The 106,806-nt window shown below is 46.3% G+C and overlaps 4 protein-coding genes, 1 long non-coding RNA gene and 1 pseudogene across 10 annotated transcripts; 2 read left to right on the forward strand and 4 right to left on the reverse strand.

Annotated features, from left to right (window-relative positions):
• Positions 1–4,178: 4,178 nt before the first annotated feature.
• Positions 4,179–50,870, reverse strand: Slc43a2 (solute carrier family 43 member 2). Of its 3 annotated transcripts, none has more exons than XM_005327896.5 (14): positions 50,749–50,869; positions 49,664–49,860; positions 40,582–40,789; positions 39,033–39,088; positions 37,671–37,747; positions 19,071–19,163; positions 17,588–17,721; positions 17,303–17,505; positions 16,726–16,872; positions 14,399–14,537; positions 12,957–13,086; positions 11,327–11,400; positions 9,984–10,107; positions 4,179–9,474 (listed from the first exon to the last, which is right to left on the reverse strand). In XM_005327896.5, the coding sequence occupies exons 2-14, from the start codon at positions 49,821–49,823 to the stop codon at positions 9,313–9,315; spliced, it is 1,707 nt and encodes a 568-aa protein (XP_005327953.1). In that variant the 5' UTR covers positions 49,824–49,860; positions 50,749–50,869; the 3' UTR covers positions 4,179–9,312. The 3 variants fall into 3 exon arrangements, with proteins under 3 accessions (XP_005327953.1, XP_077898746.1, XP_077898747.1); XM_078042620.1 differs by lacking the exon at positions 50,749–50,869 and adding an exon at positions 50,261–50,387; XM_078042621.1 differs by lacking the exon at positions 9,984–10,107 and having other exon boundaries at positions 9,336–9,474; positions 50,749–50,870.
• A 53-nt stretch (positions 50,871–50,923) lies between these two features.
• Positions 50,924–55,929, forward strand: LOC120884178 (uncharacterized). Its single transcript, XR_013436248.1, has 3 exons — positions 50,924–51,191; positions 52,996–53,061; positions 55,564–55,929. It is a non-coding gene; the product is annotated as an uncharacterized LOC120884178 (long non-coding RNA).
• On the reverse strand, positions 55,918–67,349 carry Scarf1 (scavenger receptor class F member 1). Its single transcript, XM_005327898.5, has 11 exons — positions 66,931–67,349; positions 66,540–66,601; positions 66,199–66,300; positions 64,570–65,092; positions 63,175–63,393; positions 62,669–62,797; positions 61,182–61,276; positions 60,643–60,763; positions 59,590–59,711; positions 59,367–59,513; positions 55,918–58,735 (listed from the first exon to the last, which is right to left on the reverse strand). Exons 1-11 carry the CDS (start codon positions 67,146–67,148, stop codon positions 57,792–57,794), a joined length of 2,682 nt encoding a protein of 893 aa, XP_005327955.2. The 5' UTR covers positions 67,149–67,349; the 3' UTR covers positions 55,918–57,791.
• A 139-nt stretch (positions 67,350–67,488) lies between these two features.
• On the reverse strand, positions 67,489–71,021 carry Rilp (Rab interacting lysosomal protein). Of its 2 annotated transcripts, none has more exons than XM_005327903.5 (8): positions 70,632–71,021; positions 70,466–70,553; positions 70,270–70,376; positions 70,006–70,185; positions 69,579–69,724; positions 69,010–69,132; positions 68,257–68,340; positions 67,489–67,995 (listed from the first exon to the last, which is right to left on the reverse strand). In XM_005327903.5, exons 1-8 carry the CDS (start codon positions 70,857–70,859, stop codon positions 67,851–67,853), a joined length of 1,101 nt encoding a protein of 366 aa, XP_005327960.2. In that variant the 5' UTR covers positions 70,860–71,021; the 3' UTR covers positions 67,489–67,850. The 2 variants fall into 2 exon arrangements, with proteins under 2 accessions (XP_005327960.2, XP_005327959.2); XM_005327902.5 differs by having other exon boundaries at positions 70,466–70,559; positions 70,632–71,019.
• A 557-nt stretch (positions 71,022–71,578) lies between these two features.
• Positions 71,579–106,120, reverse strand: Prpf8 (pre-mRNA processing factor 8). Of its 3 annotated transcripts, none has more exons than XM_005327904.4 (43): positions 106,020–106,120; positions 105,705–105,815; positions 105,093–105,261; positions 103,510–103,674; positions 103,201–103,419; positions 102,870–103,082; positions 102,522–102,647; positions 102,321–102,426; positions 99,954–100,144; positions 99,722–99,841; positions 99,442–99,631; positions 99,204–99,323; positions 98,960–99,094; positions 98,492–98,621; positions 97,928–98,124; positions 97,592–97,798; positions 97,305–97,468; positions 97,042–97,168; positions 96,730–96,922; positions 96,273–96,460; positions 95,907–96,145; positions 95,585–95,731; positions 95,189–95,399; positions 94,818–94,934; positions 82,435–82,682; positions 82,138–82,317; positions 81,787–81,922; positions 81,349–81,518; positions 80,830–80,959; positions 80,563–80,709; positions 80,022–80,182; positions 79,499–79,690; positions 78,994–79,231; positions 78,291–78,419; positions 77,223–77,336; positions 76,966–77,139; positions 76,540–76,733; positions 74,983–75,222; positions 74,747–74,888; positions 72,635–72,775; positions 72,340–72,479; positions 72,045–72,247; positions 71,579–71,903 (listed from the first exon to the last, which is right to left on the reverse strand). In XM_005327904.4, the coding sequence occupies exons 2-43, from the start codon at positions 105,802–105,804 to the stop codon at positions 71,749–71,751; spliced, it is 7,008 nt and encodes a 2,335-aa protein (XP_005327961.1). In that variant the 5' UTR covers positions 105,805–105,815; positions 106,020–106,120; the 3' UTR covers positions 71,579–71,748. The 3 variants fall into 3 exon arrangements, with proteins under 3 accessions (XP_005327961.1, XP_021583834.1, XP_040125211.1); XM_021728159.3 differs by having other exon boundaries at positions 106,013–106,093; XM_040269277.2 differs by lacking the exon at positions 72,635–72,775.
• LOC101958867 (POU domain, class 5, transcription factor 1-like) lies at positions 88,123–89,149 on the forward strand (annotated as a pseudogene).
• Positions 106,121–106,806: the final 686 nt, after the last annotated feature.

The raw sequence follows: 106,806 nt of genomic DNA on the forward strand, positions 1-106,806 counted from the left end.
CAGATCTCATTTCACCTCGCCCCTCTGTGTCTCAGTGTGTGTTTTATTTTTTAGAGGGTACGGGAGTCCTGGGGATTTAACCCAAGGCCAATTCACCACTGAGCCATGTCCCCAGCCCTTTTTATTTTGAAACAGGTACTTGCTAAATTGCTTAAGGCCACATTAAATTGCTTTGAGGCTGGCTTTGAACTTGTAATCCTCCTGCCTCAGGCTCCCTAGCTGCTGGAATTACAGGCATGTGCCAGCATGCCTAACTTGTGTGTTTTAGAAATATGGCTATTTTCTTACAAATCCACAGTGTCATTGTCATACTTACCAGGATTAAGAATTCCCTTTTATTATTGCAGTAGTAGGGATGGAATCCAGGCCTTGCCACATGCTAGGCAAGCACTCGGCCATTGAGTTGCACCCTCAGCCCTAATTGTTAAATAATATCTCTTCCCAATTCATTTTCAAATTTTCATGATTATCTAAAAATTGTTATAATGTCATTTCTTTTAGACAAATGCAGTATCCAAACAAGATCTGCACCTTTTTTTTTTTTTGTCCACATTTTGAGAGTTCTGGTTCTTATATCTTTTTACTCCAGCAAATTTGCTTCACCTATCCATTGGGTTAGCTTTCAGATTCAAAGGTCACATCATTTTCCAATTGTGGCCACTGTGGGCCACTGGCCCACTGACACACTGGTGACTAATGCATTGGAGCCTCAGCCCTATCGTGTCCTATGTGACTTTGTGCAAATTACTTAACTCTCTGTGCCTCAGGCTTTTCATCTGTAAAAAACGGAGACAAAAATAAATGGGGTTTCTGATTCTTCAGGTGAGGCCATATACCTAAAGCAATTTTGTGCAGTGCATGGCAAATTTCCATGTTATTATTATGGGGAAAGGGTGTTCCAAGGAAGGAGGGATGGATACCAATATTCCTCAGAACTGCTTCTGAATGTTCCAAGGCCCAAAAGAGGAAGGAGACAAAGACACCACTCCTGAGTGTCACCACTATCTGTTTCTGTCTGTCTTTGCCTTGTTCCCTGACTCTACCTGTGCAGATCTCTTTATCTCTTTATCGCTCTCCTTCTCTTCTCTGCATTTCTCTGCTTCTCTCTACTTGTCTTATGCGCTCCCCTCTTTGGACCCTTCTCTATCTCTGCGCCCCTCTCCCCAGCTGCCCATGGCTGCTATCTTTATTACTGACCCTGGGCAGTGTATCTTCACCTTGTGTTTCTTTCACCTTCTCCTTGCAGCTTTCTTCTTTCCCCCTGTTTTCTCTCTCTCCTTCCACCCCCCTTCATCTCCTGGCTCCAGCCCCTGCAGAGTCTCCTGGATGGACAGTCCTTGTAACCACCTCCGTGACAGCCGCCCCTGTAACCCAGCTCTGCGTATCTTGGGGAGACTGTGTTTCACGGTTTCCATCTTCTGCTCTGTCCCTTCCTGGCTGGTGACAGCATGTTCCTCTTCTAGCCTGTCTCTATTTCAGCTTCTCTGTTTATTTCTGTCTGTCTCTTTTTCAATTTCATCCCCACAATATTTACTGAGCAGCCACCATCCAAGGAACTGGATGATGGGACAGTGTTGACCTAGGTAGGCACATGCCAGCTTTCAAGGAATACCCACTCTGCTGGGGAGACAGGCACCAGACAAAGGCACAGGCCAACACATGACCCTGGCTGCCCACCTCATCCTGCTGTGCACAGGAGTTGGCGAGGTCTTGGGCCTGTGAGGGCAAATTGGCTCTGTTCTGAGCTTCCCTGACAATTGCCTGTCCCTAAATAGGGACTGTGCACCACTCAGAAAACCAGATCAGAGTGTTTAACCCATTTGATCACTCAACGGCATGCACTGTGAGCCAGGCTGGGGGAGACAAGTAAAAAGAAAAGATCCCCAGTCTACGCAGGACCACAGTCTGCCGTAGGAGGGAGACAAGAGTAGCGTAGGCTAGGCAGAGGAAACCAAAGGCAGGTGGCCCTGGTCCCCAAAGAAGGCTGGAAAGATTCCTCACTTTCTCCTCTTCTTACCTCTGACAGGTTTGTTCTACATAGGGTTAAAAATGATTTCAGCAGCTGTGATATTTTTTTAAAAAATTCTTCAGAACTAGCATTTGAAAGGGAGAATATTTTATGTACAACTCAGGATTTCCAGCTTCTCTGGGGGAAAAAAAATCAATCTGGGCCCAGTAGCGCAGGCCTGTAATCCCAGTGGCTTGAGAGACTGAGGCAGGAGGATTGTAAGTTCAAAGCCAGCCTCAGCAATTTAGTGAGGCCCTAAGAAACTTAGTGAAACCCTGTATCTAAATAAAAAATAAAGAGAACTGGGGATGTAGCTCAGTGGCTAAGCATCCCTGGGTTCAATCCCCAGTACAAAAAAAGAAAAAGAAAAATCAGATCTGGCAAAACAAGGCTCATCTCCACAGGACAGAATTGGCTGGAGCTGTGTCAAGGTTGTCCCTCTAAATGGGGGCTGTGGTATCCAGGTCCCCATCCATTCCCCTTGTGTCCCTGACATGGAAGTCAAGTTCTAGCTGCCTTTGAATGACCACAAGCTTATGCTGTGGCTCTCCTTACATTAGAGAAATATTTTTTTGTTGTTCTATCTCCATTAAAAGTGGAGAAATGAGCCAGGCATGGTGGCACCCCTGCAATCCCAGCAATTCAGGAGGCTGAGGCAGAGGATTGGAAATTCAAGGACAGATTTAGCAACTTAGCAAGACCCTTAGCTACTTATTAGACCCTGGCTCAATATAAAAAATAAAAAGGGCCCAGTGTGGTGGTACATGCCTGTAATCCCAGTGGCTAGGGAGACTGAGGCAGGAGGGTCGTGAGTTCAAAGCAAGCCTCGGCAAAATCAAGGCGCTAAGCAATTCAGTGAGACCCTATCTCTAAATAACAAAATAAGGGTGGGGATGTGGCTCTGTGGCCAAGAGTCCTTGAGTTCAAGGCCCAGTATCTCCACACACCAAAAAAATAAATAAATAAAAATGACCAGGGTTGTAAATCAGTGGTAAAACATCCGTGGGTTCAGTCTCCAGTGCAAAAAAAACCACCCAAAACAAAGCAAACCCAGAAGAATGAGAATATACTTATATTAAAAAAACACATTGTACTGTCATGTATAAGTAATAAGAACTAATAAAATATTAAAATGCCAAAAAAAATAAAGTGGGCAAACAAAAGGTAACAATAAGAACCAAGCCCAGAGCCAGGGACAGTGGCACACACTTGTAATCCCAGTGACTCGGTATGCTGAGGCAGAAGGATTGCAAGTTTAGGCCAGCCTCAGCAACTTAGTGAGACTGTGTCTCAAAATAAAAAGTAAAAAGGACAGGGGTGTGGTTCAGTGGAAAAATGTTGTGGGTTTAATCCCCAGTACTCTCCCCCCCCCAAAAAAAAAAATCAGGCACAGTGGCACAAGCCTTGTAACACAGCCACTTAGGAGGCTGAGGCAAGAGGATCACAAGTTCAAGGCCAGCCTCAGCAACCTAATGAGACCCTGTCTCAAATTAAAAAAAAAAAAAAAAAAAAACATGGCTGAGGATGTAACTCAGTGGTTGAACTCCCCTGGGTTCAATCCCCAGTACTGGGGAAGGGGGGCGGTGGGAAGAAAGATAACAACAGAGAGATGTGGCAGAGCCTTTGGAGTTTGCAGTCCTAACAAGGAGCAGCTACTGACTGAGGCAGGGGACTACCCCTCATCCCTACCTGAGCTGCCTACCTCTGTTACCCACACCCTCCCCTGAGCTTCAAGCCCCCTCCACCCTAATAGGGTCAGGGGCCAAGCTCTGACAATCAGGCAGTCCCCCCTGCCCACCCCTTGGCTCAGTGAGAATGGGAATCTCCCTGGGGCTTTTCTGGTGGGGCCCAGGGTCTTTCTCCCTCTTGCCACCATTGCCCAGGGCTCTGGTGGGCAGGGGGCCAACTTGGTGGGAAACCGGTAGGAGAGGCAGTTCTTGCTCCCTTAAAACCAGGATTCAGCAGCAGCCCTGCACTTCCTAGCAGGAGACCCCTCACTCTGTCCTGCCCAAGGGCAGCGCAGAAAGGCAAACCAGCAACCACAACCTACGGGAGGGCGTGGTCAGTGAGGGCGTGGTCAGGGAGCGCACCTCAGACAAGGGAACAGGGAATCTGCAGAGACTTGCGTGATCCAGGGAGAGAGACAGAAGAACAACCAAGGAAGAGGCAGTTCTTAGTCATTCTCAACATACATTTATTGAGTGCTTACTGTGTGCCCTAGAGTAAGCCAAGTGCTAGAAACAGCAAAGGGACAGGGAGGAGTCAGGGTCAGCGGTTGAGTTGCCCGTGATGCCATTGACCCTGGTTAACATGGGGAATAGATAAACCCTTCAGGCACCACGCTGATGGACTGGGCTGGGCCCTGGACGCTCGACCTGGCCTGCCTAGATGTTCCTTCTAGCAACAGAAAGGGATCTAGTGAGGCAAGAGCCTCCCCTCCCAGGTGCCAAGGCACACAGTCAAGCTCCTACACACTCCTCTAAACACGCACACAATCCCACATACCCAGAACACATCTCAGACTTGTGCGCGCACACAAACATACACACACACACACACACACACACACACACACACACACACACACACACACGGACACAGAGTCAGAGCCAAGCGGTAGCCAAGGAGGTTCTCCCCCCCATGGCTGGGATCTGAGTCACTCTGCTCAGTATAAACCTGCCCGGTACTTAGAGATGACCTCGGGATGCTTTTTGGCCAAGTCTCTTACCAAAATGTGAAAGACATAAAGGAAACATGATCGAGGTGAAAATAGCTTAAGGCTTTGCCGAGAGAGGGATTATGGGAGGAGTGGGGTCAGCAGGAATGGACCTCACTTGCTTTACTTGGCCATGGTCATGTCATGGTCAGAGCCGCCTTAAGTCAAGGTCCTGTCATATGGAAGTGGGGGCAGGGACCTCGCTGTGCTGTCTGCCCTTTGTCAGGGCCATAAAAATAATGCCAGTGTGGCAGCCTGCTCAGTGCCAGGCACACCACCATGCAGGTGCTTTACCTGCATGTACACCTGGTTGTTCTTCCCAAGCTGTCTCCTTGACAGAGATGGAGGCCGCCTCTGAGAAGGGTCAAGGTCAGGGAGCAGTCAGTGCCGAGGCCCTGCTTGGGTGGGGGAGAATGACTAACTTCATTAGTGACCAAGGGGCACAGGCGGTGGCTCCATGCTGGCAGGAAGAGGCTGGAGCTATGGCAGGATGCCCTCACGGAGGATGGTGCATGTCCCTGACACTTGGGAAGCTCAGGGTGAGTCAGGCATGGAGGAGTCGCCTATGGAGTCTGCCTGCTCACACTGACCTTCCCACCAACCCCAGGCCAGGGTTGCAGCCTGAGGATAAATAACACCCTGACTTGGGGGGATCCTAAGTTCTTAACCCTCATAAGCCCATGGTCTATATTTAAGGAAAATAGGCCATTGTTCTCAAGTTGGGTCTCTGGTAATTGACACCTTCTTGGCCCAAGAGCCCATGAGAACCCTCCTATCACCCCTCAGGGGGAGGGAAGGGGAGCTGCTACTGAAATGACCCCTGAAGCCTGATTCTGATAAGATTTTGCAGAGCTCTCTGCAGGAGCCCCTCATCACGGGTTACTCACAGCTTGTCCCCAGTCCCTCATCACCCCCACCCCAATTGTATATCTATTCCAATTCACACAGGTTGACATCAAGTGCATCGAAAAACCCCACAGAGCTGAACGTGTGCATTACTGTCTGGGACAGTTCTGCCCATATGACCCCAATACTAGATGTCCTCCTCACTTTCAGTGTCCTTGCAACTTATAGCAGGATGATGTCCTCCTCAGCTGTCTGGGCCAGGCAGCGCCAGGTTAAGGAAGGTCTGCACAGGAGTTCTTTTGACTGGGACAATGCTGGGCACAGGAGGGAGAGAGGTGGAGCAAAACAAGGAAGGACCCCGAGGGCCTGAACCTTCTCTTTGGCCTTTATGAGGGCTGGAACTTTTCTCTATGAGCAGGCCCCGGCAGTGGGAGCTGCCGGCAGAGGCCTAGGGAGTTCAGAGGAAGCCGACCCCTAAGAATGCCTTGATCCCAGAGCTAGAGACAGGAGGGGCTCCTGGCAGTGTCCCTAAACCTGGCTCGGCCCCCTTCCTCACTCTGAAACCACAAGACTGGACATCACTTCCTGTTTCTTCCCCACTTGGAGGACAAAGGGGAAGGTGAGAGGCTGGTGGCCACTTGGTGCCCCCTGCCTGCGATCAGTCTCCATCTCAGGGCACTCCTCTTGAGATTGGGGCAGCTAGGGAATTGCACCCTCAAGTACCCATCAGCCTCCAGAGCCCAAGGACCCCCTCCTTCCTAATGAAGCTCTTGGCTCCAAGAAATAAAAATTCTACCTAAGCTTTCTCCCCTTCCTGGGGCTGCTCAGGAAGCCCTAAGACGGCTGCTCATAATGGAATGTTCTGGTCTTGAGGGCTTGGTTCCTCCAATGTCTTAAGATCCACATGTAAGCCCTGCCCTTAATCCTAGGCAAGTTATTCCACCTCTCTGGGTCTCAGTTTTCCAACTGTAAAATGGGGATGATAGTATCTGTTTAACTCTACAGGATTCAATGATAATAACAGGAAGATATGTAACTGTATAAAGGCAGCACGACAGACCTGCATCCTGACTGGGGGTACCAACCCATCTGGCTCATCACCACCTCTGTAGCTGGCTTCCATTTTCACGCCTCTAATCCTCACCCACTGCTGGCTGCAGGCTATTTTCAACCTTCACTTCTAGTCTCTCAATGCTGGCATCTTCCCTCAAAGTGCCTCTCCCTAAAGGTACTGCTGGGCACAGCACAGGCCATCTGCCCAACATCATAGAGGTTTTCCAGCTGGAAGGGACCTTGCTAGTCAGCATTTCCCCAAACTGCCCTCCTCTTCACCAGTGTATCTCGGACTTTGGGAGGCACCAGAATCACCAGAGGCCACTACTGGAATCTACAACTTTAACCAACAGCCAGGAGCCTTTGCTGCAGATAGCCAGGGGCCACATGTTGGGGATGGCTCTGGTGATTAGAGCCAGGCCATAACAGTACACATACCCCTTCTTAGAGACCCTCAAAGAGTACCATGAGAATGCTTGATACAAAGGAGCAGACTTAACTTTAACTCAGCATTTCCAAAATTAGACTATAAATCTTTTAAATTAGAATAACCATTAACACATCATAGACCAGCACCTGGGTGGTGGTTTGGAAAATGTGTTTGTTTTTTTTTTAGTTGGGGGGAGGACAGGGAGATGATGGGTTTGGAACCTAAGGCCTTACACATGCTAAATATGTGCTCTACACTGAGCTAAACCCCCAAGCCCATTATTTGTTGGGTTCTGATTTCTATTTTTTTTTTTTTTGGTACTGATTATTGAACACAAGGTACTTTACCACTGAGCTACATCCCCAACCCTTTTTAAGACAGAATCTCACTAAATTGCTGAAGGTCTTGCTAAGTTGCCAAGGCTGACCTCAAATATGTCATCTTTCTTGCCTCAGAGATTACAGGTGGCCCAGATGGGTTGTGATTTTTAATATTTAAGCAATCTTGAGCCTAAGAGATTCAGTGGCCAGCTGTCACTTTGGAGCTCAAATTAGGCCTGAGTCTGTCCCTTCCTCTTCTGTTTGTCCACCATATCCTGACACTGTTCTCTGAGCCTGCAGTTCTCTTGGGGCACCCTATATCCTACACTCAGGAGGAATCCTTGGGGTTGTGGAGCAGTGACAGGAAATCTGTGTAGGTGCTGAGACGGGGTTTGGATTAGCTTGTCTGGCTGGGACAGGCAGCAGAGGGGGTGGCCCACACTTCCGCACAGCCCAATTTGTCTGGGGTGGAGGCAGACGTAAGGTCTTTTCCTGGCTCACTGCCCCTCCCCAGTCAGGTCACCCGAGAAATGATGAGCAGCCGAGTACAGCTGGGGCTGGTCAGTGGCAGAACATCTTGTCCTGCCTTTTCTTCTCAGGCTCAAAACAAACACATACTGCCATCAACTGATATGGTAGGCGGGGCGGCCCTTACTGGGAGGAAAATGGATTTATTGCTTTATAAAAAGAAGTATGATAAAACTTAGGAGAAGAAAAACTAAAGACCTAAAAATCAGCCCACTCCTCTCAGCACCCAGCAGGTCTCAGAGACATTTCTGGGGGCAGTCAAGTTGGGTGGGGTAACCAGCCAGGCAGGCTTGGCTTCTCCCTTGTAAACAGCTCCAGGGCCCTGGCAGAATCTGCCAGCAGGGGGCGCTGTGGCTCTGAACAAGCTCCATGTCCTGAGCCAGACTGACTCCTGAACCCTGGGGCTGCTGGTCTGGTTGGTGGGCATAAGGACAGACCCTAGGGCTCATCCTCATCTCACACACCACATGTACACACATTCCACACAAACACAACCCCCCTCGGTTCCTCATGGATCAGTCTCCTTCCCTGTACAGGTCTGGGCCTCCATGTCTGTCAGCACAGCCTTATTTCCACCCCACAGGAACAACTCTGTGTGTGTGTGTCAGGGAGGTACCCTGGTGGTGCCCTTTAATTCCCTTCAGGTCACAGACTGGACCGAGGGTGGCAGTGGAAACATTCTCCCCACCTGCCCCCAGCCCTGAGGGAGGAGGTGAGGAGCAACCAAGCAGCCTTGTCCAGGGCTCCTGAGGCTTAGTATGGCCATCCTGCCCTCCATCCCCACACTAGGCTGTGAGCCAGGGGGCTTCTCCACAGGCCTCAAATGAGAGGACAAGCCATGGACAGGCCACAGGGGGCTGGGATTACAAAGGGGTTAGCACCAACAACAGGAAGCGGGTCCTTCCTTCCTCAGGCAGCCACAGACTGACCATGGGAGGAGGCTGAGGGGCCAGGCGAGGGGGTTGCAGACAGTGCAAGCCTTTGTCCTCAGGCAGGTGTGGTCGGTGGGCATGCAGCCGAGAGGCAGGTGGTGGGCAGTGGATGGCAGGCCCCTCTGCTTTGGCAAAAGGCAGAATCCAGACCCTTAAGGGAGAGAGCCTGCCTGCTTGGAGTGCTTTGGGTTCCTCCTGCAGGCACCATGGAGACCCAAGGCCCTGGGGTCCCTTGGGGTGGCAGAGCAAAGCCAAGGCGGCCCTGCTTCCAACAGTAGGAAAATTGCCCTTCCTGGGCCCTCTCCCATCCTTTCACCGCAGAGCTCCGAGGCAGGACCAAAGCCCTGAGAGGGAGTATGGACTCCAACATGGTGAAGGAGAGGATCCTGGGGGTGCATGGGGTCCTCTGGGGTGAGGAGCAGGACACTGATCAGTCACTGAAGCATGGGCAGGAGGCCACAGTCCTGAGGTGGTCAGTGCTACACGAAAGCCTCCCGGTTGGATGAGCCATTGATCTTGAGGAAAAGCTTGTCCTCTTCCCTCTTCTGCTGCAGCTGCCTTTCCAGCTGGCGCCGGTAGCAGATCAGGTAGAGGGGCAGGCAGAAGCCCAGCATGCTCATGATGAGCAGCCCCACATTCACCTGGGAGGTGGGGAGGAAAGGGCCATCACAGGGGGTGGGGGCCAGGCAGCGCCCAGCTCAACACCCCCCTCACACTCAGGTTTGGAGAAAAGAGTTGGTTACAAGAGAGGAGAGGAGAAAATGAACAGGAAGGTTCAAGAGGTCCCAGGGCTGTCACTCCACATTCCAGCACCTGAATTCCCCGATTCCCCACAGGCTACCAGCAGCCCTCAGGGCCTGGCCCTCCACCTGAGACCTATTGATCTGAGTCTCCGGGGTGGGGCTGGGATTGTGACAACTCCTGGTACCTGGTTAAGAATGCAGGAGGGCCTGGGACAGGACCTCTCTTCTACTTACCCCAAAATCAAGTCCAGAGAGATCATTTTTCTCTTCCCGCCTGGCCACCATTTACAAGGGGACATAGTTCTAACCAAGTTCCCAAATTGCCTATCCTCTGTGCTCTGAAGCCCCCAGCTCCCAGTTAGTAGAGTGGAGCAGATGTCTTGACACCCTGTTCTAACCCTTCTTACCCACAGAGGGTCTCCTTGGAGGGGACCCATCATGGCCAAAAATAGTGGCTGCTGCAGGAGAGCAAAGAGCGCACTGATCAGAGACTGCAGTCCCGTGAGGCTGCCGAACTGCGTGGAGGGGTACCTGTTGGAGCAATTGAGACCTGTCACAGTCAGGGCCATTCTCAGGCAAACAATGCCTTGGCTTCAGCTGGTCAAGGTGTGCTGGTGCCCTGGGCTACACCTGCTTGAAGGGAGAGGCCAGAAGAGCCTCAGAGTCCCTGGATTACTTTCTGCTGAGCATTTCTGCAGTTTCTCTTTTGGCCCAGCCCGAGGCCCCAGACTCTGCAGAGGGCCCACCCGACCTGCCCCACCCAGATGTGCCTAAGCCCTGTGGGTGTCTGGCTGAGCCAAGTGGGGACGTGGTGCCAACAGGAGTCTGCGGCTTGGGAAACAGGCCCAGGGAACAGGTTGGAGGCTGGGCCTGGCTCTGCGGCACCCTCCTCCCGAGGAGTGTTGTGTAATCACGGAAACTCAGCATCACTGCTCTCCCCGATTCCCTCCCGTCCTGCCAGGGCAGCCACAACTTCCTCCAGGCCTAGGGGGGCCAGGCGGGGGCCAGGCAGACCTGGAATGACCCCCATGGGATACTGCTGGAAAAGGGAGTGAGTTCTGGGTTAAATCTCGGCAAACATCAGGCTTTGCTGCCCAGAGGTGGGAAGGGGCTCCCCGCAAGGAATGAGCTGGTCTCCTAGTCACAGATGTGGATGACGGTATCTGGGTTCCAGTTTTGGGGCCAATCCCTGGGTCAAAGGGGGAACAGCTGGGTGGCTTCTGAATAAAGATAGGGTTTCATTTTAGCCGGGTTTGAGAAGGCTGTGGCCGGCACTGGGCCATTTAGGCTCTGGGTGAGAACTGTTTGGCACATTCTGGGCTCAGCCATCTGTGTCGCTGTCCTTGTTGAGGGCCATTAGAATTTCAACATGTAGCTTTCAGCAGCCAGAACCCATCCCTGTACTTCCCAGTGAGCAGCCAGGGCAGCCCTAGACTCGGATGAGCAGCAGCCCCAGAGGCCCTACATGCTGCACGGGGTCACTGACTGTGGCTGGGAGAACCGATTTCATGTTAAATGCCAAGTCTTGTGTGCACCCAACTGTCTGTCCACTGACCACTGACCATGGATCAGGTATGGCTTTGCCTAGACACACCCAGTAGAAACCATAGTACTCATCCCCTCATGCAAGAAGATGAACCCTGCCTTGGCAGTTTGGCTCAGCCTCAGGGTCTTCTCAGTCCCACAATGAGCTCCCCAGGTCATGCCCTCCTCCTTGTCCACTAGAATGCCCACAGTTGCTGGAACTTACACAGCAGCGTACAGACCCCCAACAGCAGAGTGGATAAATCCTCGCACGATCGTGTGCAGGATGAAGGAGAAGATCTGAGGGAGGGAGAACAGAGAATGAGCAGAAGACCACCAGGGTCTTCACCTTGCCCCCTGCCCTCCAGTTCTTGAGGTCTTGAGTCACAGGAGCAGGGGCAAACCAACAGTTGGCTGTCGCCCCTTTAATCAGGCAAGATGGTCAGGGCAAGGGTCTTCCAGTATTGCAGGAGGCCAGGGGAGACACCCAGGAAGCAAGGACCCTCCCACCTAGAACTAGCACAGCCTCCTATGGCTTACTGTGGTCTATACCCCAGTGTTGACACAGACACATAACAGAATCCGTGGGTGTGCACACCTGTGTGTTCAACATACTCCAACACCTGGCCATTTGTAAATAGGGAGGGACTCTTGCTTTCCTACTGTGCAAGGTGCAAGATACCATCTGGACTTGGGCTACGCCCATCTGAAAGCAATGCCATCACTTGTATCCCTTCATAGTTTGTGAACTTGGGACTGAGCCAAAATCTACTGTTAGAACACTTTCCCAGATCAAAGGATGGGGCCAGGGAGATGACAAGGTCTACCTTGCTTACAATCTCTGACAAGAGTCAGGTTTCTAAAACATCAGAAATATTGTGCAAAGAAATTAAGCCTTTGAACCCAGATGCCAAGCCATGATCATGGTCTTTCTCCACTGTCTCCAGGGTAGAGGCCCTGTGGGCATTCTTGTTCTAGGGAGGCAGAGTCTCCCAACCACACCACAGATTGGCTAGACCTCTTTGGACATCAGATTCCAGCTGTTTGAGCAAATGAAAAACAAGTAACCACACAACTATCCCACAGAGTTCCAGTAAATGCATGATGGTGGTTCTCATGGTATGTGAGATGTCCAAGAGACTAAGGAGAACAATGTGCCTTCACAAAGAACAGTTCTGTGAAAGACAATCCAAATCTCCTTTACAAGCTGGGTGTGATGCTGAGTGCCTGTAATCCCAAGAACTGGGGAAGCTGAGGCAGGAGGAGGGCAAATTTGAGACCAGCCTGGGTAACTTAGTAAGATTCTGTCTCAAAATAAAAAAGTAAGGGGGGGAGGGCTGGAGTTTTAGCTCAGTGGTGGAGCACTTGCCTCACAAGTATGAGGCACTGGGTTTGATCCTAGCACCACATAAAAACAAATAAAGGCATTGAGTCCATATACAACTAAAAATAAGTAAGTAAATGAATAAATAAACAGGAAGGGATATAACTCAGTAGTAGGCAGAGCACTTGCCTAGCATGTGTGAGGCACTGAATTCAAACCTTAGCACCACATAAAAAAATTAATAAAATAAAGGTATGATGTCCCTTTACAACTACAAAAAATTAAAAAAAAAAAATAAAACAACAACAACAACAAAAACCTCTCCTGTATAGCTCCCTCTTCCATTGAACACAGAGCCTAGCAGGTAGCAGGCCCTCTATATATAATGGTGGCTTGTTTGGTGGGTTGGCATTGGTTGATTGGTTAGGTTGAAAGAGTGAAGTCACATTGCTTTATCAGTGACTTCTAGTCTCTAAACAATGTTCCTTCTTGTCCCATTCCCCACCTGGCCTCTCCCTCTCCCCATACCCACCTGTAGAGGGAGATTGGGAATGAGGCAAGTCACCCCAAAGCCCACAAGCAGCAGGTTTGTAAAGGCGAAGGCCCGCATGGCATTGGTGACCTTCTGGATCTGACGGTCTCGCTTCTTCTTCTTCTCACCTCTGTGGAGATGGAACATATACTGGAACTGGGAGGGTCCCTGGAGGAAGGTGGACCTTTCCCAAAAATCAGGCCTTGGGAGTCCCAGCATGCAGACTGATGCAAAACTCACAGGCCACCCAAGTGCATCTTAGCGATTGTGTCAGAGAACTAGAGACACTCCCTGGTCCAACTTCTACATTGAGCACCAGATATGAACGTCAGTGGAGGGTCTCAGACCCGAGAAGGTGGCCCTCTACACACTACCCTGCTTCACTGAAGTGCCAATGAGGGGGAGGGAGGTATGCGCCCACCTAGGGTGTGGGGAGCCTCACTGCGCCATTGGCTTGAGTTCACCCAGATCTCACAGGAAGCTGGGGATCAGCCAGATAATGAGCCAAATAAGGGAGTGAGTGGATTTCCCCTTGGGGGGCAGAGAGGGTGAAGGGGAAATAAACATGCAGCAGATGGAACCAGGATGGGCACAAATAACCTCTTGGCTGTGGGACCTGACCTAGATAACAGAGCATGCTCTGTAATTATCTCCTTGTGAATTAACTATTACGAAGTCCAGTCTCACCACCCACACCTAGACCCCATGGATGATCCCATGTCTAAGAACCAATGCCAAGTGCTCAGGGATCTGCAGGGAGTCCCAGGCCCACTACTTCCTAACTATGTGACCTCAGGCAAACGACTCAGACTCCCAGCTTCAGTTCTCTCATCTGTGAAATGGGTATAACACTAGTACACACCTCCCTGTGGTGAAGAGAGGCTTAACTGAGGTATTGTGTGTTAAATGCTTGGCACTGGGCCTGATACAATAAATAGCAGCTTATTATATTAAGGTGGAGTCTCAGAAGATGGCATTTAATTCATCCTCTGATCTTAAAAGCCCAACCCTTCCATAAAGTAAGGCTCCAGCACCTTGCTTAATCCTCCCAATCATCAACAAATCTATTAATATATTGGTTATTAAATCTTACTACTCAAACTGAGTGGAATAAACCCCATGGGCAAGATGGTCCCATAGTGCTATTCATGCCAAGGATCTGAGGGCCATCCTGGGGCCATAGGTCTCCCTTCTGGTTTCTCTCCTGCTTTGTGCCTCCAAACTTTAGCATACCAAAGAATTTCCATAAAGAGACTGAAGACCTGAATGTGCAGAGGGCTGGCTGCATGAGTATCTTCAAAGAGTTTCCAGACTACAGAGCACACTCCGCTCCTGCCCTCCTGCTGCCTAAAAAATTGAACCCACCACCCTGTCCCTGCCTAACTTGAGACTCAGTGGGCCTTCTCCAGGGGCTGAGCAGGGCTGTGGCTCTGCCTACGCACTGGGCAGTGTCCTTCTCCTCGGGCTCCTCAGAGGTATCTTCGCACTCCTTCAGCCTCCAGTCCATGATGTAGCCGATAACAGGTGCAGTCAGCAGGCAGAGCAGCTGGAGTGCGCCGAAGATGGAGGTATAGAGGGCAACTGGGGAGGAAGGAGTTGCGTCACAGGGGCTCCTGCACAGAGCCCTTAGGGCACAGGCTGAGTGGGCCTTGGGAAGGTACCCACAAGTCCTTCTGGGGTCTGCCTCTGAACCCCTTTGTCACTGCAGGTCTTGGGGAGAGCCCAGAGACAACCTCTGAAATCAGAGCTGGGCAAGAGGCAGATCACTCAATTTTCTGCTCCAAATCCTCTGCCTACTTCCCAGAAACAGCTAATAAAATACAGTATGTCACAATGATCCCCCTCATCAGAAGTTCTAGGAAGTCACTATGACTTGGGAACCACAAAATTACCAATGTCCACGACAGAGTCTTTGCGTGTGACTGGCCATTAGTTTTCTGCCTCTAGGACTAACCCAGGAAGGCACCACTCATCGGGACTGTGATGTAAAGGCTTTCATCAGCAGAGAGACTTAAAATTATAAAGGACAGGAGCACAGTTTCAGGGAGATAGCTGAAAGTTGATTGCCCTGCCCCACCCCCACCCCAAGCAGGATGATGAGAGTTCAAGGTGAGAAATCTCCCTTTGAAGAGAGACTGGCAGGGAAGGGTGTTGCAATGTTCCCTGACAACCCCCTGCTTACCCGTGGCCATCACTGCATTGAGAAAGCAAAGGCGGAAAAAGCAGAAAAGACAAAGGTTAGTGGTAGGAAAGGCCATTAGAGGGGATGGGGGAGGAGGCAGGCTAGTGCTCACACACCTCTTTCCACCAAGACCTGCTCAGAGCACTAGGCAGGCTGAGACTGCAGCAGGCTCCCTGCAGCGGATCTGGGAGCAGGCCCAGCCCAGGCGCCGGCTGACATTTTCCTGTCTGCCGGTGCCTCATCACAGGCAGGCTGGTGAGTCAGGCCTGTGGTGCTGGCTGGGCAAAGTGATGGGGAAGTGATGGGCTGTGTGCAGAAGGCCTTGCAGAATCAGGGTCCCCCACTGCCGCGTGACCCTGTGGGAATGCTGCTGCACTCAAAGCGAAAGGTCAAAGAATCCACCGGACAACCAGGCAAACCATTTGATACCAGGGGTCTCCCTGAGACGCCAGAGCTGGTCCTTATACTCTACCAGCTCCCTGACCCTATGGCAGCCCCTCTGGGAAGAGCTAGGGCCATAGGGCTTTAGATGTTGGGTTCCAGAGGAACACGCTGGGGAAGATCAATGCCTTGTCTACTACCATAGACCAAACTTCCTGGCCCAATTTCCTCTACTTCTTTTTTTGGAACTATGAATTGAACCCGGGGTCTTACGCTTATCAGGCACCACTGAGCCACATCCCCAGCACTTTTTATTTTTTTTGGTTCTGAGGGAACAGTGTTACCTAGTTCCCTTTGCTATCTTTTGCCTTTGTTAAAACAGGATTTCTTACCCTAGTTATAAACTCTTGTTTCACCCCTTACAAGGCCTATCATGTCTTCCCCACAGTGAAAAACAAGTAAACCAACAAAAGAAAGTTGCATGCCAGTGAGTCTGCCAATAAAAGGATTTGCCGAATGTGTTTGTCCCGTTGGGGATGACTAAAGCTGACTCAGCTAGGCCCTGGGGAAGTACTGACTTTCTTTGTAGGAGCAAAACCTCTAATCAGCTGAAGACCTTCGCTGTTTTCGCATGGGTTATCAGTTCTGTTTCCCGGAGTTAACAAGCCTTAACTGGATTATGATGCTCCCAGGAAATCTTTGCCTTCCTGTTTTACCCATATAGGGCACGGATTCCAGTATGTACCCAAAAGTCTCCACCCAGGACTATGTCCTCCTCCTCGACCCCCAGAAGCTCCACACATGGAGACTGCAGTCTACATGGGGCTAGACTTGCTGGCCTTCTGTGTCACTCAGGTGGAGAAATCTGCACTGTTTTCATTTACAGACACATCCTTCAGCCCTCCCCGCCAGCACTGGAAAACATACACCCCACGCCCTAAACACATGGAGCTATTTTGGTCCTTCCCTCCCTCCTAAACCGGGAAACCCTGATGGAGACCTGAGAACAGTCAGGGCTGGCTGTGGTGAAATAGCTCTAACAGCAAACAGAGCCACAGACACTGCCATTTCAGAGCCCTTCTGGTCCAGCTCAGCCTAACACACTCCAGTAGGTGGCTATGGGGCATGACCCTAGCTGGTGGCAGTGAATGGCACTCTTGGGGCACCTTCCCCTAGTGTTGTGTACTGAGGTCCAGGGGCACCTACCTGTCTTCTGGTCGCCACTGACCAGGAACTCAAGGATGCTGTTCATGGCCCCCATGTAGAAGATGAGGCGCAGCTGCGTGACGCACATGGTAACCAGACTGAGCAGCAGGATGGGGCTGAACACGCTGTGCATGAACGAGGGGGCCGCTGCAGGGAAAAGGTACAGGGCTCAGGGCTGAGGCACACAGCCCACTCAGCAGCCAGGAGCTGAGTGCGAGAGAGGAAGGGAGGCCCAAAATGCTGACCAAGTCACTCCACGCTGGAGGCTGGCAGGGGGAAATAAGGAAGAGCCTGGTGGGGTTCATGGTGCTGGTGCTGGAGCTGGGTAAAACTCTCACCCTCCTGAACTTCAGTGTGCCCATCTGTAAAACTGGGCAGGTGATGCCACCAAGCCCTCTGGGATGAAGTAGGAATTTAATGAGATGACACCACAGAGCCTCAGTTAGTACTGGCCCTAGTCAAGGGGGTGCTGGAACCGCCCCCTCCAGTTCTGGGTTGGCAGCTCCTCCCAATCACCCAGGGCGCAGACACTGAGGTCTCAGGCAGACCTGGGGGGTGGGGGCCGTGCGGTGAATACCTGCAGCATCTGGCTGGCACTTCACCTCCAGGTCGACAGTGGACAGGCACAGCTTGTGGCCCTCCTGCAGTGCCGCCTGCTCCTTGGCGCTCCGCATGGAGCTGCCCACGCTCAGGCGGCGTCCCACGGTGGTCACCTGCTTATAGAACTGTTTCCCTGTGATCTTGTGGTCAAAGCCCAGCCAGCTGAACTTGATCTTCACCCTGGAAGCCATAGGATAGTGTCTGTTGGTGACCCAGGACCCTGGCTAGCATGAGGGTTGGGGCCAAAAGTGTGCAGACTTACGAGTAGTCCATGTCCTCCGGCCCCGGGAAGGGCTCCAGTGGCCAGTTAAAGAAGCAGTTGAGGAAAACCAGCCCAGAGCAGCCGGCCCAGACCACAAGGATGACAATGAAAGAGGCACCCGAGTCGTAGATGAGCTGCCAGGCACATGGGGACAAAGGGTCAGAGTCAGAGTGGGCAGTAGGCACCTGGAAGCCCCTGCTTCCCTGTGCTGAGCTGCAGGAGGAGGCACAGCCCTGGCAGCCTGGCCCATTGGTCATCCAAAACCCTGCATTCCAATAATTCCAACTTGCCTGGCCCTGGCATGTCACTAACTTGGACCAAAGGTCACCGCCTTGGAGAGGCCTTTGCTTACTACCCCATCACTGTCATGTCTGCCTCACTGGCCCACAGTGAGCAGCCCTGGGTGAGATCAGTGCATTGCTTGATGGATTTACTTGTCTGCTGTTAGTCCAGCTCCCTGAGGACAGGAGGCTGCTGACCCTGTCCACAGAAGCGTGAACAAGGTAGCTTTGAGGCATATGTGCACATATGAATGCATCTCCTTCAGCTCCTCTGTGCAATGGGTGTGACGCTGGCATGGGTCCTTAGAGTGTTGTGTGGTAGGTGGGCGTGAGAATGCGAGTGCTGAGTAAGCTAACAGTTACTGCTGTGAGTACTGATTATTTCCAGTGTCTACATGAGAATCCCCAAAGTATTGGCATACAGCTGCCCAGCTACAGCTGCCCAGGGAGGAGGCCAGCAGTTATAGACACTGAGAAAAGGAAGAGGAATTTGTAGGCTTCTTCACCATCTAGGAGCAAAAGAACCTCCAAAGTCCACAGGACAGCTGGTCCTAGATTCTTACCTCCTACCACCTTGATTCCTAGGTGACCAGTCCACATCTGGGACTGCCTCCCCTCATCAGTAATAGCTCCCCCCCCCCGCCCCCCTGCTTCACATCTCTGAGGAGTGTGGCTTTGACTGGGTCCTGGTGCCCAGGGAGGATAAAGTCCTTGCTGAAGCTCTGACAGAGCAACAGGATTTGGGGAGGGAACCTGGGTTGGTAGACTGGGAGGTGTTTGCTTCATCCTGACCCCATGTGACTTCCACAGACATAGAATCCTGCCCGGGAGGGAAACAGCTGAAGCAACTTGGCCAAGAGCAGAGCTTTGGCTAATGAGGAGCCACAGCCCAACAACAACAGGCTAGGGGGACTCGGGACCGGAGGGAACTCACCCACCCTCCTTTCCCTAACCCAGCCTGTGGTCACACACTACAGCGATATGCTTGAACCTCCAGTTCCCCACGGCCTAGGGGTTTTATTTTCTTACTCCTATGGTGCCCAGGTGCATCCTGCCCAGGTGCAAGGGGTGGAAAGGGAGGGGCCTTCTCCAGGGCCAACAATGACTTCTCTTTTCAGAGAGGATTAAGGAGCCTTGGGGGAGGCCTCTGCACATACACTAGCACAAAGTACCCTGCTGAAGACCCATGGCCACACCCTTACCTTGATTCCTGGGAAGGTAACTGCTGAGGAGGCGTAGGATCCAATCATCAAGGCAATAAATGTGGACCGAAGGTCGCCGAACATGTTGGGCAGCTAAAAGATGGACAGAGGCAAGGTTTAGAGGAGGGAGTTCAGAGCCTAGGCAGTGTCAGGGACACCTGCCCTGCTCTAGGGTAAGCCACAGGGTAGTCCAGGGGCGATTACTATCAATTGCAGATTTTCCATTTCTGGACTGAGATGGATAAGACAAGAAAAGGAAAATTTAAAAAAAAAAAAATCAGGTTGGGTAATAGTGGTGCATGCCTGTGTCAGGATGCTGAGACAGGAGGACCACAAGTTCAAGGCCAGCCTCAGCAACTTAGCAAGGCCCTGAGAAACTTGTCTCAAAATAAAATATGAACAGGGCTGGGGATGTGGCTCAGGTGGTACAAGCACCCCTGGCTTCAAACCCCAGTACCAAAAAAGAGGGGGTTTCCAAATGTAAAGAGATGGTTGTTTGACTTTTGGGGGGTTAAGTATCCTCCTGTTTCTGCCCCTGGCATAGGCCAGGGGCCTTCTTATCTTTTCAGGGTTATACTGAGATGCCAGAGAACAAAGTTATGAGCCTCAGGCATCCCTCAAAGGGAGAAAGCCCGATAAAAATAAGAATCTATTTGGGGATAAGAACGTCACTTTATAAATAAAAATATCAGAGTCCCAGAAGGACCAGATGTCATCAAAAGCTGCTTTTAGTTTTGAGAGAGTAGGTTTCTGGGAGGTGCCATCAGAATTCTATAGTTCCCTCAGGGCTAATAAGAAAACCAGCCCAGGTTCCTGGTTCTGAATTTCTAAGTACAAATAGGGGATCCTCCTCCCACCTGAGGTCCCATCCTAGCGATGGGCACCTGAGAAGGCTAATGGCGGAATTAGCTTTAATTAATCAGGCCCTGTGTCATGACAGCTCACCCTGGGTGCAGGGCAAGAGATGGCCCATTGAACAAGACTTCAAGGCCCAACCCTCAGTGATTCTGCAGAAACCCAGGTACAGTAAAATGCTACAGAGTCATGAATTCAGACAGATCTGGGGCAAAGTACATCTTCCCAAACAACTAGCCTTAGCTTTTCTTCTCCAGCCTCAGGAGAGACTGCAATGCAGTAGACTCACACCCACAATGTCCCTGCCGTAGCTCCTGAGAGTTATGCTATCCAATGTCATTGAATTCAGGTTGACTCCAGGGATATAAACTATATTCCCCTTCCCCACTTTTGACTTGAATCATTTTTGTTTTATCAAACATGGCTACTGCAAGCTAAATCGTTGCTGCTGAATGGAGGCAGCTGGAACTTGGTTATATGCCTGTTCCTCATTATTTCTGCTTTTTTCTCCCCACAAATGTAAGTAAATAATGGACATTACCAAAATTTATAATTCTGGGTTGGGCTAGGTGTGGTGGCGCACATTTGTAATCCCAGCAGTTTGGGAGGCTAAGGCAGGAGAATCACAAATTCAAAGCCAGCCTCAGCAATGGCAAGGTGCTAAGTAACTCAGTGAGACTGTATTTCTAAATAAAATACAAAATAGGGGTGGGGATATGGCTCAGTGGTCAAGTGGTCCTGAGTTCAATCCCTGGTACCAAAAAAAAAAAAAAAAAAAAAAGCGGAGGGCTGGGGATGTGGCTCACTTGTTGAGTGCCCTTGGGTTCAATCCCCAGTAAAAAAAAAAAAATTAAAAATTAAAAAAAAAAAAATTCTGGGTTGGGGATACAGCTCAGTGGTAGAGTGCCTACCAAGCATAAGGCCCTGGGTTGACTCCCTAGCACTGCAACACTGCAAAAAAATAAAAAAATTAAAAAATCCCATGCTTGGGCTGGGGTTGTGACTCAGCAGTAGAGCGCTCACCTGGCATGTGTGAGGCCCTGTGTTCAATCCTCAGCACCACATAAAAATAAATAAAATAAAGGTATTATGTCCATCTACAACTAAAAAAATAAATATTAAAAAAAAATCCCATGCTTCAAAGGACACCACTGAAAAAGTAAAAAGCCAGATTGGGGATGTGGTTTAGTGGTAGAGCACTTGCCTAGCACATATGAGGCCTTGGGTTTGATCCCCAGTACTGGGGGAAAAAAGTTTCAAAATGCATAGAATGGAAAAAAAATTTTACAAAAATCATATATATGATTAGGGGCTTGTTTGAGGATATATAAAGAACCCCTATAACTAATAAGAAAACATTTTTTAAATGGGCAAAGGAGCAGGTGGGGGTACATGCCTGTAATCCCAGTTATTTGTGAGGTTGAGGTAGAATGATCCCAAGTTTGAGGACAGCCTAGGCAACTGAATGAGGCTCTGTCTTAAAAAATTTTTAAAAGCACTGGGGGATATACCACAGGGAAGAGCATCCCTGGGTTCCATCCCCAGTGCCTCAGAATTAACAAGAAGAAAGACAAAGATATGAACAGGCGCTTCTCCAAAGAAGATATACAAATGGGAAAAAAAAAAAGAAATCACAGGAAAAGATACTCAACATCATTAATCACAAAGAAATGCAAATCAAAACCACATGAAATACCAGTTGGTCCTCACTAGGATGGCTATACTAAAGTCAGATTTAACACATGTTGTTAAGAATGTAGAGGGGGGCTGGGGATGTGGCTCAAGCGGTAGTGCACTCGCCTGGCATGCGTGCGGCCCAGGTTCGATCCTCAGCACCACATACCAACAAAGATGTGTGTCTGCCGAGAACTAAAAAATAAATATTAAAAATTCTCTCTCTCTTTCTCTATCCTCTCTCACTCTCTCTTAAAAAAAAAAAAATGTAGAGGGATTTGAACGCTCATGCACTTCTGGTGAAAAACAGTCCAGTCACTTTGGAAAACAGTCCAAACAGTTAAAACACAGTAACCACACAACCCAGAAGTTGACTCCTAACTTCACACCTAAGAGAAATAAAGATGTTCACACAAAAACTTGTATGTCAATGTCTACAGTAGCAGCATTCCTTATCACAGCCCAAAGTGAGAACAACCTGAATGTCCATTAATGAATTAATAGATTAACAAATCTGGTATACTCAATTATTATTTTTTGGTTGGTTGGTTTTTTATACTAGGGATTGAACCCAGGGACACTTCACCACATCCCCAGCCCTTTTTATGTTTTATTTAGAAACAAGGTCTCACTAAGTTGCTCAGGGCCTAAATTGTTGAGACTGGCTTTGAACTTGGCATCCTCCTACCTAAGGCTTCCAAATTACTGGGATTACAGGTGTATGTGTCTGGCTTCATCAATAGTATTTGGTTATAAAAAGAAAGACGTACCCTAATAACATGGATAAATCTTGAAAACATATTGCTAAGTGAAAGAAGTCAGACACAAAAGACCACATATTATGACTCCACTTATATGAATTCTCCCCAATGGGTAAATCCATAAAAACAAAGATTACTAGTTGCCAAGGCCTGGGAGGTAAAGAGGGAGGGACAACTAATTGATACAGGGTTTCTGTCTGGGGTCATAGCATTGATTGTAGTGGTGAAAGTACAACTACAAAATATACCAAATATACAAATACACTAAAAACCAATGAATTGTACACTTCAGGTGAACTGACTGGTTTGTGAATCAGTATAATCAATATAGCCATTAAGAAAATAAGACCCATGGGGCTGGGGATGTGGCTCAAGCGGTAGCGTGCTCGCCTGGCATGCGTGCGGCCCGGGTTCGATCCTCAGCACCACATACCAACAAAGATGTTGTGTCTGCCGAGAACTAAAAAAAATAAATATTAAAAATTCTCTCTCTCTCTCTCTCTCTCTCTCTCACTCTCTTTAAAAAAAATTCTCTCCTTCTCTCTCTCTCCTCTCTCACTCTCTCTTTAAAAAAAAAAAAAAAAAAAGAAAATAAGACCCAGTGGCTCGGGAGGCTGAGGCAGAAGAATTGTGTGTTTCAAAGCCAGCCTTAGCAACTTAGTGAGGCCCTAAACAACTTAGCAAGACCCTGTCTCAAAATAAAATATAAAAAAGGGCTGGGGATGTGGCTTAGTGGTTAGGTGCCCCTGGGTTCAATCCCTAATACCAAAAAGAGAAGAGAAGAAGAGTAAGAGACTTAAGATTTTTTGGTATCCCAGGGTTAAAAATGAACATGAATGAATCTATAGTATGTGGCCAACTAAGCCACCTTAGAGAATGAGGCTTGGGAGCCCACCTAGGCTCCCCTCAAAATTTCTAGCACACAACAAAAAGCTCTTCCCAGCCAAGTATGATGATGCCACAACCTATAATCCCAGAGATTCTGTAATTCCAGGGACTCAGGAGGCTGAGGCAGGAGGTTTGCAAGTTCAAGGCCAACCTGGACATTTGTAAGACCCAGTCCCAAAATAAAATATAAAGAGCTGGGGGGCAGCACTCCTGGCTTTGCAAAACAAAACAAAAAACAACCAAAACTCTTCCCTTGAAGAGTGGGTGCTGTGTCCTAGGCTTCTCAGGAAGGATCAGAGAGAGGAAAGGGAGAGGCAGAGCAGAAAAGAGATGAGAAGTGCTCATGTGTGTCCAGACACACCTGGATGAGCTCAAAAGGTGCCAAATTGCATTCTCTGCACACCTGCCTCCTAGGTATGCTGCAATTCAAAGGACAAGCCCGGTTCCAGAGTTCACGTACTTGGGCTGGTCCTTGCTAGTCCCACCTGCAAAGCAGCTTTGTAAGGGGGCATCCTGGAGCCATATCCACCTCGGGGAAAATCCAAAGATTAGGTCTATGGGGAAAGAGGGAACTGTTCCTGCCTGGGATTCCATTCCAACCAGTACAGATAAAAAGAGAAAGGGTTCAGAGAAGGCTTAGAACCCAATCAGAAGATCAGATGGAGGCAAAGAGCCTCGACTCTTTGGTGCAGGGTTAAGCCAGGTGAACATTCTTTTCCTTGAGAATGAACATGTGTGCACATAGCTATTGTTTCTTTAGGGTAGATTCCCCAAAGTAGAATCACCTCTGGGCACAAACTTCTCAACTGGGATTCAGAAATACTCCAAAAAGCACACAGCTAGTTTGCCGTTCGTTTTCTTTCTACCCTTTAATCTCAAGCCTGCCTTAACCTTCACCCAGGCTAGATGCCGAAAGAACAGCAGTGGCTTAATGCCAGCATGCAGTCCTACCCTGATCTTCTCCATCCTTTTTCTGGTACTAGATCCAGGAAAGAATAGCACCTGGGAGACAAGCTGATTTTCCACCTGTCAGCAGGTGAACTGTTGCCCTCAGGCTTGAACAAGGACAGCAACTTTCCAGCTGCCCTTACTGCTGACCAGCCTCACCCTGCCTGGAACATTCTTATCAACACTATGAAAACTCTCTCTAACATGTTATTCTGGTCAGAAGGACCATTCCTAGGAGAGAACAGAGCCTCAGGGCAAACCACACAGCACAGCTTCCTGCCAATACCTACTCCTTATATTTTAAATTATGACTTTTTTTCCTGATTAGAAATTGTATGTCTGTTTTAAAACATTTGGAACAAAATATACATAAACAATTAAATAAAAGTCACCCTTATAGAGCCATATTACCATTTTGATATATATTTCTCTTTAATCTTCTTCCTACTAATGCCTATAAATTTTTAATATAACTGGGAGTATATGAAATATATATATTTTTTCTTGTAGTACTGAGGGTTAAACCTGGGGCATTCTACTACTGAGCTACATCCCAAGTCCTTTTTATTTATTTTTTTAATTTTCAGACAGGGTCTTGCTAAGTTGCTGAGACTGACCTCAAATTTGTGATTCACCTGCCTCAGCCTCCCAAGTTGCTGAGATACGGGTATGCACCACTATATCTGGCACAACTACATTTGGGAAAATTCCCAAATGTAGAATCATTAAGCAAAAGGGAATACAAGTTTTTTGAAGGATGTGTGATACTTCATGTCAAACAGCCTTTTCAGAAGACTTGCCACCAACCAACACTCTAATTCTCTCACCAGCAATACGGAAAGTGTCTGTTTCGTCAGTCACTCCAATGTTGTGTTACCATTATTTTTAACATACACTGCTTTACTAATATCCTCGACTTTTAGTTGTTTTTGTTTGTTTGTTTTGTTTTGTTTTTTGGTAGGTCTGTGTGATGTGTCTGTGTGGTGCTGGGGACTGAACCCAGGGCCTCAAGCAGGCTAGGCAAGGACTCTACCACTGAGCTATACCCTCAAGCCCTTTTAAAAAATTTTTATTTTGGACAGGGTCTCACTAAATTCACAAGCTGGCCTCAGCCTCTGGAGTAGTTGGAATTACAGGTGTGCACCACTGTGAAAAGCCCAGGATCCTTGTTTCAAAATCCATTTCTTGGCAGGGGTGTAGCTTAGTGGTGAAGTATTTACCTGGCAAGCATAAGGACCCTGGATTTGATCATTAGCAATGCCAAAAAAAAAAAAAAAATCCATTTCTTTGTATATATGAATGACATTAATCAATGACTGATATCTGCTTCAAAATAATCTGGATGGTGGATGGAGTTACAAATGAAACAAGACTGGCTACAAACTGACAAGCATTAAATTACAAGATAGGCACATGCGGTTCATTATACTTTTTTCTCTAAAACCATGTATGTTTAAAATTGTCCATAATTAAAAAGATAAGGGGCTGGGGATATAGCTCAGTCAGTAGAGTGCTTGTCTTGCATTCACAAGGCCCTGGGTTCAATCCTCAGAACCACCAAAAAAAGAAAACAAACAAAAAAAAGAAGTCTTCTTTGGGGCTGGACATGGTGGTGCATACCCATAACCCCAACAATTCAGTAGGCTGAAGCAGGAGGATTGCAAGTTCAAGGCCAGCCTTGGCAACTTGGCAAATCCCTAAGCATCTTAGTGAGATCTTGTCTCAAAATAAAACATATGAAAAGGACTGGGATGCAGTTCAGTAGTAAAATGCTCTGAGTTCAAAAATAAATAAAAATTAAAAAAAAAAAAAAAGATAAGGTGAGCTGGGTGTAGCACATAACCTGTAATCCCAGCTACTCAAAAGGCTTAGGTAAGAGACCAGCCTGGGCAATGTATCAAGACCCTTTTTTTTTTTTTGGTGGGGTTGGGGTGATATAACAGAGATTGAACTCAGGGCACTCAACCACTGAGTCACATCCCCAACCCTATTTTGCATTTTATTTAGAGACAGAGTCTCACTGAGTTGATCAGCGCCTCACTTTTGCTGAGGCTGGCTTTGAACTTGAGAGCCTCCTGCCTCAGCCTCCTGAGCCACTGGGATTACAGGTGTGTACCACTGCACCTGGCAAAACCCTGTATTAATGTGGCTGCAAGTTTACTCTCTTGATACTCACTCAGTGCACATTAACTACATGTTTTTAAAATCTACTCTTGAAAAGACTAAAAATAGTTTTAAAAATTAAATTGTACAAAGTTTACTTGTTTTGATGGAGATGGAGAAGTCAAGCAATTTTCTTTTGTCAGCTATCCAAGGTGACTCTGGAAATGCAACATTTGAAAAGCTGCCCCATCTCATCGAGACAGATTAGCTAATAGAGTTTGGCAGTCATGATGGATATTCAAGGTATTCCTTTCATTTGTCCTAAAGCTGTCCTGAGGCTTGCTAATTCAAAGTGTGGCCACTAGCCACTAGCACTGGTGTGACCAGAGTGTTTGATAAGAATTGCAGACACTCAAGTCCTTCTCTGTTCCTACTTCATCAAAACCTGCAAAGTAACAATATATCTGTTTTTCAAATCTCAGTAAAGTCTCAAAGTTCTATTAAAAAAAAAAAGGGCTGGGGATGTGGCTCAAGCGGTAGCGCGCTTGCCTGGCATGCGGGCGGCCCAGGTTCAATCCTCAGCACCACATACAAACAAAGATGTTGTGTCTGCCGAAAACTAAAAAAATAAATATTAAAAAATTCTCTCTCTCTCTCTTTAAAAAAAAAAAAAAAAAAAAAAAAAAGCAAGGGCTGGGGGTATAGCTCAGTTGGTAGAGTGCTTGTCTCATAAGCCCAAGGCCCTGAGTTCAATCCCTAGCACCAAAAAAAAAAAAAAAGAAAAGAAAAAAAAGGCAAGACAACCTATAATGTACATTTTAGGATGTTTTCCCTAACTCTCTGAGATGAGAACTCCATTAAAAAACGAAAGCACACTTGTAATTCCAGCAGCTTGGGAACTGAAGCAGAAGGTTGCCAGTTCAAACCCAGTCTCAGCAATTTAATGAGGCTATCTATGAGCAACTCAGCAAGACCCTGTCTCTAAATAAAATATAAAATAGGGCTGGGGCTGGGGTTCAATGATTAAGTGCCCCTGGGTTCATTCCCTGGTACCATAAATAAACAAAAAATAAATAAATAAATGCCCACATGTACTTTACTTGAAAGTTAATTATTAAAAGAAGAACAGTCAGGTGGTTCATACTTGTAACCCCAGCAACTCAAGAGGCTAAGGCAGGAGGACTGCAAGTTTGAGGTCAGTCTCATCAACTTAGCAAGACTTTTTCTCAAAAAAAAAAAAAGGGCTGGAGAGAGAGAGAGAGAGAGAGAGAGAGAGAGAGAGAGAGAGAGAGCTGGGCACAGTGGCACACAACTGTAATTACAGAGGCTCAGGAGGCTGAGGCAGGAGGATAGCACATTCAAAGGAAGCCTCAGCAACTTAGTGAGATCCTGTCTTAAAATTAAAAATAAGGACTAGGGATGTGGCCCAGTGGTTAAGCATCCCTGGGATCAATCCCTAGTACCAAAAAAAAAAAAAAAAAAAAAAAAAGGAGAAGAAGAACATAGCACTTATTTTGTTTCTGTGAGTAAGGTAGCTCTTTATTTATTTATTTCTGTAACACTTTTTCTAGTCTCCACTTAGTTGAAACCTTCAACAGGAAGTTTATATTTATGAGGCACCAACTTCACAGAAGTAAAGAGGTGATGGACGGACTCATAAACAAGGTCCAACAGATGATTCCAAATTAGCAGTTTATTCTTTGGAGAATTGCTCATAAAGAGCAAAACACCTCTTTTCAGAAAATTATAAAAAAGCTTTTCAGCAGGGCACAGTGAATTATGCCTGTAATTCCAATGGCTTAGGAGGCTGAGGCAAGAGGATCCCAAGTTCAAGGTCAGCCTCAAAAATTTAGCAAGGACCTACCAACTCGCCAGACCCTGTCTCTAAATGAAATATTTTTTAAAAGGGCTGGGGGTGTGGCTCAGTGTTTAAGACACTGATATCTGATAAAGAACATGTACCCCAAATATAAAAATCCCAAATATACAAATAACTCATAAATTTTTAAAAATGGGCAAAAGATCTGAACAGATACTTCACAGGAGATATATGAATGGTAAAGAAGCATATTAAAAGATGCTCAACACCATGGGGGATTGCAAATTAAAACAATCACATGCCATTCCACATCTATTAGGAAGATTGTAATCTGTAAAACTGACAATCCCAAATGCTGGTGAGGATGCAGAACAAGAGCAATGCTTGTTTGTGGCTAGTGGGAGTACAAAGTGACACCCCACTTTGGAAGCCACTTTGGCAGTTTTTACAAAGCTAAGCTGAGTCTTACTGGCAATTGGGCTCCTGCGTATTTACCAGCTGAATTTTCCTGGCTGAATTGAAAACTTATGTCCACATGAAAACCTGCACTTGGATGTTAATGGTTTTATTCATAATCACCCCAACTTGGAACCAACCAGGGCATCCTGCAGTAGGTAACTGAACAAACCAACGTGTGGTATAGCTATGCAATGGAACACTATTAGGCAATTAAAAAAAAAAAAAAAAAAGTACTGGTAAGCCATGAAGACATGGAGGGAGCATGAAGACATGGAGGGAGCATATTGCTAAGTGGAAGAAGCCAGCAGGGTTCCAAATACATGACATTTTGGAAAAGGGAAAAGTATAAAGATAGTAAAAAAATTGATGATTGTCATGGGTTTGGGGTGGGAGAGAAGCATTAATACAAATTAGGAAAAGCATTAATACAAATTAGTACAAGGAATTCTTGTGGTTATGAAACTATCCTTAATTATAATTATAATGACAGACACATCATGATATTCACCAAAACTATAGGAGGGTGTTAACAGAGAATGAATATTAGTGTGAACTATGGACTGTATACAAAATATACTGATGCAAAATATTGATAATAGAGGAAATTGTATGTGGGGGATAGTAGGCATACAACTATGTAATATCTGCTCAACTGTTCTGTTCTAAATGTAAAAATGCACTGAAAAACAAAACAAAAAATCTTGCCTTAAAAAGGACTAAAGGAGCTGGGTGCAGTAGCACATGAGGGTCTGTAATCCCAGCAGCTCGGAAGGCTGAGGCAGGAGGATCCCAAATTCAAGGCCAGCCTCCGAAAAAAGCAAGGTGCTAAGCACCTCAGTGAGACTCGGGTGGGAATGTGGATTAGTGGTCAAGTGCCCCTGAGTTCCATCCCCAACACTCCCCCCCAAAAAATAAAATAAAGAACTAGAGGTGACCCTGGGTTCAATTCCTAGTACTACAATAAATAAATAGTGAGGAAAAGCATTTATTTGATTTCTAATGACTCTGAACATTTTTCTCCACCTCTAAAAAAAACCAAAAAAATCCCTCATTTTCACTTCATTTGTCTTTTTATCCCCATGGGGATGTTAATCTTTTCTATTGATTTGTAGAGGTCCTTTTTACATTGAAGACATCCACAATTTGTTCATATACTAAAGTATGTTTTCCTAATTTGTCGTTTAACTTCCTCTTTGAAGTTAAAAATTCATGGTGCTATCTATTTTTTTTTGGGGGGGGGGGAGTACTGGGTGTTGGACCCAGGAGGGCTCTACCACTGAACTATATCCTGAATTCTTTTTTATTTATCTTTTTTTAAAAAATATATATTTTTAGTTGTTGTTGGACTTAATATTTATTTATTTATTTATTTATTTATATAAGTGCTGAGAATCAAACCCAGTGCCCCACACAAGTGAGGTAAGCCCTCTACCGCTGAGCCCCAACCCCAGCCCCAATAGCTACTATTTTTTTTTTTAATGGAGTTATACAGTAAGTAACATTTTGCTCTGGGTTAACTTTAACATGCTTTTAACATTTAACCCATGTTATTGTAAGTATCAGTAATTTGTTCTTTTTTTTAAGAGAGAGAGAGAGAATTTTAATATTTATTTTTTAGTTCTCAGCGGACACAACATCTTTGTTGGTATGTGGTGCTGAGGATCGAACCCGGGCCGCACGCATGCCAGGCGAGTGCACTACCACTTGAGCCACATCTCCAGCCCTAGGTACTATTTTTAATACCTATTATCTTTAAAACTCTCAAAGCAACCTATAAGATAAATATTACTTATTCTTATTTACTAGGTACAAAACTTAAGAGTCAAGGCATTTCCTCAAACTGGCAAAGGCCAAATTTAGGATTCGATGCAGGGCAAGGAAATGGCAGAGCCACCAGGTGACCCTGCCTCTGGGAGCCTCCCGGGGCCCTGCCTGACACTCCCTTCAGTTGGGGCTCCAAGGCAGTTGTCCTCACTCCTCACGCCTCAGACATGTTTCCTGTTGAGCCTTCTGTCTGACTTTAGCCGAATGGAGATTTCTGACATCCCTTCAGGTGTTCCTTTATGACCCACCTGCCCCTGCCCTCACCTACCCTCGGCCTTCCTTGGTTGACCTCCCCTATGGTCCTGGGCCACACCACCAAGTGATCTGCATGTTCCTGTGGACTCCTGTTTCTCTTCAGGTCTGGTCTCTTCCCTCACTGGTCTGGCCCACCCCACTCGCTTGCTCACTCCTTCTGCCTCAGCCTCATCTCAGCTGCACACAATGGCTGCTCAAAGGCCTAGATAATGGAGTGGCGGCTGAGTGCTGAGCAGTGGCCTGGTGCGGCCTCCAGGGCCTGGCAGAGGGGAAGAAGCGGCTCCACTGCCAAAGAGGAAGCTGGAGCCGCGCTGCAGTGACAGATGCCAGGGGAAACACTCAACAGAGGCTGTTTCCTGACTCACAAGCACAGTCACAGGTGGAGAGTGCAGACCTTTCTCTGGGCTTTGGGGGTCTTCTCACCGCCCCCTGCAGCCTCTGCCCTCCCAGCCTGGGCTACCGGATCTCACTGGCCAGGGAAGCCTGTGATGACTCATTCTCTTTGGGCCCCTCAGCTGCACCATAAACAGGCCAGGCTGTGTGACCTTCCCAGAGGGGAACACAGCAGCTGCAGGCAGCCCCTCCCTGGTGTTCTGGGCACAAAGCATGGCCACTGGACAAGCGTCCCAGAGGCCAGGGCCACAGGACTGCGTCCTCCTTGAAGGACTCTTAAGATGCCCAAGGTTATGTGCCTCTCTCCCTAGGATCCTCCACGGCAGGCCATGGGGTTGGTGACAGGCAGACCAGGGCCAAGTGTAGCTCCTGGCACTGGTTTTCCAAATCTATGGCCTCTTGAGTCCACCAGCCCTGGAGAAACACCCTGGCTTTCAGAGAGATGCCACCCACAGTCTGGGTAGTCTCCAGAGCCAAGCAGTGGGTGGGGGCTGACACTCTGGCCCTCAGGCCCCTTGCAGAGGTGAGCCTTGTCCTCAAGTGGCTGAGGTACACACCCAGCATTCTGTACAACCTGTAAAGGCCAGGATCCAGGTACCAGTCTGGACAAGCGGATTCAGCAAAGCTGGGCTGTTTCCTAAGATAAACAATCCGGGCGCCTCTCAGCACACATTGCTGAGAAGGTCCTTGTGGTCACCTTTCCGCTCCATTGCTGAAGGGCAGGGAAGGGAAACTGCCTTCCCCCAGTCATTTCCCTCCCTACCTGCCCGTTCTAGCTGTTGATGCCCCCACTGCACTTTCTGTCCACCCCTGCACAAGTCACGTGCTGGAGCAAACCCCTGAGGTGGAACCTCTGATGGGCAAATTCTTCCCAAACCAGTGGCAATCAGCTGACTGCTTTAGGTACCCAAGGCACAGACAGAAATGGAGGGAGGTACAGAAGCCAAAATGGCCCCAGGCACCAGGAGTCCTGCCCCACGTGGCACCTGGGCTCTCCAGAGGGAGGTGGGAAGCACTGTGGGACCTTCCCCTGGCTACAGAATCGGGGTCCACTGAGCAAAAATGCTAAACTCCCATCTCCTCCCCAGGGCATGTGCTTCCCCGCCCTTCTCTCAGGTATTTGAAGAGGGATGTTTACTCCTTTCTCTTCAAACTCTGAACCAATTCCCATGGGATCATTTCTTCCTCAGGTTTAAAAATCAGACTTCAATGAATCAAACAGGAAAAGCCCACAGAGAAATTTTTCCTGAAGGAGCCTGGCAACACTTTGTAACCCCTTTTCTGTGAGTGTTTCAGCCCAGAACTCCCCACCCCACCCGCACTGACAGGGGTGAGAGTAATGAAGTGGAAAAGATATGCTCACAATTTTGGCTGCATCTGCTCCTATCTCTAAGCAACCCAGGCCTTGGATTGAAGGGTGGTGGCCCAAAGACGCCACTTCAGTCACCCGGCTAGTGTTTGTGCTCCAGCCGATGAAGCGAGTTAAAGGGTTAGACAAATGCAACTCATTGAGCAAATAGACCAGAGTGTGCCACACCAGATGTCCAGGGGGAGGCTGGTGTTCCACACCACAGGGAGCATGCTGCACCCCTGGACTGGTCTGGCACCCTCCCTCCAGGATGCCACATGCTGCCCAGGACCCAGGCTGCAGTTGTAGGAATTTGATTTAGGAAGCTCCTAAAGGCAACCCTGAAGACTCCTTTGTCCCCAAAACAAGTCAGTCCTGGCTGTTGGACAGCTAACCTGTCACAGGATTGCCCTTACCTTCTGAGCCCCTACTCTTACAGGAAGAATCACACATGAACCAGGCATAGTGTGCATCACATAATCCCAGCTACTTGGGAGGCTGAGGCAGGAGGATCTCAAGTTCAAGGCTAGCTTTGGCATTTAGCAAGATCATATCACAAAAATAAAATTAGAAAGGGTTGAGGATGTAGATCAGTGGTAGAGTGCTTGCCTAGTATGTGTAAGGCCCAGTGCCCCTCAGAAATCATCCATAAGCACAAACCTCTCAGGCTCTGTGGGGAGGGCGATCAGTCATCTCTTCCCAGACCAAGAGGAAAAGGCATTTTGCCAACTTGGGGGCCCCTCTCCACCAATGGGAGTAATTGGTTGTCTTTATTTAAACTATACCCCATGCCACACAAAACCCCCTGGGACTCAAAAAGTCCCCAAATTAGGATTTCCATGGCAACACATCGCCCCACATTCTCAGGTTGTCAAGGAGTGATTATCTATGGCCCTATCCATGGCAGTTGTAGGAATTTGATTTAGGAAGCTCCTAAAGGCAACCCTGAAGACTCCTTTGTCCCCAAAACAAGAACATGGGTGGGAGACACAAACAGAAAGCTCCATTGTGCCGCTAGCTCGGCATCTCTGGGAGCTGGTCCTGACAGTTCTGCTTTTTAAAGGCCTGGGCTGTGTCAGAATGAGATTCAGCTCTGCTCAGCAGAAGCTCTGGCCAGCCCAGAACACTGCCCAGCACCTCCAGCCTGTCCTCGCTGACCTGCTTCCCTTTCCCCATTAGGGGCTATTCTCAGGGGACCTCAGGTCTCCTGGGAGGCCTTGTAGAATGGAGGAGTGTCCAAGGAGATCCCTCCAGGCAGGGAGAGGAGTGTGAGTGTGAGACTTTCAAAGCGCCTGGAGAGCTGGTCTGTGCAATTAGAAAATGTGGGAGTGAGTAGAGGGTGTCAGCCCCCCTACCCTCAGGCAGGGAATAGTTCTGTAGCAGTTTCTTGGAGCCTCCAGACCAAAGGCTGCCAAACTTTTTCCATATAGGGCCAGACAGTAAATATATCAGGCGTTTCAGGCCATATGGTCTCTGTCACGACTGTCTAACTGCCACTATAGCACGAAAACAGCCCTAGACAATATGTGTACAAATAGGCATGGGGAGGTTCCATTAAAACTTTGCTTATAAAAACAGGCAGTGGCCTCGATTTGGCATGAGGTGGTAGTTTGTTGACCTCTGCTCTAGATCCAAGAATGGGGACCTTAGCTGTCTGCCTCCCTAAAACATAACCCTGGTAACCAAACACATTAAGTGATGGGAGGACAATTTTCTTGCCTGTTTGATACCTACCCTAAGTAGGTGGCCTTTTATCTCCTCCCCATAGGAGGGAGAGCCAGGAGCTGACAGAGATGCTCCTGACACAATCATCTCAGCCTTCACACAGCCCTATGGGAGGATGAAGAGAGCAAGGTACACTCCCCTGGCCCAATGCCCCTAAGCAGCATATACACAACATTTCCTTGCAAACAATTTCAAGGGAGTGCAGAGCCCTCCTGAAACTTATTCATGAACTATGAAGAGAACTAAAAACCCTAAAGTGAGATCCCTTGCTCACTCAGAAAGAGCTAGCTCCTTTGTATTTGAAAGAGCTCTTACAAAGCATAAAAAAAAAAAAGGATAAAGAACTCTGCAGAAAAAAATAGAAAAATGACACAAAGAAGCAATTCACACAAGACACAAATAACCAAGAGGTGAAAGAATGCTGTCTCACTCAAAATTAAAGAAATTTTTAAAAAATCATAGTATAGTGTCACTTGCCTATAATCCTAGTGACTTGGGAGGCTGAGGCGGGAAGATCAAGAGTTCAAACCGATGGGAGGGGAGAAGAGGGGAAGGGGGGAATGGAAGGATAGCAGAATAAAATAGACATTATTATTGCTGTGGGTATATACGTGACTGCATGACCAAAGTAATTCTGCAACCTGTACACTCAGAAAAATGAGAAATTATATCCCATCTTATTCAAATGTATGATATGTCAAGATCATTGTACTGTCATGTGTAACTAATTAAAACAAATTAAAAAATGGGAAAAAAAAAAAGAGTTCAAACCTACCATCAGCAATTTAGCAAAGCCCTAAGCAACTTAGTGAGACCCTGTCTCTATAAAATATAAAAAAGGGCTGGGGATATGGCTCAGAGGTTAAGCACCCCTGGGTTCAATCCCTAACACAACACAACAAAATAAAATAAAATAAAATAGAATAATAAAAATTAGAACATTTTTGTTTTATAATCATGAGAAATAAGAAAAAAAAATAATATGGGCCTATTAGTTTCTTTTTTTTTTTTTTTTTTTTAAAGCAGCAAAGATGGCAGAGGAAATCCTTTTTTTTTTTTTTTTTTTTTTAAAGAGAGAGTGAGAGAGAGGGACAGAGAGAGAGAGAGAGAGAATTTTAACATTTATTTATTTTTTCTTAGTTCTCGGCGGACACAACATCTTTGTTGGTATATGGTGCTGCTGAGGATCGAACCCGGGCCGCACGCATGCTAGGCGAGCGCGCTACCGCTTGAGCCACTTCCCCAGCCCCCTATTAGTTTCTAATAAAAGTTTCTTGGACAATGACTTCAGAGTTCACTTTAAAGGCTTTGTTCAAGAGGACTCACAGTATGGTGCTTTTTATCATCTTTTTTTTGGCCATGCTGATGGACTGAACACAGGACCTTGTGCATGCTAGGCAAGTGCTCTACCACTGAGCTACATTCCCAGTCTCTATTTATATTATGCTTTATTATGACAAACCATCTTTCTGCATTTTGGAACTTAAATTCCTCAAGTCCCAGGACCATCTCTATCCCTGAAGTTCATTCTTCTATCCCTGAAGTTCAGACCTGCCATAACAGAGGCCCAGCATGACTAAAACAATGGGGGTGATGCCAGGTTTTTATTTTTCATCTTGATGAAAGGGCTGGTGGTTTTCACACTATCCAAGAACAAACAGATCCATGACTCCTGTTTCACAATTTACACAACTCAGTGGAATGTGTGTACTTCTGATGGTGCAAACATATTTCTCACAGTTTCGACATTTGTTTTCCTCTGAGGATTTGAGAGAAAGGAAATGTATCTATTTTTCTTTTAAATCTACCTGCTTTAAAAAATAAGAATAAAAAGGCCCAAAATAGTACATAGTAAATCTCCCTGGCACCAGCTGAGGCAAAGCAATCAAGGCCCCATATTTATGTGTGACACATACCCCCACACCCAGAGCATGCCCTGTGCCGGGTTCTTCTCACCTGACACCAACTGCAATGAACTTTTCATGTCTATGAACCTAGGCACAGACAGTTCATCCTCCTCATCAGGACAGAGCTAGCAAAACAAAGTAGAGGAAGGGTGCACAGAGAAGAAATTGGGCCTGGCCTTTGATTCACACAGCCGGAAGGTGGGTCACAGGGATGCCAACACCTTTAAAGATCCTTCCCCAAACCAAAAATCCCCAGCATTCCCTCAAAGCAAAACAAGGGCCCTTCAACAGCGTGATTCTTGACTCATTGGAACAAAGAGAAATGAGAGAAAAGAGCACACTGCAAATGATAAATGGTAGGTATTATACACTAAAAGCTTTTTCATGGGTGAACTGAAGCAGGTGAGATTTCCCTGTAGGACAGAGTCTCTCTGAAGAGTCTATCACCCTTACTTCTTTCCCAGGGGCCAGCTCTGAATAGCACTCTTGCCAACCAAAGAGAGCTCCCTTCTCTCTGGGGAAGACTTTTTCGTTCTTTCTTTTTCTTTTTCAATATATATATTTTCATTGTAGATGGACACATACTTTTATTTATTCATATACAGTGCTGACGATCGAACCCAGTGCTTCATGAGTGCTAGGCAAGCACCCTACCACTGAGCTACACTCCCAGCCCTTTTTTGTTCTTCCTGTTTTCTGGGTTTCTTTCACCTGCACCTTTCTTCATCCCCCATCTCAAAAAGAAGCACATTTTGTGGCACCCTGGTGCTCCCAAGAAGGGACTACTCAGCATCCTGTGGAAATGTCTCCCTCCAGTCAGGCTATCTGTGCCCTGGCACTTGGAAAACTAAGAGGAAGGCCCAACAGGTGCTCCTCTGAGTTTTTCATTCAATTCTAGAGAAAGGCAAAGGCTGGGGCTGGGGAAGTCCTAAGGGAGGTTTGTGTTTGGGTTGCACAGTTAGCCAGAGCTCCTGGACACCCTGGAGGTGGTAACCATGGAAAATAGAGGAAAAATGGGTGACATCTCTTTTTCTACTTGATCCTGTCTTTCCTGGGCACATGGCTAGTAAATTGCTTCCTCAGACCAAAGCCAAGGCCAGAAGGTAGGGGAGCCCTGCCCTGCTGTCTTCAGGACCTCCCAGCATGGGAAGCCATGACTACATTTGTTGTCAGGCCACTGCACCCAATGCCTCCACTGCTTGGGATGTCCAGGCATATGTAGACAAATGGATGGCAAAGAGGAAGAAACAAAGCTAGCTCAAATTCATAAGCAGGGCTGGAGATGTGCTCAGTGGTAGAGCACTTGCCAAACATGCAAGAGGCCCTGGGTATAACCACCAACATCCCCCCACCCCCCCAAAAAAAAAAAAAACAGCCCAGCATGGTAATGCATGCCTGTAACCCCAGCAACTTAGGAGGCTGAGGTAGGAAGATTGAAAGTTCTGGGTCAGCTCGGCAACTTAGAAAGATCCTGTATCAACAACAAAAAAGGGATGGGGATGTAGCTGGTGGTAAAGCACCTCTGGGTTCAAACCTCAGTACCAAAATAAAGAAAGAAACAAATAAATGAAAAAAGGTCACAAGCAGATTACTTAACTAGATACCAGATATCTTAAAGAAAAAAGAAAAATGAGTACTTACCGTTAATGAGGTGAAGGTCATGCACATCCCACCAAAGCCATTCAAAGCCAGGGCGATAAAGATGAGGACTGAGAGAGCTGCAGGGAAACAGAGGCATAAGCAGGAAAGCACAGCTAAGGTCCAGGGAGGCCAGGGTCCAGCCCAGTGTCCCACTCAGATAGGTTTCTAATAAATGCAGGCTGGACAAAGGGTTAGTGCCTAATACCTGGGGAGCCAGAGCAGCCTCTTCCTCCCCCTGCTCCTCTTGCCTACCTCACAGAGCTTGAGCTCTTCTTACAAAAGGTAAACACTTATCCTCTTTTCTCCATTAACTTAGCAGCAAGCAAGAGGCCTAAAGGCACAGCTTCAAAGAAACCAAAAATCTAGGTTCCTGAAAACCAGTAGATAAGCCTGGTTAAAACTCTGATAAGGTGGCCCACGCCTATAATCCCAGCGGCTCAGGAGGCTGAGGAAGGAGGATTGTGAGTTCAAAGCCAGCCTCAGTGGGGTAGGGAGGGGGAGTGTGGGAGGAATAGATGACCTCTAAATAGGGCAGAGGGGTGGGAGGGGAAGGGAAGGGGTATGGGGTTAGAAATGATGGTGGAATGTGATGGACATTATTATCCAAAGTACATGTGTAAAGACATGAATTGGTGTGAGTATACTTTGTGTACAACCAGAGATATGAAAAATTGGGCTCTATATGTGTAATACGAATTGTAATGCATTCTTTTGTCATATATAAATTAAAAAAAAAAAAGTCAGTCTCAGCAAAAAGCGAGGTACTAAGCAACTCAGTGAGACCCTGTCTCTAAATAAAATACAAAGTGGGGATGTAGCTCAGTGGTGGAGTGCCCCTGAGTTCAATCCCCGGTACCCTCCCTCACGCCCCCAAAAAGAGACATAAAATTCAGGTCAGATTTTTGATACTTGTTCTAAACAGTTTTTTTAATCGATAGCTCCATCTGAATAAAGATGGGGAACAGGTGGCTTCTAAGCCACCCTTAAAGTACTGGCCTGAGCTGCCTGAGAGGACTCGGCTCATGACTTCTATACATACAGAGGACCATGTCCCTGCAGCTGGCTTGGCTCTTAGAGCTTATCTCTCAGGGTGGCATCAATGAGGCCGTCAGAGACTAGCCTGTGATGAGATGGGAGCTTCACACTCAGAGAGCTCCTCTCAAATTTCCTTTTAGGATGATAACTTTCTTACCTGGCTGCCCATCTGAGATAAGGAACTGAGTAAAGCCCTAACAGGTAGCCCCTCTAACTTCAGCAGGGAGCACCAAGACCAGAAGCATCAATGCATAGGTGGGCCAGGGAGCACCTCTGGACAATCTCTCCCCAGTCCCCGAAAAAAGGGTGGAGGAAAGGCAAACTCACAGTTTGGGTTACTGGCTCCATATGCAATCAGTAAGCAGGAGACAGCAAAGCAGGCACTAAAAGCAAACAGAAAAAGTATGTTAGTTATTATTACATTACTGGTTGTTATTATTATACATTGTTATCCTTTGTGGGTATTTACCATGTGTCATTTTAGAGCACTAACAATCATCATTTAATCTGATTTAACAATTCAGAGGGCTGGGGTGTTACCCAGTAGTAGAGGATATGCTTAGCCTAAATGAGGTCCTGGGTTCAATCCCTGAGAGGGGGGGGTGATTCTGAGAATAACTGGCCCAAATTTTCTTAAAAGGAAAATAAATCTCATTAAAAAAAAAAAAAAAAGAAGAAGAAGGAAAGGAAAACAAATTTCTCCAAGGTGTCCCATCTTTTAAGAGGCTAAGCTAAACTTGAAGCCCCCAAACCAGATTTTATAAACACCACTGTCCTGCTCCTGCCACTCCTGGACCCCAGAGGGCCAATGCTCTGAAACAAGAGAGGATACAATTCATTCCTCAGGTTCCTGAGCCCATTCAGCCAGGGTCAGACAGACCCTGGGCAGGACACAGATGACAGATGACTGACTGGCTGTGCCAGATTACTTGTCACTTGACTCTATCCTGGCAATTGATGCCTCTTCAGCCTCAGCGAGCAAATGGAAGTGATCTCCCACCACCCACCTCATGGTTATGGGCCTTGCCCACTACAAACCAGTGCCCTATAAGGTGATCATTCACAGGGACAACTGGATTGGGGAGGACCCTGGCCTGATAGGGCCAGCTAATATGAACTTCCTGAGTCTGAGAGATGGAGCTTTATACACTAGAGATACATACCCCAGGGGGTGCACAAGATGATCCACGAGGGTGCTTATCTATTGGGACTTCCATTTTGTGATTTTTAATGTCATTCATTTAAATTAATTAATAAATTGTATTTATTTTCTATTTTTTGTAGTGCTAGATCAAACCCAGTACCTTGCACATGCTAGGCAAGTATTTTATCAGTGAACCCCACTCCCAGCCCTTATAATTTTGTACATGTATTTTAAAGCATATAAAACTAAGAACAGTGTTATGTGGGCTGGGGGCTACTTCTCAGTAGTAGAAGGCTTGTTTAGCATGGATGAGATCCAGGGTGCAACCCCCAGCACTGCAAAGAACAACGAAAATAATGATACGTGTGTATATCATTTGGAACTGATGTGCTTATATTGTACATGTTCAAAATCTTTTCTTCTGAAAAACGTGTTTTCAATGACAAGCAATTCCAGATCCTCCCAGGTAGGCCAGGATCCTGTGCTTGCTCTCTGCAGTACTGGTGCACTATGAGGATCACAGTAACTAATGATTCAGTGTCAGATGAGTAGGATCCCGCTGTCGCTGTGGGAAGGCGCTTAGGGAACGCATAGCATACATCAGTGCATTTCACAGCAGGTTCTAGGATTCCATGGTGCACCTGACAGCACATTTCAGGATTCCCTCCAGCAGGGAATGCAGCCCAGGACGTCCACCTGCCCACCCTCTTCCCTCAAGGAACCTGCACTGACCTGCCCAGCAGCCTGAGCTTCCTTGGACCATACTTGTCCATGATGATGCCCAGGGGCAGGGTGATGGCACTGAGCAGGAAGGAGCCCACGGTGAAGGCCAAATTTAGAATCTCGTCCTGAGCCTTGCAGCTGAGCCAGCCATTCATCCAGCTCACCTCCTCGTGTTCTGGTGCTGCGGTGCTCCCCACTGTGCCATTGGTGACATTTTCTGAGTAGGCAGAGGAAAGGAACATGACAGGGAATCCCAAAGTTCAGAAGAATGGGTCATGGCAGAGACTCCCAAAGATCAGAGGGAGAGATGCATGTTCAGTCACCCCAGTGGGAATATCAGAGCTAGCTTTGGGCCCCTGGAGGATCCCAGTGACCCCTACAGCAGGCTTGGACATCCATTTGGCCCAAGATCCCTAAAGCAATAATGCAGAGGTTCTTAACTTTTGTAGGATCATAAACCATTCAAATAATTCAATAAAGAAAGCTATGCAGCCAGGTGTGGTGGTGTACACCTGTAGTCCCAGTGGCTCAGAGGGCTGAGGCAGGGGGATCTTGAGTTCAAAATCAGAATCAGCAACTTAGTGAGGCCCTAAGCAACCCAGCAAGACCCTGTCACAAAATAAAAAATAAAAAGGGCTAGGGATGTGGCTCAGTGATTAAGTGTCTCTGGGTTCAATCTCTGGTACCAAAAGAGAAAGAAAGAAAGAAAACAAAATCTTGTCCACAGTTTTGGAGACACTCATGAATCCCAATTAGGAGTCCCATTCCAGAGTATCCTATACTCTATGACAGTAGATCTTGGGACCCAGCCTTGGTTGGGGCCCCCATACTGACTAGAACCTTTTCAGCAGCTTTGTTCAGCTAGCCTGGAGGCAAAGCCTAGGCCACTGTGGAAGGACAAGCTGCTGGTCTCACTATAATGCCCTGGTTCCCCTCAGTTAGTATGGAGAGACTGGGCCTCCTTGCCTTCTTTGTTGGCAAGTACAATTGGCATCTCAAACATACAACTGGCCATATGCCATCTCTTCCTCCTGGAAAAGCATAAACTACTACATATACATAAGTGTAATAGCATCTAACTCTAGAATTTTCAAGATGATCCATAAGAAAGTATATATACGCTTAGGAAAGTGCTTTTGAAGAGTCCACAGTTCTCTGCTTTCACTTGCTGAGCAACACGTCTTTCTTATCTCACTGGGGTTACTGTATTGCTGTCCCCCTTGACCTCACCCAGACTCTGTTGGGTGCTGAGCCCCCAACCTGGTGTGTCAGCCACACCTGTGTTGTAACTTCAGCCCTTAAGGACCCCCTCCAAAGTCCACCCAGCACCCAAACAACACAAAAAGGGAGGAAAAGGTGCCGTGGCAGCTGAGGATGGAAAGACAAGGGCCAAGCTGAGAATGCAGCTGAGGAAGTCCTTGCCAGGACTGCTAGTCAAGAGATGCTGACTACTGTGCAGGAGCAGGGGCAGACTGATTAGCTGTGAGGTTACGCTGGAGAGTCAAGGAAAATCTCGCTCAGATAACGGCCTGCCTCCCAATTGCAGCCCTCTGGCGCCAGGGCTATAAAGCTGAGGTCTGCAAAGGCTTGCCCAGGCCTCTTGGAGCTGCCCCAAGGTCACTGAAAAGAAAGCACTTGGGGTGATTCATGCCCCAGACAACCTCTGACCAATAAGCCCTGCTGGGGGCATGTTGAGATGGCAGTCCTGGAACCTGGCTTCAGGGTTCCAATTTTGGTCCCTTTACTTCCTACTCTATAACCTTAGAGAAGTGATTTAATTTTGCTCTGTGTCTCAGATTCCTTGACTGTAAAATGGCCATAATATAATAATAGCATCTACCTCTAGAGTTTTCAGGAAGATCAATGAGAAAGTCCAGACAGCGCTCTAGAGCTCACACAGGCATAGAGAGTGTTCGTAACAACCAAAAGCTGGGTGCACGCCTATAATCCCAGGGGCTGGGGATTCTGAGGCTGCAGGATCACGAGTTCAAAGCCAGCCTCAGCAATTTAGCGAGGCCCTAAGCAACTCAGTGAGAGACTCTATCTCTAAATAAAATATGAAAAAAGACTGGGGATGTGACTCAGTGGTTAAGTACCCCTGGGATCCATCCCCAGTACCAAACAAAAACCCCCCAAATGTTGTTTTTATTCTTACTGGAGGCTGGTGGGGGGGGGCGTTAGGGATAATGGTGCAACTAACTGCCTAGCAGCAGAGCTGGTCACAGTGACAGGAAACCACAATTCTATAACTGCACATGGGGTGGCTTGAATAGGTGTCTAATCTCCCACTGGGCTGCGAGCCCTGAGGGCAGGACTGTGCTCCGGTTAGGTTACCCCTGGTCCCCGCACCTCACTAGGCTCTCACCACAGAGGTTGTTTACTGAATGAATGAAAACAATGGAACTGGATGACAACACTCAAAAGAATCAAGAGAGGAAAGGAAATAGGACTTGCAGAACCAAATCAAAGATAGAGGGGATTTAGTGAGATTACAGGCACAAAGTTAACTCCCTAAAACCACAGAAACAAAACCTAACAAGCCAGAGCCCTGCCCCTGCCACTTTCTCTCAGTTTTCTACTGAGTAACCATCCCAGCAGCCAAAATTCATGGTGAGGTCCCCTGAGCCTGTTAGGATGCAGAATAGTTTCAAGCCACTGGATCACACTGCGGAGCAGCTCCTGGAAGGCTGAGTTGCCACACAGGTGGGTGCTGGTTTCAGGTGTCAGCTCTGCGAGCAGCAACAGGAACTGGTCCTCGGTGGAGGGACAGGGCCACCACATGCAACAACCATTTCCAGCTCAATGTGCGGGTATGAGCAAATCAGCATGGATGGGACAGAGTAGTCAGTAGCAAGCATGCCCCAGGGCCTGGATTGCCAGTCTGTGAGACCTGGTCATGGCCATGCATGGTCAGGGGCCAGTTACTGCACTTGGAGATATGGGAAATTTCAGGGCCTGAGGTCCACAGGATCTGCAGTTATAGGAAGCCATGGGGGAACAAGGAACAGAGGGGCAAGGCATCACTGCCCACAAGGAGAGAACTAGCCCCCAACCCCCCAGTACCCTCAGAGAGGAGCCACAGCTGGATCCCTAAATCCATGACTTCCCTCAGCAAGAGACAAGAGATGGGACGGGTGTGGTGGTGCACACCTGTAATCCCAGCAGCTCAGAGATTGAGGCAGGAGGATCACAAGTTCAAAGCCAGCTTCAGGAATTTAGCAAGTCCCAAAGCAACTTAGTGAGACCCTGTCTCAAGATTAAAAAAAAAAAAAAAAAGGGAGGGAGAAAGATAAGAGATGGAAGATAAAATCCCAAGGCATGGGTATCTCTCTGTAGTGGAATTGCTCACCCAACATGAGTGAGACCATGGGCTCAACCCCTTAGATTCAATCCCCAACAAACAAAAAGTCCCAAGGCAGTCTCCCTGACATGTTAGGTGTGGGCATAGGAGTAGAAGCATCCTAAATTGTTTAGAGATCTGAATAACCCAGTAGCTAGACAGGGGCCCCCCCCAAGGAGAGGAGCTAGGGAGGAGGTGAGGGTATGTCCTTCCCTCTTTCATCCTGGAGCATCACAGAATAGGGACCTGCATTTTGGTCCACCAGCCTTCTTTTCTTAAACAAATCCCTGCCAATGGGCCACCTGGCCTCCACCCCCCTGCCTCAGGCAGTAAAAAGCCCAATGCCAGATGAGCCTGGCAGTTGGGGGACTTAGTGGCCTCCCTTCCCTGCCCAGGGAGCAAAGCAAGAGTATTCTTGTTCCTGGGGGGAATTAAACCTTCTGTGAGTCCAGGAGCTTTGTTGGCAGTAAACAGCCCACATGAATAATCTCAGCCCCGACAGATGCCCGAAACACCATCACACGCAGGCTATCAGGAGAGAGATAAACAGATCAGCACCCAGGAAGTGCCAAGTCCCAGGGTGCCGCCCTGGTCCCAGCCTAGATCTCAGCCCCCACCCAGCCCAGCCTACGGGGTGCCTCACCTGCACCTGTTTATTAAACAGATGCCTCCTCAGTGGGTGGCCAGAGTGGCCTAGCCCAGCTGAGGAAGGTGAACCAAGGAGACAGGCAAACAGTTGGTGTGGCAGAATGTGCCGATGACAACAGGATGAAGGCTACTTAGGAGACCCAGGGCCAAGAAAGAGAGAACAATGCCCCGCACTGTTGAGCCCAATTCAGAAGACACACAAACAAAATCTTCAAAGAAAAAGCTGGGGAGGAAAGAGGGAGCTATGACCCTACTCAGGCTCCCCTAAGTCTCCCTGGGTCAACGTGGCTCCTTTCCCTTTTGCCCCAGTGAAAGAAAGAAAGTGGCAAGCCTCCAGAGCAGCTCCTCAGATGATGCTCGAGGGAGCCAAGGAGCTCGAGGCTGGTGGCCCTCTGCCCTCCTGGGGTCAGCCTCTTCCCTGGCTGGCTGCTTTCTTCTTCTTCTTCTTCTTCTTCTTTTTTTTTTTTTTTTGGTACCAGGGATTGAACTCAGGGGCACTCAACCACTGAGCCACATCCCCAACTCTGTTTTATATTTTATTTAGAGACAGGGTCTCACTGAGTTGCTTAGCGCCTCAGTGTTGCTGAGGCTGGCTTTGAACTCGCGATCCTCCTGTCTCAGCCTCTGGAGCGGCTGGGATCACAGGCACGTGCCACCATGCCCGGCTGACTGGCTGCTTTCTGAGCCCCCCCTCCAGTGTGGGATGCCTGGGCAGCCCTGTTTTGACGGTACCTGCCCTGGGATCTCCTGTCTCCAATCCTTAGTCTATCCGGCAACAGGAAGCATCATCTCAGTCCAGCAGGAGAGATGTGGGTGAGAGGTCAGCTCAGTCACAGAGCAAACAAGAAGCAGGACGTTCACTCAGAGGGCCGAACCCCCTTGGTACAGTCATGGCAGTAGCAGCCTCCTTCTGCAGAGTGCCTGTGTGTGCTGGCCACAGAGTTCAGGGGTATTCAACCCCTGGGTCATTTAGCGCCCTCCCACTCTGACCCCATATTCCTTCCACATGACTCTGGGTAATTTCAGCACAGGTCAGTCACTGGCAGAGGGTCTTGGGAGAGGCTGGACTTGAATGCAGGCTGTCAGAACCCAAAGCTCTTGCTCTTAACTTTTGGGCTATGCTGATGCTGTCCTCTTGGGTTAGAGGCAGCCTGTATCTCAGGAGAAAATGCTGAAAGAATAGAACTGGGAAAAACCTGTCACACAGTGTCGGGCAATACCAGGTGTCCCTCCATGTTGTCTAGTAAGACCTAGTGGTGTACACGAATGATCCCAGCTCCCTGGGAGGCTGGCTGAGGCAAGGAGTTCGAGGGTTCAAGGCGAGTCTACATAACTATTCAAAATAGAAAAGTAGCTCAGTGGCAGAGTACCTGCCTAGCATGTATGAGATCCTGGGTTCAACAATCCACACACACACACACACACACACACACACATATATATGTGCACACAGCCCAAATCTCCTAGGAGGTCACTGAAAGCCACCCCCAGACTGTTAAACTTTCATGGACTACCAAGAAGCCAGAGGAGACCAACAGATACAGGGGAGAGAAATCAGATCATGAAATGAGGAGGAGGAAGGTTGGGCTTCTGTTAGCCAAGGGTCCTAGCTCTTCTTTGTGACACACTCTGAGGCTGTGTGCACCAGTCTCTAACCCCTCTTACTGGTTCTAATGGGATTGTCCTAAAAATTCAAAATAAACCAGGAATGGGCTGGAGGTAGAGCCCAGGTAGAACCCTTGCCGGCAGGTGTGAGGCCCTGGATTCCATACCCAGCACTGTAAAAAAACAACAAAAAAAGTTAAAAAAAAAAAAGTAAAAACAGTCGCATATACAATGATAAAAGTGAAAGGTTAGCTGGGAGTGGTGGCACATGCCTGGAATCCCAGTTACGCAGGAGGCTGAAGCAGGAGGATTATAAATTGGAGGCCAGACTGGGCAACTAGTAAGATATTGCCTCAAAAAATAAAACGTAAAAAGAGTTGGGGATGTAGCTCCATGGTAGAATGCCCCAAGTTCAATCCCAGTAACATACACAAACCCACAAACTACACACGTGTGCAAGTGCAAAATGTTAGACTGTTGAAAGATGTCAATCACTGGGCTGTGAATATGTAAGAAGCTCATAAAAACAGAAGGCCCTGAAGTAGCAGGGGACTCTCCTGTCCACATCTGTACCCCCACTTGGCCGGGTGGGGACCAGGGCTGGCTCTGCTTCCCTGAGGGACAGAAGTCTTTCTGCCCTTTTCCCTACCACCACAGGCACAGCAGCCATATAGTCAAGAGCTCAGAACCTGGGTCTGCCTTCAGGTTTATGGCTGGGTGGTTCCTTCCTCTAGCAGAGGCCATGAAGATTTCCACTTCACAGCACTCATTCCACCCAACACCCAGCACCCAGCACACCCTCCACAATTTCTAAAAGCTCCAACGAGTCCCCGCTCCTCCACCTCTATGGCTTCTTCCTTGAGAATAAAACCAAGTCTCCCAAGTGACCTCCCAGATCCTACAAACTCTGATGTCTCCCCATGTCACTAGTCTTCTGCTGTCCCAGCCTCTCTTCTCCTTTCCTCCAAGATGTGGTCGGGTGTGGGTGGCTACAGTGTCCATCTAGAGGCTAAAAGGACACAACATTGGGAAAGTCCCACTCTTCCCAGGATGGGAAACTAACTGGTCTTCTGTCCACATCAGGGGTTTTAAGGTGGTATCCAGCTGCCAACATCTGCCTGGTGGATATTACACCAAGTTCATCCAATTCCCAGCCCCATCCCTGTCACTTCTGATTGTCTGGTGGGCAAGGCAAAACAAGTTGAGGGACAAAAGAGAATTCCTTCTCCCACCTCACCAAGCTGGAACCCAACACCGTGTCCATAGCCAGATTCTGGCTGCAGTCCCAAATAAAGGTTCCGGGAACCTTTTAACAGGTTCAGGCAAATTTTTCTTTAGAGAACAAACTCCAACGTCAATCCTGAAAGCAACAAAAAAGCTGAGAAATTTGCATCTCAATGAGCTATACACTGGTCAACTCTTCAAGTCTAATTCAATAAATTCAGTAAATGGCCTTCTCTACAATGCAGCCATCCACCAAGTTTGAAAATGTTAGGCCTGAGTGGAAACCTTGACCTTAACTTTGCCAGGCACTCCCAGTAAAGGGAAGCACAAGGGTTTCTGACTCTGAAAGGTTACAGGGATTCCAAGATGCAAGGAGCAGGGAGGCCAGGGAGATAAGTTGTGAGGAATCAGCAGGCTTCCCCCAAGAGGATGCTAGGTCAGCGGGTTTGCCAGATAATCAGAAAAACCAAAATCAGATGCAGGAGCAAAGAAACAGGATAAGAAGTTGATGTTCAACCCACAATCCTGACCCTTCACCTTCACTTTGGTGTGTAGGAATAACCTGTCGTCAAGTCTCTCAAGGACTTAAATACCAACTCAGCACTGTGTTGGCACAATCTCTGGGACTCCTCCCACTGAAAGGAAAGAAGCCAAGGTTGCAGGAGGAATGAAGTGACCAGCCCCATGCTGCCAATACCATAAAATAAATCAGTGAACAATCTGTGAAAAAAAAAAAAAAAACTAGAATCTGACCTTTCTCACACCACAGTGGGGTAAAAAATCTGACTGCAACAGTCTCTGGTCTGGATGAGTTACTAACAGCTTTGTCAAGGGATGATGATTTTCGTGTGCGTTTAAAACCCTCTCTGTACCCTCAAAGAGAGGAAGAGGCAAACAGTCCAACCTGTTCCTTTCAGAAGAGTCATTAATCTCCTAACATCTCTAGGGCAAAACAGAAAGCTTGTTCAGAGAACAAGGTCTGACTCTCCCATCTCCCAAGATTTCTTGCTGATGTGGGGAAAGGCCTGCCAAGAACCCTTAGGCTATTAGGAAATATTTCTGAGTGGCTAAAGGCTAAAGGTTGGTTATAAATGATATACTTTCTGTCCTCTTCTAGGCAGCCTCTGCATTCCCTCCCTTTCTCTTGCCCTTAACTTCTGCTAATTCTCCATAGACACTCAGACACTCAGGAATATTCTGGACAGATCAGAGAAGGGAAAGAGGGGAGGATCTGACACAGGGTTACAGGCAGTGCAGGCTGGTCCAAATCTTTCTCTTCCTGCTAAGAACTCTGAAAACAAAAGAAGCACTAGTGGCAATGCTGGGGGCACAAATATCTAGGATATCTCCATCAGAAGGAGCTCAAGCACTGGAGAGAGACATTATGTGAGTTCAACTATTATGCAGCCTCTGTTGGGATCAGGAGAAGGTAGAGGGAAGCATTTCCTAACACAGTTGCCTAAGAAGGAAGGTAGAAATTGGGAGCTTCTTTGGCTGAACCTATTGACCTGTAAGCAATTAAGGTGGGAAGGTATGACCTTAGGGGAAGGGGCAGAGGACAGACTTCATGTACTGCAAGCATCCTCAGCCTGCCTTCTGCAACACCAATGGTGGAGCAAAGAGAAGGGAGCAAACCTAGCATCGTTTCTATAAATGTCCCCCTTCCTCTTCCTCCCCATGGGGTTGGAAGGCCACTGAGATGTTCTCATTGCCCGTGGGAGGAAGTGGCCTTTGGAGAATCATAAAGCAGCAAAAATAGACAAGAAATTGTATCCGGCAAGCCCTTAGAAGACTCCATAATGGCCTGACTGAAAAAAAAAAATCTAGATTCTAGATGAAACCTCCTTGGGGTGGAGGCAAAGCCACTTCCTCTCTCTCTCGCTGCACCCCAGCCCCTAAATCAGGAGTTCCTCTTTCTCTTAACCACGGAGCAACATGTTTATTGCAAGGCCAGCAATGTTCCAGGCACAGAGAGGACATAAGTCCAGTTCCTAGCTAGTAGAAAAAACTCCTGGATGTGACAGTTTTGGGTCTATGGTAGTCTCCGGCATGGGCAAATAACAAGATTGGTCTGAGCCTCAGTTTATTCATCCATGAAACGGGAAAATAATAACACGTACCCAGCAGAGCTAGGTTAGGATCAAATAGGCCTTTGGAAACCCGGGACGCTCTGCGCAGCGAGAGGGGCATTGCTGGCCAGGTCTTCACTACAATCCGCCCTCTCCCAAAGACCCCACTCCAGGAACCGTACCCAGCCCAAGGCGTCCATCTCACCTGGTTCAGTACATAGGTAGGAGTAGAAGCCCTCCGACTTCAGCATGATGAGCAGAGAGCCCCAGCCCAGGAGGACTGCCGAGAAGAGGAGGTTTTCCAACACCGCGGTGCAGGCCATCCACCAGCGGCGCCGATGGGCAGTGGCCAGGGTGGGTGCCATGGTGCGGCGCGGCGCGGCAGCCTGGCTCTGCAGCCACCTGCGCACAGACCTCGGCGTCAGCGCCGGCCCTACCCAGTCCGTACGGCCGCCCCCGACCGCTGTCCCAAGGCGGGGAGATGGTCACTCCTCCGCGGCCCTGGCTATAGGTGCGTGCAGTGAAGCAAGCAATCCCCAGCCCTGTCCCAGACCTGGGCCACCCCTCAATCCACGGCAGGCTCGTACCACACTGCCCTCAGCTACTCTGGAGCCTCCCTGGCCAGGCAGAAAGACTTCTTCCTCAGCACATTCCGAGGTAAACTGAGGCATGGAGGCAAGAATGGACTTAACGCATGCTCAAGGACGTGGAATTAGTCCTAACCCCCTCAGGATTGACATAGCTAGCCCAGGGGCCGGAAGGGGAAAAAGCTTAAGGTATGGCCACCTCGGTAGGGGCATACCTGAGTGCTGCCACTCCCAGGGACCCTGACGAGCTCCCGACCGCCCGCCCGCACTCAAGACCCTTCCTCAGTGCTGTTTCTTTCAACCACAAGATCAGCGCACCGAGCCCCGGAACGGCCCGCCCACGGAGCGCTCATTGGCCTGACCGCGCAGGAACTGCCGCACCATTGGCCACTGTCTAGGTCGCTAGGCGCTGCGGCCACGCGAACCCCGCATGGGAGAGGCGAAGCCGGTTCAAACCGGCGGCGCGATCCTGCCGAAGAGCCCCCATCCCGGGCTGTTACCTCGGCAATCAGTCCGTTTCCATAGAAGCAGACTTCGGCCCCTCCATCCCTCAGCTCCCTCCCGGGTTCTTAATCTATTCCCTGGCGGATCCTGTATCCAGTTTATTCCCTCTCATATTCACAAATTTTCTAAGCCCCTTCTTGTGCGGCTTCTGACCCCCCACTCCCTGGCCTGGGACCCGGATCCCCGGGATTCAGCTCACCCAGCTCCTACTGATGTGTGTCGGGCCCGCCCGGCGTTTTTTCTGCCCTCTTTTATTCCAGCCCTTTTATTCCGACCCTAAGATGAAAACACTGCTGCCTGCTGATTGGCTGAGTGGGGGCTGGAAACAGGCGTTGACCAATCATCATCCACCCGCCCGCCCCCCGGCAAGTAGAAGCCGGTTCCGGCCGGACTTGAAGACAAACAAGAGAGTTGGGGGGGCCTGGGGCAGCTGTGGGCCTTGTCTTGACTCTGCTGTTTTAAAGTGGAGCCGCAGCCAGGCCGGGAACCCCCGGGACGTTGCTCCACCGCCTCTCCAGAGCCCCACCCGGAGCCCTGACCCTGGGCTGGGCCCTCAGCTAGGCGTTCCCGCGCTCCTCGGACTTCCCCAGCTGCGTGGCGGTCGCCTCCGATCTCGCACTCCGCTCTCCTCTGACCCGCTAGGTAGTCTCCAGCTCCCTTGCGCCCTTAGGCTTCACGCGTGGATGCTGTGACTCCGCGCAGGTCGTTTCACTCTCGGAAGTCCCCACTTGCCTCCTTCCCTCGCAGCGATGTTGTCCCGACTTCCTCAGGCTTTATGTTCTGGTTCCTCGCTCTCCTGCCTATGGTGGTCCCCATCCAGGTGTAGTCTGTGGGTCTCGGGGTCTTCGGACCCCTCTTCCCTGCACTCCTTATTCACCGATTTCTTGCCCTCTCCTAGGTGCCATCTGCTGGGTCCATAATAGGTATCCCTTGAGGATCTTAAAGCAGGAGTTGAGGTCTTATCGGTCCAGTGTTAGGACATTGTCTCTCTGGTCCTCCATTCAGACTCTGGAGCTTCCATTCGAATTCCCGCTTTCCTTGATCCCCTGGGTGGCCTAACTCAGATCAGTCATTTTTGTGCTCCCTGATCCCGAACATCTCTTTCGGGTATGGGTCCTCTCAGCAGAGTGAGCCCTGGGCAATGCCAAGCTGCTTGTATCTGTGTGGTCTTTGTGCGAGGGGTCGCCAGGGATTAAGAGTGCTTTGGCCTCCCTGAGCAGAAGAGCCGGCCCTGCCCCTTGGAACTGCTGGATTCTAAGGGTTCTGCTGTCCGGCAGGGTTTTCCTGACCAGAGGCTCTAGCCTGACCTTGGAAAACCCTGTGTTCCCCAGAGTCTGTGTACTCCGGGAGCTGGCTCAATATCCCAATGCTATAGGAGCCCCAGTAGCCTCCTATTCCGCTTCCCCCAGTCCCAGGGCGCCCTCTGCTGCCGTGAACTGCCGCTGCAAGGACATCCTCTCCAGCACAGTGCTGGTTGGTATTGTTGGTTTGTGCCAGGAGGATCCTGGCTGATTACCTATTGGGTTACCCACCCCATAGATTCTTATTCAAGGTTTCCACCGCACCTGACAGCTCTCCCTTCTTTCACTCGCTTTCCTTTAGCCAACTGCCTGAAGACTCTCTCCAGACCTCAAATACATCTTTTAATTCACTTTCCATGGCTAGGGATGTGTACAGGAGACCCTGGGATCAATCCCCAACATCACCAAAATAATTATTCAGTTTCTCCCTCAAAACTATGCCACTCCCGATCTCCCTTAAATAAGGTAAATATAGTGAACCATCCTTTCAACAAATATTTGTTAAGTACTTGCTATGACCAGACCAGTACAGCCGTATCTCTTAAATATTTAATCTGTCCATTTATATCCCTAGCACACAATCATACAACTCAAATCCATTCCCCACCCCATCCAGTAAACTGTGGGAAATGCAAATAGGACCTCTGCTAAAATTTTTCAGAAACTTTACCATTTGTTCTGCAAGTTGAAGTTCTCATTCACAATTTTACCCGTATGGGGGGCTGGGGATGTGGCTTTAGCGGTAGCGCGCTCGCCTGGCATGCGTGCGGCCCGGGTTCAATCCTCAGCACCACATACAAACAAAAAGATGTTGTATCCACTGAAAACTGAAAAATAAATATTGAAGAATTCTAAAAAAAAAAAAACAATTTTACCCATATGGGCTCCTCTCCACCAACACATCTTTTTCTTCTTTGGGGCTGTTTGACCTGCCTGGTCTTAGGTGCTCCAATCACTGTCAAATTGCTTGTGGTTCTTATGCCACTATTCTCATCTCCACCTCTGGCCTTCACTATAGCCCCTTCTTGAATAGCACCTCCTCTGGGAAGCCTTCCCTGGCACTCTGTAATACCTTTTGCTATCTTTGTCCACTAATATGGTATTTCATAGTTATTTATTCATGGTTGTATCCACTTTTCCCACAGACTATAAACACTTTGGGGCAGGAATATGTATTATTCAACTTTGGATAACCAGCTCCTAATACTGAAGTAAGCACAATGGAGACACACAATATGGGTTTGTGGAATAAAAATGAAAGTTCTGAAAAGTACCAGATTCTATGACACCAGATCCGATGGTAGTGCCAATAATAATTAGCTTTTATTGAGAGCTAAACATATACTACATGCTTTTCATCATTTGTGCCATTTAATCCTCACAAACACACTAGGAGATGGGCATTGTCTTCATTTTTCAAAAGAAAAACCAGAGGATTTAAGCAACTTTTCCAGAGCCACAAAATGAAATGTTGAAGCTGGGACTTGAGTCTAGATCTGAGTGAAACCTTTGTTTTTTGTCAGGAGTACTAATGCCACAACACCAGCACTGTTGCCAAATTATAAAAGAAATAAAACCATTGGGAATGGAGCTCAGTGATAGAGGGCTTGCCTAGCATGTGCAAAGTCCTGGGCTTGCTACCCAGCACTGCAAAAATAATAACAACAATAACAATAAAATAAAACCACTAACATACCAGAAGAAAATATAGATTATTTCGCTAATTTTAGGGTAGAGAAGACCTTTCCCCTTGTAAAGAAAAAGAGAAGAAACTCTAAATAGGTTTTTAAAAATCTATCACAAACTGAGCAAAGAATTAATATTCTTGATACAGAAAATGTACTTCCAAATCAACCAGAAAAACATGAACAATTCAATTCAAAATTGAATATACCCAGATTATCTATAGGAAAAATACAAATAGCAATTTAAGGTCTGAAAAGACCTCAACCTTAGAATAATCATAGAAATTCAAATTGAAATGAGATTTTTTTTTTCAGTGCTGGGAATCAAACCCAGAGCCTTGGGTATGCTAAGCAAGCACTCTATTACTGAACAACATCCTCAAATGCAGACATATCAGTTTTTTGATGGTTAAAAGAAAGTTTTGTTTTTTAATTTGTATAAAGATTTTAAGAACTTTAACATGTATTACTTTATTCCATTTGTGCTAAAATAATAACTTACCATTTTCTACCTAATTAGATTTACAAGGAAATGAATGCCCGTGTGTGTGAGTGTGTGTGTGTGAGAGAGAGAGAGATACACTAGGGATTGAACTCAGGGTCTTCTACATGTTAGATAAGCACTGTTTATTTATTTGTTTATTTTTTAGCTATTGATGGACCTTTGTTTTATTCATTTATATGTGGTGCTGACATTCGAACCCAGTTCTTCACACATGGTAGGCAAGCACTCTGCCACTGAGCCACAACCCCAGCCCCAGGCAAGCACTGTTTTTAATATTATTTTAGACAAGGTCTTGCTGAATTGCTAAATATGGCTTCTAACTTATGATCCTCCTGCCTGAGCCTCCCAAGGAGCTGGGATTATAGGTTTGTGCCATGAAACCTGACCATGCTTATTCCTTTAATTTGTGACTACAAACCCATGCAGCTATTTTGAAGGGCAATTTGGAAGAAGTATAGAAACTTCTAATTTTCTTACACTATAACTCAACAGCTCCCTCCTAGGAATATATTCTACAAAAAAATGTATACTAGTGCAATAAGAAATGTGGGTACATTTTATTTTATCAGAAGCAACTCAGCTGTCCATTGGCAATGGGCATGGTATAAAATAACCTGTCATATTTCCACATGATGGAATTCTACCTGGTCATATTTTATGAAAGGAGGTAGCTTTACATTTACTGACTTCGAAAGTTATAGAGAATATCTTGCTAAGTGTGAAAGCAAGTTGCAGGGCTAGGAGTGTAGCTCAGTGATAGAGCCCATGCTTACTATTTACAAGGGCCTGAGTTCAATGGCTCTGCAAAAAAAAAAAAAAAAGCAAGTTGAAAAATAGTATGCTTAGTATGTTTTAAAACATATATTTACATGTGTACAAAAAAAAAAAGAAATCTGAAGCCTGGGCAGTGGTACATGCTTGTAATCCCAGTGGCTTGGGAGGCTGAGGCAGGAGGATCGAGAGTTCAAATCCAGCCTCAGTGAAAAGCAAGGCGCTAAGCAACTCAGTGAGACCCTGTCTCTAACTAAAATACATCCTCACATCCTATTTAGGGCTGGGGATGTGGCTCAGTGGTTGAGTGCTCTCTGAGTTCAATCCTGGGTACCAAAAAAAAAAAAAAAAAACAAAAAAAAAGAAAAAAGAAATCAGAGTATCTCAACTGTAAGATTCTCTGCACACTGGGATAGAAAGGGACACCCCTCCCCTAACTTCTTTTCTTTTTATTACTTTATTTATGCACACTAAAGATCAAACCCAGTGCCGCACACATGCTAGGCAAGTACTCTGCCACTGAGCTGCAGACTCAGCCCTCCCCCTTCTTTTCTGACTTGGTAATATAACAGCAAAATTCAAATAAGACCAACAAGCACTCAGTGAAAAATAAGTCTGACCTCTGTCTTATCCCCAGACTGCCTCTAGGGAAAAAGGGAAATCTTCGTTTTACTTTATACATGTTTGTAATGTTATAGCTTTTTATTTCATTTATTTTTATTTTTCATATGAGCTCTCTTTTTATTTCCTAGGATGGTCTCAAACTTGTGGGCTCAAGTGATCCTTCCCCCTCGACCTTCTGAGTAATGGACTACAGGTACTTGAAACTGCCCCAGCTAGCACTTTTTATTTTTTAACAAAGAACCAAATTACCTTTCATAATTTTTGTTTTTTATTTTTTTTTAAAGAGAGTGGAGAGAGAGAGAGAGAGAGAGAGAGAGAGAGAGAATTTTTTTTTAATATTTATTTTTCAGTTCTCGGCGGATACAACATCTTTGTTTGTATGTGGTGCTGAGGATCAAACCCGGGCCGCACGCATGCCAGGCGAGCGCGCTACCGCTTGAGCCACATCCCCAGCCCAATAATTTTTAAAATATATATACATATTTGGTTGTCAATGAACCTTTATTTTATTTACTTATTTATATGTGGTACTGAGAATCGAACCCAGTGCCAAACATATGTCAGATAAGCACTTTACCACTGAGCCACAACCCCAGCCCCTCATTTTTAATAACTTTATTTTATTTATTTATTTACTTATTTTTGTGCCGTGCTATGAATCAAACCCAGTGCCTTACACATGCTAAGCAAGCATTCTATAATCCCAGCCCCACCTTTCATAATTTTTTTAAAAAAATTCAGTCTAGGGTTGGGGTTGTGGCTCAGTGGTAGAGCACTTGCCTAGTATTATGAGGCACTAGGTTCAATTCTAAACAACACATATAAAAAAATGAATAAAATACAGGTGCAACAACTAAAACAAATATTCAAAAAATTATTTTAAAAAATTCAATCTAGTGAGAAAAAATGTTTACTGTAGAAAATTTGCAAATTACTCAAAAGTTTAAGAAGAAAATAAATATTCAACTGCAATGTCATCTCCCAGGAAAAATATAATCTAAGCTGATGCTTTTCCCTAAAATCTTTTTTTATTTTTTATTTTTGCACTAGAAATTGAACCCACTGGGGCTCTACCACTGAACTATATTCCCAGCCCTTTTTATTTTTTATTTTGAAATAGGGCCTTGCTAAATTGCTTAGGGTTTCACTAAGTTGCCGAGGCCAGACTTGAACTTGGGATCCTCTTGCCTCAGCCTCCCGAGTCACTGGGATTACAGTTGTGTGCCACCATGCCAAGTTCAAGTCTTTTACTCTTATGCACATACATTTGTTTAAAAAAAAATAGTACATAGCCAGGTGTGGTGGCACATGCTTGCAATCCCACCAACTCAGGAAGCTGAAGCAAGAGGATCACAAATTCAAGGCTGGCCTCAGAAACTTAGACCTGTCTCAAAAAATAAAAAGGGCTGGGAATGTAGTTCAGTAGAAAAGCACCCCTGGGCTCAATCCCTAGTACCCCCCTGCCACACACACACAAAAGTTCATAAAGTAGTCACTAAGTACACAAAAAGGGAGAATTCTAAAAATTCATTTGGAGGCAACATGAAATAAAATTTATAGAAGGAAAACAATGGGTCTGGCTGCTTGTTGGCACACTTCTGTAATCCTAGCTTCTCAGGAGGCTGAGGCAGGAGAATTGTAAGTTCAAAGTCAACTCAGCAACTTAGCAAGACCCTGTTTCAAAATAAAAAATTAAAAATGCTGGGGCTGTAGCTCAGTGGCAAAGTCTCATGCCTGGCATGCTTGAGATCCTGGGTTCAATCCCTGGTTCCTCAAAAAATAAAGAAACACAGGGAATTGAAAATGTAACTCAGTAGTACTCAGTGATACTCATGCTTAGCATGACTGAGGCCCTGTGTTCTAACCCAAACACCACACACAAAAAGAAAAAAAAAAAAAGCTACGCTGTATACCCTTATTTCTAAATTTCTTTTTACATACTTAGTATAGCACAAATATTTTATCCTTGTACACGATTTTTCTAAGAAATATTTGTTTAGTCTATCTTCATCATCAAACATTTAGTTTGTTTCCGATTCCAGAACAATGTTTTGCAAATGAAGGAAATAATAGTCCTTTGGGGCAGAATTTAGAATAACAGAGAAAAAGTCCCTGTAGCCATCTCTTCCCCCTTCCTGACCCCATCCGGCAGGGTCTCTGCCCAGGCTTCCAGCATTGCCAGGGCGCATAGCCAACTGGCCTCTAACTCTGGCCTTCTCCAAGGCAGAGGCTCTGCTGATCTGGCTCTGGGATCATTTTCCATCACAAAGTATAATCTGATCCATAAGTAGTTCTGGTGCCCCCTCCCTGCCCTTCCGCCCATCCACAGTCTTTCAGTTCCCCAAATTCAGGGTCCTTAGGACTCTGGTGGCCCAGACACGAGTACAACATTCTCATACAAGGGCTCCTCCTGCCCTTCCTCTTCTGCCTGCTTTTGGAGATCTTGTTCTGGGGGGCTGTTCCCAATGACTGGCTCCTGGGCCCTCCCTGAGCTCTCAATGCCATCCCCTACCCCTCTCGACACTTCCTCTGATCTAACTCCTATAGACTCCATGGTACAACTGAGTTTGGCATTGGGAGCTAAGCCAAGGCTCTGACTGGCAGAGCCAGAGGACAGCCCAGGGTTGCCCTTGTTCTGACCCCGGGCCCGGCGTGGTGGCTTAGCAATAACACCAGGCCTCTGGCTGGCAGAACTAGAGGCCAGCCCAGGGCTATTCTTGTTTTGACCCAGGGCTCGGCGTGGAGGCTTAGGGATGGCAGTCTTGACCTTAGCTTCTGCCTGACCTTTCCAGAAATTACCAAAATGCCGAAAGATAGATAAGACAGGACCCTCAGATCTCTGGGGCGTCCCTGCCAGCATGTAGATTGTGGCCACAGGATCTGAGGTCTCCTTGACACCACTGTCAATGGCTTCCACACACTCAGCTGCTGTCTGGTCTTCAAGGTAGTACTGGTGGTCAATGGCAGAATCTCCAGGGCTAACAGTAGCAGGAGCAGCCTCATCTGTGTTTCCTTGCTCCAGAGTTGCGGACTCCTTGGCTTCCTGACCTTCAGGACCTGGTTGGGCCCCCCTGGAGAGCCTTTTGGGTTTTCGGAATGGGCTGGAGAGTTCTCCTGAGCTTCGGCAACTCTGTGACGCAAACTTGGTGCCTTCAGCAAAGGAAACTGATGGTCGCTTGGCCCGCGCTAGGCTGGAGGTACGTGGAATAGCAAATGGTGTGGAGGTATCCTCTGGGGGAGGGAAGGGGCCACCAGCCAGGCTGGCCTCTGCTGACTCTGCATGGGTTACCGGGACCATCCCTGGCAAAGGAGACAGAAGAGCTTGTTGCAGTTAGGCTGGCCACCCCAGTTCATCCCACCTACAGCTCAGCATCTTCTGGGAAGCCTCAAAAATGGCGCAAGGAAAGGAGGGAAGATGCAGAGAGGCAGGAAGGGGCCAATTCAGCAGATACTGCTACTTCACTCTTCTACCACCCCTTCCCGCTCTGAATCACTAGTACACTCCAGTCAAGTTGAAACTTGCAATGCCACAGAGCCACATCCCTCTCCCTCAGGGCCATCATAAACGTTGTTCCCTTTACTTGAAACACCATCCCAATTGTAACTTTTACTTTATTAACTCCAGCTAACCCTGCCAGACAACACAGCTGTCACCAACACAGACGTGTTCCCTGATGCCAGTCGGCCCAGACGTGGCTAGATTATGAGCCCACCCTAGTGTATCCCCCATCGAAGCATCTATCACTCTGTCCTATAAGTGTCTGATTACTGCCTACCAGACTACAGGCTTGCTGAAAATAATCTATTTTGTTCTCTACTGTGTCCCCAGAGCCAGGATCAATAACTATCATAGAATGGGAAGTAGATCCAAGTTTATATGTTTGCTGGAGGGAAGAGCTGCTCAGGGGTTCATTGGGCTGTTGGGGGCTACCTTGTTGGGGTGGCACACAGTAGGCAGGAACTTCGTCCTCTACTCCAGACTCAGGATCAGAAGAGAAGGAGTCATCTGAGGCCCAGCCAGCAGAGGGTGGCTCGATGAAGCTGTGGTTGAAGGGGACCTCTGGGTCATGGTGAGAGACTGTAGGGGATACAGATCAGCACAGAGCCTGATGGGAATCTTTGTTCCATCCCAGTACCCCATCCTCAGTCCTTACCTGTCACCCAGGGAAGTTTGTGTCTGCTGAGGGAACCACAGGACAGGGCAGAGCCTAGACTGGTCAGCGCCCCCCAGACCTGCTGCTTCATCCTGGACAAGGCAGCACCATCTCTCACAGGCCTAAGCAGTGGGGTAGGAAGGGTGGTCAGTGCACAAAACACAAAGTGACCTGTGTTACCTTGGCAGGGTATGACGGCAGCTACATCTACTTCAATGGCTCTGTATCAATTATAGAATAAAATCTTAACTACCGAGCCCAAGGTCTGAATCACAGAAAACAGCATGGCTCTTGAGTCATAGAGACCTGGGTAACAACTCTGGCTCATACTTCACTCCCTGTAAAATGGGGACAACAATCTTATATCAGAGTTTTTCTCAGGAAGTTTTTTCTCAGTATTTGGCAGTGGTTTTCCAAAATGTAGCTCTTTGTTATTGTCATCCTAGTTGAACCCCAGTAAGCCTGTCTTTGTCCCTATGCTTCTCTGCTTCCAAGCAGTCATTACTACTCCACCTGTCAACATTGGTCTGATGGCCTTTGTACATGTCCTCATTTTCCTGGGAGGGGCTTCTTCCCCACCCCAGGGCTCTCTGCCATGGGGCAAGGACAACAGGATCTGCTTATCTGTGGATGCCCAATAGCACACAGGACACACTCAAGGATCAGGCCATGAGAGAACTGGACAGAATCCAGAGAGCCGGTTGGGGGCTGTGTGTGTGCCGTGACTAGCTGGGTCACCTATGGCCTCAGTGACCTCTATGAATTGAGGATGATAATCCTCCTGCCCCCACATTTCCTGTTCTAAACCTCCATACTTTTGAGTCTCCAAGAGGTTAAGAGGCATGAGGACGTTCTGTGAAGAACAGAGCTACCTTTGAGCAACACTCCCCTATGGCAACCCCACTGGCCCATTCCTTCCTCCCTTCTGTCTCTTAGAAAGCCATATTCTCCGTTGAACCACCAACTGTCTCCACTACCTCTGATTTAAGCACTGACAAGACCAGCCCTTCCACACCCTGGAAAGGAAACCAGATGGGACCGGCCAGTGTTCACCTGTCCTTGGGGTCCAACCCAGTGGTCCAGCGGTAGTAGGCCCAGCAGGCAATGCCCAGGAGGAGCAGCAGCAGAGGGACCAGGATGCCAGCAGTGAGGATGGCATCCTTACTGTAAGGGCCTGGGGAAACAAGAGATGGTCAAACACTCAGAAATTTCTGCTCTTCCATGCATGATGGCTCATGTTTAGCTCTGAGTTGCTACTTCCCCAGAGTCTTCTATTTATGGGTACCTCTCTCTCTTCCAGCCAGCCTCTGCTGTCTGTCCCCTCCTGACGGACCAGGCCCCATTCTAAAAATTCTTATCCTGATTTTCTTGTACTCTGCCATTCCAGAGTCCAAGCCAGCCCACTCATTTCCTGGATCTACCCTGGTTTCTCCCGGGATCCCAGAGCATCCATACAGATTCCAAGAACAGGAATGTCTCTGAAGCAGGCTCAGATTTGCTAGCAAGTGGGGCTCCTGGAGTTTATGGAAAGGCTGAGATATTCCCTGTTTACTGCAGCACCTTGCATCCTCCCTGCACTCTCCCCAACTCACAGGCCCCTGAGACAGGGTGGCAGAGTCCCTCTGTACATTGGCAGGGAATAGAGCAGTTGTTTCCATGGAAGCCAGATGGGCAGGAACTGTTGCAGCTGTGGGGTAACAAGGAGGGGCAGGCTGAAGGCTGGGTGAAAGGGATGGAGGTGGGCAGGGGAGAGGGAAGGCAGATTTCTGAGTACTATACCCACCCCCTGCCATTTCCCTGGATGATACCCAAGAATCTCACTTCTGAGTCACATTCTAATTGCCTCTGGCAGTGGAAGAAACCCTCAGGCTTGAAGCTGCCTATCTATTGGCAGGCCAATGTACAGCACTCTGGACAGGGTTTACCTCTGACTATCCTCAGCCCCTTAGCCACCCAGAACTAATGTGAAATAAGCAAGATGCCAGTGGCATTCAGGGAGGTGCTATTAGGATATGGAGGTGTGAGTCAAGCCTGGCCTTGACCCTAACTTTCCAAGCCTCGGACCTTTCCATTATAAAATGAGGTCTCTTCTATTTGACATTACAAGCTGTCTCATAAGTGAAAACCTGATTGGAGACACTGTTTTCCATCTGAAGACCTTAGGGAAATGACAATGGGTCTAGAGCCTATCCCTAAGTAAGGTCCCATCCAATTAGGGAGTAAGTCCTTTTTTTATTCTTTCTTTTAAATTATTTTTCTTTCATTTTTTCCCCCCTAAGATCTCAGATTGAAAATCTGAGGGCTAAGGATGTGGCTTAAGTGGTTGCGCGCTTGCCTAGCATGCGTGAGGCACTGGGTTCGATTCTCAGCACCACGTAAGAAATAAAATAAAGATATGGTGTCCACCTAAAACTAAAAAATACATATTAAAAAAAAAAAGAAAAAAAATTTGAGATCCTCCAGATGTGGTAGCACATGTCTGTAATCCCAGCAGCTCTGGAGGGTGAGCCGGAAGAATTGTCTAAAGCTAGCCTCAACAATTTAGCAAGGCCCTAAGCAAGTCAGCAAGATGCTGTCTACAAATAAAAATAAACAGAAGAGCTGGGGATGTTGCTCAGTGGTTAAGCGCCTCTTGGTTCAATCCTTAGTAACAAAACAACAACAACAACAAAAAGAAAACTTGAGATCATGCACTGTTACACCCTGCCTGACACTGGTCAAGCTCCTCAGTAACAGGTTTTGTTAGATATTAGTCAGCCATGACTAGTATTCACTCTCTAAAGCATACACTATTAAAACCCCTAATTATTAGCTGCTTCACTATCCTGTACACATGACTTAGTGGGCTGCTGGTTGTTTTTCTTTCCTTTTTTTAAAATCTTACTTATTTCTTTTTTTAGTCCTTTTAGATTTGTTATTATGACTTTCCTCAGATGATATGATCTCATAACAGGAGTACTAACTTCTGAGTTATGAAAAAGGTAGACAGGTATCTGAGAGGTGGAAAGCCCCAGGAAAGAAAGTTTAGGAACCATTACTCAGTCCCAGTACCCTCCTGCCCACAGGGCTCAGTCCTTACCTGGTCCCCCAGTAGCCAGCACTGCAGACACATTCTCCTGTTACAGCATCACAGGAGCCCTGAATACAGGTGGGGCAGGTAGAGCCACAGCCCTCCCCAAAGGTGCCCATTGGGCAGGAGTCTTCACATCTGAGGGGAGACAAGACTCAGGGATGGGGAGGGTAGAGCAGGTCTGCCCCCATAGTGGGGACCCTACCCACCTTCCCCATGCTCCAGGACTCAGAAACCCAACTGGCCACTCCTCAGCAGTGAAGCTCAGGTGTAAACAGGGCCTTGAACCTAGAACCAAACCAGTAGGTGACAGACTACAAATTCCTAGAGGGAAAAGGGGAATGAAACCCCAAGGGGTAAGGAAGTTAGAAGAGCGTGCATCCCAGGACACCCTCAAAACTCTTCTTTGACCCTCAGTTTTACCAGGAGGTAGCCCCAAGGGCTGAATGTGTGTTGGGGAAGGTAAGGATCCTATAGAAAAGTCTAGTCCACCCTCAGTAGGGTGGCGTCCTCACCTGGGCCCCAGCCAGCCAGGGTCACAGTGCTGACAGTGGCCTGTTTCTGGCTGACAGGCCTCCCCAAGCCGGCAGTGAGGGCACTGCTGGCTGCAGTTCTTGCCAAAGGTGCCTGGTGAGCAGGGCTGCTGGCACTGGGTCCCATCCCAGCCTGGCTTGCAGGACTCACAGTGGCCTGTGTCTGGGGAGCACGATGCATTCTGCTCACATTGGCCACAGCTGGTAAGAGAAAGAGTTCATGGGAGCACCAGGGACAGATGGAGAGCCCAACTCCTCCAACCCACCTATAGCCCACTCAGATCTTCAGGGGCACTAGAGAGCATCCAGGTCCCAGTTAGGTGACTCAGGCAGGTTTAAGCCTCAGTTTCTTTGTTTTGTGCAATAAAAAGATCGGATAGATGATATCTGAGGGCTCTCACAGGGTTCCATTTCTCTCCTTGCTCTATGATCCATCCTTCCCTAGGTCCCAGGGTCACCTGAAGCTATAGTAAAGCCAGGACACCAAGTTACCACTCTACCCTCCACCTGCTTTCTGCCCAGCTTTCCTTTTCTCTTCATTTCTCCTTTCTCTCTCCCACACTATGCCATCCCTGAGATCAGGGCTCAGTGGTTTATCTTCTATCCCACAACATTAAAATGTAAAAAAGTCAATTATAGACTGCATGCAGTGCAGTGTGCTTGTAAGGCTACTTCAGTGCCTGGAACAGAAGGATTACTTTAGCCCAGGAATTCAAGGTAAGTCTGGGAATAAAGCAAGACCAACCTTAAAAAAAAAATCAGGGACTGGGGTTGTGGCTCAGTTGTAGAGCACTTGCTCACATGCGTGAGGCACTGGGATTGATCTTCAGCACCACAAAAAATAAATATGATAGACTTGGGTCAGATCCATTATCAAAAGGGAAGAAAGGAGTTTATAAAACCAGTTTAACCAATCTTGACTAGCATTTAGAAAATGAAAAAAGGAAAACACTACAGTGTATGTGTATGTATAAATATAAGGATGTATTGTCTAGTTACTTTTATTTCCGTTATAAAATGTGCTACATGTGTCATGTGGGATGTAGTTTCTTGTTCTTGAGCTGATCAATAATTGAAAGCCACTGAGTCTTAAAGGGCCATTCTTTTGAATCGTGATTCTTTTCCTAAGTATGGCTTGCTAGTATTATATCTTTAACTAATTGGATGAAAGGAGTGGGAGGGCTCAACCCAGGGGTATCCAGGGGTTTTTTCTTCTTTCCTCCCTGTCTTGTATATTTTGGGGGGATAGCACTAGGATCCCCCACTCTGTGTCTAGCACTTCTCACTGGGTACCTGCCTCTTCCTGCTCTTCTTGCTCTTCCTGCTCACTCCCCCTGACCTGGGTCCTCCCTGGTGCTCCTTGGAGGGGGGGCTCACCTTTTGCTGCACTGCACCCCGTAGCTACCGGGAGCACAGGGCAGCTCACAGCGCGCGCCGTGGAAGCCAGGAGGGCAAGAGCACTGACCGGAGGTGGCACTGCAGAGGCCACGCACGCACTGACACTTCTGACGGCACTCGGAATCCCACCAGCCAGGCTGGCAGATGCAGCGGCCCGAAAGCTGCTCGCAAGGGGAGCCATTGCAGGAGCAGCGGAAGCTGCAGCGGCGGCCCCACCAGCCTGAGTGGCAGAGACAGGCTCCTGTGGACTGGTCACACTGTGATGTAGAACTGCACTGGCATTGACGGCGGCACGTGGATGACCACCAGCCCCGATTGCAGTGGCACACACCCGTCTCAGGGTCGCAACGGCCGTGGGAGCTGCAGGCACACGTGAACTCACAGCGTCTGCCCCAGCGGTCCGCTTGGCACTGGCACTTGCCGGTGGCTGGGTCGCACTGGCCGTGTGGGTGGCAGGGGCAAGTCTCACGGCAGTCGGGGCCCCAGTACTGGCTTGGGCAGCCTGCAGGGTTGCAGGGAACGGAAATCGGCTCAGGGCCAGGCACAGATCCTTGTCCCGTCCTTTCCTCAAAGCAGAGGGGTCCAGCCAACCCTCCAAGAGACAAGGACGGATCCTGGAACATCTGGCAACCTGTCCTCCTGGAGAATAGCTCACTTCCTGCTCCAGACTCTGAACTACAAAAACCCTTAGCCTGGGGCTGGGATTGTGGCTCAGAGGTAGAGTGTTTGCCTAGCATGAGTGAGGCACTGGGTTCATCCTCAGCACCACATAAAAATAAATAAATAAAATAAAGGTATTATGCCCATCTATACTAAATGAAAAAAATTAAAACAAACAAACAAAAAAAACCTCTTAGCCTGGGCCCAGCCTCCCACTTGATGGTCTAGAGCACACTCAGAGATCTTGAGTGAAAAGGGGGTGTTCCCAGAGTCATACATAGTGGGTGGGGGCTTTATTCACAAACCCCTGTTGAACTTCCCACCCAGGGATTCCTGGGGCCTACCTTCAGGCTATGGGTCCACCAACCTCCTTTCTATCCCCCTCTTCTGCCAGAGAGGGCAGAGAGTCCGGTTTGGAGTCTCCTGCCCTCCACCCATATATAAGGTATCTATGGGGGAGACTAAATTACACAGTTAACAGGGATAACAGGCATTTTCTCTAAGAAGTTAAAAACGAGGCAAAGGTCCCAAGTGGGCAGGGCTTTGTGGATATAGAGAAAAAACAGATGACTCAGGACATCTACCAGAGGTACATCACTTCTGTAACTGGGCCTTAATTTCCTCAAACTTGCAAACTTGGGGGAATGGGGAGGCCGAGGCAGGAGGATGATGAATTCAAAGCCAGCCTTAGCAACTTAGTGAGGCCCTAAGCAACTCAGCAAGACCCTGTCTCTAAATATAATATAAAAAAGGACTGGGGATGTGGCTCAGTGGTTAAGCTCCCCTGGGTTTAATCCTTGGTACCAAACAAACAAACAAATAAATGACTTGTGGGGATTCTGGCCCTGCTGTTCTAAGGTTACATTTCCATCTGTTCTGCCATGCCCCTCCCTCCCCCACCCACCACTTAGTTCTGCCCAGTAACTTCATCCTGCAGTTGAGACTCACGGGAGCTGCACTGGGCCCCGAAGAATCCAGGTTTGCATCGGCAGAGGCCTGGTTTCACACATATCTCGTCTTTCTGGCAGGCATCCAGTCCCTCACAGATAGCTGAAAAACACCCCACCCAGGTCTGAAAGTCTGGGGCACACACAACCAGGGGACACCCTCTCCCTTTTACCCACTTCAGAGGCTTTGCTCCCTTAAAAGCCACCCTCATAAGGCTGGGGATGTGTGTCACAGGATGAACCCTGATTTTAGGGCTCTGGAGAGGAAAGAGTAGGAAGAAAGGGTTGTCACTGGGTGATATCTCCCATCTCCTTGGCTGGGGGTCCAGCCTGGCTACTCACGAATGGTGCATTCTCGATCTTTCTGCCTCCAACCTGGGCAGCACTGCAGCTCAGCAGAGGGGCTGTGGGGCAGAAAGGGGTCAGCTGGTGGCAATGCAGCACACAGGGTGAATCACTGGCTCCAGCTGAGGTGTGGTAATCTGCCTCAGACCACCAGGGAGATCGAGGGAGATCTACCCCGCTGTGCCCGTCCACTCCGGTCTCCTTCCTTGGCCTTAATAACACCTGCCCTGACTATCCACTATTTGCCAGATCATCCCTCAAAACCCTTCCCTTTAGTGCCAAGACCTCTCCCTCTACATCCTCATTCTCAGAAATGCCTCAATTTTTCATTCTCAGAAATGCCCCAATAATTCAGGCATCATCCCCATCAGTCTTCCCCAAGACCCACCTGCTGCCCATGCAGACGTGTTGCCCATTGGGATCCAGCTCAGACCCCTGGATCCCTGCAGTCCAGAGCAGCAGCAGTAGGAACAGCAGCCCCAGCCCCATGGCGGCCAATAAAGTGGGAGGACTTGAGTTAATCTGGCTCCCACAGCTCCCAACCCCCTCCCTGCTTCCTCCCAAGGCTTTTCCTGAGGAAACCAGGCCGGAGGGGTGGACTGACATGATGCTCCGCCCTGAAAGGGCCCCATGGGTACTAGGAAGGCCATACACTCAGAAACGAAAGGGAAAGAAAGGCTGATGGTAAGAACTGAGTGGGTTTATGGGTCTTAATCTGGAGGCAGGAAGGAAGAACAAAGGCCTATGTCCTTGGATACAGAGAACAGGCAAGGGGGTGGGCATGGCTTTCCATTAGACAGTACTCCCAAAGTGAAGCCAGAGCTGAGAGAAGTCTTCCATCCAGCGACCAACCAAGAAGGAAACCCCATGAGGAAACCTCTGGCTGTCCCTGCTCCTGGCAGGCTTGGGAGGTGGGATGGCCCACTAACAGACAGACATGGAGAAGTTTTTGGGTATTGTGGGGGGTTGCTTTATTACATTAGCTGGAGTTATCTGTACAAATCCTCAGACAGGTAGATAATCAGTCCTCTATCTCCTGAATGGGGAAACTGGAACTTGGAGAAGAAACACCTTTACACAGATAGCCCAAGGCTTGGTGTAGGAAAGTCAGGAAGGTAAGCAGGCTAAGCTCCCTGTCATGGTGAGCACAGGCAGGACAGGAGATGAGCACCAGAGAGGGCTGTGAAGGTAGGAGCCCTATCCTCATTTGAGCTCATACATTCACCCACTGCCAGACCCCGAAGTCAGGCCTCTGGGGCAGCTGAGGCCCTCAGACCAAGATGTTTATCAAAAGCAGAGCAGCACCAGTCAGGAGTTGGGGGCTGGAGGGGTGCCCACAGGCTCCAAGTGAGGTTGCTGTGGGGCCTCCTCTTCTTCCCCTAGTTCACCGGGAGTGGTATTGCTGGTCTTAGCTTCTGAGGCCTCTGCTTCACTGTGATACCATGAGCCAAAGCTGGAGGGAGAGCCAGGAGGTACTTTGAACCAGAAAGCCAGAGAAGTCAAGGATATGGGACGAGGGCAGGGAGTGGTGGGAAAGGAGATACAGAGGGAAAAAAGGGCAGTGTGTGGTCATGGGGAGCTGAATGGGGTCAGATCAGGAGGGAGGGTTTGTTGGAGCTCAGGATAGCACGGTGAGAGGCAGTGGAGAAGGAAAGGAAAAAAAACAGGACTCCTCCTTCACCTCCCCTCCTGCCCTTCCCTTCCCTCAACATACAAACTCTGTATTCTGGACTCAGAGGGTGGGGGATCATCTCCTTTATTGCTAGAGAGCTGGAGCCAGGAGCCATCCTCATCATCACTAAGACAGAGGAAAGAGAAGATGTGAGGGCCACATATTGAGGCCCTGAGGGACAACAGGAGTTCAGCTCACGTGGAGTTTTTTAAATGGCCTCCAGGAGCACCAGGGAAGGACAGAAGGACTTCAGGGTTCCCAGCTGGAGTGAAGGAATCACAGGACATCTTGAGGCTTTTACTTTATAGCCTGGCAGGTAGCAGGCCCCTGGCAAAGCTGCAGGCCCAGAACCATTTCTCTAACAGATAGACCCAGTCAAGGCAGGAAACTGAAAACTGAGTGTGGAGAAGCAGCATTAGCAGGTTTCTTCAGCAGATTATACAACAGACAGGGCAGGTGGGAGAAGTGTGATCCAGAAAGACGATAGCAAGTGGGACCGTGGGCTCAGGGTGTGACCAGGCCAAGTCAGCAGGCCCAGGAGTGACCTAATCATAGCTGCAGGCTTAGCAGGACAGACTAGACAGCAGACTCAGGGATAAGGAGGCCAGGTTAGATGGTCCAAGAAGTGACTAGATGAGATTGATATAAGGGGTGACCAGGCTGGGTCAGCAGGCTCAACTAGGTGACCACTAGGTCAGCAAATGCTAAGAAGTGGCTATCTAGGTCATCAGGCTCAGCAAAACTTGGGAGGGAGAGAGGAAAGGCTGGATCTGGGAAATGGAGGCAGGATCCTACCTATTCTCTGCTTCCTCTGGTGTCCCTAACATCTTGGCCTTGATCTTCTTTCGCTGTTTCCTGACAGCCACCTTCATGGCTTCAAGCAGAAGCCCAGGGACTCTGTGGTCTGTGAGCAGTTCCCTATAGGAGAGAGGGAGTGGCAGGGAGAAAGCAGTGAGGATGCCAACTGTAGGTTCCAGTCCAATTACCCATTTGCCTTTTTCTTCCTGAAATACTGCTTTGCACTGCTAACATTTCTCAGATCTTCCTATAGGTGGCCTGCTTCCTAGGAATACTTCCCTACTTGCTGCTGCTGCTGTTGTGACCCTTTGCGCCCGCTCTCTCTCTCTCTCTCTCTCTCTCTCTCTCTCTCTCTCTCTCACACACACACACACACACACACACACACACACACACATGTTTGGATGAAGTTCCAGGACAGCAGGAACTATTTAATTCATGTCCTCCCAGTACCCAAGCAGAGCCTGGCATATGTCACAGTGGATATATCAGTGAATAAAGAATTAGTGGGTGACTTGAGGCCCAAGGTAAGTAAGTGGAGGCACCTCCTCTTCCTAGCCTCTTACCGCTGGAAATAGGCCAACTCCTCCTTGAGCAGAAACACATTGGTTTTGAGCTCATTCCGCTCTTGAAGGATCTGCTCAACCTCCTCCCTGCTGAAGCCACACTGCCCTGCCTCCGGAGGGTGGTCTGGCTGTGGTGGGGTATGCATCTGTGAAAGGGCAGACATGATTGAGGAGGGCAGCCTCCATTATCCTTCCTACCTAAACCCTAATACTATCACAGGAAGGCTAGGGAAAGTGATTGGAAGACTTTGGGGGCAAGTGTGCAACAGTAGAGGGCGGCACTGCTGCAGCTGAGTGGGTCTTAGGTGCAAATCTATGTGTCACCTTCCAAAGGATTTGCTATGTACCTGGTACAACTTGCCCAGTGCTTAATAAGTGCCAGACTCTGTGGGTCTGAGTCGGGTCCCTACCTTCCTCCTGCACTCACCGGGTCCTCAGGAGTCACTGGATCAAGCTCAGGTCTCTGCTCTTGCTGGCCAGGGCCTTGCAGTGGTAGCTCACGCTCCCTCTCGCGGTCCTGTGCAGCCCGCAGCTGGGCTTGCACGGCGGCCAGCTTGTGTCGCAGCTCCGCATTTACCAGCAGGAGGCGCTGCAGCTGCTCCTGCAACTGCGGGTGGAGCGAGAAGAAAGCTGACAGGCGGGGCGCCAAGGCCCGCCTGAGCCCCGCCCCACGCCTACCAACCGCACTCACGGCTTCCATCTCCTCGCTACGTTGCAGAAGGTCGCGGTTATAAGCCCGGAGCTCGTCCCGCTGTTTGTCCGTCACCTCCTTGAGCTGCTGCAGTAGCGCGTGCTCCTCTGAAGAAGGCGTGTTAGTGTCAGCCTGCAGGAGCTGAGGCCCTAACTAGTCCCCAGCCCACCCTGGTCCCGGCGGGGCCTGGACTTACCCTGCGGTCCCGAGCATAGTTGCCTACGGAGGTGCTCATTCTCCTGCCTCAACCTCCGTAGCTCCAGTTCGGCCTGCTGGGCAGACACCTGCAGCTGGGGATGTACAGGCTGGGATTAGAGCCTGCCATCCCTACGGTGGGGTAAGCAGAGCGAGGAGTGACTCACCGAGTCCGGGGCGGGCCCAACAGCAGCCTTTTCCAGGAACTCCAGTGCCCGCACCACAAGTGGCACCAGCCCGGCCGCTGCCTCTGGACCAAAACGACGCCCCAGCTCTTGCAGCTCAGTGCCCAGGGCCCCCGCTAGATGATATACGAGCTCAGCTGCTGTCGCAGACCCCGAGGCTATTTGAGGTATCCAGCTGGGTGGCCCAGGCGCTGCACTCCTGGGCTCCATTTTCCCCCCAGAAGACCTAGGGCACCCCAGCCCTCAACTAGGACCGGAAAATGCCAAACAGTTCTGTCCCAGGAAGTTTAGGAATGTAAAGGGCGGGGTAGAAGTGACAGGGGAGGAGCAACAAGGGACACCCTGTCCCTGTCCCATTCAACCCCCAAGGTCACAGGGAACCGAATCACCATTTCCCAGGCAGGTGTCCAAAAGCAGAGGCCCGGTGTTGTTAGTGGTCATTGTAGGCAGGCCCTCCCCCTAGCACCCAGTCCAGGCTCCACCCCTGTGCCCAAGTCCAGAAGTGGACTTGGCTGCTAAGCACTCCAGGCAAGTGAGACTGAAGGCCAGTGAGTGCTGTTTCTCTACCAACAGTATCAGAAAAGTTGAGACTAGACTGTATGCTACAACTACAGACCACAAGCTACAGAGCTAAACCCAGAAAGGGGAGCAACTTCTCCAAGTATGTTGAAAAATGGTGATGGTTTACAAGTATTTTTCAAAGAAACCATAAAGATAGTCAAGTCAGTAGAGTGTGAAAACCCAATCCCACATCAGTTCCTTAAGTCTAGGGGATATTCAGGTCCAAAGCCCTGAACAGGAGGGAGCCTTTTACTCACTCAAGATAGAATCCAGCACCAAGCTGTGAACAACTGTCCCAGCCCCCTGTCATTTCCACATTCAGAATTTGAGCTCAGGCAGGGTGAAAAAAAAAAGCAACCAACCCTCAATTTCTATTTATACAAAATTTATTATGTTGTTCAGGAATACAAGCCATTAATGATACAAGCACAAAAACGAAGGAAAAAAGGGCCAAGCTGCTGAATGTCACCAGCTTGTATGTGGGCATAAGAGGCTTCAGCACTTGAAAAGTCTGAAACAGGAGGAGGTGAGGAAACAACTAGGCATATAGGTCCTCGCGGTCTGCAGAGTAGACCTCTCCCTCTTGCAGGAGGGCAAAGTTGAGGAAGTGGGAGGGTCTGTGCACCTCATGGTAGAACTCTTTAGGGTTTGCCAGCTGTAGCTCATACTTCATGTTGGGATCATGTCGGACACCTTAGGTGAGAGGGAAACATTAAATGTTAAAAGGGTCTCCTTTCCGCAACCAGCCTGGGCCACTGGGCTAAGGGTAATGACATCACTTATCCCCAACCCTGTCCCTACTTCCCATGCTGCCCTCACACACAGCCTACTAACCCATAAAGTTGTAGTTCCATGAGGACTGAGCAGGAACCATAAAGAAGCCAAGGAATCGGTCTGACAGCAACATCTGGACCCTCTCATAGTGTGAGGGTAGATAACCCTTGGGGTTGTTGCCTTTGTCTGTATTCTGGCGGCCCCATTCATAGCCACTGGGTGTCAACTTGTAGGCTGTCAATGTGCAGGAACCTGGTGTGAAGCTGGAGAGGACAAGGACATGTGACAGTTCAGCCCCTGACCCGAAATGCCTACTTGCCCCACAATACTTCTTCCTAAGAGGGTCCAAGCCCACCTGCAGGTGATGATAATGGTCTTCTCGCCATCCCAAGATGGGTTGTCAGCCATGATTTTGGCATGGGTGGTGACATCCTGGGGTGACAGCTGGGGGGACTCATTGGGCTGAGTGTGGATCCAACCTAACGGCTCCATCTCCTATGGGCAAATACCAGTAAAGAACTGTTCAGAATCCCATGTGCAAACAGAACTCTCATCCATTTGACTAACATGCCTGCCTGTCTTCTCCCTGAGGGCAAAAAGGCACATATTCTCAAGCTCCTACACTTCCAAGCTTCATTACCACCACTTACTTTGAGGTACTCATGCTGGGGCAGCTGACCAGGCAGGTGCACAGTCTGGTGAGTACCCCACTGTGGAACCATCACGATGCAGCGGATTTCCTTCACTTGGGGGTTATCCGGTGGGCTCACCCCATACAGGTACCCTGCAATCTGGAGATGAGGGGGTTAGGAGTCTTAGTTCCAACCCAGAGTTAGAACAAGAATGAAGTTTCTCAAAAATGAGCCAAAACCCCTGCATCAGAATCACCTGGAGTTCTTGTTCAAAGTGTTAGACTTCTTCATCATAATCTGTGATATAATCTAGGAATCTGTACTGCTCTCAAGCTCCCCAGCTGATAGTTACTTAGTATCAATAAACAAACAAGCACACAGCTAATGAATTTTTTTTCTTTCTTTCTTTGGCACTGGGGATTGAACTGAGGCATGCTTCACTGAGCTACATAACCTTTTGGTAACGTGCATTGAATCCAGGGGTACTTTATTGTAACCACATCTCCATCCCTTTTTATTTTTTTTTTTTTCAGATAAGGTCTAATTAAATTGGGAAGATTGGTCACAAATCTGTCGTGGCTGATCTCAAATTTGTAATCCTCCTGCTTCAGCCTCCCAAGTAGCCGGTATTATAGGTATATGTCCCCATTTCCAGCCAGCTCAATTAATTTCCACAGGCTGAATACCACATCTGGAAAACCAGCACTAGCCAGAATTTTATTTTATATTTATTTTTTAGTTATAGGTGGATACAATATCTTTATTTTATTTTTATGTGGTGCTGAGGCTCAAACCCAGTGCCTCACACATGGTAGGTGAGCACTACTCTACCCCTGAGCCACAACCCCAGCTTGACAGAATTTTAAATTTTACATTTCTATCAACAAAGTTAGGGAAACTGTTTCCTATAAAATCACTCATATAGAATACTAGTTATCTTTTCAAATTTGCCAATCTGCCAGGCACGCCTATAATCCCAGCAATGTGGAGAGGCAGAGGTAGGAGGATCACAAATTCAAAGCTAGCAACCCTGTCTCAAAATTTAAAAGGACTAGGGATGTGGTTCAGTGGTTAAGTGCCCTGGGTTCAATCCCCAGTACCAAAACAAGCAAACAAACAAAAAAGTAGACCTGATGGCCACAATGTGGTGTTTTATAACATATGAATATGAATTACTAGTAAACTTATTTGGAGTCCCTTTCTGAACCACCATTTTACTTTTAAAAAATTAACTTCTGAAAACTCCCTCTTTTACATGCTAATCCATTATCTAATCTTAGACTAATGAAATACTTTTTCATTTTTGTCTTTTGTAGTACTCTGTATCACAAGTTGTTAATTTTGACTATAGTTTTGTTTTATGTCTTTTTAAAGGAAGTTATCCCAACACTAAGGTCATCAATATTTTAGTGATTTATTTAAAAAACTGCATTACCTCTGCAGTTCAGTATTTAACATTCAGATTTTGAATCGACTTTTACTTTTTTAAAAAATATTTTTAGTGGTAGATGGATACAATACCTTTATTTTATTTATTTTTAGGTGGTGCTGAGGATACAACCCAGTACCTCATTCATGCTTGGCAAGTGCTCTACCACTGAACTACAGTCCCAGTCCCTACCTAGTTTTATTTCTGCAAGTAGTATGAGGCAGGGATCCTGCCTTTCCCCACCTGTCTCAATATCATAGGTATGCTTAACCTCCCAGATTTGATACAGCATGTTTATTTAAAATAACACATGAATCAATTTATGACCATATGCTTTTCTTTCCCAATAACTTCCCAAGCCAATAATATAGTCTCTTGGGCTGGGGTTGTGGCTCAGTGGTGTAGTGCTCACCTAGCACACATGTCGCACTGGGCTCCATCCTCAGCACCACATAAAAATGAAATAGATATTGTGTATCCACCTACAACTAAAAAATAAATATTTTTTTAAAAGTCTCTTAATTGCTAAAGCTTTATAAAATATTTTGATATCTCATAAGGGCCCACATCCTCTTTGGGCTATCCTTTTATAGTTATTCATCCATGAATATTGAAATCAGCATTCCAAACTCCAGGAAATATCAGTGAGTTTTAGGCATGTAACACGTGGGGGCATCTGTGGTCTCGCTGAGCACACTTACTTGGGCACGAAGGTCAGAGATGCAGATAAACTTCTTAAGCACATTCTTGGGAAGGATATAAGTGTAACCAGTCTCTTTAATGTCATCAGAAGAAACATAAATGTGATTGGTCCGTAGGTGCAGATTGGCAGCAGAGATGGCCCTAAAAACAGGACATGTCAGCACTTGTCAGCCCAAGCATCATCTCCAGTAGCACCAACAACCTCTCCATCCCTACCCTTTTGCCCTTCACATACCTGACCCTCCATTCAGTTTTTGAGGAGAAAGTCTGAGTTTCATAGTTGCTGGTTGTGGAGGTGATGATCTCATCACCATGCTTGTTGACAGTGCGAGTCTGTGTTGCAGTCAGCTGTGACTGTTCCTTTGTCTGCTTCTCGATCTCTGCTATCTGCTGTCGCTGCTGTGATGGTGCTGAGATCTCCATACCCAAGATTATGTCTCGAATTTCTGACTGTGTCAGTGATGCCACATTCACACTGTGGGCATAGTGTGAGTTACACAAGGATCCTTACCCCTTAGTTACTTTTGTTTCAACAGAAAGAGTATAACTTGATAGAAAGGGCAGGTCACACTCTCACTCAGATAGTTCTCTAGTGACACTTTTTTTAAAAGCCTGAAGTGGGGGCTGGGGCTGTAGCTCAGTGGCAGAGTGCTTGCCTAGCATGTGCTAGGCACTGGGTTTGATCCTTAGCACCATATACAAATAAAGACATTCTGTCCATCTACAACTACAAAAAAATTAAAAAGCCTGAAGTAAAGATTGCTGATACTTTGAAGATTCATCACATTCTAAGCAGGACAGCACTCTGCACACGTACCTTTTAGCTATTTGGTGTCCATAATTCCCACTTTTCCTCCACAAAAAGTGCCCTAGCGGGGCTGGGCTTGTGGCTCAGTGGTAGAGCACTTGACTAGCATGTGTGAGGCACTGGGTTTGATCCTCAGCACCACATATAAATACATAAAGGTCCACTGACAACTAAAAAAAATATATATATTTAAAAAAAAAAAAAAAAAAAAGCGCCCTGACACAGGACACTTTTCAAAAATGGAAACCCCAGAAACTGTAGATCATTGCCTCCTACTCAAAAGTAGTGGTATTAATCACTCTAGTGGGTAACTGGAAATCAAATGGGTATTTTTGGTTGCCACAACTGCTCAAGAGGGGATGGGAGGCAGAGTGTATGTACCAACAGCTGTGATACTTGGGGTCTTAGACACATAAACTTTTGGTAACATAAGGACAGTAGAGAAATGCCCTGCTAAAAATGGAAATGGGGGACTGGGGTTGTGGCTCAGTGGTAGAGCACTTGCCTAGCACGTGTAAGGCACTGAGTTCGATTCTCAGCACCACATAAAAATAAATAAAGGTCCAGCAACAACTAATAAAATATTTAAAAAAAGGAGAAAAAAAAAAAAAAAAAAAAAGGCAATGGGGCCTCCTTTAAGAATGGTCAAGAATCAGAATGAAGTCCCGAAACCTCAGATACTGCTTCTCTTCTACCTAGGATCATTCTACCTCTGAACTACATCCCAGCCTCCCCCCAGCCCCCCATCTTGAGACAGGGTCTCACTAAATTGCCTAGGCTGGCCTTGAATTTGCCATCATGAGCCTCCTGAATAGCTCTGATTACAGGTGTGCAACACCACACTTGGCTGCTTACCTCTCTTCTATGGGCATTATTAAGATTATTTCCAGAAAACCTTCTGAACTTAAATGTTTCAAAACTCTAGAACCCATATGCTAAGCCACCTAACTTTTTGGATCTCCTATCTATCTCCCCAGCGCTCACTTGTTTTTCTTGCCATAGTCGGCCAAGATCAGATCCTTGAGCTGCACCTCCACTTTGATCCACTCTTCGTCAGTCAGGGTGGGCCAGATGTGGTGGGGTTCTGTAATAGTAGTCTTGTCTGGCTTCAGGATTACTTTTGCCCGGTCATTGTTCACATGCAGAGCACGCAGAATCAGGATGAGACGGGAGAAAGCCTGGGAAGAGATTTGGAAGAGTAAGGGAAAGTCAGTTGCTTGAGGCTCTTCTCCTTTCCTCTCTACAATCCTTATAGGAAACCCAATCTTCTAAACTTTAAGATCCTAATTCCTCATAAATTAGTAGTGTTCCTGCCCCATCTATAGTTCAAAAATTTGAAAATGACCCTATAAAGTGGGCTGTGGAGATAACTAAGGAACAGAATCATCTCCTCCTAAGGTGGTTTCATACCGTGTAAGATGAGATTGTCTTAAGCCAGTCATCATAGAGGTTGAAGAGAACCATCTGGGGCTCAGTGGCTTTAAGGATGAGATCCCCAAACTTTTCCACCTTTAGACAAGCCTGGAAGGGGAGTTGAAGCTCCGATCCTTTGATCACAATATTAGGGAAGTCCAGCAAGTGTACCTAAGACAGGATCAAGTTCAAGATCAGAAACAGAGCCTGAAGGTCTCAAACCTCCTTCCTTCTACCCTGTCTACCCTCTTAACCTCCAAAGGATCCAGCATGCCCTTCCTGGTGACAATGATTTGCTTGGGCTGCTCCTCCACAGGCAGAGATCTGATCAGGGCAGCTACTTCTTCAGCTGTCTTCCACTTGGCCAACTAAAAAGGAGAAGAAAATAGAAATTGAGTCTACCTGGACTATCTGAAACAGAAGATCATACTCTTGAAATAAACTGTTTCTAATGAACACTGGTGTGTAATATTAGGTACTTAGAAGGTAGAAAAGGTAACAAATGGCTTTGTCCAAAGGAGTTTTTCAACCTTATGAGATAATACCACAAACCCATAAGAAATGGCATGCTCAATTATGTACCCCAGGAACAATAGAAATTAAGGTTACTAGTGTCATAAAGAGTTACACAAAGAAATGGGTCCTTTTTTAAAATTTAACTTAATTTTATTTATTTATTTATTTTTATGTGGTGCTAAGGATTGAACCCAGGGCCTTGCACTTGAGAGGTGAGCACTCTACTGCTTAGCCATAACCCCAGCCCCAAGAAATGGGTCTTAATGGATAAGATGATGATGAACAGAGGACAGTTCATTCTAGAAAGATAAAAGGGGAAGTCAGTTGCTTGAGGCTCTTCTCCTTTCCTCTCTATAATCCTTATAGGAAACCCAATTCTATAAAGCCACAGAAGTGGAGATAAACATCAGGGTTTGGGGCTAATATGATCATGGACCAACAGAAAAAGAAAAAAAAAATAATATATATATATATATAAAGGAAAAGAAACTATGGTTGGATAGGTATAACCCTGAGAGATATCAAATGTCTGAGAAGCCAAAGAATATTTGTTCTCTAAAGATAATTTTTTGGTAGCTTTGTTTAAAGATGAGAGATTCAGGAAGCAGAAAGATCAGCTAAAAAGTAATGAAGGGCCTCAAACTCCCCTGGACCTCTTGCAGAATACTTCAAGTAAAGTAATTTAGGGAATATGTTTAAATGCTATGCTTGATCTTTTAATAGTTATTATTTTCTCCCCATCACTGCCTCCCAACCAATAAGGGCCAGCAAGGTTCTATGGACTCTTTATCCCTGATCCTGCTTACCTGCCCCAAACGCTTCTGTCCAGCCCACACAGATGTATGAATTATCTTGAGAAACAGCTGCCCTGTCCGTGGGTTGAAGATGAAGATGGCCCCATTGATGGGTTTGGTTGTCAAGTTCCCTTCAAAGGTCTAAATGATGATTATATTATTAGTACGACCTAGAAACGACCATCCTGTCACCGCACACTGCTCTCATGCCTTTCTGCAGGTTTTTTTTTTTTTTTTTTTAGTAATACTGAAGATCGAAATCAGGAGCACTTTGCCACTGAGCTACATCCCCAGTCCTTTTTTATTTTTTGAGCCAGGGTCTCACTAAGTTGCTAAAGCTGGCCTTGAGCTTATGATCCTCCTCCTTCTGCCTCAGCTTCTTTTATCACTGGGATTACATGCATCCACCACCATGCCTGGACAGCCCTATTTTATTTTTTGTAGGTGCAGATGGACAGCATGCCTTTGTTTTATTTGTTTATATTTTTTTAATGTGGTACTGAAGATCAAACCCAGTGCCTCACATGTTCTAGGCATGCACTCTGCCACTGAGCTATAGCCTCACCCAGCCCTATTTATTTTTTAAGACAAGATCTCATTAAATTGCTGAGATTGGCCTGCGACTTGCAATTCTCCTGTTTTTGCCTCCCAAGTTGCTAGAATTATAGGCATGCAACATCATACCTGGCTTCCCATGGTAATGCCCAACACTCACCTTGTGGATAGTTACTCTGTAGACATTAGTATCATCTACAAACCAGATAATCTGGTTAGAGAAGAGTTCACCATAGTTCTGAGATGACAAATACGGCTCAGTGGGCTCAGATGAATAGAGCTGTAGCCCCTTGCGGATTCGTTCACGTAACACATACAAGGCAGGATTTGCCTTCATGATCTTGGCCATGGCCTGCTGTATGAGAGGCTTGCTGCCTGGGAACCAGTTTCCATAAGCACTGTGAGAATGGAGAGGACAAGTAGAGTTAATCCCAGGCTGATATCCAAATATCAAGGTAAAGTACAACTCAACAAAGGAAGAAGGATGGTTGACCAGGCTGATAACAATAATCTGCTAATGTATACATTACAGAGAAGAGTCAGTGACCCAGAAGAGCAGAGGAAAAGGCTAATACTCACCTCATCTGAACAAACAAAACAAAAAACCACATCTACATTAAACTATGGGACTAATGGAAAATACATGCACCTGAACCCTAACTCACCTGTGCAGATTATACGCCAAGTCAATTGCAATGAGCACACCTGTAGGTGAAGGGTAAATACTCATGTTGTCTGTGGTATAGTCCAGGAACTTGGCCCGGGCATAGCGCTCAATGTCATGGGAATCATAGTCCCCCCAGCGCAACTGGATGTCTATCCAATACTTCTGAGTGGTGGTGCTGTCCATCACATCCCTAAGGGTAGAAAAAGAGGTAAGGTTTCCAGGTATAACCAATATTCCCCAAACCATAAGAAATTAAAATCACTACAACTCACCTGAATTCCAAAACCATCCCCTCTGACTATTCCAAATCTACAATCAACAGATTCTCCTGTTTCTGCCTCCTCCCAAGTTGCAACAGATTGATTGCTGATCTGGAATAGCCAGAGATTCAACAGATCTGACTGATGGGTTCCAAAGGTAGAACTGACTCCAAGTTTGAAAGACATACACAGACTAGTCTCCCAAAAGAACAGTAACACTAAGGTTACTGGATGTCTACAGCTGGTTCATAAAATACTTACTTGGAATCTGCTAGCAATGAGGGTCGAGAGACATTCCACTTATAGGAGGCAAAAAGCAATATATCTGCACAGGAAGAGTTCATCTTATAAGACTTTCGGGGATGGATTGTCTCCTTTTGTACGGTCTCTATTTCTAGTGCATCCAGTTCCTGGTCAAATACCTGAGGATAAAGGTGGTAGGTTTTAACTTATTATAGAAATCCATTTAAAATAAAAGTTTGTAGAATTTACATTAATCGGCACTTCCAGGGTGGATTTCCCATATGCAAAAGAGCAAGCTGGCTTGGTGCTGTGCCGCAAACCTGTAATCCCAGTGACTGGGGAGGCTCAAGTATGATGATCACAAGTTTAAAGCCAGTCTCAGTAACTTAGCAAGGCCCTAAGTAACTCAGTGAGACCCTATGTCTAAATAAAATAAAATACCACAAAAGGGCTGGGGATGTGGCTCTGTGGTTAAGCGCCCCTGGGTTCAATCCCTGGTACAAAAAAAAAAGAGCAAGCTGACCTTTTCTGTGGTATCTTAACCCCTCAACTGGCCCACCTGACACAAATCCATGACGATGCTCTCATGGATCTTCTGCCACAAGTGGGCTCGAAAGATTTGGATGAGAGAGATCTTCAACGTGGGGATCTTGCCATGCATGAAGATACCTGTCAGGTCTAGCTGCACCTGAAAGCCCACATATACCTGCCAGGATAAAGAGAACATGACAGTAGATGTCAAGGGACTCTGGTTCTCAGGACATATTAAGGCAGTGGAAACACTTGTTTTTAGTTTCCATCTCTCAGGTCTAACAGCCATACTTACATTGGCCCGATTGATGGTTGGGGACCACCAAAGGGTGAATCTTCGATTGGGAATCTGGTTCAATCCTGATCGCTGAGCATTAGTTAGCTTCTTCCACTTCATAGATTCTTCAAAGCCACTAGCCTTCTCCCTGGGGAGCAGAAGAGCCAAGTGAGGTGATGTCTCGCCATCTCCTAGAACACTGCTGGTCTCCTAAAGGTGACTAAGGAACATTACAGTAGATGACAAAAACACAGAAGGGATGACCTGTGTCATCCTCTTAGAGGAGAAAAAGCCAGCCACACTGATACACACCTATAATCTCAGTACTCAGGAGACTGAGGTAGAAGGACCCCAAGTCCAAGACCAGCTTGGGCAACTTAGCAATACCCTGTCCCAAAATAAATTTTGAAAAAAGGGATGGGGATGTAGCTCAGTGGTAGAGAGCTTGCCTAGCATGCATGAGTGAGGCCCTGGTTCAACCCCACAGTAGTATACACAACACCCCCCACCAAAAAAAGAGAGAAAGAAAATCCTTACCAGAAAAGACCCTCCCAGGTAGGGAAGTAAGTGCCCTTAAACAGTGTGTGTTCCAGAATGCCTTCTACACCACCCAGGGCTTGAATCATATCTGTACGGTAATTGTTTAGGTTCCAGAGCTTCCCATCATGTCGCTGGTGTGTCCACCAAAAAGGGTTTTGCTTCAAAACCTAGATGGAAGAACAGATACGTTCAAACTTGTGAGTGTCTAATTCCCTAGGGATGTAGAGAAAAAGGCACCCTAATATACTGCTAGTGGGAATATAAAATGGTACACTACTCCACAGAAATGACAAGTATTAGCAAGGATGTAGAGAAAAAGGCACCCTCATATACTGCTAGTGGGAATATAAAATGGATCATTTTGGAAAACTGTTTTGGACTCCCCAGATCCAGGTAGTAGGTGGTAGGTTTTAACCTATTACTCGCTCCACATACCTGGTACTGCTTAAAGTCAGTTCGGACACGCCAACCCTTATCATAAGCTAATGTGTGCCGATCCTTCTGGAAGAGAGTATTGATTCGAGGAATGCCACGATCCCAAGAGTCCTCTAGATCTTCTAATGTCAGCCGTCTGCCCAAGAAAGTAAGATTAAAGTCAAAATGTCTTCTCAAGTGAAGAACTAATCATTTCCTCCTGACCAAGGATAAGTAGAGTCAGGAGTAGAACCTGCCCTCTTACTCCATAAAAATATACCATGCTCTGCCTATGACCTCCACACAAGACTCAAAATTTAACCCCTTCTCTGGCCCCTACCCCAGTATTGGTATACCCTCCTGGATGCCCACCTGTTCTGAGCAATGGCCTCTTGTCTCTTGAGTGCATATTCAGCCCAGACCCGCTGAGAATCGATGAACTCACTCTCCCATGGCTGTATGTAGCGGTATAAGTTGGGAATCAGTTGGTCTTCTTCATGACTCATTCCTGAACGAAAGTGTGTAATACCTACATCTGTCTGCTTGGACCACCTGTTTTAGGCAACCATGATTAGAGATAAAAGTAAAGCCCAAGAGTAAAGAAACACCCCTTTCCCTCAGGGCATATGCAATAGAGTCTAGCACTACAGATTTTCAACCAAGCCCTACCTGAGGTCAGACTGGGGAATGAGCACATGGCCCATTGACAGCATGCCCAGTCCTCCCAACTCCTTAGGGGTGTAGAATACAACAGGAGGGAACCGACTTGGCATCTTGGAGTTGAGTCCAATCTTTATACGTGTCTGGATCTTGTTCTCACACTTCACAAGCAAGTCTAGGAGTTCCTGAGTGTTCACCACAGCCTCCCGAAAGTATGTCATAAGGCCAATGAGAGCTGTATTCCACTTATTCACAATCTAAAGTTAGTGGGAAACAGTAAATTCCAGATGAACAATGATGATAGGGTGGTGGTGAATATGGCTTAGATCCAGTCAGTTACATCTCTAATACTTAAGAGTTCAACATCATTAGTCATTATGGAAATAGACATCAAAACCATAATGACACTCCACATCTACTAGGATGAATATAATCAAAACAGAAATGATAAGTATTAGCAAGGATGTAGAGAAAAAGGCACCCTCATATATTGCTAGTGGGAATATAAAATGGTAATTTTGGAAAACTGGCATTTACCAAAAGGTTGATTAAGCAACTTCAGTCCTGGGTATATACTCAAGAGAAATGAAAACATCCACACAAAAACCTGTATAAGTATTAGCAACATTATTCATAATAGCCAAATAGTGGGAAAATTTTCAAATGTACATCAACTTACAAGTTGATAAACAAAACATGGAATATCCCTATAATAGAATGCTACTACTTCATAAAAAAGACTGAAATACTGATATAGGCTTTAATATGGACACATTATCTAAGTGAAAAACAGACAAAAAAAGGCTATTATTCTGAATACGCAAAGTAGTTGGAAGAGGTAGGGGAAAGAGGAGCTGGGGGTAGAGCTCAGGGGTAGAGTTCTTGCCCAGCATGTAAGAGGCCTCAGCTGAGATCCCCAGCAATGCAACAAAAACCACAACAAAACAAAACAGAAAAAAAAAAAAAAAAAAAAACTAAAAAACTAAAAAGGAAAGAAAATTGTCAGGGACTACAGTGTATGTGTGTGTTGGGGGGGGAGCTGCTGCTGATAAGAATGGAAATTTGGGACTGGGATTGTGGCTCAGTGGTAGAGTGCCTGACTAGCATGTGTAAGGCCCTGGGTTTGTCCTCAGCACCACATATAAAAAAATTAAATAAAGATATTGTGTCCATTTACAACTAAAAGTATTAAAGAGAGAGAGAGAGAGAGAGAGAGAGAGAGAGAGAGAGAGAGAGAGAGAAAGAATGGGAATTTCTTCTCTGGGGTGATAAAAAAATGTTATGAAGTAGTGGTAATGGCTGCCTAATTAATGAATATGCAAAATTATGAGATTTAAAATTGTGTGTGTATATATTCATAGTGTGTGAATTACATTTCAATAAAAAATGAATTGATAAAACAGAGTCTAGTACAAATGACTTTCAAGACCAAATAAACCAGGTGTGGTGGGGCATGCCTGTAATCCTAGCAACTCCAGAGGCTGAGGCAGGAGAATCACAAATTCAAAACCAGATTGGGCAATTTTGCAAGACCTTGTCTCAAAATTTAAAAAAGGGCTGGGGATGTACCTCAGTGGTACAGCACTTAGTTAGCATGCATGTGACCCTCGTTTAAATCTCCAGTATTGCAAAACACAAACAATCAAATACAAGTAACCCCAGGGAAACCAAAAGTGGGAGATGGGGGACAGGGTGATAAAACAAAAACAAACTATTAAAATATAATGGGGGGGGGGCTGAGGTTGTGGCTCAGTGGTACAGCACTTGCCTAACATGTGAGGCACTGGGTTCAGTTCTTAGCACTGCATATAAATAAATGAATAAAATAAAGGCCAATCAATATCTTAAAAAATAGAGCTGGGGTTGTGACTCAGTGGTAGAACGCTCACCTAGCACACGCAAGGCCCTGGCTTTGATCCTCAGCACCACATAAAAATAAATAAATTAAAGATATAGTGTCCAACTACAACTAAAATATTAAAGAAAGAAAAATACTGGGGCCTGCAGAAATTGCCCCCACCACTATAAACAGCTAGAAAATTAAGTGGGCTATTTAAAACAATGATTTTATACAACTGATAACACAGAGAACAACCAAAGAGAAAAGGGAACTAGCCAGGCACAGCAGTGCATACCTATAATCCCCATGGCTTGGGAGGCTAAGGCAAGAGGATTGCCAGTTCCCAGGTTGAAAGTTAGCCTCCATACCTTAATGAGACCCTGTCTCAAAATAAAAATAAACAAAGGTCTGGGGATGCAGCTCAGAGATTAAGTGCTCCTGGTTCAATCCCCAGGCCAAAAAAAAAAAAAAAAAAAAAGAGGAAAAGGGAAACAGATGAATTGACACTTATTATTACTGCAGCTAACTGCTTAGTAGCAGTTTCCAAGCCGTAGCATAGACATGAAAAAGAGAACCCAAAGTCTCACTGAATTGAAGATAAAGACAAGGGTTCTAGAAGAAAAGGCAGCTAGAATTTGTAGGGCAGAAGAAAGAGATACTGGAAGGGATCCCATCAGGTTTCTGGCTGAATACCAATTTGTATGCAGTAAATCTCCCTGAGGCCACAGAAAGAAACCCTGGAAAGCAATAGGTTGAGTAAGACCTACAGCTCATATAAAGCTGAGATAAGTTTGTGTTCCCACCAGCCACAGTAGAGACCTTGTAAAACAGGAGAACTGGGTAGTCCCAACAAAGGTAACAAAGTGGCCCCAGAACAAAGAGTGCTCTCTGGATCTGCCACAAGCAAGCTTTAAAAGGATCAAACTAGGACTGGGATTGTAGCTCAGTAGTAGAGTGCTTGCCTCCCACGCATGAGCCACTGGGTTCCATCCTCAGCACCACATAAAAACAAATAAATAAAAATAAAGATATTGTGTTCAACTACAACTAAAAAATTTTTTTTTTAAAAAGGAATCAAATTAATACACATTTATGTAACTACACGGGAACAAGTACAACATTCTTTAAAGAAACATAACAAAATCCAGCAACTGACAATATAAAATTCACTTTCTACCATGCAATAAAAAGTTACAATGTGTCTACATTACTCATAAACAGAAGGAAAAATGATTAATAGAGAACCAGTAAGAACAAAGGTGATGGATTAGTAGACAAAGACCTTAAAATAGCTACATGAATATAACCAGGTAAGGAAGAGATATTAAAAAGACTCAAATGGATCTAAAGGAAAAACTATAATATCTGAAAATCAAATATACACAGATGGGCACATGAGTGTAGCCTAATGAAAGAGCACTTGCCTAGCATGTACAAAACCCTGAGGTTTTATCCCTAGGACTACAATAAATCACTGATGGGATAAATTCCATTGGAAACTGCAGAGGAAAATAATTGGTTTATATTCATAAAAATGAATGCAAAACAGAGTCTTTCAGGTAAACAAAAGAATACCTTCATTGCCAGTATTTTTCTATTAAAAGAAATTCTTTTAAGAGAAAAAAAAACACCAGATAAAATTTTGGATTCAGACAAAGTAACAGAGAAATCAGAATTATTAAGTATATGGGTAAAACGTAAAAACAATTTTCTTTCCAGGGGCAGTGGCACAGAAGTTTGGGAGGCTAAGGCAGAAGGCTGCAAGTTCAAGATCAACCTAAACAACTTAGTGAGACCCTGTCTTTAAAAAAAAAAAAAAGAAAGAAAGAAATAGAAAAAACTAGGGGGCTGGGATTATGGCTCAGTGGTAGAGCACTCGCCTAGCATGGGCGGGACCCGGGTTCTATCCTCAGCACCACATAAAAATAAAGGCATTGTGTAGTGTCCATCTACATCTAAAAAAAAAAAAAAAAGACTAAGGATATAGCTCAGTGGTAAAGCACCTCTCCATTCAATCCCCAGTACCATCAAACAAAACAAAATAACCAAGACTTTTTTTTCTACAATTTGTAATTTCAAGAACAAATGGCTTTTTAAAGCAAAAATTGTAACAAAGTAGTAGTATAGCATTTATAATACACGTACAATTAAAACATAGGACAGAAATACTACAAAGAGTAGGAATAGTGAACATAATTTAAATTTACCTCCACTTTTTACTTATTGGGTAAATGTGTAGCCCTCACTTCACATGTTCAAGGTCCTGAGTTCAATCCCAGTACCACAAAAAATAAAATTAAAATAACTCAACGCAAAAGAAGGCAGGAAAAGAGAAAAGGAGATGTAATAAAAATAAAAAAATGGAGGCCAGGCAAGGTGGTGCATGCCTATAACCCCAGTGACTAGGAAGGCTGAGGAAGGAGTATTATGAATTCAAAGCCAGCCTCAGCAACTTAGTGAGGCCCCAAGCAATTTAGCAAGACTATGCCTCAAAATATAAAACAAAAAGGGTTGGGGATGTGGCTCAATGGTTAAGCTCCTCTGGGTTCAATCCCCAGTACAAAAAAAAAAAAAAAAAAAAAAGAGACAGGCATAGTGGTACATACCCATAATCCCAACAACTTGGGGCGGGGGGGGGGCCTGCTGAGGCAAGAGGATCACAAATTCAAGGCCTGTCTCAGCAATTTAGCAAGGCCCTAGCAACTCAGCAAGACCCTGTCTCAAAACAAACAAAAAAAGGGGCTGGGGATTTGACTCAGTGGTTAAGCATCCCTGGTTTCAATCCCCAGTACCAAAAACAAACAGATGAACAAGGAGGGCCTGGCAAGACTAGGGAAGCTAAGTCTGAAGGAGCTCAAAAATGAATAAAATGGGCTGGGGATATAGGTCAGTAGTAGGGTGCCCCAGATTTCAATCCCCATTACCAAATTGGGGGTGGGGGACAAGATAAATGATTTACTGATCGTTATATTAGCCTTTTTTGGAGTATTCAGACCATTTTTAAGGTAAAAACTTTTGAAAAGAGACCATAGAATGGGCTGGGATGTAGCCCAGTGGTAGAACACTTGACACATGAAGAGGCCCTGGGCTCGATCCTCAATGCTGGCATGGGGAGGGAGGAAGATGAACTTGAAAAGGGAAATAAATCTACAACTATAGCTGGAAAATGTCCAACATTCCTCATACAAAGCTGGGTGTAGTGGTGCATGCACACCAGTAAACCCCAGCTACTCTGGAGGCCTAAGGTAGGAGACCACTTGAGCCCAAGAGCTCTATTTCAGCCTCAGCAACATAGCAAGACTCCATTTCAAATACAAAACAAGCAAATTAATACTCTTTTCTCAGTAACTGATAGAAATAGATCAAGAAAAAAAAAATACACAAATTGATCACAATGTAATCAATTAACTGATCAACTGGACAGTCAACAAGATAGTAGACCATATATGCAAGGCCATAAAACAAGTCTTAGTCCATTAAAAAACAAAACAAAAGGGGCTAGGGAAGTGGCTCAAGCGGTAGCGTGCTCGCCTGGCATGCACGCGGCGCTGGGTTCGATCCTCAGCATCACATACAAATAAAGATGTTGTGTCCGCCGAAAACTAAAAAATAAATATTAAAAAATTCTGTCTCTTTTAAAAAAATAAAATAAAATTAAGAATATACAGAATAATATATTCTCTGATCATAATGGAATAAAACTAGAAACTAATAAAAGAAACTCCCAAATATGTGAAAATCAAACAGTATATTTCTAAATAACCTCTAGGTAAAATAAAAACTCACATGGGAAATTAGAAAATATTTTTAACTGAATAAACTAAAAACATAATACATTAAAACTTGAGAAGGGGCTGGGGAATATAGCTCAGTTGGTAGAGTGCTTGCCTTGCATGCATAAAGTCCTGGGTTCAATCACCAGCACCATCAAAAAATAAAAATTAAAAAAAAAGAAATGTGAGTGGGTGGGATTGGGGAGGGAAAGAGGTGTTGAGCAGTTCCTTGGTGAGCCCTTATTTTTTCAGGCCCCTGGCTTGGGGTGCACTTCTAATCCATGGCTTCAGATTTTGCCTTCTCGCCCCCTCTGGGAGGTGGGGGTGATGGGTCAGGAGGGCCAGAGCCGAGCCGGATTGACCCTCAGACCTGGCTAAGCTTCCCAGGCCCTCCCGGTGGTCCAGGAATCGGGCCAGGTTCGGAGGTGTGGGGGATTCCCTCATTGCCCTCTGCCCTATGAGTTCTGTGGAGAGATGGCATACTGTGGACCTCAGGTTGGAATGGGCCTGATCCCCCATGGTAGCCTGGAGAGCTCTCAGCCTGAGATGGAGGGGGAGCTGGGATGGAAAGCAACTCTGAAGGGGCCTCCCCCGAGCCCTGCATTGCTCACCCTGCTGTGGTGAAAGTGGAGAGGAAAAGGTGGATTAAAACCCTGAGGAATCCCAAGATATCCAAGCTTGGCAGAAAGAATTGGAGAAATTTGCCAAGCTACTGAAGCAGAAGAGGATCAACCTGGGATATACTCAGGCCGATGTGGGGCTCACCCTGGGGTTCTCTTTGGGAAGGTGTTCAGCCAAACGACCACCTGCCGTTTTGAGGCTCTGCAGCTTAGTTTCAAGAACATGTGCAAGCTGCGGCCCATGCTACAGAAGTGGGTGGAGGAAGCAGACAATAATAAAAACCTTCAGAAGATATGCAGAGACCCTCCTGCAAGCCCGGAAGAGAAAGCGAACAAATATTGAGACCGGAGTGAGAGGCAACCTGGAGAAGATGTTCTTGCAATACCCAAAATCCATACTGCAGGAGATCAGCCACACTGCCGAACACCTAGAGCTTAAGAAGGATGTGAGTGCACCTGTCCCTGTCCCTGCCATCTCTCTGCCTCCCTAGCTGCCACTCCCTTTTCTCCAGCTCTGGCTCCTGTCCTCCTGCCACTTGGGCGTTGGGTGAAATGATCAAGCAAAGCCAGACCCAACTCCAGGAGCTTGTGGTCTAATGTCATTCTCCTGTGTCATCTACTCCCATGTGGTCCGAATGTAGTTCTGTAACCGGCACCAGAAGGGAAAATGATCAAGCATTGATTATTCCCAACGAGAGGAGGATTTTGAGGCTGTAGCTTCTCCTTTCTCAGGGAACCTGTATCCTTTCCTCTGGCTCCAGGGCCCCATTTTGGCACCTCAGGTTACGGAAGCCCTCATTTCACCATACTCTATTCCCCGGTCCCTCTTCCTGAGGGGGAAGCCTTTCCCTCTGTCTCTGTCACCACTCTGGGTTCTCCCATGCATTCAAACCGAGGTACCTGCCTTTCTCAGGTATGGGGGCAGAGGGAAGAGGAGCTAGGGAGAGAACCTGGAGTCCGGACCAGGGCTTTTGGGATTAAGTTCTTCATTCACTAAGGAAGGAATTGGAAGCTCAAAGGGTGGGGTGAGGAGTTGGGGAATTGGTATTGACTTTATTGATTGTGTACAATTGAACCATCTTTGCCTTCCTAGAATAAATCCCACTTGATCATGATAAATGAAAAAAAAAAAAAAAAAGGAGTTGGGGAATTGGTTGGAGGGAAGGTGAAGTTCAATCATGCTCTTGATTTTAATTCCCACGTCATTCATACTTCGTTCTTAAATAAAGAAGCCTGGGACACAGTAAATAAAATAAAATAATAAAATAAGAAAGAAAAATTAAAAAAAAGAAATGTCAGAGCATTTATTTGGGGCTGGGATTGTGGCTCAGAGGTAGAGCGCTTGCCTAGCATATGTCAGGCACTGGGTTTGATCCTCAGCACCACATAAAAATAAAGACATTGTGTCCACCTATAACAAAAATAAATATTAAAAAAAAAAAAAAAAAAAACTTGAGGGGCCAGACACCACCGCACAAGCCTATAATCCCCACTGCTTGGGAGACTGAGGCAGGAGGAGTTCAAAGCCGGCCTCAGCAACTTAGCAAGACCCTATCTGTAAATAAAATACCATAAAAAAGGATTGGGGATGTGGCTCAGTGATTAAGCACCCTCTGGGTTCAATTCTTGATACAAATAAATAAATACTTGAGGAATGCAGTGAGGCACAGTGACTAGCAAAGCTAAGGCAGAAGGATTGCAAGTTCAGTGAGGCCATCCTCAGCAACTTAGTGAGACCCTATCTCAAAATAAAAAATAATAAGGAGAGCTGGGGATATAGCTCAGTGGTAGAGTGTTTGTCTATTAAGTACAAAGCCCTGGGGTTCAATCCCCAACAGCACTGCTTGGAAGAAAAAAAAATAATAATCCAACATAATCCAAACAAATTTATCCTTGCTTCCTCTTCTCCAACAGCTTTGGATGTTTTTCCATATATGTTATACATTCTACATACTTCTATACCTACCCTCATCACCCTGCCCTCAAATCTATTGCTAAAGCGAACGTACCATTTGAAGGAGCAAAAAGCAATCTGTAATTTTAGTTTCCTAATCATCCAAAGATTTCAACTTTTTGCCAATATAAACAAAAAGACTTAAGTGACCAAGAATTATAGTTAAGAGGAAGAAAAAAATGCGTAGTATGAAGATTATTTAACTAAGACTTTATTTATACCTTTCCCTCAAGCTATAAGTACTATGTAGACCCATATTAAATTATATAGTGCACACACAGCTATAACAGTTTAGATTTGCTCTGGAATGTATAATCACATTAAAAATAAGTAACTTTCTAACTATTTCATTTTTTAATTGGTGTGTGTGTGTGTGTGTGTGTGTGTGTGTGTGTGTGTGTGTGTGTCTGTCACTGGTAGCTGAACCTAAAGGTGCTCTAACAATGAGGTACATTGCCCACAGCCCTTATTTTATTTTGAAACAGGGTCTCTCTCAAGTTGCTGAGGCTTGCTTCAAACTTATGACCGTCCTGCTCCACCTTCCAGGAGACTGGGTTTACAGGTATGTACCACCATTCCTGGCTGATCTGTTATTTTTTCCCAAGGCCAATGGCCACTTTTGGTTTCTTCCTTCTTTCCTCTAAGCTGTCATCCAGGATCCCAATGTGGTCCAGCATCCTTGATTTCCTCTTTACCCAATCCTTTTCCAGAAATTTATGACAGCCTTCTGACAAACTCCATTCTAAACAACTACTAAAATTTATGTGCTTTCTCTGTCTCATCAATGAACAGTTGAGTGCTTCCGTGAAAAGTGAATACCCACTTACTTACCTCTTTCTTTCCCCTAGTATCCCAAACAAGGTTTTGCTGACTTTATCTGCTAACTCCTTATCAAATCTGTTCTACTCTCCTTGACTTTTATTTTCTAGAAACCCACCTGGGTTCTCAGCACACCTGCCAATCTCTTATTTCTTCAACAATCATTATCACATCTCATCACAGTTCTCACATCTAATGTGCACAACCCAAGCCTTTCACTCCTGCACAAATAAGCTGACAAATTCAAGATGCTGTTTGAACTTCCCACTAACTTCACCTATATTCACACCTATTAGGCTCAGAGGACATTTTCCTCTACTTGCCTTATCCCTTCTGAACACCTCTGCAACTCTGCTTCATCAATCATCACACTTCTGTAATGTACCTGCAACTGCAACTAGCTCCTTCTTAATCAAGTCACTCCCATTCAAAACACCTGCCTTGACTTATAGCTCCCTCTAGGTGGCATCTAATGTTCTTAACTCCAGCTCTGGCAAACAGATCGTCCTTGTCTCCACTCACTTCCCATAAAGCCTCACCCACTGCCATCTGGCTTTCATCCCCACTATTTCTGAAACAGCTCTAAGGTCACCAATGACGTCCTAACTGGCAAATCCAGTGGATGCTTTTCAGTCCTTATCTAACCAAAAAGCTCTTAGGCAACTGACACTGTTATGTATCTACTCCAATTCTGGACACTCATTCCTTTCAGCCTTGGCTCATGTGTCCTGGCACTCTCCCTCCATTTCTGGCCACACTGGTTTTTGGTGTTCCCAGGCTCCAAGATCTTGCTCACTCTTGAACTTTCAATCTTTATGTCAATAGACTCCTTAATTACTTGGACATCCTATAGGAAAACCCTCTAAGTTAACACTGATTGCTCTTATTTCTTATTTTGTTTCTTTCCCTAGAGCCTCAAACTCATGTTTTTCATCAAATCTAAGAGATCATCAATTTAAGACACACTACTAAGAGGAAGGGGGGTATATCTGTGTGTATACACACATATATGATGCATTCATGTATACATGTGTCTTAGAAGTAAAGAAATATAAATAAATGCCTGCTGGACACCTCATAGTTGTTCTCATGAACTTCAGTTTGTTTTGTTTTGTCTTGTTTTTGGTACTAGAGAGTGAACTCAGGGGTACTCAATCACTGAGCCACACCTCAGCCCTATTTTGTATTTTATTTAGAGTCAGGGTCTCACTGAGTTGCTTAGTGCCTCACCACTGCTGAGGCTGGCCTTGAACTTGCGATTCTCCTGTCTCAGCCTCCCCAGCTGCTGGGATTACAGGCATGCACCACCATGCCTGGCATGAACTTCAAATTTTTTATATCCTAATTTCATTTATTTTCCCTCTTAAGCCTCTCTTTGGGCTTAGGAGTAGCTTAGTGGTACAGTACTTCTTGCCTAACATATGTAAGGCTTTGAGTTCAATCCCCTGCACCAAAAAAATACATGCATATGTACATTAACACATAAAACCTACAACAAACAAAACAAGCTGGATATTGTGGTGCATGCCTATAGTCCCAGCTATTACAGAAGCAGAGTCAGGAAGATTGCTAGTGCCTAGGAATTCAAGACCAGCCTAGGCAACATAGTGAGACTCAGTTGGGAGGTGGGGACGATGACACCCTGCTCTTCATATTTTCTTCCAGTCAATGGCAGATAAGCACCCATTCACCCATGCCTGAAACTGAATGTAATTTTTTACTTCTTTTTCTTCCCCCTAGTATCCCAAACAAGGTTTTACTGACTTTATCTGCTAACTCCTTATCAAATCTGTTCTATTCTCCTTCCTCTACTTGCTTTCATTTTTTTTTTAAACCTAGACTTCCATAATAATCTTCCATGACTTCAAACTTGTGATCCTCCTGCCTCAGTCTCCCAAATTGCTGGGATTACAGGTATGCGTGATCATGCCCACTATCTTTCTAATTTATATTTATATGCAGTGCTGAGAATCGAACCCAGTGCCTCACACATGCTACGCAAGCGCTCTACTAGAGCAGCAGCTCCAGCCCTAACAGGATTTTGAATAGGTTGGTAATGCCCTCCATGATAAAGCTCTTGTCCATTTATCCAGTCTCATCTCCTCACAGTCCCAACTCCACCTGCCCCATCTCATGACTTCTTTCAGTAGCCTTACCCTACTGGGAACACAACTCTGTAGTGTTCCCAGATTCCCAAATAATAACCTCTATAAATGTCATGACCTATTATAGTTCTCTGACCATGTATTTGTCTCTCCAACTAGACAGTGAGCTCAGAAGGTAGCATCCAGTGTATGCACAATATCTAGAAAACACAGCAACCACCAACAAATACTAATACAAGTTACATTATTCCTGTTGTCTGGTCTTAGATATTTCCCTCTTTCTGGGGAAAGACTAACCTAAAAAAGGCAAACTTTTTCCTTGTTCTACACTCAAAAAAATGTATCATGAAAAATTCAGGGAAATGCCTAAATTGCACTCTTAATAGAAGGCTTACTAAAATATGTAAAGCATTCTTAAAAAAATATATATATTTATAAATATTTATAAATATATAAATATATATATAAAGCATTCTACATATACTGCATATTTAAAGAGATAAAAAGGTCAAACTGAGGGCTGGGGATGTGGCTCAAGCGGTAGCGCGCTCGCCTGGCATGCGTGCGGCCCGAGTTCGATCCTCAGCACCACATACAAACAAAGATATTGTGTCTGCCAAAAAATAAAACTAAAAAATAAATTAAAAAAAAAAAAAAAAAAAAAGGTCAAACTGAAAGGAAAATGTTGCATCTACAAATTACTTTAAGAGAAACCAGGGTGAGGTGACTTTTTCCCCCAGTACCAGAGACTGAACCCTCAGCATGCAAGACAAGTGCTCTACCACTGTGCAATATCCCCAGCCTTGAGGTGAATTTATAAGTCCAGCAGAAACCTAAGCATACACAGTCAACAAACCCTTGGATTATTCTTTCTCAATTCTAGTTGCCTTTAAGCTGGGCCTCTGGAAACAATTGGAGGGAAAATGAACAGATACCTAGTGAAAACTGCGTTTTAACTGGCAGTCTATGCTACTGGTTAAAGTACACTATATAACTTACGATAACAAGCCTCTGGGAAAATACTAAGATGTGCTTTTTTTGTTCAAATCCAACATCTACTTTTGCCTTTATTTAAAATAATCTCAATTCCACAGATGTAAACTGCTGAATCTCTACAAGGAATTCTCAGAAAATAAATGTGAATTGATTGCTATTTCACACAGCATGGAGACCAGTATCCTTAACAAAGTTAGAAAGATGTGCAAACCAGGGGGAGAGCTGAATCAGATATGAAATAAGCAGAGGCATATGAGGGAAGCTGGGGCTAAGGGGTTTATATACCTTGGTGAAGGTGGTAGAGCCAGAAGCCATCAGAATTTGACGTACACGGTTGTGGAATCGCTGCATTGACTCATCATCCACACGCAGGAAACACTGAGCTGTCCGTTCCTTAGTAACCTAAATCACAATGTCAAGGTTAACTTGCCTCTGGAATTGTCCTAAGAGCAAGGACCAAATATGACCACAATTAAGCCCTACCCACCCAATAAGGCTCAATAGACTGGTAATGAAAAGATGCTTATCAAGCTGGGCATGGTGGTCTACATCTAAAACCCCCAACTATTGGGAAAAAGTATGACTGTATTCTTCACCCAGATTTGTCCCAGAGGTACAGGGGTGAGATTATTCAGAATCCTATTCCCAAGCTATACCTCATTCTGTAGGTTCCAGACCCCATCCTTGTGTGTAAACTCCTCATAGCTGGTGCGGCATTTAGGCAGGATGCGGCACTCAAAGCCACACATGTTGAACAGCAGGTTAGGGTTGTCTTTACTATACACAGATACGAAGCTGTTCTCCCACTGAACTGTAGTCACTGATCGTGGCAGACGGTTCTTGATGTCCCAAAATACTGCTCGACCTCTGCCCACAAAGAACATATGGTCACTCAGTCTTCTGGAAAAGACTTGCCTTTAAAAGCCAAACTGATAATATCCCTACCAGGATACATTCCTCCCACCCAGAACACAACCTCCTAAATGTTCTTAAATCTCATTGAGACCTCAGGCTGATGTCTTTCCAGCTCCCAAACCCCAACTTAGACTCACAAATTGACATCATGCTTCATGAGGCGCATACGGGCATCTCGGGGCCAGCATTTCTTGTTATTATAGCCAACGATGTTTTCATTGTTGGGGTCAGGGTGCTCTGTTAGGTAACGCTGGATCAGGTCCCGAGCCTCATCTGCAGTGAACCTACCAGACAAGGTATACTGTTGAGGCTCAATACCCTGGGGCCCTATGAGACCTCCAGCCCAGATAGAAATCCTACCCCACTTCAGACTTCATTCACTTGAAAGCCCCAACCCACCAGTGAGTTAACTGCTGCTTTCAGAGACCTATAGGAAAAAGAATCAGGTAAGCCCCTCACCTGAAGAAAATATGAATTCGATCAATGTATCTACAGAAGAGTCGGATGGGATGAGCAGCTTCAGTGGCTATGTCCTGGAAACTAAGAAAGTCATTTGGCATCTGAGGGGGCCCAGCCATCTCACTGGCCCGGTGCAATCCCAGTACCAGCAAATCCATCACCAGACCATAGTATTGCACAATGAAAGAGGCAAACTGCAGTCCTCTGATGATCCCGTATGAATTAGTATGGTTCATATCCTAGAAAGAAAGAACAGCCAGCAACTCTTAACAACCCATGTCCTAGGTCACTCCAGGGTCCAAATTCTTGTTCTCCCTTCAGCAAATCCTAACTTAGTGGCCACTTCCCCCCTTCCCCAACACAAACCTTATAGTTGATGACAACATTGTTCTTAGCTGTCATGTAGTCAGCTATGTTGTGATCCACAATGAGTCGCAGCAGCCTATTGAGCAGGGTCAAATCAATCTTTTCATACATTTTCTCAAAGCGTGATTCCAGCATGACATTGCACTCACCCTCACTGGTTTCCCACACATCCTGCAAGTTATTGATGCCTGAAGAATAGGTAAGACATATTCCCAGTAGGTTAGAAATTTCCTTTCAGGACCAGTGCTCATAGCAGCTATAGATAAATTTCATAATAGAATCTCACTACCCACTCCATTCATTTATGTGGATCACTACAAGAGTCAACTTCACTCACATTAACATTACTGCCTTGTTATTATGCAATAAAACAGTACACCAATCACACTGCCGGAATGAGAATTTTTATACAGAACTCAAACATTGCTCATTCCCGAAAGCAATCCAGAAGTTATACCTTGGCACCACTTGTAAACAAGCAGTGGAGGTGGTTCCGTATCAGCAGGTTTGATCCAGGGTGGGAAAAGGCGGCGCTTGTCTGCTTCATACCACAGATACTGGTCCAAGTAGGCATCAGTTATCTTCTCCAGTGGTTCCACATCATACACTGGAACCAGGTGACTATAAAGATCCATGAATTCAATGCCCACCTGTGGAACAAGGGTGCCAGCTCACATCAATCCAACAATTACACATGGAAAACTGCCCGTCTGGGTACAAAGAAAGAAGAGGACAGCCCAAAAGAAAATTTGTGGGACATGTTACTCACTTCCTTAAAGGCTCTCTGTGTAAGGAGGTGACGCTTGATGCGAGACAATGCCTCATGGGGGTTGTCATAGGCTTGCTCAATCAGACCTAACTCTTCCCTCTGAGACTGGTTTAATCGAGACTTCACACTGACAAAGCAACAGGAAAGGTGAATGAGAAAACCAATGTCAAACCCTGAAAGCACTGAGGCTTTGTTTCGACTCTAACAATGCCATTCCTTCCCAATTACCTCCCCCGAAAGAGCCCAACTATCCCATTCCTCACCTATAAGCTTCCTTGAGTCGCTCCAAAGCCAAAATTAGCAACTTGGTGTCATGCTTATAGGAGAGTGGGGGGAATGGAATGGGCGAGAACCTCCGGCTTTCCAACCAATGCACAGTAGTGGTATACACTGCCACTGCTTCCTCTGCCGTGATGTAAGGCCCATCCTATAAGTTGCACATAAAATTAGCCTCACACTATAGTCCAATCCCTGGACAAGACAAGGTCCCAATTCTGCATTCCACCCCCCTGCCCACTTCCTACACCCAACCCAGCCTACTATGCCCAACCTTTAGGTAATTGTGCTGTCGCTCCTGTTCTGCCTTCAGGTACAATCGAGTAAGGCGACCCAAGTTCTTTTTGCAAACAGTCTTGTCTACAGTGGCCCCACGGCGGATCCGTTCCCGGTTGTAGTGGGCAGTATTGGTCCACCAGTCAGCCTTGGCTTTCACATATCGAAGGATCATATTTTCTATGGGTGTTGGTAGTCCGGGGACCTGAAAATGTAAAAGGTACCCTGAGAATGTGACAGAAGTCAGACAGTCCCTAACGGTGCCTGGGAGTGGTACTCCTAACCCCAGAAAGATAGATATTTATGCTTTCTTGAGAGTTGGAGAGAAACCTACTTTCCAGGGAATGTTGGCCTTCCAGCAACGCCAGGCTTCGCTGAGATGCTGCAGGATTGTCCGGGCCTTATTCTGTTTGATCCCCTCAGGCATCATATCCAGAATGTCATGCATCACAGCTGCCCGAAGTTCAAGATCAAAATGTGACTCCACTCGCTGCTTCGTTACTGTTTTTGCCACCCCCTTTGAGTGTCGGCCTAGAAGTGGAGTGATGCAAAGTGATAGAAATTGGTATTAACGGAGTATCCATATGCCCAGCACATACAAAAAGACAAGCTACTTCAGATATTCACAACCATGCATCTGAAGAATTTGCACTCTTACAAATACATGACAATCTTAAAGCCCCAGAGAGAAACCCAATAAACAGCACATCAAAGGGAGAATTCATTTGATAATGGGAAAAAAAAAAAAAAAAATTCATTCAAAAAAAGAATTCATTTGATAATGGAAGCAACCTAGCGTGAAGGGATTCTCTACAAGGGCAGGGAATCAGATAAGAAAGAAGCCCACATGATCTACCCTTGAAGCAATAATGGGAAATGCTGGACAAAGACCACTCACCTTCAAACTGCCGGGCCAGGAGATTGCCTAGCCATCGCTCTAGCAAAGGAGTAATGCCACGCATGAAAAATAGCCAGACACGCCAGCCAGCAGCCCAGAAGCCACAGCCAGGACCCTTCCCCACAGGACCCTAGATACAAGCAGAAGTCAAGAATACAAATTAGCATTTCAATTAAATAACAAAAGAAAACAGCGATAAAGTGGGGAAGTGGACATTAAAAAGAAAAAAACTATGGAATATCAACATCTAAAATGGGAGTAAACGAAAAACTCTGAAGAAGTCAGTGACTGAGATTCCCTATTCAGACTTAAAAGCAGGTTTGGGGGGGAAGTGTTGAGATTCACAAAGTGAGGGCAATAATGACACTCATACTCTCTCTCTCTGAATATATCCCTAGTAAAGAGCCCTGACTAGATATAAAAATGAAAAAAGAACTAAGGAAGTAGTTGGTAAGGACAGGATCTCACCGTGTTGAAGCGGTAATAGATGAGATGCTTCAGGTCCTTGCACATGCGGATCTGTCTCATCAGTTTGTATTTGTAACGATACATGCCTGTCAGCTGCCCCACATGGGCAAATATATACTGTAATCCATCTGCCAGCTGCAATACAATTGCTCCATCAGATTATGAACCTGAGCCAGTTCTATGGTCAGCAAAAGCTTCACCCAGCCTCCCAATTTGGGAAGGATTCGGGGATTCCTAGCCTCACCTGAAAGGCATCCACATTGCCCAACCGATACTGCACGTGACTGTCTACAACCAGCTTAGTTAAACGCAGTACTTCCCGACACAAATGGAAAGCATTCCCAAAACGAGATTTCTTTCTTTCCTAAAAGTACCAAGAACAGAAAGGGCATTAATAAGTAATGGTCCCAAATGGATACATGCCAAACAAAACTAGTCATCCATCCCTAAACCCAGGAGAACCCTAAGATCCAATGTGAGACCTTAGTGGTAAGTGTCTTGACAGGTTTGAGGTTGAAGTTATAGTCCAGGTGCAGGTAGTTAAGGTTTTTACGGTGAATGAGAAGGTTGAGCATGTTGTAGCCCTGGCGGCAAACCTGCAGCCCAACTTCCACCCAGTCCAGCTTTGTGGACTGAAAGAATTTGGTAGCTTTGAAGGAGCGGAACAGATACCTGGGCAACAATAAAAAAATGGAGTAAGAATTAGGCACTGATTATTTTCTCTGGAACAAAAGTTGGAGCAGGGGCCCTTGAGCAACTTACCTCTTCTTTTGGGCCTTAGGGGGACGATGTTTCAAGGCATTCAGCACATAGTACTTAAGCAGCTTCTGGTAAGAGACTCTCACTTTGACAGGCTGCCCAGCAGGACAATGCTCCCGATACCTGGGAAAACAAACCCACCAGAGCTTTGAAAAAAGGCTGCATGCCTGCCCAGATGAAGTCTTTTCTCCTATATATTCACTACCATCCCCCTAAGTAGAAGAAGAAGCCGTACCAATTCTTGACAAGGGGTATGTCCAGAGCCCGGCGGGTGCGGCCAGAGCGAAGATTGAAGGGCCGTGGGGCCCAAAGGAGAGCAATGCCATTGGCTGTATTGTCTGTATAGAGGGGTGTGTCCTTCAAGAAGGGCTCCACAAACTCTGGGAGCTCAAATTCTTCATCATCATCTGGCAATGGTTCCTGGCTCTAGAAAATGAAACCCCAAAAGGTTTGAACTGAGCACAGATTTAAAAGGGTAAGCACTAGTTACACCTGCCATGGGAACTGAGGTACCAAACAAGTGAAGCCCAAAGGGCTAGGGCAATGGAGGCCAAAGGAGCAAAGAACAAGCCAAGAAAGCATCTCTTCTCATATCCCAACTGGTTTATCACCAAACACCTCTGAAGGGAATCCTAATAGTATAGTAAACACCAATCCCAGGGTTGGGTTTGGCTCAGTGATAGAGTGCTTGCCTGGCACATGTGGGGCACTGAGTTTGATCCTCAGCACAACATAAATAAAACAAAGGCACTGTGTACATCTCTACGACTTAAAAAAAAAAAAAAACACTCATCACTTTCTGGCCAAGCTCTAAAGTCTGATCTTGGGGAAAATCTGCTCATATTAAGAACACAATGGGGTCTGGGGTTGTGGCTCAATGGCAGAGCACTTAGCACCACATAAAAATAAACAAACAAATAAAGATATTGTGCCCATGTATAATAAAAAAAAAAAAAACCAATGGGTCGTAGCGCATGCCTGTAATGTCAACAATGGCTTGGGAGGCTGAAACAGGAGGACCGTGAGTTCAAAGCCAGGCTAAGCAAAAGCGAAGTGTAAAGCAACTCAGTGAGACAATATGTCTAAATAAAATACAAAATAGGGCCGGGGAAGGGGCTCAGTGGTCGAGTGTCCCTGAGTTCAATCCCTGGTACAAAAAAAAAAATAAAACCACAATGGGGCCGGTAGCTCACTAGTATAGCACTTGCTAGGCCCTGGGTTCAACTGACACAAACACACACACATACACACAATGGAACAAAGCTGAACACTGAAAACATCATGCTAAATATACAAATCAGTCATAAGACCACATAACCTATGAATTTATATATGAAATGTCCAGAAGAGAAACAAATTCATGATAAAATGTAGATCAGTAGTTGTACAGGGCAAGGGAAATGGGGGTGGGGGGAATATGGAAAGTGACCACTAAGAGCTTCATTTTGGTGTGATGAAATGTTCTTAAATTGCCTGTGGTGCTGGCAGCACGACTCTGAAAATAAACTGAAAACCACAGAATTACACACTTTAAGTGGCTGTATAATAATATGTCATTAAAGATTTTTTAAATGGGTGGGGGGAGGCAGAGCCGGGCATGGTGGCACACACCTGTAATCCCAGGGGCTTGGGAGGCTGAGGCAGGAGGATTGCAATGTCAAAGCCAGCCTCAGCAACAGCAAGGTGCTAAGCAACTCAGTGAGACCTTGTCTCTAAATAAAATACAAAATAGGGCTGGGGATGTGGCTCAGTGGTTGAGTGCCCCCGAGTTCAATCCCCAGTACCTGCCCCCCAAAAAAGAATAGGAGGCTGGGGGCTAGGGAAGAATAGAAGATTAGACAGAGGGGAGTGATGGGAGGGGAAATGGTATGGGGGTAGGAAGGAGAGTAGAATGAATTGGACATTAATACTCTATGTACATATATGATCACACAACAGGTGTGATTCTACATCATGTACAATCAGAATGAGAAATTATACTCCACTATGTATGATGGTTCAAAAAATGTATTGTCAGTATAACTAATTAGAACTTAAAAAAAAAAAGTAAAGAGGTGGACCTGAGCAGGACTCTGTAGGGTCCCCAATAAAACTGGAGTACAGGAAAGGCACAATGTCTCTCTCCTCTCTGAGAGGACCCACTTTCTCCCTTGAGAGTGTTCCCTTTCCTTTGTCCTATCCCTTTAATAAACTTGTGTGTGTTACTCTGGGAAAAAAGAAAAGATTCAAAAAAACAAAGAACCCAATAAGACAGACAAGAATAGTCTACAGAGAGAACCCAAGAGGAGTAACAATAAGCCCAAACAGATAATCACAAAACCCAAGTTTATAGCAACCTGTTTTGAGCCAAATAAAATTTCAAGTTAACCTTGAGAATTTTATTTGGGGAACATTTAATAGTATGGAAACCATGTCTCTCTCTCCCTAATTTCATTTTTATCTATTAATAGCTAAGCTCATAAACTTTCTCTGTTAAAAGCTGAAGCCAAGTGTCTCTTCTCTAGGGCTGGGGTTGAGTAGAGCCCTTGCCTAGCATGAGCAAGGTCCTGGGTTCAATCTCCAGCATCTCAAAAAAAATCAACAAAAAAGTGTCCCTCCTCACCTTGACAGAATGCCTGTGAGAGATTGGATTGATCAAAGGATCAAAGTAGAAAGCTGGCAAATCAGGATCCTCAGTTTTGATGAACACAACATTAGGAGTATGATACCTAAAATCAAAGGAAGAGTCAGCCAAAGTATCCTGCCTTAGTCCACCCTAAATATTAGCCTTTTCCTTTCCCACTGATGCACTCAGTTCTCTTACCAGGTGAGATGAACGTGATGTGGAAGGTTGTTGTATAGGTAAGGAAAAGCAATCTTATATTCAGTGCGGATAGGCTGCCGAATAATGATTTTGTTAATATCATTAAATTCATTCCAATCTTCATCCCTAGAGTACAAAATCAAGGATAAGCATAACTTACTAGTTTGGAAGTTATACCATAATCTCAAGAATCAAGTTTAAGGACTGAGAATGTAGCTCAGAAACAAGAGCATTTCCTTAGTACATACAAGGTCCTGGTTTCAATCAACACACACACACACACACACACACACACACACGTCTAATCTTCATTCTACCCAAAGTGCCTAAAACCTCTCTCCAACTTACTGTAGGTTGATGTCTCGAACAAGAGGTTCAAATTTGGGGCCTCCAGGAATGGCCATATTAAGCGCCTTGGAGGTAAAGAAGGCCTTTAGATCAAAAAGATAGAAGTAATTGTCGTCCACCAAATCTGTTAGGAGCTGATTGGCCAGGCGGTATAGAGTAGACATCATAGGCAGTGTGAACTGCCAGCGCTGGTAAGTGGAGCCATTAACATACCTAAAGGGGGGGAAAAAGGGAGTCCACAACAAGTAGGCAGTTTTTCAAACCATACCATCTCTTGTTCTTCAAGGACCCCCATTTCCAGAACTCTCATAGGTATCCACCCACTCCTTACTTTCTACTGTCTCTCAATGGCTGGTGATCATAAAACCAGTCCAACACAGGTGCATCCTCCTCAGGGTCCAACTCTAGCTGAATGGCTTCTAGAGGCTCAACATCTAAAATGTTATCAGCATAGTCCAAGGGGGGCTCCTCATCATCAAAAGGAGGGAAGCGCATCCTCTTAAAATGCCTCCTGTCTCTTTTTTCTCGACGCATCATGATCCACATTGACCTAGAAAACAAGAATATCACACATCAGTTTCCACCCACTGTGCCCCAACCACCACTCCCCATACCACACACCATAATTAGCCCTTCTCACCCCCACTGGGAGATATAGACTGGCTCAATGACCCAAGGAATCTCATTGACGAAGGAAATGGCTCCAGTGATATGGTACAGCACAGGCACATCCCGGATCTGTTCCCAAGGCATAGGCATATTCTCCAGGAGTTTGAGGACCGCATGGGGCATGTACTTTAGGGCACTATCACATTAAAAAGAGAAAAGACTTATCAGGAATGACAAGGTGTTGTGCTACTTATCCCATGCCAAAAAGAAACATGTTATCCCACTATCACATTCCACAGAAAATCCTGCCTTATAGTCCAAATTTCCCAACTTAACACACAGGCACTCAATGACTAGGAGTCCTGACTCCCAATCTCTAACTTCACCTTATGCCAATCTTCCTCTTAAACTTCACAGTACTACAATACTAGGAATCAGTCCCCTGAAATCAATAGCTATCCCTCTGAAGACAGTTTTTAGGGTATCTCACATTCTATTCCTCTGCACCTTCCATAAAAAATTATTCACCATACTTTACTGAAACTATTTGTTTCTCATGTCTATCAAAACACTAGCATGTACCCTACAGAAAGGAGATAATTTTTACCTGTATGTATTAATGCTGTATCCCCAGGAAAATTTTCTTTAAAAGTTACTTATTTTTATAGTATTGGGGATTAAACCCAGGACCTTGCACCCTGAGCTACAGCCCCAGTCATTTTATTTATTTTTTATTATCTTTAAAAAAAAAAAATATATATATATATATATATATATATATGGTTGTAGATGAACACAATGCCTTTATTTCTTTTTATGTGGTGCTGAGGATCAAACCCAGTGACTCACACATGCAAGGCATGTGCTCTACCACTAAGCCATAACCCCAGCCCCTTATTTTTTATTTTGAGACAAGATCTCACTAACTTGCTTAGGGCCTAAGTTGTTCAGGCTGAACTTGACCTTGTGATTCTCCTGCCTCACCCTCCTGAGTAGTTGGGATTAGACATGACCCAGGGGCTGAAAATGTAAGTGTTAGAGTGACTGCCTAGCATGCATGAGACCCTGGGTCCATTCCCAGCACTAGAAAAAAAAAAATTTTTCTTCTTTAACTAAAAAAACTTTCATGTCTAGCTTAGACTTGTTAACATTTGTGTCCAAATGAAACAGAGATTTGTTCAACAATTTGTTCTTGTACTCACTCAAGCTTAGAGGCACAGAAAAACAATAGTTCAAAGATCTCAGGAGTTAAATCCCCTAAACCTCAGAATTTTGGTCACTAGGAAGGTGCAGGCAGCCAGACTGCATAAAGTGTCACACTTATGGGCTTCAACCTGCTCATTGACAGGGGCACTTTATATTGGCATAAACAGGACAAACTAAAGTGCCAATCCTAGATTAAAAACAGAAATCAGCAATAAATTGCAATTGGAAGATCTGAGAATTATCACAGAATCCCAGTGATTTTCTTTCTCTTATAATTGCAAAGACAGGCTGTCAAAGAATGGTCCTGTCCTGAAACAACAGAGGACTTATCCAAGTCTATAATCTGTAGGACAGAGATAAGAGAAAGAGGCCAAACTCCAAATAAAATTATTTTAGTACATTGCTTACCCCAGATAGACTCTTTTGTCATGGCGAAACTTTCTGTTGGTCATGTCTCCGTGGTCTCGAATGATCTTCCTGACATGTTCTGGAGGCATATCTTCCTTCTGAGCATCCACAAATCCAAACTTCCGCTTTTCTGCATACCGTTTGGCCTGCAACTGCTGCCATTTTCTGGCTACAAAAGCATCTCAGTTTAAAGGACTGCACACTCTTAGCCTAATTATCTCCCACTCTTGCAGTAGGGTAAGCTCCATCAGGCCTTGTGAGAGAGCAGCACTCCCTGTTAATTATCTTGCTCCGTTTTATTCCGCCCCCCCCCCACATAGCATTTACCACTAACTGGCATATTTGTTAGATATTTAGGGTTTTTATTGTCCTTCTCTGTCAAAGCAATTTAAACCCTACAGGGGCAGGAGCCTTCTCTCCATCACAATTACACTCCCCATTGGATCAGCATCTGAAAATGAGACTCTTAAAAAACTTGACTGAATGAAATTAAATGGGTCTAATAAAGACTGACACCTGATGACATGCTCTTATTTTTAAGAGGATAGGTTCAAATCAGCCTGCGCGAGCGCGCATACCAGCCCGGTTCCGGTCCCCGTGCGCAGATCTCACCTTTCTCCTGCAGCTTCTCCTCTGACATGTAGTCCGGCAGCGGGGCTAGAGGGCCGGGCACTGGGTTACCCGGCCCTCGGTAAGGAAATACTCCGGCCATGCCCGGAGAATCTGGGGAGCGGCGGGAAACAAAAATTAACGAGCAAGGCCCGGGCCCTCAAAAAGCACCCCTGGAACGCGTCCGGAGAGACCCCACGGCCTACACTCTGGCCTCGCTAACAGCACATTCAGCCTGACGTGGCTCAACCCCTCCGACCGTTCAGCCTGACCCCAACCACGCCTCCCGCAGCCCAGCCCCGAAAACCCACCACGCACCCCGCAGCCCTTCACACAGACAGCCACTTTCTCCTCAACGCAATGGCGGCAAGCCTACGTCCGCTCCGCGTTCCCAACGCCGGAAGTGCGCAACCAGGGTGTAAAAGTTGACCCAATAGGCGCCGACGTGCTCAGATGGATAATCGAGAAAACCAATTAGAGTTGGAAGCTGAGCCGGAGGGGGCGGGTCTATAAGCGGAAAGAATTTGAGCCAGGAGGTGTGGCGGGGTCAGCCCCGCCTGGCGCGTTTCCAAGGCTGCTTCCCAGGCCTCTAGCAGAACTTAATAAGTAATTGTTCTTCCGTGTTGCCTTGCAAGCAACCAAAGGCGTCAGAATATTAATGAACTTGTCAACACTGTACATTGTTCCGTGTCTATTCTCATAAATGCAAACTTGATATGCAGTACTACCTCCAAGTCAATCAGTCCTTTGTTTACAACATTCATTCATTCCATCATCATTTATCGAGTGCCCATCGGGTACCAAGGATTTAGAATATCTGAGAAAAAGACAACTTTATTGAGCTCACGGAGTAGCAGGAAAGCGGTCAAAAACTTTGGCTTTCGCAATGCTGTGTGGTGGGAATTCCCCAGGAGGGCATTTAATCCAGCCTGCAAGGCTGGGGTTTTAACTCAGAGATAGAGTGCTTGCCTAGCAGGTGTGAGTCCCTGGGTGCACCCTCCACTCCCACCCCCCAGCTTCCTCCTCCTCCTTGCTAACTCAGGTAGGAGTTAACCAGTGACAGTTAATCAGTGAGCCTAGAAAAATAAAACATTCCTTGGGAAGC

Source organism: Ictidomys tridecemlineatus, chromosome 3 (genome assembly GCF_052094955.1).
Source record: "Ictidomys tridecemlineatus isolate mIctTri1 chromosome 3, mIctTri1.hap1, whole genome shotgun sequence".
NCBI lineage: Eukaryota > Metazoa > Chordata > Mammalia > Rodentia > Sciuridae > Ictidomys > Ictidomys tridecemlineatus.

Bases quoted from the DNA above. Each gene is read 5' to 3' on its own strand.
- Slc43a2 (XM_005327896.5), bottom strand. From the start codon at position 49,823: ATGGCACCCACCCTGGCCACTGCCCATCGGCGCCGCTGGTGGATGGCC. The intron at 17,722-19,070 runs GTAAGGGTGTGG...TGTGCCTGGCAG, and splicing joins TTACCTTCCCAGGAATCAAG to CTCATCTACGACTCGGGTGC. The intron at 9,475-9,983 runs GTAAGAAGGGTT...CCCACCTCCCAG, and splicing joins TCCAAGGAGACCCTCTGTGG to GTGAATGTGGGGCTGCTCAT.
- Scarf1 (XM_005327898.5), bottom strand. From the start codon at position 67,148: ATGTCAGTCCACCCCTCCGGCCTGGTTTCCTCAGGAAAAGCCTTGGGA. The intron at 59,712-60,642 runs GTGAACACTGGC...CCCACTGCTTAG, and splicing joins GGGTTGGACCCCAAGGACAG to GCCTGTGAGAGATGGTGCTG. The intron at 59,514-59,589 runs GTAAGGACTGAG...TATCCCCTACAG, and splicing joins CAAACTTCCCTGGGTGACAG to TCTCTCACCATGACCCAGAG.
- Rilp (XM_005327902.5), bottom strand. From the start codon at position 70,859: ATGGAGCCCAGGAGTGCAGCGCCTGGGCCACCCAGCTGGATACCTCAA. The intron at 70,377-70,465 runs GTAAGTCCAGGC...CGCCTTCTTCAG, and splicing joins ACTATGCTCGGGACCGCAGG to AGGAGCACGCGCTACTGCAG. The intron at 69,133-69,578 runs GTAAGAGGCTAG...TCTCTCCTATAG, and splicing joins GAGTTGGCCTATTTCCAGCG to GGAACTGCTCACAGACCACA.
- Prpf8 (XM_005327904.4), bottom strand. From the start codon at position 105,804: ATGGCCGGAGTATTTCCTTACCGAGGGCCGGGTAACCCAGTGCCCGGC. The intron at 98,125-98,491 runs GTGAGTGGTCTT...CTCCACTTCTAG, and splicing joins CCTGGCCCGGCAGTTTGAAG to GCCGACACTCAAAGGGGGTG. The intron at 82,683-94,817 runs GTATATAAACCC...CACTAACTTTAG, and splicing joins GCTCTACCACCTTCACCAAG to ATTGTGAATAAGTGGAATAC.